This window comes from Lepidochelys olivacea (assembly GCF_965140295.1).
Source record: "Lepidochelys olivacea isolate rLepOli2 genome assembly, chromosome: 1".
Taxonomy (NCBI): domain Eukaryota; kingdom Metazoa; phylum Chordata; order Testudines; family Cheloniidae; genus Lepidochelys; species Lepidochelys olivacea.
Window position 1 is genome coordinate 215,415,954 of NC_140411.1, and position 129,664 is coordinate 215,545,617.

General features: G+C 46.1%; 2 protein-coding genes, 2 long non-coding RNA genes and 1 gene segment (V, D, J or C); 4 read left to right on the forward strand and 1 right to left on the reverse strand.

Moving 5' to 3' along the window:
- Positions 1 to 3,611: 3,611 nt before the first annotated feature.
- Positions 3,612 to 8,470, forward strand: LOC311520269 (trypsin I-P38-like; the record flags this gene model as incomplete). The annotated part of the gene is given in 6 exon segments (XM_084627635.1): positions 3,612 to 3,651; positions 4,096 to 4,264; positions 5,555 to 5,657; positions 5,661 to 5,808; positions 7,136 to 7,281; positions 8,321 to 8,470. Coding segments are annotated over 6 exon segments (756 nt in total).
- A 32,392-nt stretch (positions 8,471 to 40,862) lies between these two features.
- On the forward strand, positions 40,863 to 64,903 carry LOC311526875. Its single transcript, XR_014713181.1, has 4 exons — positions 40,863 to 40,941; positions 42,574 to 42,646; positions 47,362 to 47,546; positions 64,831 to 64,903. It is a non-coding gene; the product is annotated as an uncharacterized lncRNA (long non-coding RNA).
- Positions 64,904 to 67,074: 2,171 nt separating this feature from the next.
- LOC311526883 lies at positions 67,075 to 92,010 on the forward strand. The gene is made up of 3 exons (XR_014713182.1): positions 67,075 to 67,643; positions 68,386 to 68,475; positions 91,834 to 92,010. It is a non-coding gene; the product is annotated as an uncharacterized lncRNA (long non-coding RNA).
- Positions 92,011 to 95,699: 3,689 nt separating this feature from the next.
- Positions 95,700 to 96,557, reverse strand: LOC311520350 (T cell receptor beta variable 30-like). The segment is given in 2 exons: positions 96,479 to 96,557; positions 95,700 to 95,995 (listed from the first exon to the last, which is right to left on the reverse strand).
- Positions 96,558 to 99,808: 3,251 nt separating this feature from the next.
- On the forward strand, positions 99,809 to 119,871 carry LOC311520416 (DBH-like monooxygenase protein 2; the record flags this gene model as incomplete). The annotated part of the gene is given in 11 exon segments (XM_084627845.1): positions 99,809 to 99,871; positions 103,906 to 103,995; positions 109,789 to 109,896; positions 109,900 to 109,935; positions 115,622 to 115,641; positions 116,139 to 116,235; positions 118,335 to 118,394; positions 118,752 to 118,799; positions 118,803 to 118,873; positions 119,179 to 119,293; positions 119,860 to 119,871. Coding segments are annotated over 11 exon segments (720 nt in total).
- Between the last annotated feature and the right edge of the window lie 9,793 nt (positions 119,872 to 129,664).

A 129,664-nucleotide genomic window follows, 5' to 3' on the forward strand; every position in this document is an offset into this window, starting at 1 on the left:
CTTGAGCATTTATAAAGATACTCTAAGGAGTTATCAAGGCAGACTGATCTGAAGGGATATTTGGCTTATTTCAAACCAGTATAAGGTAAGGCTTCAGCCACAAGGAGCAAAACTTATCCAAGTCAAAGAAGTTGAACTTACACCAAGGGTGAGTTTGGTCCAATGTACACAAGTAGCTTCCTCCTTCCCAGTTCCCCCAACACCTTTTCTACTGGAGCAGTTCTTTAGTGCAGGAGACACCCAATACAAAATAAGAGCCTCACTGAAACAGAGCAGTTTTCCATCTCGTTCAGCATCCTGTTCCTGTGCCAATGCCTCTTGTTTCAGTGGGAAGGGAATAAAGCCTCCTAAATGGATCAAACTGGACAATATTATACTTTCCTTTCCCAACTGCCTCAGCACCTACCCTGCCTGATGATGAGCATGGACCTTGCAGCATGAGATTGGATGGCTCGGGTAATTTTTATCATGGCTACTGTTGATACAGAACCTTTTCTTTTTTAATAAAACCTTCTCATCCTTTTCTGTTTCTTTAGATTTAAAAAGTGCTCATAGGGAACCCCTTGCAGAGGTACAAATTTACAACCTTACACAATTAATCCAAAACATAGGATGAGCTCATCTTGGACCAGCCATCCATCTGGACAATGAAGTTGTGCTCCTAACTCGCTTTAGGGGCTTATGAATATTCCCCCGTAAACTCCCCTCCCTCCCAAATACCTTCCCCAGACCAGGTCTCTCAGCGCTGACTAGAAGACTAAGAGTAAAGCAGAACTATCAGTGTCCTATGAAAATTCAGAGTGTGGCCAGGTATACAACCACCTGGGATTATCCTGAGCTAACAACCACCTGTTGTCATCCCATGGTAGTCAGACACTAACTCAGTATAGTTGGCAGCTGCGTGAACACTTTCATCTTTGGTGGCCAGTGTCCTTGCAGAAATGAGCTCTCACCTCAGCCAGGGATTTGGGGGTCTTATTATTACCTATACACCCTACTAAATCCATTTAAGCACATGCTGATTCTCAAGTGATACACTGACCAAGACTTTCAAAAATGGTCACAAAGTTTAACCTTCCAAATCCATACTTAGGTATCTAGATTAGTGACCTGGTTTTCAAAAGTGCAGCAGCTCCCACTGATATCAATGGGACTACTCACATAGTAAGATATTACTCAAAGGGTATTAAGGTGGCAGCACTGGGCCCTAACCCATGTGTTTCAAGAATACATTGCAATAGAAAGTTACACAGGTTAATTATTTTAAAAATACCTTTTATCAATTTAAAAGGCATTGCCTTCAGTTTCCCTTCTGTGCTGTGTGGTGGATCTGATTGACCTTCCCTACTCATTCATAAATTTATCACTATCATAATTATATTGGGAGTTCTATATTTTTATTGGAATGTTACATTTCTATGGAACATGCCAAAATTAAACAAAACAAAACAAAAAACAAACAAACCTGAGATGCAGTACTTGGCTAGATTGATGAGTCCAGGGAGATTTATTAGAGTGAAGAATTGTCTCCCAAGTGAAGTTGTGAAAGCCCCATAATTTGGGTCATTTACCATTAGAAGTGGGAAAATCACCACCACCACCACAGGGACAGTATATTAGAATAGAACCACAGAGTTACGAACACCTAGGGAATGGAGGCTGTTCGTAACTCTGAAATGTTCGTAACTCTGAACAAAATGTTATGGCTCTTTCAAAAGTTTGAACATTGATTTAATACAGCTTTAAACTTTACTATACAGAAGAAAAAATGCTGCTTTTGACCATCTTAATTTAAATGAAACAAACACAAAACCAGTTACCTTATCTTGTCAAATCTTTTTTTTTAAACTTTCCCTTTTTCTAAAATAGCTTACATTTAACGGAGTACTGTATAGTATTTGCTTTTTTATTTGTCTCTGCTGCCTAATTGAGTACTTCTGGTTCCAAATGAGGTGTGTGGTTGACCAGTCAGTTTGTAACTCTGGTGTTCATAAATCTGAGGTTCTACTATATAAAAATAAACCTGCATTGAACAGAAAGAGGACATGGACAAGAGACAACCTAATAAAAGGTCTTCTCCAACTCTGATTTATAGGATCTTAAACCCCACATGGAGAAATTTTAACTACTGGAAAGAAAATGTACATTGTAGAAAGGCCGAGGAATCTCAAAAGGTTTCGAGCTTTGATCTGGGTAAATAGTGCACTAACAAAACCTGGAATAAAATCAAAGAAAAATTGTCCAAAGCTCCCATTTTATTTTTAAATTGAAGGCTGACTTTTTAAATCATTTTAAAAATAGCTGTGCAATTGAGGAAAAGTTTATGATTAACTCTGGGTTTTTTTGTTTTTGTTTTTTTACTTTTTTGCTACCTGTGACTGATAAACGCCTAAATTTGGGTTTTCGAACTTTCCATTGTGTATTTTCCTTTGGTGAAATCCTTGGGCTCGTGATAAGGCCAGTTCAGGAAGATAAATACCCAGCAATTCCCTCCTCTAGTTTACAGAGTTGTGTTGGAATCCATAGGAAGACCATGTGTCAAGGTTCCTTCCCCACTCTGAACGCTAGGGTACAGATGTGAGAACCTGCATGAAAACCTCCTAAACTTACTTTCACCAGCTTAGGTTAAAACTTCCCCAAGGTACAAACTATTTTACCCTTTGCCCTTGAATTTTCGCTGCCACTACCAAACATCTAACACAGGTATTATTATTATTAGGAAACAGTTCGTTTGGAAACGTCTTTCCCCAAAAAATCCTCCCAAAAATTACCCCCTTTTTTCTGGGGAAGGTTTGATAAAAATCCTCCCCAATTTGCATAGGTGACCACAGACCCAAACCCTTGGATCTTAAGAACAATGAAAAAACATTCAGGTTCTTAAAAGAAGAATAGAAGAAAAAGTAAAAAAGAATCACCTCTGTAAAATCAGGATGGTAAATACCTTACAGGGTAATTAGATTCAAAACATAGAGAATCATAGAATCATAGAATATCAGGGTTGGAAGGGACCTCAGGAGGTCATCTAGTCAACCCCTTGCTTAAAGCAGGACCAATCCCCAATTAAATCATCCCAGCCAGGGCTTTGTCAAGCCTGACCTTAAAAACTTCTATGGAAGGAGATTCCACCACCTCCCTAGGTAACACATTCCAGTGTTTCACCACCCTCATAGTGAAAAAGTTTTTCCTAATATCCAGCCTAAATATCCCCCACTGCAACTTGAGACCATTACTCCTTGTTCTGTCAATCCCTCTAGGCAAAACCTTAAGTTACAAAATTACACAAAAACAGGAATATCCATTCCTTTCAGCACATCTTATTTTCTCAGCCATTTAAAAGAAATCAGAATCTAACACATATCTAGCTAGATTACTTACTAAGTTCTAAGACTCCATTCCTGTTCTGACCCCGGCAAAAGCATCACACAGACAGACCCAGACCCTTTGTTTCTCCCACCCTCCAGCTTTGAAAGTATCTTGTCTTCTCATTGGTCATTGTGGTCAGGTGCCAGCGAGGTTATCCTAGCTTCTTAACCCTTTACAGGTGAAAGGGTTTTTCCTCTGACCAGGAGGGATTTTAAAGGTGTTTACCCTTCCTTTATATTTATGACACCATGAAATACATCCTGGTTGTAGCCTTTCTGGGAGCAGCTGGTAAGTTCATTTTTTATTTTACTTTACAGTGAAGTTTAGATGTGATGAAAAGGGCCAGGTTCTGTAGTGCTGGAGGGTGAAGTCCCGTTTTATCCCCGAAATTGTCAAGGCAACACTAGTGCAATATTCCTTGACCTCCAAACATGCATACATCCTGACCTCCCTGCTGAGACTATCAGCCACTGGCTAATTGTCACAGTGTTTCATTGTGATATGGACACATGGCACAGGAAGCTGGACTGATTGAGTCCCACAGCCTGATTTCAGAGAGCAACCAACAAAGAGCCATCAGCTGTGGAGACCTTTTGGCTACCACCAGCTTGAGCTTGAAGCAAAGTCAGCATCCTACAAGTGAGAGGTTTCATATCCCATTCCCAATCCCCTCATCCAGACTGGCTCCATGATCCCCATGATGGATATTAATTTATTTCTTCTTCTTTCACCCATTTGCCTTCCCCATTGATGACACTGATGATGACAAGATCGTGGGAGGCTACACATGCCCAAAGAACTTTTTGCTCTACCAGGCATCCCTGAACATCGGGTACCATTTCTGTGGAGGTGCCCTCATTAACAGCAGATGGGTTGTCTCAGCCGCTCACTGCTACAAATCGTGAGTAGAAAATATTTGTGCTGTTAAACTACTGCTTCCCCTGCAGCCCTAATGCCCCTGTTGGCTCTGAGAGTGTCACATCTGATTAACTAAGCATGGGTCAGGAGAGACTGTCAAGGAATGCCTCAGTCCTTCAAGAAGTGGAGAGAGGCTCTGGAGAGGCTCAGGAGAGGCTCTGGTTTCTGTGTCAGTACTGACTGCAGTGCTCCAGCAGCCTGGCACAATTGCCCTGCTGCATGAGGTGATGATTCGGTTCTGGGTGACCCTTTTTCTGCGTTAGTACTGAATCTTCCCTAGCATGAGGCACCTGTCGTGGTGACCATCGATGGATATGTCTACACTTTGAGCTGGAGGCGTGATTCCCAACTCAAGGAGATGTACATGCTGAAAATAGAGTGAGGCTGTAGCAGTGTGAGTGGTAGGAAGGGTTAGCCACCCCCAAGCACTTACCCACCCGAGCCCATAGGCACATACTTGGGGCTGCTAGTGCCTTCCACAACTTGCACCACCATGGCTTCACTCTTACTTTTAGCATGCTTGCTCAATTAGAGCTAGCACAAGAATGTCTCCCTGAGCTTGGAATCACCCCTCCAGATCAAAGTGCCCTACAGTGGTCTAGTAGTTTCTGGGAGTCTCTTTTTTGCCTTAGGGAGGAAACTGGCTTTGTAAGAGTTGGATCATGAAGCAAAGTTGCAAAAAGTGGAATGATGGACTTACAAAGAATGAATGAATGAATAGCAAAGCAGAGCAAAATGGGCATCCCATGTGTTGACCATAGGGTGACCAGATGTCCCGATAAAATCCGGACTGGCCTGATTTTTAGTTCTTTGTCCCGCATTCCGATATTGCGGCTTTGGCAGCTCCAGTGTTTTTTTTTGTTTGTTTGTTTGTTTGTTTTTGCTTCCCCCATGTGTCCCGATATTTTGTCCATTTCATCTGGTCACTCTAGCTGACCATCACTAGTTCTGTGACATGTGTAGAGAGGCGTAGGCCAACCAGAATATCACCCAGGTCTCCTCTCCCTGCTCCCCATGTTGTGCTTCAGCCAAAGCAGTACTCCCAGGACTTCCCTGCACTGTGGATTGGGTATTAAGCTAAATCCTGGTGTGTGAACTCGACGCCAGAGAGCTGCCCACTGAACTAGAGCAACGGAGACCTTAGTGCTGGTGTTGACAGCAACTGTAGTTGTGGTAATATCCATACTGATGGTGAGGGTTGTTATGATAATGATGATGAATAACGATGGTGACAGTGCTGGTGAGGATGCTGTTATTCCGTTCTCTTTTTCAGCTCTATCCAGGTGAGGCTTGCAGAACACAACCTGGCAGTCAGAGAAGGCACTGAACAGTTCATTAATTCAGCCAAAGTCATCTGTCACCAGAATTACAGCCCCTAGACGCTGGACAATGACATCATGCTCATCAAGCTGGCCAGTGCAGCTACCCTCAAACCCTACATCAACACAATTGCCCTGCTGACCAGCTGTGTGGCCACTGGCACCCAGTGCCTGATCTCTGGCTGGGGCAACACCCTCAGCAGTGGCAGTAAGTGCTCTTTGGGAGTGTAGAGCTTCTCTAGGACACTGGAGACATTTATTGACCCAGTGGTGGGCCCCAGGGAAGAGAGTATGGGGAAGGGAGAGCACTTGTAGGGGAGGTGGTTTGAAGAGAGAGCCCATGTGGGGAATTATGGCTCAAAGGGAAAAGCCTGTGGAGAGCAGGGGCCTTTTATCTGATTTAAATATGTTCTCTTCTAATATCCTTGATTTTCTCTTGTTCTTTGTTATTGGCATGGGGCAGGCTGAAGCACCAAACACATTCTTCTATGATATTCAGGAGGAAGTCCTCCATCCCCATTATTTGAGACATTCAATGGGCTAGATCCTGAGAGTTGCTGAGCACCCACAGTTCCCCCTGAGATCAGTGAACTCAATGGGTTATCCACACCTCTAAGGATGGAGGAAAATATTTTATTTCAAATTTAAGTTTATTACATTAGAACTCCATTTTTACAATATAACTCCTGCACTAGCCCAGGGAGCAGGAACAGGGATCATAGAATCATAGAATATTATGGTTGGAAGGGACCTCAGGAGGTCATCTAGTCCAACTCCCTGCTCAAAGCAGGATCAATCCCCAATTAAATCATCCCAGCCAGGGCTTTGTCAAGCCTGACCTTAAAAACTTCTAAGGAAGGAGATTCTACCACCTCCCTAGGTAACGCATTCCAGTGTTTCACCACCCTCCTAGTGAAAAAGTTTTTCCTAATATCCAACCTAAACCTCCACCACTGCAACTTGAGACCATTACTCCTTGTCCTGTCCTCTTCTACCACTGAGAATAGTCTAAAACCATCCTCTCTGGAACCACCTCTCAGGTAGCTGAAAGCAGCTATCAAATCCCCCCTCATTCTTCTCTTCTGCAGACTAAACAATCCCAGTTCCCTCAGCCTCTCAGAATGAGCCAAATCCACTTGGGGTATCCGGCTACTGATCCATAGGCTACACACCACCCATGACTCCAGTGCAGAAGCTGGCTCAGAGTGATCCAACTGGTCTTTTCCATTTACTGGTTTCCTCTGATCTTTGGGATGCTCTTTTCTAAGTCCAATTGGCTGCCCATTTTCTGGAACCCAGAGATTAACTGTGCAATGGATCAGGCTGAACAAATCCCCAGTTGTGGATTCTGATCCCTCTGGAGGAAGGGAATCCCTACGCAATGATAACGATCCTGTGGGAAAGCTGGGAGCTGCTGGAGAAAAAGCCAAGGGGATAGAAATGCTACTTAGAGAGAGGGCACTATTCCAGTTATTGAAAGGGCAGCTGTAATTTCACAGTGAATTCAAGGATTTCCATTATTAATTTTCTCCCAGTTCTTGTTGCTAACTACCCTGACCTCCTGCAGTGCCTGAAAGTTCCTGTCCTGTCCCCCAGCAAGTGCAGCGGTGCCTATCCAGGACAAATCACTAGTAACATGATCTGTATCGGATACCTGGAGGGGGGCAAAGATTCCTGTCAGGTAAAATAGCTCCCCCACACCTCTCACTTGTCTCTACCCTCCACCCCCACTCAACCCTCTGCAAAATAGGCATCACACATGGTTAGTTATTGCCTGAAGGACTGAAATATGTTGGTGGCTGATATGGTGCTGACTCTTGGTCTGTTTCCTAGTTGGAAACTTGTCCTCACCTCATAATGAACCATTTTTAGTGGTGCTTCTTGGCCTCATTCTTGGCAGTCTCAGCAGAGGCCAAGGACTGATTTTTATTTAGTTAGACTAAAATTTTCAATGTTAGTCATGGATTTTGAATGCCTCCATTTTTTGATGCCAGACTTGAGACTCCTTGGCCCTGGATTTCAGAGGCGGTGAACACCTGCTGCTCCAACTCAAGCCCTTAAAAGATGCAGATGCTTAACATATGTTAAAATCAGTATCAAGGTGTCTTGAGGTGGGTCCCCAAAGTGGAGATATCCAAATCAATGCCCACTTTAGAAATGTTGGCTCTGCAGGTTGTTCTGAGGGACGTATCATCATGTATATTTAAGCCCGACAGAACACATGAATGGATTGATCCTCAGAATTCATATGTACTGATGGGACACTGAAACACAGGATGATTCGATAGCCCAATTTTCAGCTCAACTTATCTTGGGGTCAATGGGAGCTTGCAAATCAGTATGTGGATGACTAACCTGCAGATTGTCCTTTGTCTCTAACCCATGAAAAACAAATTCCCTTTTGGCACTTAGATATGGTGTCTCCAGGCCACAGCACATTAATATGAGACAGGGTGGATTTGTGTGAAGCTGTCTGTGCCATACTTCCCCTCTGAATAAACAGAGCATTCCCATCCTGTGGGGTTTTCATCTAGCACCTTTCACTTAAAATGTGATATCAAGGCTGACATGAGATCAGCACTATCAAACTGCCCCTCTCATTACTAGACTTTCTCATAAGCCACCAAAAGGACTTAGTATCTCTGTTGCTTTGTCAAAAAGGCAGAATCCCCTCTTGATTGTAATGCCTGCTAAACACCATTTTACAATCTTTGTTGCAGGGGGATTCCGGTGTCCTAGTAGTCTGCAATGGGAGACTCCAAGGGATTGTCTTCTGGGGAATTGGTTGTGCACAGAAAGGCTACCCCGGGTTCTACACTAAAGTGTGCAACTATGTCTCCTGGATCCAAAATACCATCGCTACCAACTGAGATTCTCTCATGTCATGTGACCAGTACTATCTTCCACACGCCATTTCCTCAGCCATATATGAGACTTTCCAACTCTATGGAATAAATAGAGTTTGATGCAACATTGTGTTTGTATAAATGGTCTTTGGCTGTTTTTCTGCTTGGGTATACTACATGGGAACTGGTAACCTTACTGAAAACAAAAGTAATCACATATTTTTGTAGTGCCTTCCAGATGGAAGGGTCTCAAAACGCTTTACTGTCTGTATTTCTAGGATTCACTCAGCCAGTATTGAAGTGCAACCACTTCTGGAGTGGAATGCAGAAGCAGTTTAATAGCACTCAGTCAAATTAATGCGGCACAACTGTTTCAGAGAACAGCTGAAGAAGAAAACTTTATCCAAGTGAAAATAGATGTGGCAAGGCACCTCTTCTGCTTCACCAGACTTAGCGCTCCCTCCTCTGGCAGGAACAGGGCCTGGGGTAAATCAGCCCCCACTCTAGAGCGTGTCTGTCTTCCCTGTTCAGGGTTTGTTTCTCAGAGCCTTCCTGGTAGGCCTCAGAGCAGGCCTGAGGAGTGCTCCTCTGCCAAACAAAGGGAAAAAGTCTAGAACGCATCAAAACAAAAGGGGAATACCCCTTGGAAGGGGTTGTCCTGTCACTGGCCCCGAGGTGTCAGTCCTTCCCCTAAACAGGCACTGGATTTTGGGTGTCTCCCCTATGGGGAGGAGCGCAGTCTCTCACACTGGAGAAGCCTATCTTCCTGCTGCCTCCAGCCTTGCAGCAGTTTGTCCCCCCACTGGCACCAGCTCCGGCACCGGCACCAGCACCAGGAGAGACATTTTAACAGGTTTCAGGCAGCCCTTAATTGGACTCAGCTGTCCTTAATTGTCCTGAAGTAACTGTTAGAGAGCTTATTCCTTTATTCTCCCACTTCCCTGGTCTTTCTCGCATGAACAGAGAGCAACAATACCCGAAGTCTGAAGGTGCAAACAATTCGATGTTTATTGGGGTGAACTTCCAGTAAGTTTAAATCCAAGTTCCTTTTTCCTTATTTTTGAATCCCAACTTACTTCCTGTTTGCCCCTCATTTATATAATAATATTCTTAGCTATACCTTAACCAATCATTCTACTGAAATTTAACTAACCAATCCGCTAACCAATTATATCCCACCACCTTAACTAGTTTATACCCAGCAAAATTAATTATACAGCAGACAAAAACAATCACAGAACCAGACAGAGACCATACAAATAATAGCAAAGTGGGAACTATAATGACAAAACAATACAGAAGTGACAATTTCACCACCACATCTATAAAGACATAAGGGTTTCCCAGCTGTGTCTATTGATAAGTGAGTTCTTACCAAACAGAAAACTATCAACCTAAATTTCCTTTTACATTTTCTAGGCTCTTCCCTTTCTCTGGAGGTGATAGATCAGATCACCTTCCTAACAGCCCCATACTGACTAGTTCGGGATGTGAGGATGTGACCGGTCGCTTCCCAGCTTATGGCTGCCTCTGCTGCTTAGCCAAAGGCCTTAGCCTAAGAACAGGGCCTCAGACTGTCACAGTGAGAGAAGGCCCTTACACAGATTCTTTCTTGTATACCTCTATTACTAGCTAAATGATAAACATATACCTACATTCTTAGAGTACAGGCCTTTACAGACAGGCCTGAATATCTATATCCTAACAGTAACCCTCACCAACCTGTAGGAAAAGCATTTAGCATTATTGGGCTAACATACCTGTTTTCCCAGACCCTCCGGCAGCTATCCAGCCTGACTTTGCCACATAGAGCAGGCATCATACAGTGGTAAAAGGGACCTATCTGAGTTGGAATATATCCAGCTCTCCAGGGCTAATCCCCCTCTGGTTATGAAAGGTGCTGTGGGATTTCTTATGACTCTGAATGCTCAGAGCTTTGGTTTTATGTCTTATCTGAAAGTAGTAGCCCCTATAGCATTGTACTCACTAGTATCATGCTCGAATACAGGGTCAGTGCTGACTCTGAGGCAAGAGCTCCCCCTACTGACTCTCCCTCAACACTCCCTGCAGCACAGTATGGATGAGGGAAGAGTGCCATCACTTGAGTGTACAATACTAACACCACCTATTGCTCATGGCTCTCCAACCTCTTGACAGATGCAATGAGACGCGACAAAGTCAGTCCATCAGTAGGGCTCAGCAATGGTATGGGAAAAGAGCCCGATGCGTGAGTGGCAAACCTTCCCACCTGCCCACTCGCCAGACGGAAGTTGAAGCTCTGCTTCCCCGCTCGCCTGTGACCCTCAGCCTGGCTCTCTGATGGCTCTCCATGGTGACTGCACCAGTCTTAACTCAGCTTCTCCAGACTGAATGATTGTGTGCAGCATTTTTCCAGTGGTCAGTGGGAGTGCTGCATTTCTTGAGGCCTTGCTTGACCTTGTCATTGTATCGGAGGTTTGGCCTTCCTCTGCATGGCAGCCAGGTTGGCCATAGTGCACAGCCTTTGGCAGACAGTCTTGAGGCATGCGTTCCACGTGTCCCAACCAGTGAAGCCTGTGAACATGCAGCAAAGTCTGCATAGACTGTAGGCCAGTTCTCTCAAGGATCTCATTATTGGTGATCTGTTGGGCCCAAGTAACAAGGATTTTTCTAAGGCAGTGGAGGTGGAAACTGTTCAATCTCTGGTCCTGCTTGGAGTATGTAACCCAGCTTTCACAACTCTAAAGAAGGGTACTAAGGACACAAGCTGGATAAACAAGACACCTTTGTGTTCAGGGTTAGCAACTTGTTATTCCAAATATGTGAAGTAAGTTTGCCAAAGGGAACAGAAGCTTTGCCGATTCTAGCATTAACTTCCCTATCAAGGTTAAGTGAGCTGGTGATAATTGAGACAAAATATCAGAAGTGATCCATGTTGTCCAGAACTTCATTATTGACATAGATTTTAGGTGGAATATTGGTACCTTGTGACATGACAACTGTTTTCTTCATACTGATTACTATGCAAAATTTGGTGCATGCACTGGAAAACTTGTTCATCATGACCTGAAGTTCATCAGGTGAATTAGAGATGAATGAAGCATCATCTGCAAAAAGCAGATCCTGAATAGTGAGCTGGGTAATATGCCTTCTGCTCTGGAATTGTCTGATGTTAAGCTGCCGTCCATCCTCGATTCAGTTAGTATGCCAGATTGATCATTTCCAAAGGCATACTTAAAAAGAGCAGAGAAGAAGACGCCAAAGCCATTGTGCACTAAGATGCAGCCTTGCTTCATACCAGTATCAATACTAAAGTCAGATGATGTTTCGTTTTCATACTGGATGTTGCCTTCACTCCCTTGTGGAACTTTTTGAATAGGGAGAGCACCTTTTGTGGTCAGCCAGTTTTCAACACGACTTTATAGATGCCATTCCTACACTAACCATGTTGAAGACCTTTTGTAGGTCAACAAATGCTACATACATAGGTGCCTGTTGTTCAGGGCTTTTTTTCTTGCAACAAGTATAATGTGAAGGACATATCAGTCATGGAGCATCCAGATCTGAACCCACATTAGCTCTCAGGATAGACTCTCTCAGCAAGGACTTGGAATATTTTCAACAGGACCATTGCAAGCACTTTGCCGACCATGCTGAGCAAAGATATCCCACAATAGTTGTTGCAGTCTGCTCTGCCCCTTGTGGGGAAATCTATATGTAAGTAGTGTCAGGATGAGCTCCACCCTGACATCTGGTGGTGAGGTGTGGCAAGTTGTGGAAAAGAACTTCAGGGGCCGATCTCATTTGCATAGGCACACCCACCCCGCCTAGAATGAGGCCATAGCTGCCCAAATGGTCACTTTGGCTGCTGTGGGATCCCCAGTGTCTCTGTTATTGGGGCAGGAAGAATAAATTGTTATTACCCTGATTATGGGAACTGTGCTTGGAACTGTACTTGGCCTTTTGTTATGATGGAGGGACTCACCATCAACTAAGTAGCACTCACTAGGCAAGGGTCATGGGTTTTAAAACTCTGTGACTGGACAGAGGCTGGGGACAAGTATTAATACTTAGTGGCATGGGCTCCTTGGTGAGGGCCTTACATGCTAATTGCATTTCCTCCTCTCTCCACTGTGGAATATCAGAGCTAATTTTGATTCCATTAGGAGTCTAGTTACAGGCTGCTGAGCTCACTTTGGGCTAATAGTGCACCAGCACTGAGGCTCCCCTACTGCAAGCTGAATTCACCAGAGAGCTGAACTGACTAAGAGCTGAAATCACTGAGTGTTGTGTTAAGTAGTGGGGGAGCCTGAAGATATATTGTGGAGCAGTTTGTGGGATGGCTGGAGTGCCTTGTGGACAGGCTGGTGGAGCAGTTTGTAGGACGGTGGGAGCTGCTTGTGGGCCGCGGAGCAGTTTGTGGACCGGCTGGTGGAGCAGTTCGTGGGACGGCGGGAGCTGCTTGTGGGCCACGGAGTGGAGCTGAGCGAAGGAGTTCGTGGAGCGGATGGTGGAGCGGAGCGAAGCAAAGGCCTATGGAGCTGTGGGGCGGTCAGCTTCAGATCATGTAAGGTGCCTCTTACCCCCGTCCCATCTCCACCCAGGTTGGGAGGTAAAGCTCCGCAGATAAACTTTTGAACTCTGGGGCTGCCCTAACCAGGGACAGAGACTTTTGGGTCATTGGACTTTTGGGACTTTGGGTGATTTGGAGTTGCTGGACTCAAGAACCAAAGGGAAAGGGGCATGCCCCAATTTTCTTGGGGTGGGTTTTTTTGCTCATGGGTTGTGTTATGAATCCGGTTGGTGGTGTTTCCCCAACATAATGCCACATTGTTTCTCTCTGTTATTAAAAGGCTTTTTGCTACACTCAGACTATGTGCTTGCGAGAGGGGAAGTATTGCCTCTTGGAGGCGCCCAGCGGGGGTGGTATATATTTGTCCCAGGTCACCGGATGGGGGCTCGAGCCGGTTTGCATTGTGTTATTGGAATGGATCCCCTAGATATTGAACCTGGCCCTTGTTGCTGCCAACTCTGACGGGCAGAAGGGTTACATATATTTACACACACACACATGATGTTTTCCACTTCCCCCCACCAATATCTCACAGCGGCAAGAATGGGACCCCTATTATGCTTCTTCCCCATGTGCATGCATGATGAAGAGCAGAGATGAGAGCTGGACCAGGAGATCAGGCTGGAATGGCCTTCATGGCACACAAGACCAGGCTAGCCACCAGGTACCAGGGAGGAGTCCCGGTCCAGCCTTTTCCTGCCTTCCAGCCACTACATGTCCCAGGAATGAAACTGTATAAAAAGCCAGTCAGGTGTGAACCAGCTGAGCAGCGAACAGCAGAGCGGCTAACAGAGGGAGTTTGCCTGGGAGTTTGCCTGGGGAGAGCCTGCTTAGGCTTACACCTTGCCGGCTTCTCTGAGTGGTTACTACAACTCCTGAGGAAGCTCGTAGAAGGAAGGCAATGTGGACGGGGGGTGTTCAGCGGTTGTGACCTACACTGGATGTGCCATGTTTGTCTTTCTTCCACAGGACAGAGGCGACTTTCTCTGTACAAAGTGCAAGCTGGTCTCCATATTGGAAGAGAAGGTTCAAGGTCTGGAGCAACAGGTATCGACCGTGCGTTGCATAAGAGAAACTGAAGATTTCCTGGACAGACGTCAGGATATGCTTCTACGGGCATAACATTCTGAAGCTTCAGAGCAGGCTGCACAGCAGGGATAGGAGGACGGGGAAGAAATTTGGCAGCACGTGACCTCCAGAAGAAGAAAGGGGAGCGTCCATGTACCAGCAACGCAGATACAGGTAAGTAACCGTTTTCATGTTCTCTCCACAGGTACGAATACGGCGAGTGGACTAGATGAGACATCTAAGGGAAGGGAACTGAAGGAGACTCCTCCGATTGGAAGGCATGAGATGCACTGTTCTAGGGTTGGGAGTTCCACGACCACTGCTCCCAAGAGAAGGAGCCGGGTGGTGGTGGTCAGGGACTCTCTCCTCAGGGGGACTGAGTCATCTATCTGCTGCCCCGACCGGGAAAACCGAGAAGTCTGCTGCTTGCCAGGAGCTAGGATTCACGATGTGACGGAGAGACTGCCGAAACTCATCAAGCCCTCGGACCACTACCCCTTCCTGCTTCTCCATGTGGGCACCAATGATACTGCCAAAAATGACCTTGAGTGGATCACTGCAGACTACGTGGCTCTGGGAGGAAGGATAAAGGAGTTTGAGGCGCAAGTGGTGTTCTCGTCCATCCTCCCTGTGGAAGGAAAAGGCCTGGATAGAGACCATCGAATCGTGGAAGTCAACGAATGGCTACGCAGGTGGTGTCGGAGAGAAGGCTTTGGATTCTTTGACCATGGGATGGTGTTCCAAGAAGGAGGAGTGCTAGGCAGAGACGGGCTCCACCTAACAAAGAGAGGGAAGAGCATCTTCGCAAGCTGGCTAACCTAGTGAGGAGGGCTTTAAACTGGGTTCACCAGGGGAAGGAGACCAAAGCCCTGAAGTAAGTGGGGAAGTGGGATACCAGGAGGAAGCAAAAGAAGGAAGGACTCCTCCATCATACTGAGAAAGCAGAATGATGAGCGAGTTATCTTAAGTACCTATACACAAATGCAAGAAGCCTGGGAAAGAAGCAGGGAGAACTGGAAGTCCTGGCACAGTCAAGGAATTATGATGTGATTGGAATAACAGAAACTTGGTGGTATAACTCACATGACTGGAGTACTATCATAGATGGATGGATATAAACTGTTCAGGAAGGACAGGCAGGGCAGAAAAGGTGGGGGAGTTGCACTGTATGTAAGGGAGCAGTATGACTGCTCAGAGCTCAAGTATGAAACTGAAGAAAAACCTGAGTGTCTCTGGATTCAGTTTAGAAGTGTGAGCAACAAGGGTGATGTCATGGTGGGAGTCTACTATAGACCACCGGACCAGGGTGATGAGGTGGACGAGGCTTTCTTCCGGCAACACACAGAAGTTACTAGATCACAGGCCCTGGTTCTCATGGGAGACTTCAATCATCCTGATATCTGCTGGGAGAGCAATACAGCGGTGCACAGAAAATCCAGGAACTGTTTGGAAAGTGTAGGGGACAATTTCCTGGTGCAAGTGCTGGAGGAACCAACTAGGGGCAGAGCTCTTTTTGACCTGCTGCTCACAAACATCGAAGAATTAGTAGGGGAAGGTAAAGTGGATGAGAACTTGGGAGGCAGTGACCATGAGATGGTCGAGTTCAGGATCCTGACACAGGGAAGAAAGAAGCGCAGCAGAATACGGACCCTGGACTTCAGAAAAGCAGACTTTGACTCCCTCGGTATCCCCTGGGAGAATAACATGAGGGGGAAAGGAGACCAGGAGAGCTGGGTTTATTTTAAAGAATCCTTATTGAGGTTACAGGGACAAACCATCCCGTTGTGTAGAAAGAATAGTAAATATGGCAGGCAACCAGCTTGGCTTAACAGTGATTTCACCTTGCTGATCTTGAACACAAAAAAGAATCTTACAAGAAGTGGAAGACTGGACAAATGACCAGGGAAGAGTATAAAAATATTGCTCGGGCATGCAGGAGTGAAATCAGGAAGGCCAAATCACACCTGGAGTTGCAGCTACCAAGAGATGTTAAGAGTAACAAGAAGGGTTTCTTCAGGTATGATAGCAACAAGAAGAAAGTCAAGGAAAGTGTGGGCCCCTTACTGAATGAGGGAGGCAACCTAGTGACAGGGGATGTGGAAAAAGCTAATGTACTCAATGCTTTTTTTGCCTCTGTCTTCACGAACAAGGTCAGCTCCCAGACTACTGCAATGGGCAGCACAGCATGGGGAGGAGTTGACCAGCCCTCTGTGGAGAAAGAAGTGTTTTGGGACTATTTAGAAAAGCTGGATGAGCACAAGTGCATGGGGCTGGATGTGCTGCATCCGAGAGTGCTAAAGGAGTTGGTGGATGTGATTTTAGAGCCATTGGCCATTATCTTTGAAAACTCATGGTGATTTGGGGAAGTCCCAGATGACTGGAAAAAGGCTAATGTAGTGCCCATCTTTAAAAAAGGGAAGAAGGAGGATCCTGGGAACTACAGGCCAGTCAGCCTCACCTCAGTCCCTGGAAAAATCATGGAGCAGGTCCTCAAGGAATCAATTCTGAAGCACTTAGAGGAGAGGAAAGTGATCAGGAACAGTCAGCATGGATTCACCAAGGGCAAGTCATGCCTGACTAATCTAATTGCCTTCTATGACAAGATAATTGGCTCTGTGGATGAGGGGAAAGTGGTGGACATGTTGTTCCTTGACTATAGCAAAGCTTTTGACATGGTCTCCTACAGCATTCTTGCCAGCAAGTTAAACAAGTATGGGCTGGACGAATGGACTATAAGGTGGATAGAAAGTTGGCCAGATTGTCGGGCTCAACGGGTAGGTATCAATGGCTCCATGTCTAGTTGGCAGCCGGTATCAAGTGGAGTGCCCCAAGGGTCGGTCCTGGGGCCGGTTTTGTTCAATATCTTCATTAATGATCTGGAGGATGGTGTGGATTGCACCCTCAGCAAGTTTGCAGATGACACTAAACTAGGAGGAGAGGTAGATACTCTGGAGGGTAGGGATAGGATACAGAGGGCCCTAGACAAATTAGAGGCTTGGGCCAAAAGAAATCTGATGAGGTTCAACAAGGACAAGTGCAGAGTCCTGCAATTAGGGCAGCAGAATCCCATGCACGGCTACAGACTAGGGACCGAATGCCTCGGCAGCAGTTTGGCAGAAAAGGACCTAGGGGTTACAGTGGATGAGAAGCTGGATATGAGTCAACAGTGTGCCCTTGTTGCCAAGAAGGCCAATGGAATTTTGCGATGTATATGTGGGGGCATTGCCAGCAGATGGAGGGACGTGATCGTTCCCCTCTATTTGACATTGGTGAGGCCTCATCTGGAGTACTGTGTCCAGTTTTGGGCCCCACACTACAAGAAGGATCTGGAAAAATTGGAAAGAGTCCAGTGGAGGGCAACAAAAATGATTAGGGGACTGGAACACATGACTTATGAGGAGAGGCTGAGGGAACTGGGCTTGTTTAGTCTGCAGAAGAGAAGAATGAGGGGGGATTTGATAGCTGCTTTCAACTACCTGAAAGGGGGTTCCAAAGAGGATGGATCTAGACTGTTCTCAGTGGTAGAAGAGGACAGGACAAGGAGTAATGGTCTCAAGTTGCAGTGGGGGAGATTTAGGTTGGATATTAGGAAAACCTTTTTCACTAGGAGGGTGGTGAAACACTGGAATGCATTACCCGGGGGGGGGGGTGTGGAATCTCCTTCCTTAGATATTTTTAAGGTCAGGCTTGATAAAGCCCTGGCTGGGATGATTTAGTTGGGGATTGGTCCTGCTTTGAGCAGGGGGTTGGACTAGATGACCTTCTGGGGTCCCTTCCAACCCTGATAGTCTATGATTCTATGAAGGAGCAGGAGCATGTGCACCAGCAGTCAGGGTCGGGTAGGGGATGGGACAGGGTACCAGCACCTGGGTGCAGGGCAGATGGACATTGGTGCTCAGCACACCAGCTGTCAAGGAAGGTGGGGCACAGGGTGCCAGGCACTAGCTGCCGAGGGGGGGCGTCCACAGGGCACCAGCTGCCAAAGAACTGCCAAAAGAATGGCGCTAGGAACTACCAGGATGCTGCTTCCCAGCCTGATGCCCCCCACCCCCATACCTCTACAAGTTTCAGTAGTTCCTTTTACTCCCCGTGCTATTCCTCTGCCCTCCCCCAATTCACAGAAATCTCTCCATGGCCCATTCATTATTTGACAGCATATTGAGACTGCTAATGGGGCAGTGTTTGTGCTGGTGATTTGAGTGATGGGAACACCTGCTCTAACAGAAGAAGCAAGAGGTCACCAAACTCCTTTCTCACAGGCTACCAAACAGCCATTGATAGAAACAACTTTCAATAACTCCCAGCCTGGGTGAAATCTGTGACCTGGGGGTGAAAGGCTGTGGGCCCCATTCCTGGTCCCCATAAGCAAGCCAGTCTCAGCAGGAGTATAGGGGTTATTTTGATGGTTGAACCCATTTTGTACTTTGGCTTGTGCACCTGTACACCACTGCCCCCTCCTGCAAGAGATATGTCATAGCTAAGGCTAAGATTTTGTCATGGTTATTTTTAGTAAAAGTCATGGACAGATCACAGGCAACAGATAAAAGTTCACAGAAGCTGTGACCTGTCAATGACTTTTGTGGCGGTGGCTCCATTGTTTCCCCCACCACCGTGGTGGCTGGGAGCTGCAGAGTCCCTGCCACCCCACCCCCCCACCCCCACCCCATGCAAGGCTGTTGCCCTTTGCTGGAACCTGTAGGAGGGCCCCCTGAGGAGGCTGTCACTGAACCTTGCAGGGGGATCCTGAAGAGGCTGTTGCCTCTCATTGGAACCCTGCTGGGGCCCCGCTGGCTGCCAGCTCCAGTCCTGCAGCTCCGAGGGCTGAAGCAGAAATGTCACAGAGGTCTCTGGAAGTCACAGATTCCATGACTTCCATGACCTCTGTGACATAAACGTAGCCTTAGTCGTAGCTGCTCAGGTATGTACAAGTTTCCTCTGCAAAAGTAATGTCAAAAACCGCTACTGACATATTTTGCTACCAGTAGCAGTTACTGGCCTCTATGGATGTTCTTTTTCTGCCCTGTCCCAATTTTCTACCTCTCCACCTTTCCCATCCTTTGGTCCAGTGTAACACACTCTTGACAGAAAGTCAACCACATGTCACAATTTGTTACCCCTGGAGCAGAGTATGAGAAAGGTGAGAGGTGGCAAATATGCCCATCCATTACAATTTGCTACCTCTGCCCTTTCTTGCCCTCTGCTCCAGGGGTAGCTAGTGGTGACAGACTGGATTGTTCCTGTCACAATTTACTAGAATTTTGTAATCTCTATTTTAAATGTGGACACAAATAAAAAGAGATATTTTTCAAAATTTGGAAACTTTATTATTGTAGTATAATATATTGTAAAATTAGCTTACTTTACATTTCAAGTTTTTTTTTCAAAAACAAGCATCTAAACATATTTTTAGATACAGAGTTAAGATTTTTTTCTTGACTGAAATGTACATTACAATTAAACTTCTCTATTACTCATTTATATTCCAGCTGTGCAATTCCAAGAAAACCAAAATATTTCTCCTAAAACCCAGTCATCCAAATTAGTCACCTCATGCTTAGAAAAGACTTCTTGATGCTTCTCTAGCAAAACACTTAACTTAGCCACCCATGCAGGAATCAGCCCTTGGGGCTCCACTTGAACTGGAACTGGAAGTTTTCCACCACGTCTTTCTTGAAAAGAGGTAATTTCTCCCTTCTCTTTACTCACAGCTCATCTCCATTCTCTTCCAATTTCCAAAAGCCTCATCTCACTGAGGGCTGTAAAATCAATTCCCAATTGATGTAATTCTCTATCAATTATGTCTGTTTTCTGAAGTTCATAGTCTTTCAGTTCAAGTCCAGTTAACATAATGCAAATGTTTCCACAAGTTGAGAGCCTGGAAAGAAGACGGTAGAAGGATGCTTTTTTAACCCATCTTTTCTAGAAACTTCCCCAGATTGGAGCAAACAGGCCACCCCTAACTAGGGCTGCTTAGACATCCAAGTTCCTGCCAAGTACCTGAGTCCCTCCCCACCAGAACGAGCAATGATCCCATGTTCTAGGTGTTCCTAACCTCTGACTGCCAAAAGCTGGGAGTGGGTGACAAGGGATCATTCGATGACTGCCTGTGCTGTTCATTCCCTCTGGGGCACCTGGCACTGGCCACTGTCGGCAGACAGGACACTGGGCTAGATGGGCCATTGGTCTGACCCAGTAAGGCCATTCTTATGTTCAGTAAAAATTACAGTATATTTTTGCCTTTATTATGAGATAGTATACTTCCCTTAGTGAATACTTTGGAACCAAGTTCTACATACCAGCCATGCCATGTGACCTCTGCACAATGTTGACAAAGGTAAATGATGAAGTGCTAAAACTAATAAGAATAATCAATAAATATTTTAAAAAGTAAACAAGGAGCAAGACGATTTTTAAAATGGATTGCAAGAAAGGGAGTGCAATTCAGGGAATCACAGCAGCAGCAAAGACAAATTTGTGAACTACTAGGAGACTTTATGCAGGTGTATCAACTGATAAGGGAATCTTTAAAATACTCAAAATGTGTGCCACACAGGTTTTCTTGGGAAGGGGGCGTAAAATATTTCACTGAATCAGATCTCCTTTAGCGCCTCAGGACATTATATCAGAAAGGGAAGAGCTGCTATGTCTAGGCACTAGGATGCCTTTAAGGACCCAACCCTGGGAAGCAGGTGCTGAGACGTACTGTCTTGTGAGAGGGGAAATAAAAAAGCCCCTCTGCCCTCCACCCTATATCTGTAAACATGGAAGGTGGCTCATCCCACCAGGGTAACTCTGTGCCTCCTTGTGCCAGGGCTTTGCCCTCTGCCACCACCTGGTAGTGCCTAGGATTGCCAACTTTCTAATTGCACAATCCAAACACCCCTGCCCTGCCCCACCCCTTCCCCGAATCCCCGCCCCTGCCCCATCCCTTCTCCAAGGCCCTGCCCCTGCTCACTCCATGCTCCCTCCCTCCATCACTTGCTCTCCCCTCCCTGCACTCACTTTCACCTGTCTGGGGCAGGGGGTCAGAGTGCAGGAGGGGGATGAGGACTCCAGCTGGGGGTGCGGGCTCTGGGATGGGACCGGGGATGAGGGTTTTGGGGTGCAGGAGAGGTCTCCGGGCTGTGGCAGGGGGTCAGGGTGCGGGAGGGGGATGAGGACTCCAGCTGGGGGTGCGGGCTCTGGGGTGGGGCCAGGGATAAAGGTTTGGGGGTGCAGAAGGAGAATCTGGGCTGGGGCTGAGGGGTTTGGAGTGTGGGAGGGGGCATGGGGTTCAGGGTCCCAGCAGCTCTTACCACAGCTCCTAGGAAGCAGCTGCCCGGTCCCTGCAGCCCCTAGATGCATGGGCAGCCAGGGAGGCTCTGTGCGCTGCCCTCACACCCAAAAGCGCCACCCCCGCAGCTCCCATTGGTTGCAGTTCCCGGCCAATGTAAGCTGTGGAGCTAGGGGCTGCAGGGACCTGGTGGTCGCTTTCAGGAGCTGTGTGGAACTAGGGCAGGCAGGGAGCCTGCCTTAGCCCCGGGCCCCCGCTGCGCCGCTGACCGGACTTTTAACGGCCCAGTCGACAATGCCAACTAGAGCTGCCAGGGTCCCTTTTTGACCGGGTGTTCCAGTTGAAAACCAGATGCCTGGCAACCCTAGCAGTGCCTCACCCCGGGCCTTAACCCCAGCTCCTACCCCACTCCCTGATTTTTCCCCTCGCCTCTCTCCTGCCCCTGCCTCCAGCTGTTTGAGCCCCCTGCACAGTCCGTTTCTGCCTCCTGCACAGACTTTGCCCATCCCCCTGCTCCAATTTGCCCCTCTTTGCCCCCTTTTAACCCCTGTAAGCAGCAGGCAGCAGATTTTACTTACAAGAGAAGGCAGAACAAGGGCAATGGCTTCAAAATATGTTACTGAGCATGCTTAGTCCATATGTGCTTGCTCAGTGCAAGCCAAGCAGCAAATTATGTCTGGTAGCAGTTTTTGATATTACAGCTGTTTCCTGTGCCTACTGAGCTATGGCTCTCAGCAGAGCAGAAATCGGTGGTGCTGTCCCTGGGGCTGGAATTGTGCTCTGAGGAACAGTGGCCTTAGGGGTGTGCAGTTGTTCCAACCAGGGCCTTAATGTGTAAAGGAGAAAAAAGAAAAGTGGGGAATGAGAGAGGTGAGGTGAAGAGAGGAAAGGGGTAAAAGAGGGGAAATGAGAGGAATGAGCAGCGAGGGGAGAAAGCAGAAGAGTACAGAAGGGAGAAATTAGTCCTACATCCAGCCTGAAATGACTCCCATTGTTCAATTTCATCCCATTGAAGGAGGAGGAAGAGAGGAGGGAATGAAAGAAGAAATTATGGAACAGAAAAGGGAGAGGGGAGTATGGAGAAAAGAATGAGTAAACTGAGGGAAGAGGAGAGAAGAGACATGAAAAGTAAAAGAATAGAATAGAGAAAGGAAGGACGAAAAAACTCAGTGAGGGTGAAGAGAGATGAGAAGGAGAGAGGAACAGAAAAACAGAGGAAGATGCAGAAGAGATAAGGAGGGATAGAGGAGAGGTGCTGAAAAACAGGAGAAAGGAGACAAGTGAGGAGGATAGAGAGGGAAATGAGTGGAGTAGAGATGAAGCTGTTAGAGTAGGAAGGAGTGTTTCTGATTCAAGATGCAAAGGTGTGTGTGCGTGTGGGGGAAGGGAAGTCCTTTCCCTTTGCTGGGAGGTTTATACTAAGAACTTTCGGCAGTTGAGTCACTGTGTGATCTTGCTTAGCACAGTAATATATGCCTGAGTCTTGCACCTGAGCTGTCTCTGCAGACAGAGACAGGACATTGTTTTTTGTCCCACTGCTCTGGAAGTGACCTTCAAATGGCTTCTCAACATTTGCACTGGAACCTTCTGTAGAAAACATCACCAGCTGCAGCCTTGAGTCCTTCCCCACAGCCTGCTTGTACCAGTACATGGTCGTGATTTGGGTTGTTGATAGAGAGCAGTTCAGTGTCAGTGGCTGTCCCTGACTGACCACCATGTTTAGGGGTTGACGGATGGCCCATCCTGTGAGGAAATGGAAATTAAATTAGATGAGGGTTTAATGTGATTTCTGGCTAGAGATCAGGAAACATTTCCAAAGGTGAGGGGTCTACCACGGGGTGGAAGATTCATTACCGCCTTCATTTTATAACCTCACTGCAGACATCCTTAGAAAACATAACATTGGAAACCACACCACAGGAGCTGGGGACTGTGCGCAATGGGAAAAATGCCCAATAAAAGTTGTCCCATCTCTACTGTCTCTGATAAGCAAACAGATCTGTACACGCGTTTATGAGCTGTTGGTTAATTTAATGGATTTCAGTGGTGTTCACTTACCCCAAGGGGACAGGACAACCATGAAGAGCAAACAGGGAACCATTGGGTACCTGTACGTCTGGCTGCGGATCTGTCTGAGACAGCTGCATAGACACACACAGCCTGAGCCTGAATCAGAACTTCCAACCTCTGGCAGAGCTGGCAGAGACTGCGAGACAGGAAGTGACGGGGAGGGGGTGGGGAGGCAGAGTGAGAATAGTCAGTGAGATAGCAGCTGAATCACTGTAATACATGTTAGCAGGAGATACGACCCATACACAGCTGTGTGTATGATCCTAATTGCTACTGTGGGGGTATTTGTGTGGAGGAGTAGGGGTGTTTGTTTTCAGTTCAGTAACAGAACTGGGAGCTGGAGGAAAGAGCCACCATGAGAGCCAAGCAGCTTTTTCTCTCCTCCTCACTCTTCTCTCGAGACTCCCATTAAACACGCAAGCTACAGAGAGATCACACAGCATACTTTCGAGTTTGTTGTATGGGCTCATCACATTTTTCATGCCCCTGAGATCTGCCCATTCATATCACACAAGATCTGAACAGTCAGCAGCTAGGAATCGCTTTGTTCTCTACCAGAGCTGGACTGGAATCTGCTGTGTTATTCTCCACATGCACACAAGAAGAACTGGTGTTAAACAAATAAATGCCTTCATTAATGACTTTACATTCACCTGACAGCACCGTGCCTGCTCTCAGCAACTTTCTGATCACAGCAGCCTTCCAGTTCCAAGTTATCTCGACATTTCTCTGTGACGGTGAGACTTTGAACTCTCCAACAACACCCTACGCTCTGTCACAACTATAGCTGCTGCTCCACACACCTGTGGCCTAGCGTCTTGAGGTCTAATATTGTCTGCAACTATTCACTGCATTTGCAACACCGTGTGCACCAATGGGAATGTTGCCGGCACCCAGAGCTGGAGGGAAGCAACAGTAGGGGTTCGTTGCCCAGTGTGCGTCACCCAATAAACACAATGGGGTGGAGAAGCAGAAAAGTTTATTTGGAGCTCCAAAGAAGGTACAGGGAGAATAGAATCTCAAATCCTGCACATTGAGCAGGCAGGGTCACATACCTTTATACTTCTTATCTCTATTGCATTACACATCAGCCAAGTAAAACTGCTTTGCCTTATATGGGTACAACAATACTTTTTCCGGCAACCTTTAACGAGCATTTTAGCAATTCAAAACAACAGCACAGCCTGCTTAACCTTGCGATTAATGAGGCAAATAAGCGGTTATGGCCTTGTAGCTGATTCCTGCCATTATCATAGAATCATAGAATCATAGAATATCAGGGTTGGAAGGGACCCCAGAAGGTCATCTAGTCCAACCCCCTGCTCAAAGCAGGACCAATTCCCAGTTAAATCATCCCAGCCAGGGCTTTGTCAAGCCTGACCCTAAAAACCTCTAAGGAAGGAGATTCTACCACCTCCTTAGGTAACGCATTCCAGTGTTTCACCACCCTCTTAGTGAAAAAGTTTTTCCTAATATCCAATCTAAACCTCCCCCACTGCAACTTGAGACTATTACTCCTCGTTCTGTCATCTGCTACCATTGAGAACAGTCTAGAGCCATCCTCTTTGGAACCCCCTTTCAGGTAGTTGAAAGCAGCTATCAAATCCCCCCTCATTCTTCTCTTCTGCAGGCTAAACAATCCCAGCTCCCTCAGCCTCTCCTCATAACTCATGTGTTCCAGTCCCCTAATCATTTTTGTTGCCCTTCGCTGGACTCTCTCCAATTTATCCACATCCTTCTTGAAGTGTGGGGCCCAAAACTGGACACAGTACTCCAGATGAGGCCTCACCAATGTCGAATAGAGATCACGTCCCTCGATCTGCTCGCTATGCCCCTACTTATACATCCCAAAATGCCATTGGCCTTCTTGGCAACAAGGGCACACTGCTGACTCATATCCAGCTTCTCGTCCACTGTCACCCCTAGGTCCTTTTCCGCAGAACTGCTGCCTAGCCATTCGGTCCCTAGTCTGTAGCGGTGCATTGGATTCTTCCGTCCTAAGTGCAGGACCCTGCACTTATCCATATTGAACCTCATCAGATTTCTTTTGGCCCAATCCTCCAATTTGTCTAGGTCCTTCTGTATCCTATCCCTCCCCTCCAGCGTATCTACCACTCCTCCCAGTTTAGTATCATCCGCAAATTTGCTGAGAGTGCAATCCACACCATCCTCCAGATCATTTATGAAGATATTGAACAAAACTGGCCCCAGGACTGACCCTTGGGGTACTCCACTTGATTATCCTAACATGGCACCAGCAAAACTTACACAAAACAGCTCTATCAGCAGCTGCAGCATTACTTTGGGAGTACAAGGGCTTTCTCAGGCCAGCCAGGACTGAATTCTGTGAAGGGGGGTTGAGCAAAGAGACATCCTCGACACTCGTGGCCTTCCATCCCCTCAACTTACCTAGTGGCCATGCCCTGGGACCCGAACAGGAAGACACCGTTACTGAGCTCACAAGGACGGACTGCTATAGCATAAATAACACTATAGGCAGTTCTCTCATATGCGGTACACAGCAGTGGTGTTTGTGCGCACTCATCCCCAAGTCAGCTGACCATTTCTTTTCTTAAACTTATGATTCAGCTCAATTGTTAAGGGATCTTAACTCCACTGGAGTTCAGGATGGCACTGCCTTTAGCCAGCCATCCTCCACGCTCACTGTGTCTGTCTATGAGCTGGTGACTGTGACACTGACAGTCTGATGTGTCAGGGTCCCCTGAAGCTCTTGATGAAAATACCCTTGTAGGCTCAGTTTCAACACTCGCTCTCCCTTATATGGAACTTCCTCTCCACTGACACCACTCTCATTTGCTGCTGGTCACATTGCAGATTTGTTAGATGGACAGAGGCCTCATTAGGGCATAGAAGAAGGGTGCCACCAAATCTGTTCCTCTCCCTCCACAGTGATGCCAAGCAGGAGGAAAAGGCACCCACCAGGGACTGGGATGGGGAGCTGCTCTCTCTCTATGTAGATACCTATCCCTCTCTTTCTCTCCATTTCCTTTTGCTGCACATCTCTGGAGCTCTTATTCACTGCCCTCCTCGGCTGCAGGCCCTGCAACACAGGGCTATGTGATGTAAGTGCAATTGGGAATCACAAGGATGAAGGGCTTTGTTGTGTTCCTCTTGATTGTGTAGTTATCTGGGGTCATATGTGATGTGTTGTCTGCACCTCTTAGGGAATGAAGAGGACTTCCAGCATCCCTTCCAGTGCCTGTCTCTTCTAATATATGAAGTCATACATACTGTCCACCGGACGAGAGGGGACACCCAGAAACCCATGGAGTTGCGAAGGCAGCTCCACAGACTGCAGCCACCCCCCTGCAACACACTAGAGCACTTGTCTCAGCCACTGTAGGCAGGACAGGAGGTCAGGGAGGGCCAGAACGGGATAGCATTGCAGGGGAGTGCGAATGGGCTTAATGACTGGATTGGGGAAAAGAAAGAAAGAAAGAAAGAAAGAAAGAAAGAAAGAAAGAAAGAAAGAAAGAAAGAAAGAAAGAAAGAAAGAAAGAAAGAAAGAAAGAAAGAAAGAAAGAATAGTAGAGAGGACAGGGACTAAGAGAAAATCATTTGGAAAGAAAAAGGAGGGCAGGAGAGAAAGAGTCATATCCTGAGATGTATGGCATGGCAGTTCTTGGGGATCTTTACAGCCCATCTGGAGACACCATATTTATCCTAGACAATTTGACTAGGAACCATGGCCCTGCAATAACCTTCTGATTCATAGGTGTGTGCACTCCCTCTGTTTCCTCCCATCTCTCTGGGTTTTTGCTGGCTGTCTCAGGGCTCTGTGTCACTGTGCAGTGCTGCACGCACAGTAATACACAGCCGAGTCTGACAGTGAAAGGCTTCTCCATGTTAGGTCCCATTTTGTGTTGCTCCTCAGGGCTGCCATGGGCTCAGCTGTGAAGTTGGTGCTAGGTCCACTTCCTAGAGAGTTGAAGAGTCCCTCCAGCTCCCTGCCTTCCCGTCGCCTATACCAGTACATCCAGTTGCAGCTGGTTTGTTTCAATGTACACTGCAGGGTTTTCGGATTCTCCTGAGCCCCTGTGAGAAAGGGCTGCTGCTCCACATAGGCTGACCCCATACCTGGAAAAGAAGCATTAAAAAAACTTGACAAAAATATGAGGGACGCGTGAATGCAGAAAATGGGGAGGTGGAGGAGGGAGAGAAAAAAAGTTTGAAAGAGAGAAACACAGAGAGAAAAATGAGAAGGAGAAAAAGACAGAAAATGGAAAAGACCCTGCCTGTGCAAACAAACAGGGATCTTTGTGCAATATTCTTGGCTGAGATTTGCCTGCCCTGTGGACTGAATTGACTGGACGTACATTAGGAGTCTCCCATCTGGGATTCACTCTTGGTTCTGACAGTCTCAGGTGGGTGTATTTTAACTCATATATCTCTGGTCCTTGGTGATTCTCTCCATTCCTCCCAGCATCTCAAAGCAGATGAGAGACGTGATCTCCAAATATCCCCTCATACCTGTCTCAGTGACAAGAATGTGTCCCTCAACTTGGGACCAACTTGGGACTCTGGGCCTGCCTGCCCCACCCCATTCCTTTGGTCATTCAGACTGTACCTGGGACCCAGAGGAGCAGTGCTGAGAGCACGAGATATTGCCACATGCTGGTAACTTTCCTCTGCTTTGTCTCCACCACACTCTGGGTTTCCTCCTCTCTGAACCTCAAGTTGAAAGCGAGCTGAAGAGCAAATATGCTCCTCAGTGGGAGGAGAAACAAAGTGGTGTCCTTTTATGGAGAGAGTTATGGCTGCCTATGTCCTCTTCTCTCTCTGCTTCCTGGACAGCCAGTTTCATGAATCCCTTGGAGGGACTATTGTCTTGTTCCCTTTGCCTGGATGATGGCTTCTTGCCACTAACACAGAGATGAGAATTTCTCCTCAGGAATGATGAGGGAGAAGATGCTATCACAGGAGAGGACTTGTGCCATGTAGCAAGCCACATATCCTAGAAGATGTGGACAGGAGCTCCTGACAGGTGACTAGAGTGACCCCTTGAGGCTTAATGGGTTTCAGGTACTGAGGCTGGATTATTCACAGAAGGACAGAATGTGAATTATATTTACTGCTTAATACAGTCTTGTGATAATCAGAAGGATAGGTTTATATTATCTCTCTATGAATGTGTATTAGTACTAGAGTCCTTTGGTCTGTTTTCTGGAAATTAGGATAAAGCACGAAGAAGAAGATCATCTCTAAGGTTTTGTCAGAAGTTATTCCAGAATAAAGTAGAGTGTGAATTTGAAGGGCAATAGCTATCCTGGAATAAGAGTCTCCTCACGGGGAGCTATTCTGGAATAGCTCTTCCAGTAAGTTTCCCAGAATCGCTAAATAAAAACCTAGCTTGTTCAAGGTTATTACTCTGAGCAAATTATCCATCAAGTGATGAGGATACTAAGAAGCCTGGGGCATGTCAGTGTAACACATGGGTTAATGCATGTGATCATGGCTCCCTCTAGCGACTGGCTGGCAGAGCTGATGAGAGGGTGAGGGAGATATGGGAGAGCACACCTGACTGGTGTCCTGTGTGTGCCTGTGAGGGAGCTCTCTGATCACAGCTAACTACCAAGGATAACTACCAAGGATAACTACTAAGGTAGCCCAGGAGGGGTGGCGGAGGAGGGAAGGACAAGGTGACACAACATTTCAAAAATTTAAAACTTTACAACTTATTGAATGCCAGCCTTCTGTTGCTTATGCAATCCTCTGGGGTGGAGTGGCTGGGTGGCCAGAGGCCCCCCCACCGCATTCTTGGGCATCTGGGTGAGGAGACTATGGAACTTGGGGAGGAGGGCAGTTGGTTACACAGGGTCTGTAGAGGCAGTCTGTGCTCCTGCTTCCTTTCCTGCAGCTCAACCATATGCTGGAGCATATTAGTTTGATCCTCCAGCAGCCTCAGCATTGAGTCCTGCCTCCTCTCATCATGCTGCCACCACCTTTCAGCTTCAATCCTCCCTTCAGCCCGCCACTTACTCTCTTCAGCCTGCCACCTCTCCTCCCCGTCATTTTGTGCTTTCCAGCCAGGTCAGACTTGACAAAGCCCTGGCTGGGATGATTTAGCTGGGGCTTGGTCCTGCTTTGAGCAGGGGGTTGGACTACATGACCTCTTGAGGTCCCTTCCAACCCTGATATTCTATGATTCTATGATTGTCTGCCTCACGCATTCGTCTGTGCTCTGTCAGTGTGGAAGGACAGCATGAGCTCAGAAAACATTTAATCGAGAGTGCGTTTTTTTCGCCTTCTGATCTTCGCTAGCCTCTGGGAAGGAGAAGATCCCGTGATCCTTGAAACACAAGCAGCTGGTGGAGAAAAAAAAAAGGGACAGTGGTATTTTAAAAGACACATTTTAGAGAACAATGGGTGCACTCTTTCATGGTATACCTTGCTGTTAACATTACATACATAGCACATGTGCTTTCGTTCCAAAGTCGCATTTTGCCTCCCCCAGTGCATGGCTAACACCTCCCCCCTCCCCATGACTAACAGTGGGAAACATTTCTGTTCAGCCACAGGTAAACAGCCCAGCAGGAAAGGGCACCTCTGAATGTCCCCTTAAGAAAAGAACCCTATTTCGACCAGGTGACCATGAATGATATCACTCTCCGGAGGATAACACAGAGAGATAAAGAACAGATGTTGTTTGAATGCCAGCAAACATACACTGCAATGCTTTGTTCTACAATGATTCCCGAGTACGTACTACTGGCCTGGAGTGGTAAAGTGTCCTACCATGGTGGATGGAATAAGGCTGCCCTCCCCAGAAACCTTTTGCAAAGGCTTTGGGAGTACATCCAGGAGAGCCGCAAATGCCAGGGCAAATTCATCATTAAACATGCTTGCTTTTAAACCACGTATAGTATTTTAAAAGGTACACTCACCAGAGGTCCCTTCTCCGCCTGGCGGGTCCAGTAGGCAGCCTTGGGTGGGTTCGGGGGGTACTGGCTCCAGGTCCAGGGTGAGAAACAGTTCCTGGCTGTCAGGAAAACCAGTTTCTCCACTTGCTTGCTGTGAGCTATCTACAACCTCATCATCATCATCTTCCTCGTCCCCAAAACCTGCTTCCGTGTTGCCTCCATTTCCATTGAAGGAGTCAAACAACACGGCTGGGGTAGTGGTGGCTGAACTCCTTAAAATGGCATGCAGCTCATCATAGAAGCGGCATGTTTGGGGCTCTGACCCGGAGTGGCTGTTCGCCTCTCTTGTTTTCTGGTAGGCTTGCCTCAGCTCCTTAAGTTTCACGCGGCACTGCTTTGGGTCCCTGTTATGGACTCGGTCCTTCATGCCCTGGGAGATTTTGATAAATGTTTTGGCATTTCGAAAACTGGAACGTAGTTCTGATAGCACGGATCATGATCACACCTCTGCTGATGAGCTCTGCATGGTCACCTGCAGCTTGCCACGCTGGCCAAACAGGAAATTGAAATTCAAAAGTTCGCGGGCCTTCTCCTGTCTACCTGGCCAGTGCAACTGAGTTGAGAGTAATGTCCAGAGCGGTCACAATGGAGCACTCTGGGATAGCTCCCGGAGGCCAATACCGTCTAATTGTGTCCACAGTACCCCAAATTCGACCCAGCAAGGCCGATTTCAGCGCTAATCCCCTTGTCGGGGGTGGAGTAAGAAAATCGATTTTAAGAGCCCTTTAAGTCAAAAAAAAGGGCTTCGTCGTGTGGACGGGTGCAAGATTAAATCGATTTAACGCTGCTAAATTCGACCTCAACTCGTAGTGTAGACCAGGGCTAAATGAAGGTGACTCTGTGGACTGTCTAACCCTATCACACCCTATCACAACAGTAGCTACTGCTCCACACACCTGTGGCCTAGGCTCTCTCTGCATGAGGGCAATTTGCAGAAGTGTTGCTACACTGATGCAATGACACTGATGCACATCCCTAATACAGAGTGCTGTGCTGATGCAAAACAAGGGTTACAGTGGTAAATCTTACTGTAATATGTTTAACTTGGTTACTCCCGTATGTACTTCCTTAACGTAAGCAGGGCCTGAGATGTGAAATGTTGCTTGGTCCAGTTCTTAATTCGCAGAGCTAACTGCTGTGATGAACATAATTTGTTGTGGTTGTGCAACATGAAATGAGAAATAGTTCTTCCATCTTAGTTTAACCTAGAAATGGGACAAATCCTGCAGAGTTTGGATCTACATTTGGATCGGAACTTCCCGAAACTTCCATTGTGTTCAGATTCAGTGATGGAGTTTGGGTCTTTCAAAGAGGCAGACCTGACACACGAAGGTGGGGGGATTTGCTATTCATGTGCTGATTTGAGTCTCGGCTAGTGGTTGGGGCCCATCTCCAGCACATTATGCCATTTGCAGCAGGAGTCTTCCTCCTCCCGGATAACTGTCCTGCTCCCTGAGGAGTGGCTGTGTGAACAGAGAAATAAGGGAGAGATACTGAGGGAGGAACATAAGAATGGCCTTACTGGGTCAGACCAAAGGTTCATCTAGCCCACTGTCCAGTCTTCCGACAGTGGCCAGTGCCAGGTGCCCCAGAGGGAATGAACAGAACAGGTAATCATCAAGTGATCCATCCCCTGTTGCTCATTCCCAGCTTCTGGCAAACAGAAGCTAGGTACACCATTCCTGCCCATTCTGGCTAATAGCCATTGATGGACCTATCCTCCATGAATTTATCTAGCTCTTTTTTGAACCCTTTTATGGTCTTGGCCTTGGCCTTCACAACATCCTCTGGCAAGTAGTTCCACAGATTGACTGTGCATTGTGTGAAGACATACTTCCTTTTATTTGTTTTAAACCTGCTGCCTATTCATTTCATTCGGTGACCTCTTGTTCTTGTGTTATGAGAAGGAGTAAACAACACTTCCTGATTTACTCTCTCTACACCAGTCATGATTTTATAGACCTCAATCATATCTGCCCTTAGCCATCTCTTTTCCAAGCTGAAAACCCCCAGTCTTATTAATCTCTCCTCATACAGAAGCCGTTCCATACCCCTAATAATTTTTCTTGCTCTTTTCTGAACCTTTTCCAATTCCAATATATCTTTTTTGAGATGGGGTGACCACATCTGCACACAGTATGCAAGATGTGGGCGTACCATGGATTTATATAGAGGCAACATGATATTTTCTGTCTATTATCTATCCCTTTCTTAATCATTCCCAGCATTCTGTTCACTTTTTTGACTGCCACTGCACATTGAGTGGATGTTTTCAGAGAACTATCCACAGTGACTCTAAGATCTCTTTTGTGAGTGGTAACAGCTATTTTAGACTCTATCATTTTATATGTATAGTTGGGATTATGCTTTCCATAATCCAGTGGGATTATGCTTTTCCAGTTATATGTATAGTTGGGATTATGCTTTTCATTTATCAACATTACATTTCGTCTGCCATTTGGTTGCCCAGTCATCCAGTTTTGAGAAATCCTTTTGTAACACTTTGCAGTCTGCCTGGTCTTAACTATCTTTACAGGTTTCAGAGTAACAGCCGTGTTAGTCTGTATTCGCAAAAAGAAAAGGAGTACTTGTGGCACCTTAGAGACTAACCAATTTATCTGAGCATAAGCTTTCGTGAGCTACAGCTCACTTCATCGGATGCATACTGTGGAAAATACAGAGATGTTTTTATACACGCAAACCATGAAAAAATGGGTGTTTATCACTACAAAAGGTTTTCTCTCCCCCCACCCTACTCTCCTGCTGGTAATAGCTTATCAAAAGTGATCACTCTCCTTACAGTGTGTATGATAATCAAGGTGGGACATTTCCAGCACAAATCCAGGTTCCCCCCCACACACAAACGCAGTCCTTGCCTACAGACAGCCCCCCAACCTGAAGCGAATACTCACCAGCAACCAAACCTGGATTTGTGCTGGAAATGGCCCACCTTGATTATCGTACACATTATCATACACATACATTTTCTTTTAACTATCTTTAGTAATTTTGTATCATTAGCAAATTTTGACACCTCACTGTTTACCCCTTTCTCCAGATCATTTATGAATATGTAGAATAGGATTTGTCCCAGAACAGACCCCTGGGGGATACCACTATTTACCTCTCTGCATTCTGAAAACTGACCTACCCTTTGTTTCCTATCTTTTAACCAGTTACCAATCCATGAGAGCACCTTCCCTCTTATCCCGTGGCAGCTTACTTTAGAATCATAGAATCATAGAATCATAGAATATCAGGGTTGGAAGGGACCCCAGAAGGTCATCTAGTCCAACCCCCTGCTCAAAGCAGGACCAATTCCCAGTTAAATCATCCCAGCCAGGGCTTTGTCAAGCCTGACCTTAAAAACCTCTAAGGAAGGAGATTCTACCACCTCCCTAGGTAACGCATTCCAGTGTTTCACCACCCTTTTAGTGAAAAAGTTTTTCCTAATATCCAATCTAAACCTCCCCCACTTTGAATAAGAGCATTTGATTAGGTACCTTGTCAAAGGCTTTCTGAAATTCTAAGTACCCTATATCCACTGGGTACCCTTGGTCCACATGCTTGTTGACCCCCTGAAAGAATTCTAGTAGATTGGTGAAGCATGATTTACCTTTACTAAAACCATGTTGTTCCTTAACAAATTATGTTCATCTCTATGTCTGACAATATTATTCTTTATTATAGTTTCAACCAGTTTGCCCGGTTATTGAAGTCAGGCTTACAGGCTGGTAATTGCTGGGATCACCTCTGGAGCCCCTTTTAAAAATTGGTGTCATATTAGCTATCTTCCAGTCATCTGGTGCAGAAGCTGATTTAAACAATAGATTACAGACTACAGTAATAGTTCTGCAATTTTACATTTGAGCTTCTCAGAACTCTTGGGTGAATACCAGCTGGTCCTGCTGACTTATTGCTGTTTAATTTATCAATTTGTTCCAAAACCTCCTCAAATGATACCTCAGTCTGGGACAGTTCCTCAGATCTGTAACCTAAAAAGAATGGCTCAGGTTTGGGAATCTCTCTCACATCCTCAGCCATGAAGACTGATGCAAAGAATTCATTTAGTTTCTCCGCAAAGGCCTTCTCATCCTTGAGTGTTCCTTTAGCACCTCGATCGTCCAGTGGCCCCACTGGTTGTTTAGCAGGCTTCCTGCTTCTGATGTACTTCAAAAAAAAAATTGCTATTACTTTTTGAGTCTTTGGCTAACTGTTCTTCACATTCCTTTTTGGCCTTCCTACTTGTATGTTTACACTTCAGTTGCCAGTGTTTATGCTTCTTTCTATTTTCCTCACTAGAATTTAACTTCCACTTTTAAAGGATATCTTTTTGCCTCTCACTGCTTCTTTTACTTTGTTGTTTAGCCACGGTGGCACTTTTTTGGTTCCCTTACTATGTTTTTTTTAATTTGGGGTACACATTTAAGTTGAGCCTCTATTTTGGTGTCTTTAAAAAGTTTCCAAGCAGCTTCCAGAGATTTCACTTTTGGCGCTGTGCCTTTTAATTCCTGTTTAATTAACCTCCTCAATTAACTACATTTTTGTGTAGTTCCCCTTTCTGACATTAAATGCTACAGTGTTGGGCCGCTGTGGTGTTTTTCCTGCCACAGGGATATTAAATTTAATTCTATTATGGTCACTATTACAAAGCGGTCCAGCAATATTCACCTCTTGGACCAGATTCTGTGCTCCACTTAGGACTCAATCAAGAATTGCCTTCCCTCTGGTGGGTTCCAGGACCAGCTGCTCCAAGAAGCAGTCATTTAAGGTGTCAAGAAACTTTATCTCTGCATCCCATCCTAAGGTGACATGTACCCAGTCAATATGGGATAATTGAAATCCTCCATTATTATTATTGAGTTTTTTATTCAATCTATTTTTATTCAAACTATCACCATCCTGGTCAGGTGGTCAGTAATATATCCCAGCCTCTATATTTTTATTATTAGAACAGAGAATTTCTATCCATAGAGATTCTATGGTGAAGTCTGATTCATTTACGATTTTTACTTCATTTGATTCTACACTTTCTTTCACATATAGTGCCACTCCGCCATCAGCAGGACCTGTTCTGTCCTTCCGATATACTTTGTACCCTGGTATTACTGTATCACATTGATTATCCTCATTCCACCAAGTTTCTGTGATGCCTGTTGTATCAATATGCTCATTTAATAAGAGGCACTCTAGTTCACCCATTTTATTATTTAGACTTCTAGCACCGGTATATAAGCACTTTAAAAACTTGTCTCCTTTTAGCTGTCTGCTATTACATGATGTGATTGAATGGGACTCTTTTTTATTTGACTGTTTCTGATCAGACCCTGCCTGTATTTTATCATTTTCCATCCTCCCTACACCATCATCTCATCAACACATTGAGACTCTGCAGTTCTGCCTGTCTAACTGGCCCTGCGTGTGGAACGGGAGCATCTCAGAGAATGCCACCATGGAGGTCCTGGACTTCAATCTCTTACCTAGCAGCCTAAATTTTGGCCTCCAGGACCTCTCTCCTATCCTTCCCTATATTCTTGGTACCTACATGGACCACGACCACCGGCTCCTCCTGAGCACTGCACATAAATCTATCTAGATGTCTCTAGAGATCCTCAAACTTCGCACCAGGCAGGTAAGTCACCATGCGGTTCTTCTGGTCATCGCAAACCCAGTTATCTATGTTTCTAGTGATCAAATCATCCATTAGTAATACCTGCCTCTTCCTAATAACTGGAGTTCCCTCCCCCGGAATGGTATCCTCAGTGCAAAAGGATACCACAACATCATCTGGAAGGAGGGTACCTACTATGGGATTGTTTCCCCCTCCTCCAGTTAGATGCTCTCCTTCCCTGGGACTTTCATCCTCCTCAACAGCACAGAGGCTGTCAGACCGGGGATGGGACTGTTCTACTGTGTCCTGGAAAGTCTCATCTATGTACCCCTCTGTCTCCTTCAGCTCCTCCAGTTCAGCCACTCTGGTCTCCAAAGCCCATACACGGTGTCTGAGGGCCAGGAGCGCCTGGCACCGAATGCACGCATACCTCTCGATTGTGTAGTTATCTGGGGGGTCACATGTGTTTGACTGCATATCTGAGTTAATATCAGCATGATCCCCACTGCCAGACAGTCACAGTAGATGAAATAATATGCTGTGTTCTTCAGGAGGCAGGGGATGCCCCAGAATACCCCGGCAATGAGAAGGAGTGGGTATGGGATCAGATACGAGGGAATGGGAGAGGCACTCAGCTCCAGAGACAGCAGCCATCCCCCTACAACACACCAGGGCACTTGTCGCAGCCACTGCAGCCAAGAGAGAAGGTCAAATAGGGCCAGCGTGTGATTGCAGGGGAGTGGAATAGGCTCAGTGACTCGATAGGGGAATAAATCTGAAGGAATAAAGAAAAAGAGGAAGGAAAATAACAGAGAGCACTGAGACAGAGAGAAGGGAGAGAAAGTCATTGGGAAAGGAAAAAGAGGGAAATGGAGAGAAACCCCAGAACCTTGAAACCAACTGTGTGAATGAGCCAGTGCTTTGATATGGCAGTTCTTGGGATTCTCAACAGACCTTCTGGAGACAACCCAGATATTCCGGTCACTTCATCTGGGAACCACGGCTTCTCAATAGCCTTCTGACTCCTAGGCACACACATGTGCTCTATCTCCACCCCCTCTGCCTCTCTGGGTTTTTGGTGGTTGTCTCAGGGCTCTGTGTCACTGTGCAGTGCTGCAGGCGCAGTAATACACAGCAGAGTCAGACTGTGAAAGGCTTTTCCATGTAAGGTCCCATTTTTTGTCGCTTCTCAAGGCTGTCATAGGTTTGGCTGTGAAATTGGTTCCTGGTCCATCTTCTAGAGAGTAGAAGAGCCCCTCCAGCTCCCTTCCTCCCTGCTGCCGGTACCAGTACATGTACTGGCAGCTGGTTTGTTTCAAGGTACACAGCAGGGTTGAGGATTCTCCTAAGCCCCCCACGAAGAAGGGCAGCTGCTCCACGTAGGCTGAGCCCACACCTGGAAAAAATGTGAATTGTTTTTTACAAAAACACAAGGGGACAAGTGAGGGGTGGAGGAAGAGAGAGAGAAAACTTGAGATGCAGTAAAAGACACAAAATGGACAAGACAGTCACTTTGTCTGTGCAAATAAACAGGGGCCTTTGCGTGTTATTCTTGGCTGAGATTTCCCTACCCTGTGGAGAGAATTGACAGGATAAGTACTAGGAGTCTCCCATCTGGGATTCACTCTGGGATGGGACAGTCTCAGGTGGGTGTATTTTTACCCACAAGTCCCTGGTTCTTGGTGATTCTCTTGGTTCCTCCAAGGGTCTTGAAGCGGATCAGACAATGTCTAGAGATCCCCTAATACCTCAATCTCAGTCATAAGAATGTGTCCCCTCAACTTGGGACTCTGGCCCTCCCTGCCCCACCCCCATCCTCATGGTTACTCAGATGTACCTGGGACCCAAAGGAGCAGTGCTGAGAGCAGATGTCTCCACATGACGGAAACTTTCCCCTGCTCTGTCTCCTCCACACTGTAGGCTTCCTCCTGTCTGTGCCTTGAGGGGAGCGAGAGGGGAAGGGTAACTACACTCCGCAGTGGGAGGAGAAACACTGTGGTGTCACTTTAGAGGAGAGACTTACTTCTGCCTCTGTCATCCTCTCCTTTGCCTCCTAGATGGCCAGTTTCATGAACGCTTTGGAGATTGTTTTCTGGTTCCCTTCTCCTGGGTGATGCCTTCCTCTCACTAACATGGGAATAAGAATTTATCCTGAGGAATAGTAATGGGGAAGACAGCAGCTGAGGGGAGGACACGTGTGCCGTGTTGCAGGCACCAGATTCTAAGTCTGGACAGAGGCTCCTGACACTCAACTAGAGGCACCCTGGTCTAGGGTTCAGGGTCTAGGGGATTACTGACACTGGATTATTTACAGAGTGGCTGAATATGGGTTACATGTATTGCTTAATACAGTTTTCTCGTATTCAGAAGGACAGTGTTATGCTATCTCTCTGTGAATGTCTACTAATGCCAGAGTTTGTCTGTCTGCCTGTTTTTTTGGAAAGTAGAAAATAGAAAGCAGAAGAAACATCATCTCTAAGGGTTTGTCTGAAGTTATTCCACAGTAAAGTAGGGTCTGAATTTGAAGCAGAACAGCAGTTCCAGAATAAGAGTGTCTACACGGCAAGCTATTGCAGAAGAATTATTCTGCTCAATTTCTGAGTATTCTTAAATAAAAACCTAGCTGGTTCAAGGTTATTGCTCTGAGCAAATTATCCATCAAGTGATGAGGATACTAAGAAGTCTGCGGCATGTCAGCGTACAGTCCGGTTAGTGCTTGTGATCATGGCTCCCTCTAGCGACTGGCTGGCAGAGCTGATGAGAGGGTGAGGGAGATAGGGGAGAGCACTTCTGACTAGTGTGTGCCTGTGAGGGAGCTCTCTGATCACAGCAACATTCCAAGCTCTGCACTGCTAAGTGAAGTTTACTCTCTATGAACTTTCCAACCACAACCCACTCCCTGCCATGACCACAGCTGCTGAGCCACACCTGTGGCCTAGGCTCTCCCAGCATGAGAGTAATTTGCAGTGGTGTTGCTACACTGATATAGTGACACACACCCCTCATACAAAAGTGCTGTACTGATGCAAATCAGGGCTTATAGTGGTGAATCTTACTCTGGTATGTTCAATGTGGCTACTCCATGGTGAACTTCCTTAATGTAGGCTGGGCCTGAGATGTGAAATGTTGCAAGTCATCAAAGGGTCTCAATATCACGCTCTGTCTCTGGGGTTTTGCTGGCTGTCTCAGGGCTCTGTGTCACTGTGCAGTGCTGTAGGTGCAGTAATACACAGCTGAGTCAGACTGTGAAAGGTTTGTCCATTTTAGGTCCTATTTTTTGTTCCTCCTCAGGGCTGTCCTGGGCTCAGCTGTGAAGTTCACCAAATGGTCTTCATAAGAATAGAAGAGCCACTCCAGCTCCCTGCCTCCCTGTTGCCAATACCAGTATATCTTGTCAGAGTTGGATTGTTGCAGTGTACATTGCAGGGTTGGGGTGTTTCCTGAGTACCCTGTGAGGAAAGAGGGCTGCTCCACATAGGCTGAGCTCACAGCTGGAAGGAAATGGGAAACAACATCAGGAAAATGAGAGGACAGAGGTAGAGATATAGGGAGTGAGAAAAGAAGGAAACACAAAGTCAGAAGCAAATAAAATGTGAAAGGAAAGGAAAAGAGTTGCCTTCTCTCAGCGAACCATTTGATCTCTCCTGAATGAGTCCTGTCTGTGAACTGAGTTGAGTCTGCCATGCACTAAACTAGTGGGAGCTGCACTAAGCATGTCCTGTCTGGGAATCACTCTCCACAGGTCTCACAGTCTACGGAGAGATGATTTTTTCCCCAAATTATCCTGTTCTGTGATGATTGTCTCCCAAGATTTCAAAGCAGATGAGACATGAGTTCCAGACATCCCCTTCCTCTCAGTCTCAGAGATGAGTGAGTCTCCTGGACAAGGGACTCTGCACCTGCTTTTCCCATCCCAGGTCTTTGCATCGCTAGGCTGGTACCTGGGTCCCAGATGATCAGGACAGGGAAGAGGAGATGTCTCCACATCCCAGAAGTAGTTTCCACCACTTCTATTTCCTCCATGCTGTGAGTTGCCATCTGTCTGTGCTTTAGGGGGAGTGCAGGAGATGGGCTTATACATTCCACAAGGAGAGGAGCTGCAAACCCTGGAGCCCCCGACTTGCGATTCCATTTGTGAGTTTCTGTCTGTATGTTTCTGGTTTTCTCTCTTTATGGGACTCTGTGTCTCTGCTGTCAATCAGGAGTAGCCCTACTGAGGTCAGTTCCAGATGTGTACAGCCAGTGCAAGTGAAAGCAGAGCCATGTACAATGTGTCTCTGTTTCTAGATCTGTCTGTGTCCATCCCCTGGTCTGCATCAGAAAAAAAAAAACATCTAAGAGAGTGATTCATTGTAGTGTGTTCAGAAAACCACACAGGGATATGACCAAAGCCCCACGTGGCCTCCAGAGTGAAAGTATTGGCAACTGTGGAATGCAGGAGAGGAAATTAGAAGAAATGGGAGAGAGGGAGGGAGGGAGACAGGCTATGGGTGGTACAGGACATGATGATTAGGGAGCTGGAGCAAATGATTTATGAGGAGAGGCTGAGGGAACTGGGATTATTTAGCCTGCAGAAGAGAAGAAGGAGGGGGGATTGGATAGCTGCTTTCAACTACGAGAAAGGGGGTTCCAAAGAAGATGGATCTGGACTGTTCTCAGTGGTAGCAGATGACAGAACAAGGAGTAATGGTCCCAAGTTGCAGTGGGGGAGGTTTAGGTTGGATATTAGGAAAAACGTTTTCACTAGGAGGGGGTGAAGCAGTGAAATGGGTAACCTGGGGAGGTGGTGGAATCTCCTTCCTAAGAGGCTTTTAGTTGGGGATTGGTCCTGCTTTGAGCAGGGGGTTGGACTAGATGACCTCCTGAGGTTCCTTCCAACCCTGATAATCTATGATTCTATGTATCTATAGTGCAGATGTTGCCTGGGACAGGCTGAGAAAGGAAGAAGAGAGCACGATGTTCAGAGGACAGGGGGATGGGGTGAGTAGCACGTGAGGTGGCTGATGCTGACATTTATGAGCACATCATGTTTATTACAGTAGAAATATCAAGTCTTTCACCAGATTTTACATCAGGCTCTTTTCCTTTCCCAGGTAGCTGTTTTTGGGGAAGCTAATTAGTTTGCCTGGGCTCAGACTGCCCACGGCTTGATTTGCAATGAAAGAGGTGCCAGAGATCAAGCAATTAGGTGGTGGGGCTCAAGCAATTTTTTTTACTTTCATAACAGACTTGGCAAGCCCAGAGGTGCCGGAGCTATGAACTGCCAAGCCTAGAGGTGCTGGGGCTCAGCCCTGGCAAGCCCCAGCACAAATTAAGCACTGAGGCTGCCAGTCTGTTGGTAAGAGCAGTGCTGGACCAGGAGAAATGGCAGCAGAGGGGAAGGGAGGGTTAGTTGCTATATGCACTCTGCTCTCTCACTGTGCCCTGTGCTGCAGGTGAAGTAGATGGCCTCGGACTGAATCACATTCTTCATCTCCAACCTGAGGTTTGTGCCACTGACCCCCTCAGACATGTAGGATGTTCCCACCCAAGGTATTTTGTCCGAGTCACCCTTGGTTCCTGATTGCACCAGGAAGTGCAGATGGCCTTGGACATCCTGCAGGTACCAGCTCATCCAGGGGTCAGTCATGTCCTTCAAGGTGCAGGTCACTGACTGTGACCCTCCCAGCCTTACCATGAAATATGGAGGTGACTACTTCACAAATCTGCCCCCTGTACCTGAAAAACAAAGGGGGATGCCCCATGAGGTGATGAACTTCTTCAAAGGATCCTGAGTCCACCCGGGTGGCTGCTGCTGGGAGCCCGGGCCTCACCTAAGAAGGCAGTGGCCAGCAGCCCCATTAGCAGAGAGAGAAGCTGCAACATCCCCATGTCCCTCTCAGTATCTGCACAGGGAGGTGTCTGTAGGGGGGTTGCAGAGTCCAAGGGAGGAAATGAGACTCACACATCCCTTGTATGTAGTGAATAGGTTTGTGCCAGAGGTAACAGTGTTCATACATGTATTAAGCTCTGTGTGCCTCCCGTACTGAGGGGAGGATCTCTGCCCACCTGGACAGTAGAGGGAATTGCTCAACCTTGAGGAACTCAGGCACATTCCAACTCCTAGAAAACAGTGCCAATTTCTTGTGCACACACCACACATGCACACACACACACACTCCTGTGTTCCCCCAGGCTACCTTATGCAGTCTGGGCCTAGCGACAGTCAATCTGCAGACAGCCATCTTAGAGTAAAGTGGGGGAAGTTGTGTCTCTCTGTCTTTTGGGAGCAGCCTGTTTTATTTCTCTCTGTTTTTGGGTTCTTGTGTGTTATGGTTCTGAATTCTAAGAAATAAAGCACTGTTATGGCCAATCAACCAACAAGAATATTTTTGTATTTATTTAATTTCTCTGTGTTTTTGCTATGACCATAACAATAATATAACATGTGGATTCCCTATATTTGTTGCGCTCACCCTTGGCTGATAGAATAACCTGTCTGAACATTGGAGATGGCCTTCATTACAGGTTTGCCTCTGAATGGGTCATCTTTCCGCTATGAAAATGGTTTGCGTTCGTTAAATGTGGTACTAAAGGTTTTTGATCGACTGTTATTGTTCACTTCATTTCCAGCATCCTGAGCACTAGTGGGAAGACATCATTCCTGACATTCCTCACAAAGATTCCTCAGAAATCTTCTCTCAATGTAGGTATTTACTGATTGTGATCAAATTACTCCTTCACCTTTCCTTGGATAAATTAAATAGAACGAGCTTTAGGCTACATCTACATTATGAGATAGGGGTGTGATTCCCCCACTCACATGCACATACTTGCGCTAACTTTCCTCAAGCTAGCATGGATGTAAATAGCAGTGTAGCTGTGGTAACACAGGTAGCCAGAGTTCTGGCAGTACAAACCCACCTGAACCTCATGGGTCCATACTCGGTACAGCTAAGATATGCCTCCACTCCACTATCCTGGCTACCGCAGGTACACGGCTTTTTATACTCACCGTAGTACAATGGGAAAGAGTGTGAGTATGAGTAGCCAAGCAGGAGAATCACACCGCTAGCTCATAGTGTAGACGTAGCGTTAGTCTGTCTTTTCAGGCAGGTTTTCCAGACCCTGAATTGTTTTTGTAGCTCTTTTCTGGACCTTTTGTTATATTCCAACACCTTTTCTGAAATGTGGACACCAGAACCAGACTCAGTATTCCAGTAATGGTTTATCCAATGCCATATACAGAGGTAATACTATCTACCTGCTCCTACCTCATATTCCCCTGTCTAACATCCATGGCTCAGCAAGCATGTGAATAAGGCCACTGGAGTCAGATAAGGACAGTCTCAGAAACACAGTCAGACTGAACTACAGGGGAGCGAGGGCTGGGTCACTGGTTGGATTTTTGTGTTTAATCTGAACAAATAGAAAAAATGAAGAGAAAAAAAGGGAAAGTGAGGGAGACGGAGAAAAGGAAATAGAATGAGAGAGAATAGGAAAGGAACAGAAGGAAGTGGGGAAGCAAGAAAGAAAAGTACAAGTAGTAGAAAGATGTGTCCAATTTTGAGAGACCAACAGTGAAATCCTGTAGCACAACCCCCTTGAGACTCACTGCCATAAGGTTTTGTTTGGGTTTTTTTGCAGTGTAGACACGCCCCATGAAAGAACCAGGTGGTGCCAAGTCAGGGCACAAACTGAGATGAAAGAGAGAGATAGAGCAACAGAAAGGAAGGAAGAAAAAAGAAGGAAAGGGTAAAGGAGAGAAAGCAGGAATGAAAAATTGAGAAGTGGAGATAAAGAGAGAAAAAATAAAACAGGACAGTCACCTTCCCTCTGCAAAACACTGGAGTCATCGTATGATATTTTGGGTTGAGATCTCGCTTCCTTATTAACTGAACTGACACGACATGCACTGAAGGTCTTACATCTAGGAATTACTCAATCGTTCAAGATCCAACATCTCAGGTGAAGACATTTTTACCCACAAGTCCTTGCTCCTCACTGGTTCTCTGACCGTCCCAGAGACTCAAAGCTCATGAGACGTGGAGTCCAGAGATCCTCTCATACCTCAGTCTCAGTGATGAGAGTGTGCGTGCTCAGCTTGGGATTCTGGGCCTGCCTGCCCCACCCCATCCCCATGGTCATTCATAGAATCATAGAATCATAGAATCATAGAATATCAGGGTTGGAAGGGACCCCAGAAGGTCATCTAGTCCAACCCCCTGCTCAAAGCAGGACCAATTCCCAGTTAAATCATCCCAGCCAAGGCTTTGTCAAGCCTGACCTTAAAAACCTCTAAGGAAGGAGATTCTACCACCTCCCTAGGTAACGCATTCCAGTGTTTCACCACCCTCTTAGTGAAAAAAATTTTCCTAATATCCAACCTAAACCTCCCCCACTGCAACTTGAGACCATTACTCCTCGTTCTGTCATCTGCTACCATTGAGAACAGTCTAGAGCCATCCTCTTTGGAACCCCCTTTCAGGTAGTTGAAAGCAGCTATCAAATCCCCCCTCATTCTTCTCTTCTGCAGGCTAAACAATCCCAGCTCCCTCAGCCTCTCCTCATAACTCATGTGTTCCAGTCCCCTAATCATTTTTGTTGCCCTTCGCTGGACTCTCTCCAATTTATCCACATCCTTCTTGAAGTGTGGGGCCCAAAACTGGACACAGTACTCCAGATGAGGCCTCACCAATGTCGAATAGAGGGGAACGATCACGTCCCTCGATCTATCCTTCTTGAAGTGTGGGGCCCAAAACTGGACACAGTACTCCAGATGAGGCCTCACCAATGTCGAATAGAGGGGAACGATCACGTCCCTCGATCTGCTCGCTATGCCCCTACTTATACATCCCAAAATGCCATTGGCCTTCTTGGCAACAAGGGCACACTGCTGACTCATATCCAGCTTCTCGTCCACTGTCACCCCTAGGTCCTTTTCTGCAGAACTGCTGCCTAGCCATTCGGTCCCTAGTCTGTAGCTGTGCATTGGGTTCTTCCGTCCTAACTGCAGGACCCTGCACTTATCCTTATTGAACCTCATCAGATTCCTTTTGGCCCAATCTTCCAATTGGTCTAGGTCCTTCTGTATCCTATCCCTCCCCTCCAGCGTATCTACCACTCCTCCCAGTTTAGTATCATCCGCAAATTTGCTGAGAGTGCAATCCACACCATCCTCCAGATCATTTATGAAGATATTGAATAAAACCGGCCCCAGGACCGACCCTTGGGGCACTCCACTTGATACCGGCTGCCAACTAGACATGGAGCCATTGATCACTACCCGTTGAGCCCGACAATTTAGCCAGCTTTCTACCCACCTTATAGTGCATTCATCCAGCCCATACTTCCTTAACTTGCTGACAAGAATACTATGGGAGACCGTGTCAAAAGCTTTGCTAAAGTCAAGAAACAATACATCCACTGCTTTCCCTTCATCCACAGAACCAGTAATCTCATCATAAAAGGCGATTAGATTAGTCAGGCATGACCTTCCCTTGGTGAATCCATGCTGGCTGTTCCTGATCACTTTCCTCTCCTCTAAGTGCTTCAGGATTGATTCTTTGAGGACCTGCTCCATGATTTTTCCAGGGACTGAGGTGAGGCTGACTGGCCTGTAGTTCCCAGGATCTTCCTTCTTCCCTTTTTTAAAGATTGGCACTACATTAGCCTTTTTCCAGTCATCCGGGACTTCCCCGGTTCGCCACGAGTTTTCAAAGATAATGGCCAGTGGCTCTGCAATCACAGCCGCCAATTCCTTCAGCACTCTCGGATGCAACTCGTCCGGCCCCATGGACTTGTGCACGTCCAGCTTTTCTAAATAGTCCCTAACCGCCTCTATCTCCACAGAGGGCTGGCCATCTCTTCCGCATTTTGTGATGCCCAGCGCAGCAGTCTGGGAGCTGACCTTGTTAGTGAAAACAGAGGCAAAAAAAGCATTGAGTACATTAGCTTTTTCCACATCCTCTGTCACTAGGTTGCCTCCCTCATTCAGTAAGGGGCCCACACATTCCTTGGCTTTCTTCTTGTTGTATTCAGACAGTACCTGGGGCCCAGAAGAGCAGTGCTGAGAGCAGGACATGTCTGCACATGGTGGCAGCTTTCCCCTGCTCTAGCTCCTCTATGCTCTGTGTTTTCTTCTCTCTCTGCCTCAAGGGGAGTGAGAGGGAAGAGCAAATACACTTCTCAGTGGGAGGGGAAACTCTATGGTGTCATTTCACAGGAGAGACTTACCAGTTTCCCACATTGATCCTCACTGTACTTTCTTCCTGGCCAGTTTCATGAATGTCCTTGACACTGGTGTCTGTGCCCCCTTCTCCTGGATGACACCTTCCTGACATTAACACAGGAATGAGAATTCCTCCTGAGGAATGATGATGGGGAAGGCAGCATCAGAGGAGAGGACACTTCGTATTTACATAGCATGCCACAGATCTTAGGTATGAAAAGGGTGAATACTATATCTGTTATTTAAATTACATTTCCCCATAGCAGTTCATTGTTGTGATGTTATCTCTCTCTCTGTATGTATCTGTGTGAGTGCAGGTGTATGTCTGGCTCTTTCCTGAACAAGAAAAAGAAACCAGAAAAAATACAGTTTCTAAATTAAAACTGTAGCTGGTTTAAGGTTACAGCTCTGAGCATATTACCCCTCATGTGCGGAGAGCACTGAACAATCTGGGGAGTGTCAGTGTAACACACCGGTTTGTGCGTTTTATAGAATCATAGAATAGAATCATAGAAGATTAGGGTTGGAAGAGACCTCAGGAGGTCATCTAGTCCAACCCCCTGCTCAAAGCAGGACCAACACCACCTAAATCATCCCAGCCAGGGCTTTGTTAAGCCTGACCATAAAAACCTCTAAGGATGGAGATTCCACCACCTCCCTAGGTAACCCAATCCAGTTCTTATCCTGGCTCCCTCTAGTGACCGGCTGGCAGAGCTGATCAAAGTGTGTGGGAAACAGAATAGAGCACACATAACCAGAGGGCAGGTGTGTCCTGTGTGTGGGGAACCATAGGTGCTGGAACTGGGCGTGCTGCTACACCTCCTGAATTGAAGTGGTTTCCATCATATACAGGGTTTAAAGTTTGGTTCAGAGGCTTTCAGCACCTCCACTATACAAACTGTTCCAGCACCCCTGAGGGGACCTAAAGGAGAGAGTTAGCAGCATGTTCAGAGTGGGCTGCTGTTGATGTAAATGATAACAGTGCCCCTGACCTTGAGAAAGGGTCTCCCTTGACGAATCTCTGCACAGTTGGTGTTACTGCATCTCCTTCCTGCTGGATAACTAATCAGTTCCCCTGCAGCCTCTTTGTTTCAGACTCTGGGTGCTGGGCTGTGGTTCCCCCATCTCTGAACTAGGGGAGGTTTTTGTCACCATCTCCACTCTAACCTCTCACTGTGCCCTTACTGCAGGTGCAGTAGATGGTCTGCGACTGAGTCACATTCTGCATCTCCAACCTGAGCTCTGTGTTACTGACCCGCTCATACCGATAGGATGTTCCCTCCTGGATTATTTCCTCCTTGTCACCCTTGGTTCCTGATTGCACCAGGAAGTGCAGATGGCCTTGGGCATCCTGCCAGTACCAGCTCATCCAGAGGTAGGTCGTGTCCTTTAAGGTGCAGGTCACTGACTGTGACACTTCTGGCCTCACCATGAAAGAGGGGGGTGACTGCTCCACTAATCTGCCCGTTGCACCTGGAAGACAAAGGGGTCACAACCAATAGGTGAGAAACCTCCCCAGGGAACCTGATCTTCCCGGGTGGTTATTGCACGGAGCCCTGGTCTCACCTGAGAGGGCAGTGGCCAACAGCCCTATAAGCAGAGAGAGGAGCTGCAGCAGCTCCATGTCCTGTCAGCATCCTCACTGGGAGGTGTCTGGGAGGAAGGGGGTTGCAGAGCCTGGGGGAGGGGAGAGGACGAGTGTAGTAGTAAATAGGCGTGACCAGAGGTAACACTATTGATAAATGTGCTAGCTCAGTGTGTCTGCTGTTTGTGTGTGACACTCCCATACTGAGAGGAACTGCTCTGCCCCCTGGACAGTAGAAGGAATCGCTAAACCTTGAGGAACTCAGGCGCATGCCGTCTCCCAGAATACAGTGAGAATTTCATGTGAACACAGTACACCGATGCACCTTGTCCAGTCTATCCTGTCTTGCAGTGCTGCACTGAAGAATCCACCTTGACCCCTGGTAAATTGTTCCAAGGGTTAATTACTCTCACTGTTAAAAAATTATTCCTTAATTCCAGTCAGAGTTTATGTAACTTCAACTTCCAGCCACTGGATCAGGTTATGCCTTTCTCTGCTAGAATGAAGAGACCAATATCAAATATTTTCCCCATTATAGGTATATATAGACTGTAATCCAGTCACCGTTTAACCTTCTTTTTAAGATTGAGCTCTTTGAATCTATCATTATAAGGCAGGTTTTCTAATCCTTTAATCATTCTCGTGGCTCTTCTCTGAATCATCACCAATTTATCATCATCCTTATTGAATTGTGGGCACCAGACTAGGCAGGAAATTCCAGTAATGGTCTCAACTCTGTATACAGCATTGCTAATACCACCTCCCTGCTCTTACTCCATATTCCCCTGCCTAGACATCTATGGCTCAGCAATCATGTGAATAAGGCATTACAGTCAGGTCAGAACAGTCCCCAGAGACACAGTGAGACCAAACCACAGGGAGAGGGTTGGGGTCAGCAGCTGGATTTTAGGGTTTAATTTAAAGAAATAGAAAAAATGAAGAGAAAGAAATGGAAAGTGAGAGAGCTGGAGCAAAGGGAATAGTGAGAGAGAATGAGAGAGAATAGGAAAGAAATGGAAGGAAATGTCAAGGAAGAAAGAAAAGTGTTAGCAATAGTGATTAAAGTCCAATTTCAAGAGACCAACAATGAAATCCTGGTCCCATTAGGGCAAAACTCCCATTGCTATTAATAAAGCCAATTACATCTCAAGTGTGCAACATGGTCACTGATCTGCTGTGGGGGTTCCTGATGATCCTTACACTCCTTCTGGAGACAATGTATGTTCCCGACACTTCATCTTGGAAGTAAACCCCTGCATTGTCCTTCCAACGTCTAAGCACACACAGCTCCCTCTATTTCCTCCCCTCTCTCTGGGATTTTGCTGGCTGTCTCAGGGCTTTGTGTCACTGTGCAGTGCTGCAGGCGCAGTAATACACAGCTGAGTCTGACCGTGAAAGTTTGGTCCATTTTAGTTCCCAGTTTTTGTTGCTCATCTGGGCGGTCAAGAGCTCGGCTGTGAAGTTCACCAATTGGTCTCTATAAGAGTAGAAGAGCCCCTCCAGCTCCCTGCTTCCCCGCTGCCGGTACCAGAACATACTGTCACAGTTGGACTGTTTGAGTGTACACTGCAGAACTAGGGAGTGTCCTTGGCTCCCAGTAAGGAAGGGCAGCTGCTCCACGTACGCTGAACCCACACCTGGAAGGAAATCGGAAACTACATGACAGAACCGTGAGGGCAGAGAGTGAGAGGACAGAAAGAGAGAGAGAGAGAGAGAGCACGTGAGAAAAGAATGAAGGGAAACCCAGAGGGAATGATGAGCAGAGAAAATGGGAAGGAAACAAAAACAATGAGCAAACACATGGATCTGCCCTGAGCCAGTCCTGTCTGGGAGTTCAGGCTCTCATGCACTAAATCAGTAGGAGATATGCTAAGGGTCCCCCAACTGGGAGGGGTATTTTTGCTTTAGATCCCCCACTCCTTAGTTATGCTCTCTATTCCTCCCAGGGTCTCAGAGCAGATAAAATGTGGGGAGCAGACATCCCCTCCACCCTCAGTCTCAGAGAAGAGAGTGTGTGCCCTGGACATGGGACTCTGCCCCTCTTTACCTTAACCCCATTCCTTGTGTTTCTCGGCCCGTACCTGGGACCCAGATGAGCAGTACAGGGAGGAGATGTCTCCACATCCCTGCAGTAGTGTCTCCCAGTTGTGTTTCCTCCATGATGTGAGTTACCATCTGTCTGTCCCTTAGGGGGAGAAAAGGGGATGGGCTAATACACTCTACAAGTGATCTCCAGCTGCCAACAGGGCTACAAATCCTCCAGCCCCACCCATTTGGGTTTCCATTTGTGTCTCTCTCTGCATGTTTCTGGTTTTCTCTCTCTTTAGGTCTTATTCTATTCTCACTGTCCCCAATGTAAGTGAGGAGTAACCCCACTGAAGTCAAATCAAGTCTACAGAAGTACAGCCAGTCAAGTGAAAGCAGAGTGCCTTGTGTGTCTCTGTTTCTAGGGCTCTTTGTGTCCATCACCAAGCCTGGATCAGAAATAACACAATTTTTTAGAGAGTGATTCATTGCACTGCACTCAGAAACCTACACCTGGGATATGACCAAAAACCAAAATAGCCTCAGAGTCAGTAACTCCCAGCCTGGGGTGAAAGGCTGCGTGTCCTATTCTTGGTCCCCATAAGCCCGACAGTATCAGCAGAGAGTACGGGGGGTTATTGTTGTCACTGAACCCTGCAGAATCCATCTGGTCATGGCCTGGCTTTTGTGTCTATACACCACTGCCCCCTGCTGGGAGGAGTATGTCAGAGCTGCTAAAGCATGTACTAGCTTCCTCTGCTGGCTGTTAATGGTGGAGTGGCACAATCCAACAGTCTAACAAGGTCATTGTCAGAAAATTATGCTGCTTTCTAATCTGAAATACATGTCCCCAGCTCAGTATTGGCCATAATGAAGAGAGAAAGGATTGAAAGGAGGAGTCTCTGACCAAGAGGGCTGGCAGACTGGGGGTCATATTGTGGCCCTGTTGTCTCCTGCACTGTGGCTCACTGCAAGGCAGAAGTCAGTGGTGCTGTCCCTGGGGCTGGGATTGTTGTACTCCAGGGAAAAACTAATTTTGGGGTTCACAGATGTCACCGGGAAACAGCCTTAAGCCCGGGCCCTTAATTTGTAAAGGGGGAGAGATTCTGGGGAATGAGAGGAGAGGTGTAGAAATAAGGTGGGGAAGTGAGGAATGAGAGAAAATAGGAGAAGTGAGGGGAGGGAATGGAGGGGAGAAGGCAGAAGAGCACAGAAGGATGGAAAGGTCTCCTTCATCCAGCTTGAAATGGCTCCCATTCATAGAATCATAGAATAACAGGGTTGGAAGGGACCTCAGGAGGTCATCTAGTCCAACCCCCTGCTCAAAGCAGGACCAATCCCCAATTTAATTGTTAGAGAGCTTATTTCTTCACTCTCCCACTTCCCTGGTCCTTCTCGCATGAACAGAGAGCAACAATACCTGAAGTCCGAAGGTGCAAACAATTCGATGTTTATTGGGGTGAACTTCCAGCAAGCTTAAATACAAGTTCCTTTTTCCTTATTTTCGAATCCCAACATACTTCCTGTTTGCCCCTAATTTATATAGTAATATTCTTAGCTATACCTTAACCAATCATTCTACTGAAATTTAACTAACCAATCCTAACATATTGTAACATGACAGGTTTCAGAGTAACAGCCGTGTTAGTCTGTATTCGCAAAAAGATGTATTGCATCCGATGAAGTGAGCTGTAGCTCACGAAAGCTCATGCTTAAATAAATTGGTTAGTCTCTAAGGCGCCACAAGTACTCCTTTTCATATTGTAACATGATTAGCTAACCAATTATATCCCACCACCTTAATTAGATTACACCCAGCAAAATTAATTATACAGCAGACAGAAACAATCACAGAACCGGACAGAGATTATACAGACAAAAATAGCAAAGTGGGAACTATAATGACAAAATAATACAAAAGTGAGGATTTCACATCCCAGCTATTGATAAGTGAGTTCTTGCCTGACAGGATGCTATCAAACTAAGTTTCCTTTTACATTTTCTAGGCACTTCCCTTTCTCTGGAGGTGAGAGGAATACAATCCTGTCCTGATAGTGCCTGACAGCCCAATAGCACCTTATTTTAACATGACTAGTTTGGAATGTGAGGATGTGACTGTTCGCTTCCTAGCTTATGGCTGCCTCTGCTGCTTAGCCAAAGGCCTTAGCCTAAGAACAGGGCCTCAGACTGTCACAGTAAGAGAAGGCTCTTACACTGGCAGACAGTGATTTTGATTCTTTCTTTTATACCTCTAACTAGCCAAGTGATAAGAATACACCTACATTCTTAAAGTACAGGCCTTTACAGACAGGCCTGAGTATCTATATCCTAACATAAATCATCCCAGCCAGGGCTTTGTCAATCCTGACCTTAAAAACTTCTAAGGAAGGAGATTCTACCACCTCCTTAGGTAACGCATTCCAGTGTTTCACCACCCTTCTAGTGAAAAAGGTGTTCCTAATATCCAACCTAAACCTCCCCCACTGCAACTTGAGACCATTACTCCTTGCCTGTCCTCTTCTACCACTGAGAATAGTCTAGAACCATCCTCTCTGGAACCACCTCTCAGGTAGTTGAAAGCAGCTATCAAATCCCCCCTCATTCTTCTCTTCTGCAGACTAAACAAGCCCAGTTCCCTCAGCCTCTCCTCATAAGTCATGTGTTCCAGACCCCTAATCATTTTTTCTGCCCTTCGCTGGACTCTCTCCAATTTATCCACATCCTTCTTGTAGTGTGGGGCCCAAAACTGGACACAGTACTCCAGATGAGGCCTCACCAATGTTGAATAGAGGGGAACGATCACGTCCCTCAATCCGCTGGCTATGCCCCTACTTATACATCCCAAAATGCCATTGGCCTTCTTGGCAACAAGGGCACGCTGCTGACTCATATCCAGCTTCTCGTCCACTGTCACCCCTAGGTCCTTTTCCGCAGAACTGCTGCCTAGCCATTCGGTCCGTAGTCTGTAGCTGTGCATTGGGTTCTTCCGTCCTAAGTGCAGGACCCTGCACTTATCCTTATTGAACCTCATCAGATTTCTTTTGGCTCAATCCTCCAATTTGTCTAGGTCCCTCTGTATCCTATCCCTGCCCTCCAGCGTATCTACCACTCCTCCCAGTTTAGTATCATCCGCAAATTTGCTGAGAGTGCAATCCACACCATCCTCCAGATCGTTTATGAAGATATTGAACAAAACCGGCCCCAGGACCGACCCCTGGGGCACTCCACTTGACATCGGCTGCCAACTAGACATGGAGCCATTGATCACTGCCCGTTGAGCCCGACAATCTAGCCAACTTTCTACCCACCTTATAGTGCATTCATCCAGCCCATACTTCTTTAACTTGCTGACAAGAATACTGTGGGAAATTGCCCAATTTCATTCCATTGAAGGGAGGAGAAAGAGAGGGAGGAGTGAATGAGGAGACAGGGAGAATGGGGAAAGGAAGGTGTGAGAGAAGAGCAGGGAAATGCGGGAAAGAGAAAGAAATGAAAAGTGAGGGTATGGGATAGAGACAAGAAGGAGAAAAGAACACCAGGAGGGTGAAGAGAGAGAAGAAGGAGAAAGGACCGGAAGAACAGAAAAAGATTTAGGGGACAGTGTTACGGAATCACAGGTCGTGCCTACTCTTGGCCCCTTCAGTGTGACAGCCCTTCTCTGGGGTCCACTGTCTCTTGGGGGTTAAGCCCCACCACCTCCTGGATCCACATCTCTCTGAGCCTTAGCACGCCTATCTCTCGTCATGGGCCCCCTCAGGGAGTTCACTTGCTCTGGACCCCCGGGGCCTCCACTCCCAGAGGGAATAATGCAACCCTGTTCTCTAGACTGGAGTGACTCTAGCCAGCGTAAAACCCTCAGGCCTGGCCTCCCTGAGCACAGTACATCTAAGTCTCCCCTGTATCGAGGTAGGCTCTGCCTACTCTCTCTCTCTCCAGTCCCGAGACCCTGCACTTTTCAGCTGGGCATCCAATATCACCGTCCCCAACTGTTCCTCCCCTGTTCTTTGTGTTTTATCCTAGGTAAACCTGTCGCTGGGTCCCTCTCTCCTCTGTCCTTTGTTCCCCTCTGGCTGGAACGGATTGGTCAGGTCACCGGGGTCCTCTCTTCTCAGCCCATTGTCCTCCCACTGGCCAAAACCAGCTGACGGCCAAGCTGGCGTGGGCCTCTTAGTCACCAGGTCACCAGTTGTTCGGGTTCCGCATCTCCAGGCTGCTGTCCGGGGGTCCCGGCTGTTAGGCAAGGTCACAGCTGGTCCTCTGCAACAACAAACCCTCTCCCACCACTTTGTTAAACATGCAGCACACAGGGAAACTGAGGCATGCACACACTATTCATGTAAAACACTACAAAACTCCCCAACTTTGTCATCCACGGCTACACTAGAGAGTTTACGGCAGCACAGCTCCACCGATGCAGCTGAGCCACTGTAAACTCTCTAATGTAGCCTCTCTAAGCCGACCAGGAGAGAGCTCTCCCATCAGTTTAACTACTCCAGTCTCAGAAAGCGGTCGTCCACGCCGGCACTGATGGCAGTGTAACTTATGTTGCTCAGAGAGGTGATTTACTCAGCCCCCTGAGAGACATAAGTTACGCTGACATAAGCTATAGTGTAGACATAGCCTTAGTAGGAGAGAAGAAGGAAAGAGGAAAGGTTCAGAAAAAGAGGAGGAGAGAGGCAGAAGAGAAGATAGGGAAGGGAGAGGAGGATATGAAGGGTTCATGTAGCGTTCATGCACCTGGAAACAGTCAGGGCACACCCTGACTGTTGTGTAGGAGCAATGCACACATTGCTCTGTTCTGTCCAAGGACATGGACCATGAAAACATGGACCATCTGGGAAGTCAAAATAAGGACATCAACCGTGGGAAGCTTCCTCGGCCTAAGCTCAAGGCCTGAGAACAAAGATTGTAGTAGATAGAGGCTAGTAAATAGGAATATTAATCAAAGTCATATTATTTTCTTTGTTGATGCCTTTTGCGGTCAGTTGGGGTATGTAATGCGCAGGGGGGAGAGAAATAAAAGAGAGGTGGAAAAGCTGACAGGGGCGATCCTGTCAGCAGACCAGCCTGCTTGCTTGCCTAAAGCCATGTCCTGTCTTGTATTGAACTGCCACAAGGATACATAGGGATTGCGGTGGGAGGTGTTAGAGCAAGATGGAGTGCATCTTATGCAGGAGGCAGGGCTGTACATGGGTGTGGGGGAAGGGAAGTCCTTTCCCTTTGCAGGGAGGTTTATTCTAAGCACTTTTGGCAGTTGAGTCACTGTGTAATCTTGCTTAGCACAGTAATATGTGCCTGAGTCTTGCAACTGGGCTCTCTCTGCAGACAGAGACAGGACATTGTTTTTTGTCCCACTGCTCTGGAAGTGACCTTCAAATGGCTTCTCAAAATTTGCACTAGAGCCTTCTGTAGAAAACAGCACCAGCTGCAGCCTTGCGTCCTTCCCCATGGCCTGTTTGCACCAGTACATGGTCATGAATTGGGTTGTTGATAGAGAGCAGTTCAGTGTGAGTGGCTGTCCCTGACTGACCACCATGTCTAGGGGAGATGGATGGCACATCCTGTGAGGAAATGGAAATGAAATTAGATGAGGGTTTAAGTTTTTAAGGTCAGGCTTGACAAAGCCCTGGCTGGGATGAATTAATTGGGGATTGGTCCTGCTTTGAGCAGGGGGTTGGACTAGATGACCTCCTGAGGTCCCTTCCAACCCTGATATTCTATGATTCTATGAGACACCGAACGTAACCTAGACAATTCAGCTAGGAACCATGGCCCTGCAATAAACTTCTGACTCATAGATGCCTGCACTCCCTCTGTTTCCTCCCATCTCTCTGGGTTTTTGCTGGCTGTCTCAGGGCTCTGTGTCACTGTGCAGTGCTGCACGCACAGTAATACACAGCCGAGTCTGACAGTGAAAGGCTTCTCCATGTTAGGTCCCATTTTATGTTGCTTCTCAGGGCTGTCATGGGCTCAGCTGTGAAGTTGGTGCCAGGTCCATCTCCTCCAGAGTTGAAAAGTCCCTCCAGCTCCCTGCCTTCCCGTTGCCTATACCAGTACATCCAGTTGTAGCTGGTTTGTTTCAATGTACACTGTAGGGTTTTCGGATTCTCCTGAGCCCCTGTGAGAAAGGGCTGCTGCTCCACATAGGCTGATTCCATACCTGGAAAAGAAGCATTAAAAAAACTTGACAGAAATATGAGGGACGCGTGAATGCAGAAAATAGGGAGGTGGGGGAGGGAGAGAAATAAAGTTTGAAAGAGAGAAACACAGAGAGAAAAATGAGAAGGAGAAAAAGACAGAAAATGGAAAAGACCCTGCCTGTGCAAACAAACAGGGATCTTTGTGCAATATTCTTGGCTGAGATTTGCCTTCCCTGTGGACTGAATTGACTTTACGTGCATTAGGAGTCTCCCATTTGGGATTCACTCTTGGTTCTGACAGTCTCAGGTGGGTGTATTTTAACTCATAAATCTCTGGTCCTTGGTGATTCTCTCCATTCCTCCCAGCATCTCAAAGCAGATGAGACATGGTCTCCAAATATCCCCTCATACCTCAGTCTCAGTGACAAGAATGTGTCCCTCAACTTGGGACCAACTTGGAACTCTGGGCCTGCCTGCCCCACCCCATTCCTTTGGTCATTCAGACTGTACCTGGGACCCAGAGGAGCAGTGCTGAGAGCACGAGATATTGCCACATGCTGGTAACTTTCCTCTGCTTTGTCTCCACCACACTCTGGGTTTCCTCCTCTCTGAACCTCAAGTTGAAAGTGAGCTGAAGAGCAAATATGCTCCTCAGTGGGAGGAGAAACAAAGTGGTGTCCCTTTATGGAGAGAGTTATGGCTGCCTATGTCCTCTTCTCTCTCTGCTTCCTGGACAGCCAGTTTCATGAATCCCTTGGAGACTATTGTCTTGTTCCCTTTGCCTGGATGATGGCTTCTTGCCACTAACACAGAGATGAGAATTTCTCCTCAGGAATGATGAGGGAGAAGAGGCTATCACAGGAGAGGACTTGTGCCATGTAGCAAGCCACGTATCCTAGAAGATGTGGACAGGAGCTCCTGACAGGTGACTAGAGTGACCCCTTGAGGCTTAATGGGTTTCAGGTACTGAGGCTGGATTATTCACAGAAGGACAGAATGTGAATTATATTTATTGCTTAATACAGTCTTGTGATAATCAGAAGGATAGGTTTACATTATCTATGAATGTGTGTTAGTACTAGAGTCCTTTGGTCTGTTTTCTGGAAATTAGGATAAAGCATGAAGAAGAAAATCATCTCTAAGGTTTTGTCAGAAGTTATTCCAGAATAAAGTAGAATGTGGATTTGAAGGGCAATAGCTATCCTGGAATAAGAGTCTCCTCACGGGGCACTATTCTGGAATAGCTATTCCAGTCAGTTTCCCAGAATCCCTAAATAAAAACCTAGCTCGTTCAAGGTTATTGCTCTGAGCAAATTATCCATCAAGTGATGAGGATACTAAGAAGCCTGGGGCATGTCAGTGTAACACATCGGGTAATGCATGTGATCATGTCTCCCTCTAGCGACTGGCTGGCAGAGCTGATGAAAGGGTGAGGGAGATAGGAGAGAGCACACCTGGCTAGTGTCCTGTGTGTGGGGAGCCTATGAGGGAGCTCTCTGATCACAGCAAGATTCCAAGCCTTGCATTGCTAAATAAAGGTGATTCTTTGAACTATCTAACCTCATTCTACACCCTACCACAACAGTAGCTGCTGCTCCACACACCTGTAGCCTAGGCTCTCTCTTCATGAGGGCAATTTGCAGACGTGTTGCTACATGATATAATGACACTGATGTACACCCCTAATACAGAGTGCTGTGCTGATGCAAAACAGGGATTTCAGTGTTAAATCTTACTGTAATATGTTTAACTTGGTTACTCCCGCATGTACTTCCTTAATGTAAGCAGGGCCTGAGATGTGAAATGTTTTGAGTCTGGGCTAGTGGTTGTGGCCCATCTCCAGCACATTATGCCATTTGCAGCAGGAGTCTTCCTCTCCGCGGATAACTGTCCTGCTCCCTGAGTAGTGGCTGTGTGAACAAAGAAATAAGGGAGAGATACTGAGGGAGGAACATAAGAACATAAGAATGACCTTACTGGGTCAGACCAAAGGTTCATCTAGCCCACTATCCAGTCTTCTGACAGTGGCCAGTGCCAGGTGCCCCAGAGGGAATGAACAGAACAGGTAATCATCAAGTGATCCATCCCCTGTCACTCATTCTCAGCTTCTGGCAAACGAAGGCTAGGGACACCATTCCTGCCCATCCTGGCTAGTAGCCATTGATGGACCTGTCCTCCATGAATTTATCTAGCTCTTTTTTGAAGCCTTTTATGGTCTTGGCCTTCACAACATCCTCTGGCAAGTAGTTCCACAGGTTGACTGTTTGTTGTGTGAAGAAATACTTCCTTTTATTTGTTTTAAACCTGTTTTAAACCTTCATTTGGTGATCTCTAGTTCTTGTGTTATGAGAAGTAGTAAACACTTCTTTATCTACTTTCTCTACACCAGTCATGATTTTATAGACCTCAATCATATCTCCCCTTAGCTGTCTTTTTTCCAAGCTGAAAACCCTCAGTCTTATTAATCGTTCCTTATACAGAAGCCATTCCATACCCCTAATCATTTTTGTTGCTCTTTTCTGAACCTTTTCCAATTCCAATATATCTAGGATATATTGGAGGATGCTACCATAGAGGTCCTGGACTTCAATCTCTTACCTAGCACACAGTATTCAAGATGTGGGCAAACCATGGATTTAGATAGAGGGAACATGATATTTTCTTTCCTATTATCTATCCCTTTCTTAATTATTCCCAGCATTCTGATCACTTTTTTGACTGCTGCTGCACATTGAGTGAATGTTTTCAGAGAACTATTCACAGTGACTCCAAGATCTCTTTCTTGAGTGGTAACAGCTCATTAGACTCCATCATTTTATATGTGCTTTCCAATGTGAATTACTTTGCATTTATCAACATTAAATTTCATCTGCCATTTGGTTGTCCAGTCAGTCAGTTTTGAGAGAACCTTTTGTAGCTCTTTGCAGTCTGCCTGGGTCTTAACTAACTTTATTTATTTTGTATCATCGGCAAATTTTGCCACCTCACTGTTTACCCCTTTTTCCAGATCATTTATGAATATGTAGAATAGGACTTGACCCAGAATAGACCCCTGGGGGACACCACTATTTACCTCTCTGCATTCTGAAAACTGTCCTACCCTTTGTTTCCTATCTTTTAACTAGTTACCAATCCAGGAGAGGAAATTCCCTCTTATCCCATGGCAGCTTACTTTGAGTAAGAGACTTTGATGAGAACCTTGTCAAAGGCTTTCTGAAAATCTAAGTACACTATATCCACTGGATCCCCTTGGTCCACATACTAGTTGACCCCCTGAAAGAATTCTAGTAGATTGGTGAAGCATGATTTACCTTTACTAAAACCATGTTGTTCCTTAACAAATTATGTTCATCTCTATGTCTGACAATATTATTCTTTATTATAGTTTCAACTAGTTTGCCCGTTATTAAAGTCAGTCTTACAGGCCTGTAATTACTGGGATCACCTCTGGAGTCCTTTTTAAAAATTATCGTCATCTTTGCTATTCTCCAGTCATCTGGTACAAAAGCTGATTTAAATGATAGATTACAGACTACAGTTAGTAGTTCTGTAATTTCACATTTGAGTTCCTCAGAACTCTTGGGTGAATACCAGCTGGTCCTGCTGACTTATTGCTGTTTAATTTATCAATTTGTTCCAAAACCTCCTGTAATGATACCTCAATCTGGGACAGTTCCTCAGATCTGTCACCTAAAAAGAATGGCTCTGGTTTGGGAATCTCCCTCACATCCTCAGCCATGAAGACTGATGCAAAGAATTCATTTAGTTTCTCCGCAAAGGCCTTCTCATCCTTGAGTGTTCCTTTAGCACCTCGATCGTCCAGTGGCCCCACTGGTTGTTTAGCAGGCTTCCTGCTTCTGATGTACTTCAAAAAAAAAATTGCTATTACTTTTTGAGTCTTTGGCTAACTGTTGTTCACATTCTTTTTTGGCCTTCCTACTTGTATGTTTACACTTCATTTGCCAGTGTTTATGCTCCTTTCTATTTTCCTCACTAGGATTTAATTTCCACTTTTTAAAGGATGCCTTTTTGTCTCTCACGGCTTCTTTTACTTTGTTGTTTAGCCACAGTGGTTCTTTTTTGGTTCTTTTACTATGTTTTTTTAATTTGGGGTACACATTTAAGTTGAGACTCTATTTTGGTGTCTTTAAAAAGTTTCCAAGCAGTTTCCAGAGATTTCACTTTTGCCACTGGACCCTTTAATTTCTGTTTAATTAACCTCCTCATTTTTGTGTAGTTCCCCTTTCTGACATTAAATGCTACAGTGTTGGGCTGCTGTGGTGTTTTTCCTGCCACAGAACCTTGAAACCAACTGTGTGAATGAGCCAGTGCTTTGATATGGCAGTTCTTGGGGTTCTCAACAGACCTTCTGGAGACAACCCAGATATTCCGGTCACTTCATCTGGGAACCACGGCTTCTCAATAGCCTTCTGACTCCTAGGCACACACATGTGCTCTATCTCCACCCCCTCTGCCTCTCTGGGTTTTTGGTGGTTGTCTCAGGGCTCTGTGTCACTGTGCAGTGCTGCAGGCGCAGTAATACACAGCAGAGTCAGACTGTGAAAGGCTTTTCCATGTAAGGTCCCATTTTTTGTCGCTTCTCAAGGCTGTCATAGGTTTGGCTGTGAAATTGGTTCCTGGTCCATCTTCTAGAGAGTAGAAGAGCCCCTCCAGCTCCCTTCCTCCCTGCTGCCGGTACCAGTACATGTACTGGCAGCTGGTTTGTTTCAAGGTACACTGCAGGGTTGAGGATTCTCCTAAGCCCCCCACGAAGAAGGGCAGCTGCTCCACGTAGGCTGAGCCCACACCTGGAAAAAATGTGAATTGTTTTTTACAAAAACACAAGGGGACAAGTGAGGGGTGGAGGAAGAGAGAGAAAACTTGAGATGCAGTAAAAGACACAAAATGGACAAGACAGTCACTTTGTCTGTGCAAATAAACAGGGGCCTTTGTGTGTTATTCTTGGCTGAGATTTCCCTACCCTGTGGAGAGAATTGACAGGATAAGTACTAGGAGTCTCCCATCTGGGATTCACTCTGGGATGGGACAGTCTCAGGTGGGTGTATTTTTACCCACAACTCCCTGATTCTTGGTGATTCTCTTGGTTCCTCCAAGGGTCTTGAAGCGGATCAGACAATGTCTAGAGATCCCCTAATACCTCAATCTCAGTCATAAGAATGTGTCCCCTCAACTGGCCCTCCCTGCCCCACCCCCATCCTCATGGTTACTCAGATGTACCTGGGACCCAAAGGAGCAGTGCTGAGAGCAGATGTCTCCACATGACGGAAACTTTCCCCTGCTCTGTCTCCTCTACACTGTAGGCTTCCTCCTGTCTGTGCCTCGAGGGGATCGAGAGGGGAAGGGTAACTACACTCCACAGTGGGAGGAGAAACACTGTGGTGTCACTTTAGAGGAGAGACTTACTTCTGCCTCTGTCATCCTCTCCTTTGCCTCCTGGACGGCCAGTTTCATGAACGCTTTGGAGATTGTTTTCTGGTTCCCTTCTCCTGGGTGATGCCTTCCTCTCACTAACATGGGAATAAGAATTTATCCTGAGGAATAGTAATGGGGAAGACAGCAGCTGAGGGGAGGACACGTGTGCCGTGTTGCAGGCACCAGATTCTAAATCTGGACAGCGGCTCCTGACACTCAACTAGAGGCACCCTGGTCTAGGGTTCAGGGTCTAGGGGATTACTAACACTGGATTATTTACAGAATGGCTGAATATGGGTTACATGTATTGCTTAATACAGTTTTCTCGTACTCAGAAGGACGGAGTTATGCTATCTCTCTGTGAATGTGTACTAATGCCAGAGTTTGTCTGTCTGCCTGTTTTTTTTTGGAAAGTAGAATATAGAAAGCAGAAGAAACATCATCTCTAAGGTTTTGTCTGAAGTTATTCCAGAATAAAGTAGAGTGTGAATTTGAAGGGCAATAACTATCCTGGAATAAGAAAAGGAGGACTTGTGGCACCTTAGAGACTAACCAATTTATTAGAGCATAAGCTTTCGTGAGCTACAGCTCACTTCCTCAGATGCATATCGTGGAAACTGCAGCAGGCTTTATATATACACAGAGAATATGAAACAATACCTATTCCCACCCCACTGTCCTGCTGGTAATAGCTTATCTAAAGTGATTTCCAGCACAAATCCAGGTTTTCTCACCCTCCACCCCCCCACACAAATTCACTCTCCTGCTGGTGAGGCAGGACTGAAGAAAGGGAGGGAGAGACAGCAGATAAACAAAAAGAAAGAGTAGGAAACTGAAGAAGAAAGGAGGAGAGAGGAGGCAGAATTTTCTCCCCTGGAGTAGAGGGAGTGTTGTCTAGCAATTACTGCAGGGTCTGGAGATTCAGAATCCTGGGTTCTAGTCCTACCTCTGCTTCTCATTCTCAATGTGACCTCAGTAAGCCACTTAAAGTATCCATGCCTCAGTTTCCCCATCTGAAAAACAGTGACAATACTATGAACCACAAAGAGGTTTTAATAAACTGTTTGGGGATACTCCAGTGAAAAATACTACAAGAGGTAAAACTTTGTTCTTCCAGCACTATTAGGAATGGATACAATAACACTAGCTGAAAGTGATTCACTAGGATGGGTGGAATGGCCTTCTACAGGGCATTCCAGGGAAGTGAGGGAGCCAGAGGCTGCAATTGTTTTTTTAATGTAAGAAGGAAAGAAAAAAGTGAAAGAAGTGGAGAAAAGGAGAAGGAGATCGCTGGCTAAAAGAAAGACAACAAATAGCAAAAAATAAACTGAAAAGAGAATAAGAAAAAGGAAGAAATAAAAAATGAAAGTACTGTAGAAAATCCTCCCTACTGCAACTGTATATAGAAAATATTCAGTGAATCTGCATTGCGGTCACTGGACTGGGATTCATTTGGAGCCACCCTAGTCTCCTAGATCCTTCTGTGACACTGCGCTTCATATTCTTCACAGATATATTATTATGATGAGTATGACATAATCATAATGTATTTTATGTAAGATAAGTCATGTGAGGTGTCATTGGAAAGGTTATGATTTACTGAATATGATTATCCTATTTGTATACATGTATCATTTTTGTATCTGAAGTTAGGAATATTGACTATGTATCTGTATTACAAATGTGTTTACACCTGGGGAACGCCCATTAGGTAAAAGGGCTGCCACCTGGCCCTGGGCACGAGCCCTGATGCTGCTGCTGCTGCTCCCCCGACCCCTGGCCCTGGGGCTCCCGCTGCTGCCTGGTGGGTCCCCGGCTGCTCTGCTGGGCCTGGGCTGCGTCCTGCTGCTCGGGCTGCTCCCAGCCGCTCTCACCATGAGTACCCACCACCATGCCTCCAGCCACCCCCTGCCTCCAGCCATCCCCGCACCCCCTGCCCACAGCCAGCCCCCGCAGCCAGCCCCTGCCGCACCCCCTCCCCTGCCCGCAGCCAGCCCCTGCTGCATCCCCTGCCCGCAGCCAGCCCCTGCTGCACACACCCCCTGCCCTGTCTCCAGCCAACCCTGCACCCTCCTGCCTGCAGCCAGCCCCGCACTCCCTGCCTCCAGCTAGCCCTGCCCCACGCCCCTGTCTGCAGCTGGCCCCATGTCCACTGGTGCCCTGCAGTTCCCAGGGCAGTAACCCTGCACACCTGCTTCAATGAGGGGGGGGGCAGGGAGCAGCTGAGACCCACACATGTGCACACCCTAGGGTGACCAGACAGCAAGTGTGAAAAATTGGGATGGGGGTGGTGGGTAATAGGAGCCTATATAAGAAAAAGACCCCAAAATCGGGACTGCCCCTATAAAATTGGGACATCTGGTCACCCGAGCACACCCCCAGGGAGTGGCGGAGACCCACACATGTGAAACAGAGCTCATTTCTAGTTCAGGCCCATCTTTTTAAAAAAGAACTTTAGGCAGGGTTAACATACACCCGTATTTTCCCGGCCATGTCGGTTTTTTGGTTCTTAAATCGCCGTCCGGAGGAATTTTTAAATTTTATGTTGCATTCTGAGTACCTTTGTCAGATCTTAAGATGAGCTCTGTGGAGCTCAACAGCTTGTCTCTCTTGTCTATACTTGGCAAAATCATGCAAGGTATGTAGATATGAGCATTTGAGAAAGGACATGAGTTACACAAAGTAAAGAGACCATGTTACTTTTCTGCCATAGCACAGCTAGGACATAATGCTGTGCACAAAGATTGCTCTTTTTTAACATCTTGTAGAAGTTTGGTAATGGCCCACCAGTGTGTGGTATGGGTTTGGCTGAATTGAAAATGATATCCCATAGGACCAGTATACTAAAGGGAACAGGCAGCTTTCCTTGGTTCATAGTTGCTCCGTACATGGGACCACAGCAGATATTGGTGCTGATGGGGACTGTCACAGGACTATCAGTGATTCCTGTAATTGTGGTATATTTAAACTGTTTAAAGTTGTAAGCTATCATTTTAAATTTCAGGGAGGTTTCCTGGTCCTGCTTGCAGGCTGTGGTGCTCTGTAGGGAAGCATGTGATCTGGGCCTAGCAGCCATCAATCTGTAGCCAGCCAGCCTAGAATAAAGTAGGGGAAGTTGTGTCTCTCGGTCTTTAGGGAGCAGCCTGCTTTCTTTCTCTCTGTTTTGGGGTTCTTGTGTGTTATTATTCTGAATTCTAAGAAACAAAGCACTGTTATGGCCAATCAACCAGCAAGAATTTTTTTGTATTTATTTAATTTCTCTGTGTTTAGGCTATGAACATAACAGTTATATAACATGTGGATTCCCTATATTTGTCACACTCACCCTTGGCTGATAGAATAATCTGTCTGAACATTGGAGATGGCCTTCATTACAGGTTTGCTTCTGAATGGGTCAGCTTTCCGAAATGGTTTGCGTTCGTTAAATGTGGTACTAAAGGTTTTTGATCGACTGTTATTGTTCACTTCATTTCCAGCATCCTGAGCACTAGTGGGAAGACATCATTCCTGACATTCCTCACAAAGATTCCTCAAATCTTCTCTCGATGTAGGTATTTACTGATTGTGATCAAATTACTCCTTCACCTTTCCTTGGATAAATTAAATAGAACGAGCTTTAGGCTACATCTACATTATGAGATAGGGGTGTGATTCCCCCACTCACATGCACATACTTGCGCTAGCTTTCCTCAAGCTAGCATGGATGTAAATAGCAGTGTAGCTGTGGTAACACAGGTAGCCAGAGTTCTGGCAGTACAAACCCACCTGAACCTCATGGGTCCATACTCGGTACAGCTAAGATATGCCTCCACTCCACTATCCTGGCTACCGCAGGTACACGGCTTTTTATACTCACCGTAGTACAATGGGAAAGAGTGTGAGTATGAGTAGCCAAGTAGGAGAATCACACCGCTAGCTCATAGTGTAGACGTAGCGTTAGTCTGTCTTTTCAGGCAGGTTTTTCAGACCCTGAATTGTTTCTGGGGTAGCAGCCGTGTTAGTCTGTCTTCGCAAAAAGAAAAGGCGTACTAGTGGCATCTTAGAGACTAACCATTTTATTTGAGCATAAGTTTTCGTGAGGAAGTGAGCTGTAGCTCACGGAAGCTTATGCTCAGATAAATTGGTTAGTCTCTAAGGTGCCACTAGTACTGAACTGTTTTTGTAGCTCTTTTCTGGACCTTTTGTTATATTCCAACACCTTTTTTGAAATGTGGACACCAGAACCAGACTCAGTATTTCAGTAATGGTTTATCCAATGCCATATAAAGAGATAATACTATCTCCCTGCTCCTACCCCATATTCCCCTACTTAGGCATCCATGGCTCAGCAATCATGTGAATAAGGCCATTAGAGTCAGATCAGGACAGTTCCAGAAACACAGTCAGACCGAACTACAGAGGAGCAAGGGCTGGGTCACTGATTGGATTTGTGTGTTTAATCTAAACGAATAGAAAAAAATGAAGAGGAAAAAAAGGGAAAGGGACGGAGACAGAGAAAAGGAAATAGAATGAGAGAGAATAGGAAAGGAATAGAAGAAAGTGGGGAAGCAAGAAAGAAAAGTACAAGTAGTAGAAAGATGTGTCCAATTTTGAGAGACCAACAGTGAAATCCTAGCGCCATTGGAATCAATGTCTTAACTCCCATTGTTATTAATAGAGCCAGAGTCACTCCCTAAGTGTCCTTCTGACTCCTAAGCATGCACAGCTCCCTCCATCTCCTCCCCTGTCTTTGTCCCTGGGTTTCTGCTGGCTGTCGCAGGGCTCTGTGTCACTGTGCAGTGCTGCAGGTGCGGTAATACACAGCTGAGTCCGACTGTGAAAGGCTTGTCCATGTTCGCTGCCAATTGTTGTTTCTCTTCAGCATGAGGTTGTTCCCATGTCCTTCCCTCCAGAGTAGAAGAGCCCCTCCAGCTCCCTGCCTCCCCGCTGCCAGTACCAGTACATATGGTAATATTCAGACTTTTTAAATTGGGGAGTCTCCTGGAAACACTGTGAAGAAGAGTGGCTGATCTATGTAGATGGAACCCACACGTGGAAGGAAACAAGAAACAGCATGGGTACATCTACACAACAAATAAATAACAAAATAAATAAAAAATAACCTTGGCAGTGAGTCTCAAAGCCTGGTTCAACTGGCTCAGGCTTGTGGGGCTAATGGTATAGAGCTAAAAACTTCCTAGATGTAGATGTTCCCGCTCAGGCTGGAACCTGGACTCCAAAATCCAGCTGGAGCCTGAACATCTACACTGCTATTTTTATCCCTGTAGCACAAGCCCTATGAGCCCAAGTCAGTTGCCACCAACTCTGAGACTTGCTGCCATGAGGGTTTTTTTTTTTTTTTGCAGTGTAGACATACCCCATGAAAGAACCAGTTGGTGCCAACTCAGGGCAAAACTTGAGATGAAAGAGAGAGAGAGAGAGCAACAGGAAGGAAGGAAGGAAAGGGTAAAGGAGAGAAAGCGGTAATGAAAAATTGAGAAGTGGAGATAAAGAGAGAAAAAATAAAACAGGACAGTCACCTTCCCTCTGCAAAACACTGGAGTCATCGGATGATATTTTGGGTTGAGATCTCGCTTCCTTATTAACTGAACTGACACAACATGCACTGAAGGTCTTTCAATCTGTTAGTCTTTAAGGTGCCACAAGTACTCCTTTTCTTTTTACATCTGGGAATTACTCAATTGTTCAAGATTCAACAATCTCAGGTGGAGACATTTTTACCCACAACTCCTTGATCCTCACTGGTTGTCTCTGTCCATCTGAGAGACTCAAAACTGATGAGACATGGTCTCCAGAGATCCTCTCATACATCAGTCTCGGTGATGAGAGTGTGCTTTCTCAGCTTGGGATTCTGGGCCTGCCTGCCCCACCCCATCCCCATGGTCACTCAGACAGTACCTGGGGCCCACAGGAGCAGTGCTGAGAGCAGGAGATGTCCGCACATGGTGGCAGGTTTCCCCTCTCTGGCTCCTCTATGCTCTGTTTTTTCTCTCTCTCTGCCTCAAGGGAAGTGAGAGGGAAGAGCAAATACACTTCTCAGTGGGATGGGAAACTCTATGGTGTCATTTCACAGGAGAGACTTACCAGTTTCTCACACTGACCCTTACTGTGCTTTCTTCCTGGCCAGTTTCATGAATGGCCTTGACACTGGTGTCTGTGCCTCCTTCTCCTGGATGACACCTTCCTGACATTAACACAGGAATGGGAATTCCTCCTGAGGAATGATGATGGGGAAGACAGCATCAGAGGAGAGGACACTTGAATTTACATAGCACGCCACAGATCTTAGGTTTGAACAGGGTGGATAATATATGTGTTATTTAAATTACATTTCCCTACAGCAGTTCATTGTGATGTTATCTCTCTCTCTGTATGTATCTGTGTGAGTGCAGGTGTATGTCTGGCTCTTCCCTGAACAAGAAAAAGAAACCAGAAAAAACACAGTTTCTAAATTAAAACGCTTGCAGGTTTAAGGTTACAGCTCTGAGCATATTACCCCTCATGTGTGGAGAGCACTGAGCAATCTGTAGAGTGTCAGTGTAACACACCAGTTTGTGCATGAAAGTGTGTGGGAAACAGAATAGAGCACACATAACCAGAGGGCAGGTGTGTCCTGTGTGTGGGGAACCATAGGTGCTGGAACTGGGCGTGCTGCTGCACCTCCTGAATTGAAGTGGTTTCCATCATATACAGGGTTTAAAGTTTGGTTCAGAGGCTTTCAGCACCCCCACTATACAAACTGTTCCAGCACCCCTGAGGGGACCTAAAGGAGAGAGTTAGCAGCATGTTCAGAGTGGGCTGCTATTGATGTAAATGATAACAGTGCCCCTGTCATTGAGAAAGGGTCTCCCTTGACGAGTCTCTGCACAGTTGGTGTTATTGCATCTCCTTCCTGCTGGATAACTAATCAGTTCCCCTGCAGCCTCTTTGTTTCAGACTCTGGGTGCTGGGCTGTGGTTCCCCCATGTCTGAACTAGGGGAGGTTTTTGTCACCATCTCCACTCTAATCTCTCAGTGTGCCCTTACTGCAGGTGCAGTAGATGGTCTGCGACTGAGTCACATTCTGCATCTCCAACCTGAGCTTGGGCATGGGCAACCTGCCAGTACCAGCTCATCCAAAGGTAGGTCATGTCCTTCAAGGTGCAGGTCACTGAGACACTTCTGGGCTCACCATGAAATAGGGGGGTGACTGCTCCACTAATCTGCCCTTTGCACCTGGAAGACAAAGGGGTCACAACCAATAGGTGAGAAACCTCCCCAGGGAACCTGATCCTACAGGATGGCTACTGCAAGGAGCCCTGACCTTACCTAGGAGGGCAGTGGCCAACAGCCCCATTTGCAGAGAAAGGAGCTGTAGCAACTCCACGGCCCCTTCAGCATCTGCACTGGGAGGTATCTGGGAGGAAGGGGGTTGCAGATCCTGGGGGAGGGGAGAGGACGAGTGTAGTAGTAAATAGGCATGGCCAGAGGTAACACTATTGATAAATGTGCTAGCTCAGTGTGTCTGTTGTTTGTGTGTGACACTCCCATACTGAGAGGAACTGCTCTGCCCCCTGGACAGTAGAAGGAATTGCTAAACCTTGAGGAACTCAGGCGCATGCCGTCTCCCAGAATACAGTGAGAATTTCATGTGAACACAGTACACCAATGCACCTTGTCCAGTCTGTCCTGTCTTGCAGTGCTGCACTGAAGAATCCACCATGGCCCCTGGTAAATTGTTCCAAGGGTTAATTACTTTCACTGTTAAAAATGTATGCCTTAATTCCAGTCAGAGTTTATGTAACTTCAACTTCCAGCCACTGGATCAGGTTATGCCTATCTCTGCTAGATTGAAGAGACCATTGTTACAGGTTGGATCACTGAAACCCCCTTGGGGCTGCCAACTGATGTACCAAAACTACTTCTGCCCCTGCTTTCCCTGCCAGCTTGGGACTCCAGCACCCTGTCTTGCTGAGCCAGACACGCCAGTCTGCTCCAACACAGACCCAGGGTCTGAACCACATGCCTCAAAGCTGCAGACTTAACTGAAAGCAATTTAAGAGGTGTTCCTGTGTTTAACACTCAGATGCCCAACTCCCAATGGGGTCCAAACCCCAAATAAATCTGTTTTATCCTGTATAAAGCTTATACAGGGTGAACTCATAAATTGTTCGCCCTCTATAACGTTGATAGAGAGATATGCACAGTTGTTTGCCCCTCCCCCATGTATTAATACATACTCCCATTAATTAATAAGTAAAAAGTGATGTTATTAAATACAGAAGGTAGGATTTAAGTGGTTCCAAGTAGTAACAGACAGAACAAAGTGAATTAACAAGCAAAACAAAATAGAACCTGCAAGTCTATGTCTAAGAGAACTGAATACAGATAGAAACCTCACTCTTAGAGAAATTCCAGTAAGCTTCCTTTTACAGACTAGTCTCCTTCTAGTCTGGGTCCAGCAATCACTCACACCCCGTGTAGTTACTGTCCTTTGTTTCAGTTTCTCTCAGGTATCCTTGGGGGTGGAGAGGCTATCTATTGAGCCGGCTGAAAACAAAATGGAGGTGTCTCCCCAGGGTTTAAATAGACTTTCTCTTGTGGGTTGATACCCCTCCCTCCCCCTGTGTAGAAGTCCAGCTACAAGATAGACTTTTGGAGTCACCTGGGCAAGTCACATGTCCATTCATGACTCAGAACTTACAGGTAGCAGCCATGGTTCACATGCTTTCTTGAACATCCTCAGGTAGACTTCTTATGTGGATTGGAGCCTTCCAAGATCCACTATTCATTAAGTGCTTCTTGATTGGGCACTTAATTTGAAAATTCCTTTCTCAAGAAACTGACCAAATGCTTCACAAAGGTTACTTAAAAATCAAGTCAGTACACAGCCAATATTCCTAATTTCGAATACAAAATGATACATGGATACATATAGGATTAATAGCTTCAGTAGATCATAACCTTTACAGAGATATGTTACATTGTGCATGTAGCATAAAATATATTCCAGTTATGTCATATATATTCATAAGCATATTTCCATAAGGCCTTAGGGGGACACCGTCACAATCATTATCAAATATTTTCCCCATTATAGGTACTTATAGAATATAATCAATTCACCACTTAACCTTCTTTTGTTAACATTTAGCTACTTGGGCCTATCATTATAAAGCAGGTTTTCTAATTCTTTAATCATTCTCGTGGCTCTTCTCTGAACCCTCACCAATTTATCATCATACTTGTTGAATTGTGGGCACCAGATTAAGCAGGTAATTCCACTAATGGTCTCATCTCTGTATACAGCATTGCTAATACCACCTCTCTGCTCTTACTCCATATTCCCCTGCTTAGACATCCATGGCTCAGCAATCATGTGAATAAGGCATTACATTCAGGTCAGAACAGTCCCCAGAGACACAGTGAGACCAAACCACAGGGTGAGAGCTGGGGTCAGCAACTGGATTTGAGGGTTTAATTTAAAGAAAAAGAAAAAATGAAGAGAAATAAATGGAAAGTGAGAGAGATGGAGCAAAGGAACTAGTGAGAGAGAATCAGAAAGAAATGGAAGAAAATGTTAAGGAAGACAGAAAAGTGTTCTCAATAATGATCAATGTCCAATTTCAAGAGACCAACAGTGAAATCCTGGTCCCATTAGGGCAAAACTCCCATTGCTATTAAAAGAGCCAATTACATCTCAAGTGTGCAACATGGTCACTGATCTGGTGTGGCGGTTCCTGATGATCCTTACACTCCTTCTGGACTGTTTGAGTGTACACTGCAGAACTAGGGAGTGTCCTTGGCTCCCAGTAAGGAAGGGCAGCTGCTCCACATACGCTGAACCCACACCTGGAAGGAAATGGGAAACTACGTGACAGAACCATGCAGAGAGTGAGAGGAGAGAAAGAGAGAACAAGTGAGAAAAGAATGAAGGGAAACCCAGAGGGAATGACGAGCAGAGAAAATGGGAAGGAAATAAAAACAGTGACTTCTGTGAGCAAACAAATGGATCTGCCTTGAGCCAGTCCTGTCTGGGAATTCAGGCTCTCATACACTGAATCAGTAGGAGCTATGCTAAGGGTGTCCCAACTTGCTTTAGTTCCCCCACTCCTTAGTTATGCTCTCTATTCCTCCCAGGGTCTCAGAGCAGATAAAATGTGGGGAGCAGACATCCCCTCCACCCTCAGTCTCAGAGAAGAGAGTGTGTGCCCTGGACATGGGACTCTGCCCCTCTTTACCTTAACCCCATTCCTTGTGTTTCTCGGCCCATACCTGGGACCCAGATGAGCAGTACAGGGAGGAGATGTCTCCACATCCCTGCAGTAGTGTCTCCTAGTTCTGTTTTCTCTATGATGTGAGTTACCATCTCTGTCCCTTAGGGGGAGTGAAAGGGATGGGCTAATACACTCTACAAGTGATCTCCAGCTGCCAAGAGGGCTACAAATCCTCCAGCCCCACCCATTTGGGTTTCCATTTGTGTCTCTCTCTGCATGTTTCTGGTTTTCTCTCTCTTTAGGTCTTATTCTGTTCTCACTGTCCCCAATGTAAGTGAGGAGTAACCCCATTGAAGTCAAATCAAGTCTACAGAAGTACAGCCAGTCAAGTGAAAGCAGAGTGCCTTGTGTGTCTCTGTTTCTAGGGCTCTTTGTGTCCATCACCAAGCCTGGATCAGAAATAACACAATTTTTTAGAGAGTGATTCATTGCACTGCACTCAGAAACCAACACATGGGATATGACCAAAGTCCAGAATAGCCTCAGAGTCAGTAACTCCCAGCCTGGGTGAAATCAGTCCTATAAACTGGGGTGAAAGGCTGCATGTCCTATTCTTGGTTCCCATAAGCCGTACAGTATCAGCAGAGAGTACGGGGGGTTATTGTTGTCACTGAACCCTGCAGAATCCATCTGGTCATGGCCTGGCTTTTGAGTATATACACCACTGCCCCCTGCTGGGAGGAGTATGTCAGAGCTGCTAAAGCATGTACTAGCTTCCTCTGCTGGCTGTTAATGGTGGAGTGGCACAATCCAACAGTCTAACAAGGTCATTGTTAGAAAATTATGCTGCTTTCCAATCTGAAATACATGTCCCCAGCTCAGTATTGGCCATAATGAAGAGAGAGAGGATTGAAAGGAGGAGTCTCTGACAAAGCGGGCTGGCAGGCCAGGGGTCATATTGTGGCCCTGTTGTCTTCTGCACTATGGCTCACTGCAAGGCAGAAGTCAGTGGTGCTGTCCCTGGGGCTGGAATTGTTGTACTCCAGGGAAAAACTAATTTTGGGGTTCACAGATGTTGCCGGGAAACAGCCTTGAGACCAGGCCCTTAATTTGTAAAGGGGGAGAGATTCTGGTGAATGAGAGAGGAGAGGTGTAGAAATCAGGAGGGGAAGTGAGGAATGGGATAAAAGAGGGGAAGTGAGGTGAGGGAATGGAGGGGAGAAGGCAGAAGAGCACAGAGGGATGGAAAGGTCTCCTACATCCAGCTTGAAATGGCTCCCATTGCCCAATTTTATTCCACTGAAGGGAGGAGAAAGAGAGGGAGGAGTGAATGAGGGGACAGGGAGAATGGGGAAGGGAAGGTGTGAGAGAAGAGGAGTGAAAAAGGGAGAAAGAGAAAGAAATGAAAAGTGAGGTTATGGGATTGAGACAAGAAGGAGAAAAGAACACCTGGAGGGTGAAGAGAGAGAAGGAGAGAGGACCAGAAGAACAAAAGAAGATTTAGGGCACGGTGTCACGGACTCACAGGTTGTTCCCACTCTTGGCCCCATACGGTCCCTGGGGGGAACCCCCTTCATTGTGAGAGCCCTTCTCGGGGGTGCACTCTCCCTTGGGGGTTAAGCCCTTCCACCTCCTGAAACCGCACCTCTCTGAGCCTTAGCATGCCTCTCTCTCGCCATGTGCCACCTCAGGGAGCTCACTCGCTCTAGACCCCTGGGCTCTCCACTCCCTGAGGGAATAATGGAACCCTGTTCTCTAAACCAGAGCAACTCTAGCCAGCGTAAAACAGGACGGTTTATTGAGCATCTGAACACAGCACAGAAATTCTCAGTTCCCTCAGGCCTGGCCTCCCTCAGCACAGTACATCTAAGTCTCCCCTGCATCCAGGTGGGCTCTTCCTGCTCCCTCTCTCTCCATTCAGGGGACCCTGCTCTTTCCAGCTGATCATACTCCCCCCAACAGCTCCTCCCCACTCCTTTGTCTTCCGTCCCAGGTAAACAGGTGGCTCGGGCCCTCTCCAATCAGTCCTTTGTTATCCTCTGGCTGGAACTGGTTGGTCAGGTCACCGGGGTTCTCTCTCCTCAGCCCATTTTCCTCCCACAGGCCAGAACCAGCTGATGGCCAAGCTGGAGAGGACCTCTTAGTCACCAGGTCACCAGTTTTTAGTTTACCCCATCTCCAGGCCATTGTCTGTGGGTCTCGGCTGCTAGGCGAGGTCACAGCTGGTCCTCTGCAACAACAAACCCTCTCCCACCACTTTGTAAAACATGCAGCACGCAGGGAAACTGTGGCACACACATGCTATTTATGTAAAACACTACAAAGATCCACAACTTTGTCACACACAGCTACACGACAGAGCTTACAGCAGCACAGTTGCACAGATGCATCTGTTCCACTGTAAGGTCTCTAATGTAGCCTCTCTAAGCCCACCAGGAGAGAGCTCTTCCTTCAGCTTAACTGCTCTAGTTTCAGAAAGCAGTCGTCCACACCAGCACTGATGGCAGTGTAACTTATGTTCCTCAGGGAGGTGATTTACTCAGCCCCCTGAGAGACATAAGTTACGCTGACATAAGCTATAGTGTAGACATAGCCTTAGTAGGAGAGAAGACGAAAAGAGGAAAGGTTCAGAAAAAGAGGAGAAGAGAGGCAAAAGAGAAGATAGGAAAGGGAGAGGAGGATACATAGGAACAGGGGTGGGAGGTGTTAGAGCAAGATGGAGTGCATCTTATGCAGGAGGCAGGGCTGTACATGGGTGTGGGGGAAGGGAAGTCCTTTCCCTTTGCAGGGAGGTTTATGCTAAGCACTTTCGGCAGTTGAGTCACTGTGTGATCTTGCTTAGCACAGTAATATGTGCCTGAGTCTTGCACCTGGGCTCTCTCTGCAGACAGAGACAGGACATGGTTTTTTGTCCCATTGCTCTCGAAGTGACCTTCAAATGGCTTCTCAACAGTTCCACCAAAGTCTTCCATAGAAAACAACACCAGCTGTAGCCTTGCGTCCTTCCCCACGGCCTGTTTGTACCAGTACATGTTGGTGTAACTGGTTGATATTTGGGAGCAGTTCAGTGTCAGTGGCTGTCCCTGACTGACCACCATGTATGGGAGCTGCTGGATGGCCCATCCTGTGAGGAAACAGAAATTAAATGAGATGAGGGTTTAATGGGATTAAATTGGAGAAATGGGGGAATTTCAGGCTCGTGATCAGGAAACATTCCCAAAGGTGAGGGCAATCGCCGCATGGAAAGGGATGGAAGCCTTATTGCTGCCCTCACTTTATAATCTCACTGTCAAAAGTGTTGGAGAATATAACACTGGAAACCACCCCACAGGGGCTAGGGATGGGGGAAATGGGAAAGATGGTCTGTCCCATCTCTACTGTCTCTAAAAATGAACAGATCCATAGACTCATTCATGTGCTTTTGCTTAATTTAAAAGATTTCACTTACCCAAGGGAGACAGGCCAACAATAAAGAGCAAATGGGGAACCATTGGGTACCTGCTCATCTGGCTGGCCATCTTTCCGAGACAGCTGCATAGATGCTCACAGCCTGAGCCTGAGTCAGAACTTCCAGCCACTGGCCAACCAGGGAGCAGACACGTGTGAGACAGGAAATGGTATGACAGAGAGAGAGAGAGAGAGAGAGAGAGAGAGAGAAGAAGAAAAAAACACCTGGCTAGAAGGAGGAAAAAAGAATGAGAGAATGTTGTACTGAGGGGGGCAAGACAGAATGAGGATATTAAATGGCACAACAGTTGAGCTGAAAGGGAGCTTTTGAACAGTGAGAGAATTGTAATTAGCAGCAGATATGGCCCTTGTGCAGCTGTGTGTGGGATATTACTTTATCTCCAACGTGAGCTCCATGATACTGACTCACTCAGACCTGTAGGATGTTTCCATCAAGGATATTTCCTCAGTGAAAGGTGAAAGATAGGTGCTTTTTTTTTTTCAGTTTAGTGAGTGAACTGAAAGCTGGAGAAAAGAGGCATCATTAGAACCAAACAGTGAGATACTTAGATTCAGTTTTTTGTCTCCTCTTCAGAGTAACACTCTCCTCTCGATACTCCCACTGTACACACAAACGTGTGTGGTCATCACTTTTTGTGCCACTGAGTTCAGCCCATTCATTTCACACAGGTACTGAAACGTCAACAGATAGGAATGGCTTTACTGTCTGCCAGACTGGACTGGAACCTATTGTGTTGTTCTCCACATGAACACGAGAAAAACCTGTGCTTAACAAATATGTTCCTTCACTTACAACTTTACCTTCACCTGACAGCACAGACCAGGGCCTGCTCTTAGATGGAGCAGTCAGCTCTCTGATCACAGCAATATGACATACTGCATTGCTATGTGAAGGTGACTCTTTGAATTCTCCAACCACACCCCATACCCTGTCACAACTATAGCTGCTGCTCCACACACCTGTGGCCTAAGGTTGCAGGGTTTTTGATTCTCTGTAACTGGTCATTGTCTTTCCAGCACCATGTGCCCCAATGGAAAGACACCATTCCTGAGCTCACATGGACCTACTGTTACAGCAGAAATAACACTGTCTGGGCAGCTCTCTCAGACGTGGTACACAGCCGTGGTGTTTGTGCACATTCATCCCCAAGTCACCTGAGCACTTCATAGAATCATGGAATCACAGAAAATTAGGGTTGGAAGAGACCTCAGGAGCAGAGGTGGATTTATAGTAAAACACAGAGTTCCCTGGCACGCGGCCCCCAGGGCCTTGCACATGGAATCTGACCAAGGCCCTGAATAGCCCCCAGAGTCAGTAACTCCCAGCCTGTGTGAAATCAAACCTGTGCCCCGGGGTGAAAGCGCCTGTCCTATTCTTGATCCCCATAAGCCCAACAGTATCAGCAGAGAGTACAGGGGGTTATTTTTATTACTGAACCCTGCAGAACCCATCTGGTCATGGCCTGGCTTGTGTGTCTATACACCACTGCCCCCTGCCGGGAGGAATATATCAGAGCTGCTAAGGCATGTACTAGCTACCTCTGCTGGCTGTTGAAGGTGGAGTGGCACAATCCAACAGTCTAACAAGCTCATTGTTAGAAAATTATGCTGCTTTCTAATCTGAAATATTTGTTCCCAGCTCAGTATTGGCCATAATGAAGAGAGAGAGGATTGAAAGCAGGAGTCTCTGAGCAAGCAGGCTGGCAGGCCAGGGGTCATATTGTGGCCCTGTTGTCTCCTGCACTATGGCACCTACAAGGCAGAAGCCAGTGGTGCTGTCCCTGGGGCTGGAATTGTTGTACTCCATGGAAAAACTAATTTTGGGGGGACAGATGTCACGGGGAAACAGCCATAGAATCATAGAATATCAGGGTTGGAAGGGACCTCAGGAGGTCATCTAGTCCAACCCCCTTGCTCAAAGCAGGACCAAGCCCTTGAGACCAGGCCCTTAATTTGTAAAGCAGGAGAGATTCTGGGGAATGAGAGAGGAGAGGTGTAGAAATTAGGAGGGTAAGTGAAGAATGGGATAAAAGAGGGGAAGTGAGGTGAGGGAATGGAGGGGAGAAGGCAGAAGAGCACAGAGGGATGGAAAGGTCTCCTACATCCAGCTTGAAATGGCTCCCATTGCCCAATTTTATTCCACTGAAGGGAGGAGAAAGAGAGGGAGGAGTGAATGAGGGGACAGGGAGAATGGGGAATGGAAGGTGTGAGAGGAGAGAAAAGGGCGGGAGAGAAAGTAATAAAAAGTGAGTTTATGGGATAGAGACAATAAGGAAAAAAGAACACCGGGAGGGTGAAGAGAGAGAAGAAGTAGTGAGGACCGGAAGAAGGGGAAAAGATTTAGGGCACAGTGTTACGGACTCACAGGTCGTGCCCACTCTTGGCCCTGGACAGTCCCTGGGGGGAACCCACTTCAGTGTGACAGCCCTTCTCGGGGGTCCACTCTCTCTCTGCGGTTTAGCTCCTCCACCTCCTGGAACCGTACCTCTCTGAGCCTTAGCACGCCTGTCTCTCACCATGGGCCCCCTCAGGGAGTTCACTCGCTCTAGACCTCTGGGGCCTCCACTCCCAGAGGGAACAGTGCAACCCTGTTCTCTAGACCGCTGCGATTCTCAGCCAGCATAAAACAGGAGGATTTACTGAGCATCTGAACACAGGACAGTAAATTCTCAGGTCCCTCAGGCCTGGCCTCCCTCAGCACAGTACATCTAAGTCTCCCCTGCATCCAGGTAGTCTCTCCCTGTTCTGTCTCTCCAGTGCAGGGACCCAGCGCTTTGTAGCTAGGCATCTGATATCACCGCCCGAACAGCTCCTCCCCTATTGTTTGTCTTCCATCCCAGGTAAACAGGTCGCTGGGGCCCTTCTCTTTCATCCTTTGTTCCCCTCTGGCTGGAACTGTTTGGTCAGGTCACCAGGGTCCTCTCTCCTCAGCCTATTGTTCTCCCATTGGCCAAAACCAGCTGACGGCCAAACTGGGGTGAGCCTCTTAGTCACCAGGTCACCAGTTTTTAGTTTACCCCATCTCCAGGCTGTTGTCCGGGGTCCCGGCTGCTAGGCAAGCTCACAGCTGGTCCTCTGCAACAACAAACCCTCTCCCACCACTTTGTTAAACATGCAGCACACAGGGAAACTGAGGCACGCACACACTATTCATGTAAAACCCTACAAAAATCCCCAACTTCGTCATCCACGGCTACACTAGAGAGTTTACAGTGGCCCAGCTGCACCTATGCACCTGTGCCATTCTAAACTCTCTAATGTTGCCTCTCTTAGCCCACCAGGAGAGAGCTCTCCCATCAGTTTAACTACTCTAGTCTCAGAAAGCAGTTGTCCACGCTGGCACTGACGGCAGTGTAACTTATGTTGCTCAGGGAGGTGATTTACTCAGCCCCCTGAGAGACATAAGTTACGCTGACATAAGCTATAGTGTAGACATAGCCTTAGTAGGAGAGAAGAAGGAAAAAGGAAAGGTTCAGAAAAAGAGGAGAAGAGAGGCAGAAGAGAAGTTACGGAAGGGAGAGGAGGATACATGGGAACAGGGGTGGGAGGTGTTAGAGCAAGATGGAGTGCATCTTATGCAGGAGGCAGGGCTGTACACGGGTGTGGGGAAAGGGATGTCCTTTCCCTTTGCAGGGAGGTTTATGCTAAGCACTTTTGGCAGTTGAGTCACTGTGTGATCTTGCTTAGCACAGTAATATGTGCCTGAGTCTTGCAACTGGGCTCTCTCTGCAGACAGAGACAGGACATAGTTTTTTGTTCCACTGCTCTGGAAGTGACTTTCAAATGGCTTCTCAACTGTTCCACCAGAGTCTTCTATAGAAAACAGCACCAGCTGCAGCCTTGCATCCTTCCCCACAGCCTGTTTGTACCAGTACATGTAGTTGAAACTGGTTGATTTTTGGGAGCAGTTCAGTGTCAGTGGCTGTCCCTGACTGACCACCATGTATGGGGGCTGACGGACGGCCCATCCTGTGAGGAAACAGAAATTAAATGAGATGAGGGTTTAATGGGATTAAATTGGAGAAATGGGGAATTTCAGGCTCGTGATCAGGAAACATTCCCGAAGGTGAGGGCAATCGCCACATGGAAAGGGATGGAAGCCTTATTGCTGCCTTCACTTTATAATCTCACTGTCAAAAGTGTTGGAGAATATAACACTGGAAACCACCCCACAGGGGCTAGGGATGGGGGAAATGGGAAAGATGGTCTGTCCCATCTCTACTGTCTCTAAAAATGAACAGATCCATAGACTCATTCATGTGCTTTTGCTTAATTTAAAAGATTTCACTTACCCAAGGGAGACAGGCCAACAATAAAGAGCAAATGGGGAACCACTGAGTACCTGCTCATCTGGCTGGCCATCTTTCCAAGACAGCTGCATAGACACACACAGCCTGAGCCTGAGTCAGAACTTCCAGCCACTGGCCAACCAGGGAGCAGAGACATGTGAGACAGGAAATGATATGAGAGAGAGAGAGAGAAGAAAGAAAACCACCTGGCTAGAAGGAGGAAAAAAGAATGAGAGAGAATGTTGTACTAAGGGGGGCTAGGCAGAATGAGGATATTAAATGGCACAACAGTTGAGCTGGAAGGGAGTTATTGAACAGAGAGAAAATTGTAATTAGCAGCAGATATGGCCCTTGTGCAGCTGTGTGTGGGATATTACTTTATCTCCAGCCTGAGCTGCATGATACAGACCCACTCAGACCTGTAGGATGTTTCCATCAAGGATATTTCCTCAGGGCCACCCTTGGTGAAAGGTGAAAGATAGGTGCATTTTGTGTCTTTTTTTTTTCAATTCAGTGATTGAACTGAAAGCTGGAGAAAAGAGGCATCATTAGAACCAAACAGTGAGATACTTAGATTCAGTTTTTTGTCTCCTCTTCAGAGTAACACGCTCCTCTCGATACTCCCACTGTACACACAAACGTGTGTGGTCATCACTTTTTGTGCCACTGAGTTCAGCCCATTCATTTCACACAGGTACTGAAACGTCAACAGATAGGAATGGCTTTACTGTCTGCCAGACTGGACTGGAACCTATTGTGTTGTTCTCCACATGAACACGAGAAAAACCTGTGCTTAACAAATATGTTCCTTCACTTACAACTTTACCTTCACCTGACAGCACAGACCAGGGCCTGCTCTTAGATGGAGCAGTCAGCTCTCTGATCACAGCAATATGACATACTGCATTGCTATGTGAAGGTGACTCTTTGAATTCTCCAACCACACCCCATACCCTGTCACAACTATAGCTGCTGCTCCACACACCTGTGGCCTAAGGTTGCAGGGTTTTTGATTCTCTGTAACTGGTCATTGTCTTTCCAGCACCATGTGCCCCAATGGAAAGACACCATTCCTGAGCTCACATGGACCTACTGTTACAGCAGAAATAACACTGTCTGGGCAGCTCTCTCAGACGTGGTACACAGCCGTGGTGTTTGTGCACATTCATCCCCAAGTCACCTGAGCACTTCATAGAATCATGGAATCACAGAAAATTAGGGTTGGAAGAGACCTCAGGAGCAGAGGTGGATTTATAGTAAAACACAGAGTTCCCTGGCACGCGGCCCCCAGGGCCTTGCACATGGAATCTGACCAAGGCCCTGAATAGCCCCCAGAGTCAGTAACTCCCAGTCTGTGTGAAATCAAACCTGTGCCCCGGGGTGAAAGCGCCTGTCCTATTCTTGATCCCCATAAGCCCAACAGTATCAGCAGAGAGTACGGGGGGTTACTTTTATTACTGAACCCTGCAGAACCCATCTGGTCATGGCCTGGCTTGTGTGTCTATACACCACTGCCCCCTGCCGGGAGGAATATATCAGAGCTGCTAAGGCATGTACTAGCTACCTCTGCTGGCTGTTGAAGGTGGAGTGGCACAATCCAACAGTCTAACAAGCTCATTGTTAGAAAATTATGCTGCTTTCTAATCTGAAATATTTGTTCCCAGCTCAGTATTGGCCATAATGAAGAGAGAGAGGATTGAAAGCAGGAGTCTCTGAGCAAGCAGGCTGGCAGGCCGGGGGTCATATTGTGGCCCTGTTGTCTCCTGCACTATGGCACCTACAAGGCAGAAGCCAGTGGTGCTGTCCCTGGGGCTGGAATTGTTGTACTCCATGGAAAAACTGACTTTGGGGTTCACAGATGTCACCGGGAAACAGCCTTGAGACCAGGCCCTTAATTTGTAAAGGGGGAGAGATTCTGGTGAATGAGAGAGGAGAGGTGTAGAAATAAGGAAGGGAAGTGAGGAATGGGATAAAAGAGGGGAAGTGAGGTGAGGGAACGGAAGGGGAGATGGCAGAAGAGCACAGAGGAATGGAAATGTCTCCTACATCCAGCTTGAAATGGTTCCCATTGCCCAATTTCATTCCATTGAAGGGAGGAGAAAGAGAGGGAGGAGTAAATGAGGTGACAGGGAGAATGGAGAAGGGAAGGTGTGAGAGAAGGAGAGAGTAAAGGGGGAAAGAAAAAGAAATGAAAAGTGAGGGTATGGGATAGAGACAAGAAGGAGAAAAGAACACCGGGAGGGTGAAGAGAGAGAAGGAGTGAGAACCGGAAGAACAGAAAAAGATTTAGGGCACGGGGTTATGGACTCACATGTTGTGCCCACTTGTGGCCCCAGACAGTCCCTGCGGGGAACCCCCTTCAGTGTGACAGCCCTTCTTGGGGGTCCACTCTCTCTTTGGGGTTAAGCCCCTCCACCTCCTGGAACTGTACCTCTCTGAGCCTTAGCACGCCTGTCTCTCACCATGGGCCACCTCAGGGAGTCCACTCACTCTGGACCCCTGGAGCCTCCACTCCCAGAGGGAACAATGCAACCCTGTTCTCTACACCGGTATGACTCTCAGGATTTATTGAGCATCTGAACACAGCACAGGAAACTCTCAGGTCCCGCAGAGCTGGCCTCCCTCAGCACAGTACATCTAAGTCTCCCCTCATCCAGGTGGGCTCTGCCTGCTCTCTCTCTCCAGTCCAAGGACCCTGCGCTTTCTTGCTGGGCATCCGATATTACTGGCCCCAACAGTTCCTCCCCTGTTTGTCTTCCTTCCCAGGTAAACGGTCGCTTGGGCCCTCTCTCTTTCATTGTTTATTCCCCTCTTGCTGGAACTGGTTGGTCAGGTCACCAGGGTCCTCTCTCCTCAGCCCATTGTGCTCCCATTGGCCAGAACCAGCTGACTGCCAAGCTGGGGTGAGCCTCTTAGTCACCAGGTCACCAGTTTTTAGGGTACCCCATCTCCAGGCCATCGTCCGTGGGTCCTGGCTGCAAGGCAAGGTCACAGCTGGTCCTCTGCAACAACAAACCCTCTCCCACCACTTTGTTAAACATGGAACACACACACACTGTTCATGTAAAACACTACAAAAATCCCCAACTTTGTCATCCACGGCTACACTAGAGAGTCTACAGTGGCCCAGCTTCACCGGTGCACCTGTGCCACTGTAAACTCTTTAATGTAGCCTTTCTAAGCCCACCAGGAGAGAGCTCTCCTGTCAGCTTAACTGCTCTAGTCTCAGAAAGCAGTTGTCCATGCCAGCACTTACGGCAATTTAACTTATGTTGCTCAGGGAGGTGATTTACTCAGCCCCTTGAGAGACATAAGTTACGCTGACATAAGCTATAGCGTAGACATAGCCTTAGTAGGAGAGGAGAAGGAAAAAGGAAAGGTTCAGAAAAAGAGGAGAAGAGAGGCAGAAGAGAAGATAGGAAAGGGAGAGGAGGATACATAGGAACAGGGGTGGGAGGTGTTAGAGCAAGATGGAGTGCATCTTATGCAGGAGGCAGGGCTGTACATGGGTGTGGGGGAAGGGAAGTCCTTTCCCTTTGCAGGGAGGTTTATGCTAAGCACTTTTGGCAGTTGAGTCACTGTGTGATCTTGCTTAGCACAGTAATATGTGCCTGAGTCTTGCACCTGGGCTCTCTTTGCAGACAGAAACAGGACATAGTTTTTTGTTCCACTGCTCTGGAAGTGACCTTCAAATGGCTTCTCAACAGTTGCATCGAAGCTTTCTATAGAAAACAACACCAGCTGCAGCCTTGCATCCTTCCCCACGGCCTGTTTATACCAGTACATGCCGGTGTAACTGGTTGATTTTTGGGAGCAGTTCAGTGTCAGTGGCTGTCCCTGACTGATCACCATGTATGGGGGCTGATGGACGGCCCATCCTGTGAGGAAACAGAAATAAAATGAGATGAGAGTTTAATGGGATTAAATTGGAGAAATGGGGGAATTTCAGGCTCGTGATCAGGAAACATTCCCAAAGGTGAGGGCGATCGCTGCATGGAAAGGGGTCGAAGTCTTATTGCTGCCTTCACTTTATAATCTCACTGTCGAAAGTGTTGGAGAATATAACACTGGAAACCACCCCACAAGGGCTAGGGATGGGGGAAATGGGAAAGATGGTCTGTCCCATCTCTACTGTCTCTAAAAATGAACAGATCCATAGACTCATTCATGTGCTTTTGCTTAATTTAAAAGATTTCACTTACCCAAGGGAGACAGGCCAACAATAAAGAGCAAATGGAGAGCCATTGGGTACCTGCTCATCTGGCTGGGGATTTGTCCGAGACAGCTGCGTAGACACACAGCCTGAGCCTGAGTCAGAACTTCCAGCCACTGGCCAACCAGGGAGCAGAAACATGTGAGACAGGAAATGGTATGACCGAGAGAGAGAAGAAAAGAAAAAAACCTTGGTAGGAGAAAGAAAGAATGAGAGAGAATGTTGTACTAAGGGGGGCTAGGCAGAATGAGGATATTAAATGGCACAACAGTTGAGCTGGAAGGGAATTATTGAACAGTGAGAGAATTGTAATTAGCAGAAGATATGGCCCTTGTGCCGCTGTGCATGGGATATTACTTGTAAGTGTGGGATGTATTTCTGAAGGGTAGGTGCATTTTGTGTCTTTTTTTTTCAATTCAGTAAGTGACATACTTAGATTCAGTTTTTTCTGTCCTCCTCATAGTAACACTCTCCTCTCGATACTCCCACTGTACACACAAACGTGTGTAGTCATCACTTTTTGTGCCACTGAGTTCAGCCCATTCATTTCACACAGGTTCTGAATCGTCAGCAGATAGGAATGGCTTTACTCTCTGCCAGAGCTGAACTGGAACCTGTTTTCTTGTTCTCCACATGAACTCAAGAAAAACTTGTGCTAAACAAATATGTTCCTTCACTTACAACTTTGCCTTCACCTGACAGCACAGACCAGGGCCTGCTCTTAGATGGAGCAGTCAGCTCTCTGATCACAGCAATATGACATACTGCATTGCTATGTGAAGGTGACTCTTTGAATTCTCCAACCACACCCCATACCCTGTCACAACTATAGCTGCTGCTCCACACTCCTGTGGCCTAGGGTTGCAGGGTTTCTGATTGTCTGTAACTGGTCATTGTATTTCCAGCACCATGTGCCCCAATGGAAAGACACCATTCCTGAGCTCACAAGGATGTACTATTACAGCAGAAATAATACTGTCTGGGCAGCTCTCTCAGATGTGGTACACAGCCATGGTGTTTGTGCACATTCATCCCCAAGTCACCTGTGCATTTCTTCTCATACACCTCTGATTAAACCTAAGTATGAGGGGATTTTATCTCCATTGGAATGCCAGACAGCATTGCCTTTAGCCAGCCATTTTCCACACTTATCATGTCTCTCTATCTACTTCTTATCATGCAATCTTGCGCCCCTTCTCTGTACTCTGTATAATGGAGTTTACACACTTGTGATACTGACAGTCTGATGTGTCAGGGTCTCCTGAAGCCCCAGGTGAAGGTACATTTGCAAGCTCAGAACCAACACTCGCTCTCCCTTGTATAGAATGTCCCCCCACTGACACTACCCTCATTTGCTGCTGGTCACACTGGAGATTTGTTCAATGGACAGTGTCCTCATTATGGCATTCGAAGGAGCATCAGCCAGATCTCTTCTTCTCCCTCTCTGCCCCTAGTGGTACTCAGCAGAAGGAAAGGGCACCTGCCAGGGACTGGGATGGTGAGCTGCTCTGACTCCCTCATTCCCCCAGTTATTTTGGTGCCACCACTCTGCAGCTCTCTCACACTGTCCTGCTTGGCTGCAAGCCCAGAAACACAAGGCTGTGTGATTTGACTGGAGGTGAGGAATCACCAGGACTAATGGGAATGAGCTCAGTGACGGAATTTTGGAATAAGTCTCAAGGAAGAAAGAAAAGGGGGGAGGAAATATAAAAGTACAGAGACAGAGAGACAGGAAAGAAAGGAGGTCAATGAAGAGAAACCTCCTAACCCAGAGACTAATGGTGTGAATGGGCCAGGGATCTGGTATGGCAGCTCCTAGAAATGTTTACAGCCCCTTTGGAGACATCCCAAATGTCTGGGAACCCTGGCCCTGCCATAGCCTTCTGATTCCTAGGCAAAGACAGCTCCCTCTACTTCCTCCCCTGCCTCTGTCTCTGGGATTTTGCTGGCTGTCTCTGGGCTCCATGTCACTGTGCAGTGCTGCAGGCGCAGTAATACACAGCTGAGTCCAACCATGAAAGGTTTGTCCATTTTAGGTCCCAGTTTTTGTTGCTCCTCAGAGCTGTCATGGGCTTGGCTGTGAAGTTGGTCCCGGATACATTCACGGTAGAGTAGAAGAGTCCCTCCAGCTCCTTGTCTCCCCACTGCTGGTACCAGTACACCCACTTGCAGAGGAAGGGCAGCTGCTCCACGTCGAGTAGGGTGACCAGACAGCAAATGTGAAAAATCGGTTACGGGGGTGGGGGGCAATAGGACCCTATATAAGAAAAAGACCCAAAAATCAGGACTGTCCCTATAAAATCGGGACATCTGGTCACCCTAACATAGAGGGAGCCAAACCCTGGAGAAAAATGGGCAAAAACTGACAAAATCATAAGGGAGCAAACGAGAGTAGAACATGAAGAGAGAGAGGGAAAGAAGGGAAAGTTTAAATGAAGGAAAAGAAAAAAATTGGAAAGAGTGATGAAAGAGGGAGAGAAACACTGAGAAGCAGAAAAAGACAGAAAACAGAAAGGACAGCCACCTTTCTTGTGGCAGATTCCTGGCTGAGATTTGATGTCCCTGTAGACTGAACAGACAGGGCATGCACTAGGAGTCTCTCATCTGGGATTCACTCTTGGGTCTCACAGTCTCAGGTGGCTGCATTTTACCCACAAGTCCCTGCTGCTTGGTGATTCACTCCATTCCCCCCGTGTCTCAAAGCAGATGAGATGTTTCAGAATCTCCTGGAGACAGGTGTCCAGGTCCCTTTCTACTGGATGATGCTTTCCTGCCACTAACATGGGAATGAGATTTGCTCCTGAGGGATGATGAGGAACACACCATCAGGACAGGATACGTGTCTCTACATAGCAGGCCACAGATCCTAGGTACAGATATGGGACTGACACTCAGTAAATACACACAATTACAATCACTCTGGTGCAGGCCTCATATGCATTTAATTTAGATTTTCATATTGTAGCTGATTTCTATGGTATTATTTTTCTCTCAGTGTATGTGTGTGAGTGCAGGTGTTTGTCTGTCTATTTTCTGGGAAGAAGGACAAAGAAACCAGAAAATACACCATGTCTTATTTTAATAAACCTAACTGGTTGAAGGTTATAGCTCTGAGCAAATAATCCAACATGTGCAGAGGGCACTGAGCAGCCTGGGGCGTGTCAGTGTAACACATAGGTTCGTGTGTGTGATCATGGCTCCCCCTAGTGATGGGTTGGCAGAGCTGATGAGAGTCAGTAGGAAAAGGAGAGAACACACATGACAGGAGTGCAGGTGTGTCCTGTGGGGAGGGGTGCGTATGAAGGAGACTGTTAGCAGCGTGTGCAGCGGTGAGAGACATGTGATGGGGGCTGCTGCTGATAGGAAGAATAACGGTGTCCCTGACTGACAAGGGGGGTTTCCCTTGAGGGGTCTCTGCACTGTTGATTTTAGCCCATCTCCCTGCCCCGCACTGGATAACTAACCAGTTCCCCCCAGAGCCTCTTGGTTTCAGACTCCTGGTGCTGGGCTATGGTTCCCCCATTGGAAGAGACATCTCTGAACCAGGGGAGGTTTTTGTGGCCATCTCCGCTCTGCTCTCTCACTGTGCCCTGTGCTGCAGGTGCAGTAGATGGTCTGGGACTGAGTCACATTCTTTATCTCCAACCTGAGCTCCGTGTTACTGACCCGCTCAGACGTGTAGGATGTTTCCATCAAGGATATTTCCTCAGGGTCACCCTTGATTCCTGATTGCACCAGAAAGTGCAGCTGGCTTTGGACATCCTGCAGATACCAACTCATCCAGGGGTAGGTTGTGTCCTTCAAGGTGCAGGTCACTGACCCTGATGCTCCCAACCGCACCATTAAATATGGGGATGACTGCTCCACTAATCTGCCCTCTGCACCTGAAAGACAAATGGGGTTACCCCATGGAGTGATGAACCTCTTCAAGGAGCCTGACCCCACCTGGGTGGCTGCAGCAGGGATTCCCAGTCACACCTGAGAGGGCAGTGGCCAGCAGCCCCATTAGCAGAGAGAGGAGCTGCAGCAGCTCCATGTCTCCATCAGAATCTGCATAGGAAAGTGTATGTGGGGTGTTTTCAGAGCCCAGGGGAGAGGCGGGGATGAGACTCTCATGTCCCTTGTTTGTAATGAATAGGTTTGGCCAGAGGTGTCAGTGTTGACAAATGCATAAGCCCAGATCATCTGCTCTATCTGTGTGACATTCCCCAGACTAAGGGGAGCAGCTCTGTCCACCTGGGCAGTAAAGGGAACTGAGAAAATTTGAGGAGTTCAGGCACATCCTTCCCCTCGAGAACAGTGGCAGGTTTATGGGTGCGCACCCCCTCACACACACACAGGCACCCCTGCATTCCTCCATGCCACCTTGTCCAGCCTGTTCTGTCAGGCAGTGCTGCACTGCAGGCGCAAGGGAGTCTGTATACATGGGAGCTCTATTATCCCATCATGTGCATGAAGCATATATGGTAAAAGCATGGAGAGCAGATGGGATCATTTTTAAAAGAGCTCAAGTTTGAGCTAAAAAAGAGAACACTTGATTATCCTTAAGTAGCAGAGCTGGGACATGTTGAGTGCATGGGGATTGCTCACTTTTTTTAGGAAAAAGTTAATTTTGGCAATGCCCCCCTAAATGACATGTAGGTTGGGCCAAATTGAACATGATTCCCTACAAGAGCAGCAGACAAAAGGGAACAGGTAGCCTTTCCTTGGATCTTAATTGCTTCATACATGAGACCACAGCAGATATTGGCATTAGCTGGGACTCTTGGGGGATGTACCAATGATTTCTATAATTGTGCTTTATTTAAAACTGTGTTTAAAATAGTAAGTTATTACTTTAAATTTTGGGAGGTTTTCCTGGTCCTGTTAGTGGGCTCTGTAGGGAAAAGTGTAATCTGGACCTAGCAACATTCAGTCAGCAGCCAGCCAGCCTAAAGTAAGGTGGGGTAATGAAATTTTGTTATTTTATGACTAAAGGGAAGCAGAACTGTATTTAGCCTGTCCTGACTGAGGGGGTCACCCACCCTCAACTGAACTGCACTCGCTAAGGTTTGGATGCCAGAGCCCAGTGGAGAGAGAAAGACATTGGGGACAGGTGTTTCTGTCTAGCAGTGTGGGCTTTGCCTAAGAGCCACAGGCACTATCTGACCTGCTCCTCTCCAGATGGAGCTAATTAGGATCCATTGAGAGTCTTTTGGTTTGTTAAGTGACCACTAGAGCTGAAATCATTGATTATCAGGTCTAAGTGCTTAGATCTGCTGTGGGACAGTGGGGAAGAGACAACCCAGCCTGCACTAGTAATCCCCCACTGAGAGCTAAAATCACTGATTGCTGGGTGGAATCTCAAGAGACCTACTCACAGAGGTCGCAGTAAAGAGGTGGGTGGCAGCAGAAGGTGATGGCTCAGGGCCATCAGCAACGGAGCAGACCACAGCACAGTGGAGTGAATGGTGGCACTATGAATGACGTCAGCAGATTGAATAGCGGCAACTGTGAGCCACTTTCAGCGGCAGCAGCAGCAAAGACATTGGTCAATATCTCTTCCCCCCTCCCCACCTGGGTGGGAGGTGAACTCATGTGAATCTACCGCTGAACTCTGGGTCTCTGCTGACCAAGACAGCAACTGTGAGTGGGGTGCAGTGGAGGGAGAGGAGAGTGGTGTGTTAAAGAGACATTTGTTTTTTGGACTTTCATACCACAGAGCAGGGCTTTAACTAGCGCGGGGCGAGCGGGGCTGCCACCCAGGGCACAGAGCCAAGGGGGGCAGAAAAATGGGGTGGTGCACAGAATCGGGCCCAGCAGCATCACCCCCTTCCTGCAGGATTGGGTCCGACTGAATGCTCTGCACCCTCTTCCCAGGGCTCTGTTCTTAAAGGCACAGGCAACCCAATGACAACACAAGGCATCTCTTCTCTATCTGATATAACCTACAGGAGACTTGATTCAGTGAAATATTTTACATATCCCCCCCTCCCCCGCCAAAAATTATGTGTCACACATTTTGAGTATTTAAAAGATTCCCTTATCAGTTTATATGCCTGCATAAAGTCTCTTAGCAGTTCACAAATTTGTCTTTGCTGCTGCTGTGATTCCCTGAATTGCACTCCCTTTCTTATAATCCATTCTAAATATAGTTTTGCTCCTTCTAATGGTTTACTTTTTTAAAATGTGATTTTTTTAACTCTTATTACTCTGAGCACTTCATCGTTTATCTTTGTCAACATTGTAGGGCAGATGGATGTCACTGTGCTATTTAATTTATATTTTAATAGCAGATAATCATTGAAACTATTTATAAGTACACAGTTGCTAGTAGTTTTAGCAATGACATCTGTGTTTCTATTATAGCACTTCCTATGTTTTTACAGTGATTTTTAATTTGGAATTTTTTATTCTAAATTTTTCTTTTTATAGCACAAGTTGACTTCCAGTCTGACTGATTTCCTGGCCTGGTGTCAAAACATCTTCATTTTCATTTGATCCACCAATAGGGATTGCCTTTCTCAACTGTTATTTTGCCTCTCAATCCAACCCTTGGTGCTTTTTCACATGTCACAGCTTGTGAGAACTTGGTTCCCAGATATTCACTAAGGGCAGTATACTATCTCATATTAAATCCTCCTCAAAGGCAAAATCTACTGTAATTTTTACTGAATGGCCATACTGGGTCAGTAATGGTCCATCAAGTCCAGCATCCTGTCTTTGGACAGTGGACAGTGCCAGGTGCTTCAGAGGGAATGAACAGAACAGGCAGTCATCGAGTGATCCTGCCACCAACTCCCAGCTTCTGGCAGTAGGAGGCTAGAGACATGGACACCCAGAGCATGGGATTTCATTCCTGATCATCTTGGCTAATAGTCAATTGATGGACTTATCCTCCAGGAATTTATCTAATTCTATTTTCAATACAGTTATAGTTTTGGCCTTCACAACATAATGAAACCACATCTACAACCCGAGATTGCTTGACAACAAGAATTCAAAAATAATGAGTTATACAACCCCAAATCATGACAGTCAAAAAGAGAAATAAATGATACTGAGGGTTTTTTTTTTTTTGGAGCCCTTTTGTTCCTGAGCCTTTAGGGTACAGGAGGCCCAGATCCACAAAAGTAGGAGTCTAAACCCCTGAATGAGTCTTGGCCTAGCCTCATAGTTTTGCTGTTACCTCTCCCAAATAATTCATATACCTATGGCCACATCTACACTACAAATCTATGTTAGGTCAAGTTATATCAGCATACAGTCGCCACAGTTAGTATGTCACTTGTGCATGTGCCTACTTGGTTCCTTGTGTCTGTGGTGAGTGTACTCACCAGGAGTGCTTGTATTGATTCAGAGTGCGGTGCACCATGGATCTGTATCAACCATCCATCACAACTGCTACGTCTTACCTTTGTCATCCTCTGATTTAGTGGTAGCAAATTTGATGGGATGGTTGATGTCCTGTCACAATTTGCTATTCCTGGACCAGAGGATGGGGAAGGTGAGAGGTTGCAAATTGTGGCTGTTGTATTCCATACATCACAATTTGTTATCACTGAAACAATGATAAAGGAAAGTGGTAGCAAATTGTGACAACGTAGCAAAAGAGAACACCCACAGATATCAGTAGCTGCTACAGGTAGCAAAAATCTATCAGAAGCAGTTTTTGCCTGGCTCCTGGCAGGCAGCAACAGTTTTCAAATTGTGGTGCACGTCCCCCTAGAAAGGCGGACCCCAGAGTTTGAAAACCTCTGTGCTAAATGGAAAGCAGAAATCTGAGGGGTGCACATGACCCTGCATGATCCCCCATGTGTTGCCTATAGGGGGCGCAAATATGCTTGCTTGCCCCAGGTGTTAAAATGCTTAAGTTATGGCTCTGCCACAAGGTGAGAAATGGAGGCAAAGGACTCTGCTCAGTGTACTCCGGTTAGTGTGTGTGTGATCATGGCTCCCTCTAGAGACGGGCTGGCACAGCTGATGAGAGTGAGTAGGAAAGGAAGAGAACACACATAACCGGAGTGCAGGTGTGTCCTGTTTGTGGGGAGCCTGTGAGGGAGAGAGTTAGCAGTGTGTACAGTGGGGAGAGATGTATGATGGGAAGGATAACAGTTTCCCTGACTGACAAGGGGTCTCCCTTGAAGGGTCTCTGCACTATTGGTGTTAGCTCATCTCCCTCCTGCTGGATAACTGACCAGTTCCCCCGGAGCCTCTTGGTTTCAGACTCCTGGTGCTGGGCTTAAATTCCCCCAGTGGGATAGATATCCCTGAATGAAGGAAGGTTTTTGTCACCATCTCTGCTCTGTTCTCTCACTGTGCTCTTTGCTGCAGGTGCAGTAGATGATCTGGGACTGAGTCACATTCTTCATCTCCAGCCTGAGCTCTGTATCACTGACCCGTTTCGTCTGATAGGATGTTCCCATCCTGGATGTGTTACCAGTATCACCTTTGCTTCTTAAAGATTCCAGGAAGTGCATCTGGCCTTGGGCATCCTGCAGGTACCAGCTCATCCAGGGGTAGGTTGTGTCTTTCAAGGTGCAGGACACTGACTCTGATGCTCCCAACCGCACCATTAAATATGGGGGTGACTGCTCCACTAATCTGCCCTCTGCACCTGAAAGACAAAGGGGAATGCCCCATAGGATGATGAACTTCTCCAGAGAGCCTGACCCCACCCAGGTGGCTACTGCAGGGAGCCCCAGTCTCACCTGAGGGGGCAGTGGCCAGCAGCCCCATTAGCAGAGAGAGGAGCTGCAGAATCCCCATGACCCTCTCAGTATCTGCACAGGAAAGCATTTGTGGGATGTTTGCAGAGCCTGGGAGAGGGGAGGGGCAGGGTAGGGTGGGGTGGGGATACAATTTACACATCCCTTGTGTGTGGTAAATAGGCGTGGCCAGAGGTATCAGTGTTGATAAATGTATTAAGCCCAGCCCAGAGCACCTGCTCTTTCGGTGTGACACTGCCAGATTAAGAGGAGCAGCTCTTCCCACCTGGACAGTAGAGGGAACTAAGAAAACTTGAAGAGCTCAGGCACATGCCCTCCCCTAGGGAACAGTGACAACTTCATTTGCACTCATGCACACTCACAATGCATTCTCACAGGCCACCTTGTCTGTCCTGTCCATAGGATATCAGGACTGGAAGGGACCTCAGGAGGTCATCTTGTCCAACCCCCTGCTCAAAGCAGGGCCAATCCCCAATTTTTTGCACCAGACCCCTAGATCGCCCCCTCAAGGATTGAACTCACAATGTTGGGTTTAGCAGGCCAATGCTCAAACCACTGAGCTATCCCTCCCCCCAGTGCATATAGATTCCCTCGGCTCCTGCAGTGCTGCACAGCAGGAGCCAGTGGAATCTATATGCACACACATCTATTATGTCATTATGCATATGGTGCAAACTTGGCAAAAGTATGGAGGGTAGATGAGTCATTGCAAAAGCATGTGAGTTACACAAGAAAAAGAGCCCACCAACTGGGACACAATGGACTGAATGGGGGATGCTCAGTTTTTGTGCATGCTGTAGAACTGTACCATGGCCTCCACAATGACGTGTGATCTGAGCTGAATTAAACACGATTCCCCACCAGGGCAGCAGATAAAAGGGAAAAGGCAGCTTCCCTTGGACCACAGCAGATATTGGTGCTGGTGGGGATTCTTAGTGGATGTGCTGGTGACTCCTGTAGTATCACACTCAATTGCCACGTGGATGCCCTACACCTCTTACGCTTGCACCAGTCGTGTAGATGGACCTTCCTGAGAATAGGTCCTTGTCTTCTTTCTAGGTTTGTTTCCGAATGGATCAGCTGCTCTGTGCTATGGGGATGATTTCTGTTCATTTTGATTGACTCTATCTATTTACTACATCTCCAGCACCATGTGCACCAATGGGAAGACAACATTGCTGAGCTTATAAGGATATACTGCTACAGCAGAAATAACACTGTCTGGGCAGCTCTCTCAGACATGGTATACACCAGTGGCATTTATGCACACTCATATCCAAGTCCACTGAGCATTTCTTCTCTTAACCCCTGATTTGCATTAAATGTCAAGGGTCATTCCCTGTCTGAAATTCAGAGCCACATTCTCCTTATGCACCTATCTTCCACCCTCGTGGTTTCTGTCTCTCTGCTTTAGCTGATACCATCAACTGCCACTTCCCTGCTCTATGAATCATGGAGCTTTACAAGTTGTGGTTCCTGTCATCAACAAGCCGTCTCCTGTTTCCAAAGTCTTCAAGAGCCCTTCTGGGTAAATCTTGACTCTTCATGATATAGAATGGCCTCCCTTCTTGAAATCATCCTCACTACAAGCTGATTGGATGCCAAATTTGAGTATTAATTTCAGAAATTCTTAATAGTAGTTCAGTGCCCTCTACAGAGAATGGAGAGATGTTGCAGACAGCCCTGTTCGTCTATCTCTCAGGGGATCCACACTCAGAGGGAATGGCAGCTGCAGGGGACTGGGTTAGGTTGGGGACCTCCGCTCTTTTCTCCCCTCTCTATCTCATTTTTCTTGCACATCCTCACAGCTCCTTCACATTGTGATTTGCTGCAGGCACAGAAATGCATGGCTGAATGATGCAGTCTCAGCTGGGGAATTCAGACAAAGTACTTCATGGAAGTTCTAATCACCATGTAGACTAGATCCATGTATGGTGTGATTGTCTCTTTGTCTGAGGAAAGGAAGAGAGCTTCTAGCTCATTGCCTCCCTCTGCCTGATGGTACCACTCCATGGCAGAGTGCATGGTGTCTTTCATAGATTCATAGATTCATAGATATTTAGGTCAGAAGGGACCATTATGATCATCTAGTCTGACCTCCTGCACAATGCAGGCCACAGAATTTCACCCACCACACCTAAAAAAGACCTCACACCTATATCTGTGCTATTGAAGTCCCCAAATTGTAGTTTTTCATTTGGCAGGGGATGCTCAAAGATGACCCCTGCTGGCCACGCAGTTTTAAAGGTTGATCCATAAACTGCAGGCATCCACCTGCAACACATAGCAGCACAGGCATCTCATATATTCACAGATACATATATTTTAAGACCAACGAGGAACCATTATTATCGTCTAATCTGACCTCCCAAATAGCACAGGCCAGAGAATTGCATCTACTAATTCCTGCACCTAACCTACAGCATCTGGCTCAGTTAAAGCATATCAAGATAGACAATCCTGCTTTGTGGGTTCCAGATGTTGAAGAATCCACCACATCCCAAGGGAAGTTGTTTCAGTGGGTAATTATGCTCACTGTTAAAAAGTTGTATCTTATTTTTAGTGTGAATTAGTCTAAATTCAGATTGTAACCATTGGATCTCATTATGCCTTTATGCCATAGAATGAAGAGCAGTCCATGATCAGAAATCTTCTTCCCATGTAAGTAGTTACAGATTGTAGTCAAGTTACCTCTTCACCTACCCTTGGATAATTAAACAGATTAAACTTTTGTGTTTCACTGTAAAGCAGGATTTCCAGGTGACAAATTATTCTTTTCTGAACCCTTTATAATATTTCAACATCTTTTTTGAATTGTGGGCCCCAGAACTGGACAGGGTATTCCAGGAATCCCGTATACAGAAATAGCACCCCCTAATCACTTCTTCTCCATATGTTCCTGCTCAGATATCTGTGGCTCAGCAGTCATGTGAATAAGACCACATCAGAACAGTCCCCAGAGACTCAGTCAGACCAAACCACAAGGGAATGAGGGCTGGGATCTGCAATTGGATTTGGGTGTTTGATTTAAAGAAACAGAAAAAGTGAAGAGAAAAGAATGGAAATTGAGGGAGCTGGAACAAAGGAAATAGTAGGAGAATGAGAGACTATAGAGAAGGAATGGAAGGAATTGGGAAGACAAGAGAGAGAAGTTCAAGCAGTAAAGAGCAATGTCTGATTTTGAAAGCCCAACAGTGAAGTCCTGGCCCCATTGAAATCAAGTGGCAAAACTCCCATTGTTATTAGTAGAGCCCAAGTCACATCTCAAGTGTGTGACCAGGTCAGTGATCTAGGATGGGGGCCCCAGGGGCTCTTTGCACCCCTTTGGGAGATGTTCTGTATATCCCAGACACTTCATCTGGGAACCACTGCCCTACAGTGTCCTTTCAACTCCTAGGCGCACACAGCTTCCCTATCTCCTCCCCTGTCTCTGTCTCTCTGGGTTTTTGCTGGCTGTCTCAGGGCTCTGTGTCACTGTGCAGTGCTGCAGGCGCAGTAATACACAGCTGAGTCTGACTGTGAAAGGCTTTTCCATTGTAGATGCCAATTGTTGTTCTTCCTCCAGGCTGACATGGGCTTAGCTGTGAAGTTGGTCCCAGATCCATCTCCTGAAGAATAGAAGAGCTGCCCTAGCTCCTCTGCCTCCTGCTGCAAGTACCAGTACATCCAGTAGTGGCTGGTTTCTTTCAATGTACACTGCAGAGTTTGGGATTCTCCTGGAACCCCTGTGAGGAAGGGCAGCTGCTCCACATAGGCCGAGCCTACACCTGGAAGGAAATAGGAAACAATATGATAGAACAGATGGTGACAAGTTGATGAAAAAGTGCAACAGGGAGGAAGGAAGGGAAAGAGGGAAAGTCAGAAGGAGAGAAAGAGGGTAAAAAAAATTGAGAAGCAGAATAAAAGCTAAAATGAAAAACAGGACAGTTATCTTCACTGTTCAGCCAAACAGGAGTCATTGTGGGAGATTCTTGGCTGAGAGCTGACTTCCCTATACAGTGAATTCATGGGATATGCGCTAAGTGTGTCCTATCTAGGATTCACTCTTGGGTCAGACACTCTGAGTTGGGTGTTTTACCCACAAGTCCTTGTTCCTGGGTGGTTCTCTCTGTTCCTCCCAGCATTTCTAAGCAGATGCAGTCTCCAGAGATCCCCTCACACCTTAGTCTCAATGACGAGAATGTGTCCCTTCAACTTGAGATTCTGAGCCTGCCTGCCCCACCCCATCCCCGTGGCCACTCAAACAGTACCTGGGGCCCAGAGAAGCAGTGCAGAGAGCAGGAGATATCTCAACATGATGTCAGCTTTACTCTGCTCTGTCTCCTCCATGCTCTGGGTTTCCTTCTCTCTGTGCTTCAAGGGAAGTGAGAAGGGACAGACAAATACATTCTTCAGTAGGAGGAGTCAAGTCAACATGGTGTCACTGCAGAGGAAAGGTTCATCTCATTCTGCTTTCTGAAAGGCCAGTTTCATGAATGTTCTGGAGACTCATGTCTGGTCCCCTTCTCCCGGATGATGCTTTCCTGCTGCTAATGCAGGAGTGAGAATTTCTCTTGAGAAATGTTGTTGGGGAAGATGCCATCAGAGTAGATGTCACATGTGATCATGTAGCAGATCACAAATTCTAACTATGAACATAGACTCCTGAAACATGACTAGAGTCACCCTGGCTCAGGCTCTAGGGGCTTCAGATACCAAGGTGTCACAATGCACAGAATGTGGATTATACTCATTGCTTAGTATAGTTTTTTATATTCAAAATGATTGTTTTTTATGTTATCTCTCTTTAAGAACGTATGCCAGTGCAAGTGTCTCTATGTCTGTATTCTGCATAGTAGGATAAAGACACAAGAAGAACCACCGTCTCTGGGGCTTTGTCAGAGAAGTTAGTCTGGATAGCTATTGCTGTCAATTTCCCCATAAATGCATCTGGCTAAAGGTTCCAGTTCTGAGCAAATTACGCATCGTGTGCTGAGGGCACTGACCAGCCTGGGGAGTAACACACCAGTTTGTGCGTTTGATTGTGGCTCCATCTAGTGACCAGCTGTCAGAACTGATTAGCATGTGTGGAAAACAGAAGAGAGTACACACAATGAAGTGCAGGTGTATCCTGTGTGTGGGAAGCCTGTGAGAGAGTGCGGTAGTGGTGTGTTCAGAGTGGGAGATGTGATGGGGCTACTGCTGATGGGAAATATAATGGTGCCCCTAACATAGACTAAGGGGAGTCTACCTTGACGGGTCTCCCCACTACTGGTGTTAGTCCATCTGCTCTTGCTGTTTAACTGACTGCTCCACTAATCTGCCCTATGCACCTGAAAGACAAAGCTGGACATCTTGTGGAGTGATGAAACCTCTCCAGGGAGCCTGACCCCACCCAGGTGGCTGCTGTAGGGCACCCTAGGCTCACTTGAGAGGTCAGTGACCAGTAGCCCCATTAGCAGAGAGAGGAGCTGCTGCATCCTCATGTCCCTCTCAGTATCTGCACAGGGAGGTGCCTTTGGGGGGTTGTAGAGCCTGTGGGAGGAGAGGGGATGAAACTCACACATCCCTGGTGTGTAACATAGATGTGTGACCACAGGTATCAGTGTGTGCTCTCTCTTGCCTTCCCCTCCCATCAATACTGGATGTAGTTGCTCTACCACCTCTGGCCAAAGGGATAATGCAAGAGCACTTGGGGTGGTCTGAAACATACTTACCATTAGTGAGCTGTTTTGCAAACCTGCATGTAAGGAGATACATTGCTGTTAACTGGGAGATAGTTACACTTATGAAGAGAGGATAGATAAATACCCATCTGTAATCCAAACCATCTCTGAAGAAGCAATTCCACTGAGCTAGCAAAGGAAAATTGACACAGGTGTTTGTATGATATAGCCCAGGAGGCAGGTGGCACTGCCTGTTCATTGAAATGTGTGGAGTGTGGATATCAGGCAATTCTCTGCAGGTACTAAATACATAAAGGAATTTTTCCAGCTCCTGAATTCAGTCTACGATGTTGCTACATCTTTGCAAGAAAAGTATGTGGTCACAAAGTAGCAACATTATTCCAGAAATCTTTTCTATAGCAGTGTAGGATTTGGATAGGATGTCTCACTCGTGCAGAAGGTTGGCTGGCTGGCCTGGCTTTGTGCAATGTTGAATACTCAGTGTTCTGCAACACATTATAATGTAACACAATGCAATACCATACATTTCATTGTAATATCATCCCGTGTAGTATAATATAGTACCATGCAAAACATTGCAATGAGACACAACACAGTATGCAAAAAGAAAAGGAGTACTTGTGGCACCTTGGAGACTAACCAATTTATCTGAGCATGAGCTTTGTGAGCTGTAGCTGAGCTACAGCTCACAAAGCTCATGCTCAGATAAATTGGTTAGTCTCCAAGGTGCCACAAGTACTCCTTTTCTTTTTGCGAATACAGACCAACACGGCTGTTACTCTGAAACAACACAGTATAATGCAATACAACACCATGCAATGCAATAAAATACAATGCATGTATATGCAGTTTCCTCCATACCCAATAACACAAACTATCTTCCAGGGAGAAGGAATGTTAAGTGAAAAACAAGTGAAGAACATCAGGGTGCATAACAAAGGAGAGCTGGGACTGAGGGCATTCATGCAAGGGGAGCAGAGGGAAAGGCACAGCTTTATTTAGAGGGAGCAATGGGAGACAGATTGGGCTGCATGGGGCAGCAAGTGGATATAAGATCAGGTGAGTTGGGAGAAGATCTGAAAACCAAAGTCTGATTTTGAATTGAATTCAGAGACAGCCAGGAAATGTGAATGTTGGTGAGGATGCTCCAGACATAAAACATGTTGTAGCAAAGACATCTCCCGCAGGCAACATTTACCCTTATTCTGTTCAGGTAACTCTTCTGCATCTGTATCCTATGGCTGGGATAGCCTGAGCTGTCATAAGCCATCCTGCAAGTCACAGTTCTGTTTCACCCTGAGCTCTGACATGTTCTCCTGAGAGCTTGTTCCACCTTTGACCTCTTCCCCTCTCATCTAACATCCTTTTCCCTCAAAAATACAACCTTTGACTTGACCTGATTTGACTCTCCATGCCTGAGTTGGTTCCCTCTGTCTAGTCCTGCATTTCTGACTGTTTCCAAAATCTCTTCCTGAACAGCGTGCTAGTCCCTCATTCTTAATATGGCTAAAACTGAATTCCTTATTCTTCCTCCTAACCCTTCTCATCTTAACTTACTCTCCTTTGCTTTTGACAGCGTCACCCTCCCTCTCACCCAAACTTGAACCCTGGGCAACGTCTTTGACTACTCTCGTCCCAGTTGTGTCCAAATCCTCCCGCTTCTTCCTCCACAACTTATCAGTTACCTGACCCTTCTCTCTGCCCAGACAACCAAAACATATTTTCAGGCCCTGAGCATTCCCCATATTGACTGCTTTTACCTCCTCCTCCTCTCTGGTCTCATTGATACCCATTTTGCAACCACTCTGCTGTATCCAAAATGCAGCTATAACATATTTGTGTGGGCCAGAAAAACAATTTTTCAACCATAGCCCAAATGTAACTGACAAGCTTTTATAGGTATGTCTTCACAATATGGAGCACATACTGACGGCATCACGTGTTCCTCTGCTGCCATTTGAGAAGCAGAAGGATGGTGTAAGGAGGTTGTGATGCTGGTAAACCAAGTGCCAACTCTGGCCAAGGCCATATGCATTAGCTAAGAACTGACAAACTCATAGCTGGAAACCAAACCAGCTCACCTGTATGCTAGTTTTCTTCAAAACAGTCCGATAAGAATGTATTTAGAGTTTAGACTCTATAAAAGGCTTGTAAGTTGTTGTGTGCATTAATCTCACTTGTAATGTCTGTATTCCATGCTACGGTAAATGGTAAAATATAAGTTTGTTTTGTAATTGTGCAAATGCCTGCTCTGAATTTGTGAACTCAAATGGGAAGAGTGACTCCCCCGCCCATCCAGAAGGACTATCAAAATTAAGTGGGCCATCATAGGACAAAAGCTTTGTTAATCGGTCCATCAATCCATGGAGAAGTACATACATAAGGCCTTATTCCATAGATTTCAGTGCTGTTTGGACTCTCACAAGAGCTGGAGCTAAGAAACAAAAAGCAGAGGGCCCCAAGGTCAACCTGAGTTAAGCCCTAAAAAGACATTTAGTGGTGACTGATTACTACATCTCTGTCACCTTTTGAATCACAGACTGAAGCTCATTTGTGCATATACGTTTGCTTGCTTTAAACTGTAAATAACTCTCATTTATTTTTCTTTGTTAATAAAGCTCTAGCTAATTCATTACAAGACTGGCTACAAGTGTTGACTTCGTTGTGACTTCTAAGGTACAAATTGATGTTGGATAAGTGACTGGTTTCTTGGGACTGGAAGGAACCTGAATATTTTGTGATTTTTGGTGTAACTAACCATTTATCACTGAGTCCATCTTGCCTGGGTGCCAAGAAACACTGGAGTGCCCAAGGGGACAGTCTGTGACTCCATGGTAAGACTGTTACAGTGATCCAGGAGTTCACACCTGTCACTGCGTTAATTAAATCTGACTATGGAACATACCACCGGTTTGGGGTGTCTCCTGTGTTACACAGATCCTCAAGGCTGCTATTGTGTTGCTGGCCTTATGGATTTGAGCCTCCTCCTTTCACTCCACACCTAGCTCTTATGCTGTTTTAGTCTTCTAAAGGTGTTTTTTTAAATCTCATTTAGCTCCTCTTTCATTTCATAATCTCACTCGGCATGTTTCTCATTATCAGTTTTCATGGTATGTTCCTGGATATATCTCCCACGCCAGTCACCACTGTTATGGAGACAGGGAGTCTTGCCCAAATCCTCCTCCTTAAAAGAAACCATGCAACTCTAATCTCTGTCACACAGCTACAATATCTCCTCCTGTAATCCCTAGATAGTTGCCTCTTCCAGCAACGTCTCAGGTGCATCCCCTTATTTTACATCCTCTCCATGTGATGCAGAGATTCTCTGCTTTTCCTTTGCAAAAGAAAGTGAACATGAGTTTAGAATCCATGACGATGAAAACCAAAGTAGGGGCTGGCCAGTGATAGGCAGAGCAGGAGCTGTTCTGTACATACCCCCACACTCCCACATATCCTTTGTTGATGACTCTCAGTCCTGTCCTGCAGCAACCCCTGCTATCCTGGTCCTGGATTTCACACTCAGCTCTGCCAATGCCCGTCAATCCTGACATGCACCCCCTGCTCTTTCAGTCCTGAGCTCTCCCCACAGCTCTGCCAATGCAACCTCAATCCTGACATGCAGCATCATGTGGTATCCTATTCTTGAAATCCTCACACAGCTCTGCCTGCACCTCTCTCTTACCTGCCATACCCACAGAAATGTGCCTGGCTCTCTCTTGAGCAGAAGACAGAAATTGTGCTGTATTGTGCAATGGTTTAGATTTGTTTGCAAAAAGAGGCTAGGAAGCAACACACACACATTCACTGACTTTAGCAAGACTGTCAGCAAAACAACCTTGGATCCAAGAATAATGTGTGGAACCTGATCCATTTAAATCTTGTCCCTGAGAATCTGATTAGATGCCCTTCCTTCTCTGTTCTCTATCTGTTTTGGGAGTGCCAGTCCCAGCAGATTAACATGCAAGGCTGCTCTGGGCATTTCTAGCAGGTATAAAGAGAACGAACGACCCCCTGACACATACCCACAGGTGTGAGTTGTGGCTCACAGGGTGAGGGAACAGATCGCAGTGGTTTATATAACTGAACAGATTGGCGTTGACACAAAGCAACGGAGGAAAAACAAGCCACTCCCTGCAGAACCGGTTGTATGGTCACTGGGTTGCTGGGGCCTGCCACTGTTGATATTATTACTGCACACTGATAATGTCTCTGGGAGGGTTAGAGTGTTTTGATAGTGTTCCAGTCTCCCAATCAAGGGGCAATGCATGGGACAAGGGTGTTTCTGTAATTCATATCCCCTTCTGTACTATTCAAATCCCCCTTCTTTAGCTATTGTAACAATGACCTCAAGTCCCTGCTCTTCAGAATCTGCCCCACCGCATCCAGTACTAAAAAGCATGGCCATGCATCACCCCCTTGCCTCAGACAACTACCCTACCTGCTCAGGCATTGCAGGAACGAACTGAAAATAGCTCTCTTGTGATTTGAAACATGCCTTCAGCCTGCCTCAGGGATGTGGCTTCTCATTACAATGCACCTCAGCAACTCTGCTCAAGGACCACAGCACTTGCCTCCTCTATGTCCTTTCCCCAAATGTCACCTGGTGTGAGAGCCTTCTCTCTGCAGCTCCAGCCACCCAGAACAGACTCTCTCTTTCTCTCTGTCTCATGGACTGTCTTTGTATTATTTCAGAACCCGGGGGGAACTTTTTGCCTTTATATTATTATTATTGTTGTGGTAGTGCCTAGAGGTGAATCAGGCCAGGGTCCCATCGTGCTGGGTGCTGTATAAACATAGAATCATAGATTTTAGGCCAGAAGGAACCATTCTGATCATCTAGTTTGACTTCTTGTATAACACAGGCCAGAGGATTTCACCCAATAATGCCTGCATCAAAGCCTGTGACTTCCGGTTCAGCTACAGCGTATCTTTTAAAAAGACAGCTAGTCTTGATTTTAAAACATCAAGTGATGGAGATCTATTGTAACATATGGTAAATGAAAGTCTCTGCCCCAAACAGCTTACAGTCTAAAAGACAAGACATAAGAAATGGATGACAAAATCAGGTGGGCAAGGATACAGGGTGGGGGAGATGGGTTAAAAATATTAGGACATTGGGCACTTTTTAATCTCTCTCTCCCTCTTTCACTGTCATTACATTCTGTACACTACTCTGAGTGCTATCATTTGGACAAAGGCTATTACTTGTGATAGACCCAATTCCATGAGGGGAAAGCAGTCTCCAGTCTCACGGTCTCTTTCCTGACACTGACACAGGGGTGCCCCAACTGATGGTGCTTTTTCTGATGCAGACTCTCCTCCCATGAGGAATGGACTGAGATTCACCAACATATTGCTTCTGAATGGCCTCACAGCTAATGACTATATGATACTAATGAATGATTGGTGCTCACTCCAGCCTTTCCAAGACAGGGGCGAGCTGATGAGAGGACTCCTTAAAAGAAATCCTCTCTCTTTGTGAATGAGGTAACATGCTGGCTCTCAGAATACCAGTTTGGATGGGAATGCCGAGTCCCCTCCTGCATCCAGATAGGTCCAAAGAGCTGTTCAATATCTTGTGACACTAGCACATAGGGTCCCTAGTACCTGTCTCTCCCAGGCATTGCACCAAGGTGTATTACGTAAAGTGTTGACTTTGCGCCATCTATTTAATCAGATGTAGAAGAATAAGTTGCTGCCCCTCCTCTCTGGCACCAGGCCCAGCCTTGCCAGACATCCATATAAGCTGGACCCCTTACCTCAGAGCATCCTGCCCAGGGGATCAGCACGAGAGAGAGGCTACCCTGATCCTGATAAAGAAGATAAGCCTCCTGTGGACCAAGAGCCTTCTCTTCATCCTGTCCATCCCATGCCTCTGCTCCAGCCAGCCCTCACCTCCCCTGTTGCATTTCTCTGCTTTCCTGGACCACTCAAACATGGTCTTCATGCCCTGGGGCCATGATGAAGAGGAGATGATAAACTTTGAGCTCCAGGTCCACACTGTTGGCTAGGTGGCATTTGGATTCAGCCCTCATGGAGAGTTTCCTGGGTCCGACATTGTGATCGGGGGCATTTTCCCCAAGAGCAGCATCTATTTCTCTGTAAGTTGAAAACATTTCCCCTCCTTTCCCCTTTTCAGAGGGTCATGCTTTACACATACTGAATTCAAGGCAGGATTCTGTGTGGGTTGAGTTCACAAGCAGGAAGATTTAGATAGATTTGGGTCATTCCATCTACTATCAGGTCAGTGGATGCTTCCAGAAGCAGTACAGTCCTGCTAACACATGGCCGATGCACCAGCACACATGCAGTCAACATGGAGCTAGGTTCACAACCATATCCCTCACCACTATACATGCTCATGCAGACATACCTGCTACCTGCCTTCACCTAGATACATACCTGAAAACACTGCATGCTTCTGGTTACTAACATGCCCATGCTCTAATGAAAGTTTGGTCCACCAGTTCAATGACCCGCTATGACTAGAGATAGGGGAAATCATGTATGGTTTATTTCCTTGGTTCTCAACCAGGGTACACATATCCCTGGTGGTATGCAGAGGTCTTCCAGGGGGTAAATCAACTCATCTAGAAATTTGCCTAGTTTTACAACAGGCTACATAAAAAGCACTAGTGAAGTCAGCACAAACTAAAATTTCATACAGACAATGACTTCTTTATACTGCTCTAATACTATACACTGAAATGTACAGTATTTATATTCCAATTGATTTATTTGACAATTACATGGTAAAAATGAGAACATAAGCAACTTTTCAGTACTAGTGTGCTGTGACACTTTTGTATTTTTATGTCTGATTTTGTAAGCAAGTAGTTTTTAAGTGAGGTGAAACTTGGGGGTATGCAAGACAAATCAGACTCCTACAAAGGACACAGTAGTCTGGAAAGGTTGAGAACCATTGGTTTATTTTATGTGGATTCTGATGACATTTGTTTTGTCAGTTTCACTTCCTGTGGTTTCACTTGCCTTGAGTTTTGCTATGTCTTTTTTCCCATTCAGACAAAAAGATGAGTTAAATCCCTACCACTCTAACTTCTCCCAATCCTTGAAAGGCCAGATAAAATGTAACCTGTAGCCAAACCATTCCTCATTCTGAATTTGCAGAACCAAAGCTCAGCTGATTAGGTTTTGCAAAATCCAAGCCACACCAGTTTGCCCATTATGGAACACAGGTCAAACTCAGTATAGTATGGTAAACATGTGAGTCTAACCAAACCAACGAGTTCTGTGAAGACTTGGGTGTTACTTGCAAAACATTTACCATGTATTTAGTTATCACCAAGCCCCTTAGAAAACCAAAGAGCTTAATCTCCAAATAGTTCTGTTTATCCAGAGGCTTTTTTTTCCTGAACATTGATGAAACTTTGCAGTGTCAAAATATATCTATTCTGCTCATCTGGTTCCATTTCCATTTCATGTATGAACCTGAAACTAAATTAGTTTTGCATGTTTTCATTGGTTGGTTGTGAAATTCTGGTCACAATGACCAGAATTTTCAAAATGATTCGGGAATGCTTTAATTTTTTAAGGGATCTCATGATGTCCTCCTAATAGTGAGGCACCCCAAATCATTAGCTGATGTAACTTCAAGATTGTGGCTAGCATGGGACCTCTGATGGTTGGGAAACCACAGGTGAGGGGCAAAGAGGTTCCAATAGTCTTGGCAGATCCAGAAAGGTGTATAAGAATATAGGCAAGCATGCTCACGCACACATGAATACACACATCTACACCCCATATTGGCACTCACCTATTAGCTGAACCAGTAGTACAAACAATAGGTAAATTCAGGGGGAGGAGGGGAATGTAGTTAAGTGTAGATGTAGTATGTGTGTATGTTTACACTGCTCTCTCTCTCTCTCTCTTAAATCATTCTTCTCTTTCTCAAGAGTGAGAGATTTTTCCAAATACATCTCAGGGATAAGAAATGTCTAGTGAATGATTTTACTTCTAGTTTTTAATACTTATTTTGTGTATTGGTTTTTGTGTAACTCATTTTGGGACGGTTCATCTTTGCTTTTTTAGCTTAATAACGTAATACAAAGGGGAATTTCAAAGAATAGAAAACAAAGGAGGTATTTTCTAACTCCCCTCTGTAATGTGATTCCCAGCTTGGTGAAGGAATGGTTTAGAGGGATTCGAGAAGCTACAATTAGAGGCAATGGAGGTGAAATTGAGCAGAAAAAAAAGGATGTCAGGCTGGGTATCAGGAAATGCAGGGAAGGTGATACGAGGTTTTGGATAGTCACCCCAAGGAGCAGAGATGTGCTACCAATATATTCACAAGGGGCTCCTATAAAAATGTTCCCTCTTAGCTCATAATAACCTCCTGTCCCAGGGACATTTAAATGCTTTCACAATCATGATTGATAGAGGGGACTCCACTTGGCAAAGAAACTTATATTAAGTGCACTTAATTGGAAAAAAATGTACTTTGTACCAGAAAAATACTCTGAGCACATAAATAGTTTAGCAAAGTGTTCTGCTTGTTCATTTGAAATGGGATGGGTCGATGGAAGTGAGGTGGTGATCTTATAGGGGGATATAGGATCTCCTGTCCTAGGAAATTTTGTTTCTTGTCCATTCCAAAGGGGGGAAATTCTGCAAGCTCTTTCATAGTGTATGGACTATATTTCAGTCATAGAGCTTATCTTTTCGGCACCACCTTTCTCAGTTGCGATTGAGGGCCACCTCCCATCATATTCACAATTACATTGATCACCTCCCTTCCCATTCATAATCACATAACATTCCTATGGCAACTGCTTCAACCGCTTACACAGATAAGTAGCATTAGAAAGGTAGCTGATGAATGTGTAGAGGTCATTTAATGCAATTTAGAAGCTGGAAATAAGGAGAAAAACACCAGCTGTTTGTGCACCACCAGCAAGTGCTGTGCAGACCACTACTGATCCATGGACAACAGTCTGAAACTAGACAAAACTCAGGAGAATACATTGTGGGGGTGGATCTCTTGTCTATCAGCCCAGTGCCATTCTGTACTGTCTTCAAGCAGAATTCTGTGTCGAGTCCTTAATGATCAGAAATTAGGGGTGAATTTGCTTGGATGTGATAACATGCTGTGAATCTTGTTTTGGAGTCATTTCATTTATACAATCATCTCCATCTTCCTTGGGTCAGTTGAACTTTTTTTCTCACTAAGTATTTGTCCTACATGACTAATCTCATTCAGCCCATCCTGGTTCCTGTTTACTTTAAATTCCTTTTCTGTGGCAGGCTGTGGAACATTATCCAATCCCTCATTTTTTGCTCTAAATCAGATCCTCAGTGATTCTACCCTATTCACTTCTGGTCTCAAGATATAGGATTTCATGCTTTGTTGCACCCCTCTGATGCTGAGGCAGTCCTGGAGGGAAGTCACTTAAACATGTTTCCCAAAAGAAGAGTTGAAGGTGTACATTTTTGCATTTCCTGTAGTGAGTCAACTTGCCAAAACCCTTGACTTGCAGCAGTACAGAAAATGCTCTTGTATTTTGAAGTCTAGGCATGACAGGCCACATTTGTAAAGGTATTTAGGCACCTAGAGATTCAGATAGGCACCTATTAGGATTTTCAAAAGCACTAGGTGCCTAATTCTCATTGAAATCAATGTGAACTGGGCACCTAGGCACTTTTGAAAATCCCACTACCTCCTTATCTGTATCTTTAGGCATCTAAATATCTTATAAAATCTGGCCTTACATCTTCTCTTGTTCTCATAGGGTAGCACTCACCTTTGATGACCTCATTCAATCCCTTTCTATGTGTGTGTGTATATATTATATATATATATATATATATATATATACACACACACACACACACACACACACACACACACACACACACACACACACTAAACATAATTTGGTTTTCTTACAGTGACTGTACTGATAAAGCAGTCTGTTAGGCAGAATATTCAGAAGGGTTCATCACCCATAACCAGGGCCCATTTTTCAAAGGCTGGGTGCTGATCTCTTTTGAAAATCTGCCCTAAGTGTTACAATGGGAGGTGCTGGGTGCACAGCTCTTTTAATCATCTGCTCTATTGATTTCTTCACTTGCTCCATTTTTGCTAAAGATTCAGATTAGTTTACTTCTGAAAAGCAGTGGATGTATTGTTTCTTGACTTTAGCAAAGCATTTGACATGGTCTCCCACAGTATTTTTGTCAGCAAGTTAGAGAAGTATGGGCTGGATGAATGCACTATAAGGTGGGTAGAATGTTGGCTAGATTGTCGGGCTCAACGGGTAGTGATCAATGGCTCCATGTCTAGTTGGCAGCTGGTATCAAGTGGAGTGCCCCAAGGGTCGGTCCTGGGGCTGGTTTTGTTCAATATCTTCATAAATGATCTGGAGGATGGTGTGGATTGCACTCTCAGCAAATTTGCGGATGATACTAAACTAGGAGGAGTGGTAGATATGGTGGCAGGTAGGGATAGGATACAGAGAGACCTAGACAAATTGGAGGATTGGGCCAAAAGAAATCTGATGATGTTCAACAAGGATAAGTGCAAGGTCCTGCACTTAGGACATAAGAATCCCATGCACCGTTACAGACTAGGGACCAAATGGCTAGGCAGCAGTTCTGCGGAAAAGGACCTAGGGGTGACAGTGGACAAGAAGCTGGATATGAGTCAGTGTGCCCTTGTTGCCAAGAAGGCCAATGGCATTTTGGGATGAATAAGTAGGGGCATAGCCAGCAGATCGAGGGACGTAATCGTTCCCCTCTATTCAACATTGGTGAGGCCTCATCTGGAGTACTGTGTCCAGTTTTGGGCCCCACACTACAAGAAGGATGTGGAAAAATTGGAGAGAGTCCAGCGAAGGGTAACAAAAATGATTAGGGGTCTGGAACACATGAGTTATGAGGAGAGGCTGAGGGAACTGGGCTTGTTTAGTCTGCAGAAGAGAAGAATGAGGGGGGATTTGATAGCTGCTTTCAACTACCTGAAAGGGGGTTCCAAAGAGGATGGTTCTAGAATATTCTCAGTGGTGGAAGATGACAGGACAAGAAGTAATGGTCTCAAGTTGCAGTGGGGGAGGTTTAGGTTGGATATTAGGAAAAACTTTTTCATTAAGAGGGTGGTGAAACACTGGAATGCGTTACCTAGGGAGGTGGTAGAATCTCCTTCCTTAGAAGGTTTTAAGGTCAGACTTGACAAAGCCCTGGCTGGGATGATTTAATTGGGGATTTGTCCTGCTTTGAGCAGGGGGTTGGACTAGATGACCTCCTGAGGTCCCTTCCAACCCTGATATTCTATGATTCTATGAAATTGATCGTTTCACACACAGGAGTACTGGTAAGAGACTGATCTCTAGTTCTTCAGCTGATATGGGTCAGGATTAGTAGTGGTTAGAAAAAGTGTGTGTGAGAGAGAGAGAGAATCTATAGCCTGGTGGTTAGAAAAACTCTGCTTTTCTTCTCTTCCCAGTATCCTGGATCTGAGAAACCTTCCTGATTAAATTTGCATTGAAACCAACATGTTTCCATGAAGCATTCTGGTTTTGACTAAATAATACTTTTCAGTGGAAAAACAAGTTATCTAAATTTTTCTGATCAGCACTAGTCTGGATTACCAAAGGTCATTCTGCACTATATAGGTGTCAGTACACAGGAACTCCAGTGGCTACTGTCACATTGAAGAGAGGGAGGGAATGGACAAGATGTGCCTATTGTGTTTCTCTGATTTGTAAAAACTGGCAATGAAGACAGAGAGACCTTTCAATGTCATAGTAACTTTAACAGTTATTCAATCCCCATCAGTGCTTTTTAGAGAGATGCTGTCTCAGAATGTAAAGAGAAGTTACTTCTCTTCTCTCCATGTTGTTTCTCATTTGATTTGACCTCCTTCTCCATGTCCTCTCCAGGACTGGCATGCTGTGGATGAGGAAAATCTCAAGGAGGACAAGAGCCAGGACTACCAGCTGCTGTCACTGACAGAAGATGAGACCTTTACCACAATGAGGTTCAAACGTTAGTTCCAGACATGTGACACAAATGACCTGGATATCACGGTAATGGAGGAGACAATCCTTCTGCACAAGGAGCCATATATAAGTGAAACAAACATGCCTCCCCCTTGTATTCTGACCTTAAACAGGGAACTTCTCTTAAACTTCTCTTAAAACAGTACAGGAACAGGAAGTTTTCCTGACACAGGAAGAAAGGAGAGCAGCAGAATATGGACCCTGGACTTCAGAAAAGCAGATTTTGACTCCCTCAGGGAACTGATGGGCAGGATCCCCTGGGAGAACAACATGAGGGGGAAAAGGAGTCCAGGAGAGCTGGCTGTATTTTAAAGAATCCTTATTGAGGTTACAGGGACAAACCATTCCGATGTGTAGAAAGAATAGTAAATATGGCAGGCGACCAGCTTGGCTTAACAGTGAAATCCTTGCTGATCTTGAACACAAAAAAGAAGCTTACAAGAAGTGGAAGATTGGACAAATGACCAGGGAAGAGGATAAAATTATTGCTCGGGGATGCAGGAGTGAAATTAGAAAGGCAAATCACACCTGGAGTTGCAGCTAGCAAGAGATGTAAGAGTAACAAGAAGGGTTTCTTTAGGTATGTTAGCAACAAGAAGTCAAGGAAAGTGTGGGCCCCTTACTGAATGAGGGAGGCAACCTAGTGACAGAGGATGTGGAAAAAGCTAATGTACTCAATGCTTTTTTTGCCTCTGTCTTCACAAACAAGGTCAGCTCCCAGACTACTGCACTGGGCAGCACAGCATGGGGAGGAGGTGACAAGCCCTCTGTGGAGAAAGAAGTGGGTCGGGACTATTTAGAAAAGCTGGATGAGTACAAGTGCATGGGGCCGGATGCGCTGCATCCGAGAGTGTTAAAGGAGTTGGCGGATGTGATTTTAGAGCCATTGGCCATTATCTTTGAAAACTCATGGCGATCGGGGGAAGTCCCAGACGACTGGAAAAAGGCTAATGTAGTGCCCATCTTTAAAAAAGGGAAGAAGGAGGATCCGGGGAACTACAGGCCAGTCAGCCTCACCTCAGTCCATGGAAAAATCATGGAACAGGTCCTCAAGGAATCAATTCTGAAGCACTTCGAGGAGAGGAAAGTGATCAGGAACACTCAGCATGGATTCACCAAGAGCAAGTCATGCCTGAATAATCTAATTGCCTTCGATGACTAGATAACTGGCTCTGTGGATGAGGGGAAAGCGGTGGACATGTTCCTTGACTTTAGCAAAGCTTTTGACACAGTCTCCCACAGTATTCTTAACAGCAAGTTAAAGAAGTATGGGCTGGATGAATGGACTATAAGGTGGATAGAAAGTTGGCTAGATTGTCAGGCTCAATGGGTAGTGATCAATGGCTCCATGTCTAGTTGGCAGCCGGTATCAAGTGGAGTGCCCCAAGGGTTGGTCCTTGGGCTGGTTTTAAAAGTTCAATATCTTCATAAATGATCTGGAGGATGGCATGGATTGCACCCTCAGCAAGTTTGCAGATGATACTAAACTGGGAGGAGAGGTAGATACGCTGGAGGGTAGGGATAGAATACAGAGGGCCCTAGACAAATTACAGATTTGGGCCAAAAGAAATCTGATGAGGTTCAACGAGGACAAGTGCAGAGTCCTGCACTTAGGACGGAAGAATCCCATGCACCGCTACAGATTAGGGACCGAATGGCTCGGCAGCAGTTCAGCAGAAAAGGACTTAGGAATTACAATGGATGAGAAGCTGGATATGAGTCAACAGTGTGCTCTTGTTGCCAAAAAGGCCAATGGCATTTTGGGATGTATATGTAAGGGCTTGCCAGCAGATCGAGGGACGTGATTGTTCCCCTCTATTCGACATTGGTGAGGCCTCATCTGGAGTACTGTGTCTAGTTTTGGGCCCCACACTATAAGAAGGATGTGGAAAAATTGGAAAGAATCCAGTGGAGGGCAACAAAAATGATTAGGGGTCTGGAACGCATGACTTATGAGGAGAGGCTGAGGGAACTGGGCTTGTTTAGTCCGCAGAAGAGAAGAATGAGGGGGGATTTGATAGCTGCTTTCAACTACCTGAAAGGGGGTTCCAAAGACGATGGACCTAGACTGTTCTCAGTGGTAGCTGATGACAGAACAAGGAGTAATGGTCTCAAGTTGCAGTGGGGGAGGTTTAGGTTGGATATTAGGAAAAACTTTCACTAGAAGGGTGGTGAAACACTGGAATGCATTACCTAGGGAGGTGGTGGAATCTCCTTCCTTAGGAATTTTTAAGGTCAGGCTTGACAAAGCCCTGGCTGGGATGATTTAGTTGGGGATTGGTCCTGCTTTGAGCAGGGGGTGGACTAGATGACCTCCTGAGGTCCCTTCCAACCCTGATATTCTATGATTCTAAGTTTACAGTCTAAAAATAGGAGCATATTGCAACAGTTTATGATGTAGAATATGTTAATAGGATTAGTGGTTCCCTTTTCATAAAGACCTCTGTGTGGACAGTATTCAGTACTGGGGAGATGTGAGCCTCAAAACATTGAGGCTTGAATACAACCTCTGGCTTCTGGGAAACTCAGCTGAACCTAGGCAGAGGTTTGAAGGTCTCTTTTTTCACTCTACCCTTCACCTCAACCTTTCCTACTTCTCTTTTTCTGTCTGCCTATCTATCCATCCCTTTCATAGATCATGGATCTGCCTCTTTAAGAAAGATAAGTTTTATGAGTCAATGAACATCACATATAGAACCATCACTTGAGTGCAGTGTATTATATGAGCTGTTAAAAACATAAGATGGGGTTTTCAGTTGTGCTCATCATTAGTATAACTCAGTTCCCATTAAATCCATTGCTTCAGTGGGAACAGCATTGGCAAAATGCAAAGTCTCACCCCGGCTCTTTTTTAATTGAAATGCTGTGCAGCGGTTTCAGATAGACAGCAAAATTACAATTAAAAAGTCTGATCAGCCTAAAAATGACAATATGAGTCTGTGATATTATAATTCTTAATTAGTATTATTGTAGTACCTAGAAGCCCTATTTTCAAAAGATCTGCTTTGTCACTGGTACATTAATGGACAGATTACCAGAACTCTACATACACAAATGTGTATGTTTGTGGATCTAAAGTGGGAACACATTTATCATCATTCTACATGTAACTGCATGTACAAATGACCACTTAGATACATGGCTGGTCATCGGTGCTCAGTTACCAAGATTACATTTGAAGTTGCACTCACAGAACAGGCACACAAATAGACATTTTCCCCCATGCACTAACACATGCAGCAATTCTGAACATCTGGCCTTCAGTGTCAGACTATCTCTCGTGGACCTTGTGTTGCTCCCCAGGGGTACCCAGAGCTGTGAGGTATCTCACCACTACCTGCCCTTAGAGTGAAGCAATCTTGTTTGGGCCCGCTATAGCTCAGCTATGTGAAACCAACAGCCTCTGACCCCACAAGCACTTCCTTCCAGGTCTCCACAGGCCTCACTGTCTCTGTGCAAACTAGTGTTAGGCACACACCAACCCCGAGTCCCCATGGCGTTCCCTCTGTAGTATCCAGGCCCAGTCACTGGGCTCTCACAGAAATTACCAGGTAAGGTGGCCCTTAAGGAACAGCTTGTCTGGTACAGCTCAGGATCAGGTCCTTTATAACCTAATCCTTCTCCCAGGTGACATTGGCAGCAACAAGGACTCTTAACACTACAAAACAGAACCAGCTCCAGCCCCCACTAAGAAATCTGGGGAACTTTAATACTGCCCTGGGGCACCTCTAAGAGGCAGTACTTCCCACTCACAAGCACTGAGTCTGTGTATAGCAAATGAGAACCTTTATTAAAAGGGAAAGGGAACCCAACATTAGTCTGGGAAAACACCACAACCACATTCAAAGCATGTGACTATAAACAAACCCGACCCCACAGTGTGTTGGGCAGTGGCCCTTTGCTTCAGTTTCTCACCTTGCAGTGTGAAAGTCTAACAAAAGTTCCTTTAACAGACCACTCCCCTCTGTCTCCTCTGCACCCCACTCACAGCTGCTGTCCTTGGTCAGCAAAGACCCAGAGATCAAAGGGGTGCTCACATGGGCTCACTTCCCACCCCGGGATGCCCAGAGAGATGCCCTGATCATGATGATGATGACGATGCAACAGGCTCACAGTTGCTGCTGTTCACTCTGCATCTCTGCCCACTGCCGCTGATGTGCTGTCATTCACTTTGCCACATGCTGCTACATCGTCGCTTTCTCCACTACCACCTGCATCTCTACTGCAACCTCAAAGATGCCTAGTCTTGAGATCCTACCCTATAACCCAGCTCTCAGCAGTTAATGAAGAACCTCATTGCTAGCGCAGGCTGTGCAGTCTTTCACTGAAAGACTGTCCCACAGCAGGGATAAGGTCTTAGTCCTTAGACCTAGTTATCAGTAATTTTAGCTCTAATGATCACTAAACAAAAGACTCTCCACTGAGCCTAAGCAGCTGTATTTAAACAGTGGAGAGGAGAAGGATCAAACAGCACATAGGACTCTTATGTAGAGCCCACACCACCATGTGGGAACACCTTTTCCCACCTTTTCCTTTCACTAGGATTTGGCATCCTATCCCCTGCTTAGCAAGTGCAGTTCAGTTGAGAGTGACCCCCACAATCAGGACATGCTAAGCTCAGTTCTGCTGACATTTACTTGTACAATAAGGATAACAGCATTTCATTACCCCTGCATTCAATACAAAAGGGATTTGTAGAATCATAGAATATCAGGGTTGGAAGGGACCTTAGGAGGTCATCTAGTCCAACCCCCTGCTCAAAGCAGAACCAATCCCCAACTAAATCATCCCAGCCAGGGCTTTGTCAAGCCTGACCTTAAAAACTTCTAAGGAAGGAGATTTTACCACCTCCCTAGGTAACGCATTCCAGTGTTTCACCACCCTCCTAGTGAAAAAGGCTTTCCTAATATCCAACCTAAACCTCCCCCACTACAACTTGAGACCATTACTCCTTGTTCTGTCATCAGCTACCACTGAGAACAATCTAGATCCATAGTCTTCGGAACCCCCTTTCAGGTAGTTGAAAGCAGCTATCAAATCCCCCCTCATTCTTCTCTTCTGCAGACTAAACAAGCCCAGTTCCCTCAGCCTCTCCTCATAAGTCATGCGTTCCAGTCCCCTAACCATTTCTGTTTCCCTCTGCTGGACTCTTTCCAATTTTTCCTCATCCTTCTTGTAGTGTGGGGCCCAAAACTGGACACAGTACTCCAGATGAGGCCTCACCAATGTCGAATAGAGGGGAACGGTCACATCCCTTGATCTGCTGGCAATGCCCCTACATATACATCCCAAAATGCCATTGGCCTTCTTGGCAACAAGGGCACACCGTTGACTCATATCCAGCTTCTTGTCCACTGTAACCCCTAAGACCTTTTGTGCCAAACTGCTGCCAAGCCATTTGGTCCCTAGCTATAAAGATTGGAAACACAGTAGAGCATAACTGCCAGATAGTTATAGTATAGTTTAGTGTTACTGTATATATACACATCTTTATTAAACATATATATAGATAATGTTTAATAAAGATGTATATACACACTAACACTATATTATAACTAGCTGACAGACTTACTATGCTCTACTGTGTCTCCTGCATGCTGTCTCTCTCTCGCTCTCTGTCTCTTCTTCCTCTGCTCTAGTGACATGATTCCCTCTGCTGCTGTTATTCTCTCTCTCCTCAGGTCCTCAGCTGTTGCTGCCTGCCCGCTGACAGCCTGACCTTTATACCATTCGGTAAGAACTTTCTAGACACTTTAGCTAATATCTTTTTTCAGATCTTTCTTGGATGCATGCCAACGGCCAACATTCTCTTTGGATGCATACCAACATTCTAAACTGTCAGTTCTATTTTTAGTCTTGTTTCTAACTGTCAGTTCTGTATTGAGCACTACATGACCTGCAGCTTCCATCTAATGGTGGAGTGACTTGTGCTTATTTAAAATGGAAGCCAAAGATCTGGGGATTTTAAGATGGAGTTTCTCTGGTATCGCAGGGCTGCAGGTGCCTCACAGGAGCTGTTGTCTGGCCAGGGAACCAGTTCTGGGCTTTTCATTTTGGGGCACAAAGTTTAGCCTTTGGGTTTGGAGGAGGAAGGTTTGAGAGACAAAGACTGAGTATCCAGGAGAAAAAAGGGACTAATTATTTTATATGAATTAGCTCCCATCCACATCCCTAGTCTGAGCAGTGTGTGGAAATGCCTCTGACATCCTTTCCTTATTCATCCCTGCCAGGAATGGTGAGCAGGTGAGGATCATCTGCAAAGACAATAAATATGACTTCTCCCTGCAGGAAACACGGGACCTGAAAGAGGTCATCACCATCAAAGCGATATATGTTCTGCCAGGATCTCCCACTGGGACATAGTTTGTGGGCTGGGGACTGGGATGCAGAGGAGGCAGAACAGGCTTACATAGTGAGACAGGTTTCAGAGTAACAGCCGTGTTAGTCTGTATTCGCAAAAAGAAAAGGAGGACTTGTGGCACCTTAGAGACTAACCAATTTATTAGAGCATGAGCTTTCGTGAGCTACAGCTCACTTCCTCAGATGCATATCGTGGAAACTGCAGCAGGCTTTATATATACACAGAGAATATGAAACAATACCTATTCCCACCCCACTGTCCTGCTGGTAATAGCTTATCTAAAGTGATTTCCAGCACAAATCCAGGTTTTCTCACCCTCCACCCCCCCACACAAATTCACTCTCCTGCTGGTGATAGCCCATCCAAAGTGACAACTCTTTACACAATGTGCATGACAATCAAGCTGGGCTATTTCCTGCATAAATCCAGGTTCTCACATCCCCCCCACCCCCATACACACACAAACTCACTCTCCTGCTGGTAATAGCTCATCCAAACTGACCACTCTTCAAGTTAAAATCCAAGTTAAACCAGAACATCTGGGGGGGGGGGTAGGAAAAAACAAGAGGAAACAGGCTACCTTGCATAATGACTTAGCCACTCCAAGTCTCTATTTAAGCCTAAATTAATAGTATCCAATTTGCAAATGAATTCCAATTCAGCAGTTTCTCGCTGGAGTCTGGATTTGAAGTTTTTTTGTTTTAAGATAGCGACCTTCATGTCTGTAATCGCGTGACCAGAGAGATTGAAGTGTTCTCCGACTGGTTTATGAATGTTATAATTCTTGACATCTTGAGACAGTTTCTCCATGTCATTTTGGTTTGGAGCCTATTACCGTCCCACATAGAATCATAGAATATCAGGGTTGGAAGGGACCCCAGAAGGTCATCTAGTCCAACCCCCTGCTCAAAGCAGGACCAATTCCCAGTTAAATCATCCCAGCCAGGGCTTTGTCAAGCCTGACCTTAAAAACCTCTAAGGAAGGAGATTCTACCACCTCCCTAGGTAACGCATTCCAGTGTTTCACCACCCTCTTAGTGAAAAAGTTTTTCCTAATATCCAATCTAAACCTCCCCCACTGCAACTTGAGACCATTACTCCTCGTTCTGTCATCTGCTACCATTGAGAACAGTCTAGAGCCATCCTCTTTGGAACCCCCTTTCAGGTAGTTGAAAGCAGCTATCAAATCCCCCCTCATTCTTCTCTTCTGCAGGCTAAACAATCCCAGCTCCCTCAGCCTCTCCTCATAACTCATGTGTTCCAGTCCCCTAATCATTTTTGTTGCCCTTCGCTGGACTCTCTCCAATTTATCCACATCCTTCTTGAAGTGTGGGGCCCAAAACTGGACACAGTACTCCAGATGAGGCCTCACCAATGTCGAATAGAGGGGGACGATCACGTCCCTCGATCTGCTCGCTATGCCCCTACTTATACATCCCAAAATGCCATTGGCCTTCTTGGCAACAAGGGCACACTGCTGACTCATATCCAGCTTCTTGTCCACTGTCACCCCTAGGTCCTTTTCTGCAGAACTGCTGCCTAGCCATTCGGTCCCTAGTCTGTAGCTGTGCATTGGGTTCTTCCGTCATAAGTGCAGGACCCTGCACTTATCCTTATTGAACCTCATCAGATTCCTTTTGGCCCAATCTTCCAATTGGTCTAGGTCCTTCTGTATCCTATCCCTCCCCTCCAGCGTATCTACCACTCCTCCCAGTTTAGCATCATCTGCAAATTTGCTGAGAGTGCAATCCACACCATCCTCCAGATCATTTATGAAGATATTGAATAAAACCGGCCCCAGGACCAACCCTTGGGGCACTCCACTTGATACCGGCTGCCAACTAGACATGGAGCCATTGATCACTACCCGTTGAGCCCGACAATTTAGCCAGCTTTCTACCCACCTTATAGTGCATTCATCCAGCCCATACTTCCTTAACTTGCTGACAAGAGTTTACCAGTTCCCATTGGTGGGTACCGATTGCTCTGTGCTTTCTCCAGGCACACTTTTGGCAGTGGCCCCTGCTCCTACAGCTCTGACTATGTGACCTGTTTTGTGCTGCAGGGAGATGAGATCCTAGTGGAATGTAACTTTCAAACTTTGGATCGGACGGAGATCACCTTCGTAAGTCTGATTTCTATCTGCAAATTTTCTATGCATTTAAGACCAATTTAGTTTTATTGAAAGGTGCTGGATTGACAGATCTTGGAGAACAATGCCCTCTATCCCAGGACTAACGCAATGCAAGCTTTCTTTGACATACACAGAGATTCATACCATAATTGAGGGGTGGCTCCCCAAGCAGGGAAGAGGGTCTCCAAGACTGAGACGGAACACAGCTTCTTAGAATCATTCATCACACAGAATTCCCCTGTGGTCTGGCTTGGGCTAAACTATAGAAGGGGCTGGCAATGACACTATGGGTAGTATTGTTCCCACTGTGTCTTAGTAGAACATTGTGTTGCTCTCTGTACCTTGAAGGGTGGGCCAAGTACCTTGAATGAGATGTGCCTGGCATTCCTCTTCTATTAGTCTCACAACAACATCTCCAGCTGCATGGGCTACCCAGACATCCAGCAGATTGAGGCCTCCTGGCCAAGTGTGTAGGCAGAGTAAGTCCCTCATTAGATGCATTTCTGGAGAGTAGAGAGCAAAACTTGAGGGATGTGGCACTGGATGGGGAGGATGCCAATTGAAAGAGATAACTGAGAAGGGATGTTGCTGATATTGCACATGTCTAGACCTGTCTGATTGAACCCTACTCAGGAATTTTTCCATTTGTGATACCATAACAGTCTCCTTTCCTTTTTCCCCTCCCTTCTCTCCTTCCTTCTTCTCTCCTCTTCCTCCGCTCTCCTCACACTTGTCTTCCTCACTCTCCCAAATCCCCTTTACTCTTCCCCTGCAGTGCGATGGAAGGAATGATTGCCATGAACTATGTCGAGTGGAACAATGAAACCATCAAGACTGCAGAGAAAGCAGCCAAGGAGGCTGATCAGATAGTCATGATTAAAACCACTGATGTAAGTGACCTTTGCCTTTACCTTCCTGAGTGGTTAGCGGTTGGGGAAACATGGTCAGCTCTGGAGTTCGAGACCAAAGCACATGGCAGAACCAGAGTCAGTGCCTTACACAAAGAATGGCACCTGCAATCCATTGATATCTACTGGGTCACATGTAAAGGAAGGGCCCATAGGCAGGTGTATTCACTTCATTTTCACTGACTACTCCATCCCCCGATAGTCTAACCCTGGACCTCCCGCATTGCGCACTCAGCTCTGCCAATGCCACCCAATCCTATTCTGAGGCCCCACTTCTATTCCAGTCCTGGGCACAACACATACACAATTCTGTTAATGCCTCTCAATCCTGACAGCCCCTATCCCCAGCTGTTATCCCTGAGTTGTTAGTGCTTCTGCTCAAATCTTTCAATGCATCTTACTCCTCAACTGTGTATTGGTTAGAGGACACTCTCTTGGGATTAATCTGATGAGCTTTGGAACTATGTCACCAAAGAAGTATACATGGGAATAGCATGAGCATGTAGGTGTATGAGCATGAGCATGTATGGTGTGGGTCCGCTGCTCAGTGGAGAAGGTGAGCTCAGAACAGAAGATGATCAGAAAGCAGAGCTGCTCAATGCCTACTTTGCTTCAGTCTTATCACAAAAAATAATGTGACCAGATGACTAGCAAAATTACCACAGACAATATAGGGAAAGGGATGCAGATCAGGATAAGTAAAGAACATGTCAGAGATCTTCTGACCAATTTGAATTAATTCAAATCAGTGTGGCTGGATGCTATTCACCCATGGCTACTGAAGGAATTAGCTGAAGAAATCTCAGAGCCACTGGCAATAACATGGGAGACCAGAACTGCACACAATATTCAATATGAGGTCTCACCAGTGCCTTGTATAACGGAACTAACACCTCCTTATCTTTACTGAAAATACCTCGCCTGATGCATCCCAAGACCGCATTAGCTTTTTTCATGGCCATATCACATTGATGGCTCATAGTCATCCTGTGATCAACCAACACTCCGAGGTCTCTCTCTTCCTCTGTTACTTCCAAGTGATGCGTCCCCAGTTTATAACAAAAATTCTTGTTATTAATCCCTAAATGCATGACCTTGCACTTTTCACTATTAAATTTCATCCTATTACTGGTTTCAGAGTAACAGCCGTGTTAGTCTGTATTCGCAAAAAGAAAAGGAGTACTTGTGGCACCTTAGAGACTAACCAATTTATTAGAGCATAAGCTTTCGTGAGCTACAGCTCACGCATCTGATGAAGTGAGCTGTAGCTCACGAAAGCTTATGCTCTAATAAATTGGTTAGTCTCTAAGGTGCCACAAGTACTCCCATCCTATTACTATTACTCCAGTTTACAAGGTCATCCAGATCTTCCTGTATGATATCCCGGTCCTTCTCTGTATTGGCAATACCTCCTAGCTTGTGTCATCCGCAAACTTCATTAGCACATTCCCACTTTTTGTGCCAAGGTCAGTAATAAAAAGATTAAATAAGATTGGTCCCAAAACAGCTCCCTGAGGAACTCCACTAGTAACCTCCTTCCAGCCTGACAGTTCACCTTTCAGTATGACACGTTGTAGTCTCCCCTTTAATCAGTTCCTTATCCATCTTTCAATTTTCATATTGATCCCCATCTTTTCCAATTTAGCTAATTATTCCCCATGTGGAACCATATGAAATGCCTTACTGAAACTGAGGTAAATTTCATCCACTGCGTTTCCTTTGTCTAAAAAATCTGTTACCTTCTCAAAGAAGGAGATCAGGTTGGTTTGACATGATCTACCTTTTGTAAAAGCATATTGTATTTTGTCCCAATTACCATTGACCTCAAGGTCCTTAACTACTTTCTCCTGCAAATTTTTTTCCAAGACCTTGCATAATACAGATGTCAACCTAACAGGACTATAGTTACCCGGATCACATTTTTTTCCTTTCTTAAAAATGGGAACTATGTTAGCAGTTCTCCAGTCATATGATACAACCCCTGAGTTTACAGATTCATTAAAACATTTTGTTAATGGTCTTGCAATTTCATGTGCCAGTTCCTTTAATATTCTTGGATGAAGATTATCTGGGCCCCCTGATTTAGGCCCATTAAGCTGTTCGAGTTTGGCTTCTACCTCAGATATGGTAATATCTACCTCCATATCCTCATTCCCTTTTGTCATCCTACCATTATTCCTAAGCCCCACATTAGCCTCATTAAAGACTGAAGCAAAGTATTTGTTTCGATATTGGGCCATGCCTAAATTATCCTTAACCTCCACTCCATCCTCAGGGTTTAGCAGTCCCACTTCATCTTTCCTTGTTTTCTTCTTATTTATATGGCTATAGAACCTTTTACTACTGGTTTTAATTCCCTTTGCAAGGTCCAACTCTACATGGCTTTTGGCCTTTCTCACTTTATCCATACATGTTCTGACTTTAATAAGGTAGCTTTCCTTGCTGATCCCTCCCATCTTCCACTTCTTGTAGGCTTTCTGCTTTTTCTTAATCACCTCTCTGAGATGCTTGCTCATCTGGCCTGGTCTACAACTCCTGCCTATGATTTTTTTTCCCCTTTCTTGGGATGCAGGTTTCTGATAGTTTCTGCAACTTTGACCTGTAATAATTCCAGGTCTCCTCCGCCTTTAGATCCACAAGTTCTTCAGTCCAATCCACTTCTCTAATTAATTTCCTTTTTTTTTTTAAATTAGCCCTTTTGAAATCAAAAACCCTAGTCACAGATCTATTTTTCTTTATCCTTCCATTTAGTTTGAACTGAATTAGCTCATGATCGCTTGAACCAAGGTTATCCCCTACAGCCATTTCTTCCATGAGGTCCTCACTACTCACCAAAACCAAATCTAAAATGGCATCCCCTCTTGTTGGTTCAGCAACTACTTGGTGAAGGAATCCATCAGCTATTGCATCCAGCAAAATCTGTGCTATTATTACAAGCACTTGTCCTCCAGTCTATATATGGGAAGTTAAAGTCTCCCATGATCACACAATTTCCATTAGTATTTACTTAATTAAAAACATTAAAGAGGTCTCTAACCATATCTAAATTGGATCCTGACGATCTATAGCACATCCTAAGCACTATCCCAGGGGAGGCTCTAGTAGCATTCTTCTCCAATGTGATTTTTGCACAGACAGACTGTCTTCTCCATTTCATCAGTTCTTATTTCTTTACAGTCTGCCTCATCATTAATATACAATGCTACTCCACCACCTTTACCTTTATTTTTGTCTTTCCTAAACAGCACATACCCTTCAATACCTGTATTCCAGTCATGACTGCTATTCCACCATGTTTCTGTTATCCCTATAATATCTGGTTTCACTTCCTGCACCAGTAGCTCTAGTTCCTCCATTTTGTTAGCTAGGCTCCTTGCATTAGTGTACAAACATCTTAATTTTTGTGGTTTGGCCTCGCTCACATTCTTTACCTGATTAGGCACAGACATTCTACCACCAGTATCACCTATTAGACTGGTATGTACACTACCCTTCCTCCTTATGTCCATTCTCCTACCCATGGCTTTATCCTTTCTTACTTCGTTTTCTTCCCTCTCAATGTTAAAATCCAGTGTGGAGATTACCTGGACATCTCCCAACCATCTCCCCCAGATTCCTAGTTTAAAGCTCTCTTGATCAGTTGTGCCATCCTCCATCCTAGAAGTCTATTTCCCTCCTTATTCAGGTGAAGTCCATCCTGAGAGAACGGTCCTCTGTCCATGAATGCTTCACAGTGGCCATACATCCCAAAGCTCTCCTTCTAGCACCAGTGCCTGAGCCATCTGTTGAGCATCATAATCTTGTCACACCTTTGTTGCCCTTCTCTAGGAACAGGCAGAATCCCACTTAAGATCACCTGAGCCTTGATTTCCTTAAGCATCTTCCCCAACCTGGCATAGTCTCCCTAGATACGTTCCAGCGAGAATCTAGCCGACCAGGAGTAATGGTCTCAAGTTGCAGTGGGGGAGGTTTAGGTTGGATATTAGGAAAAACTTTTTCACTAGGAGGGTGGTGAAGCACTGGAATGCCTTACCTAGGGAGGTGGTGGAATCTCCTTCCTTTGAGGTTTTTAAGGTCAGGCTTGACAAAGCCCTGGCTGGGATGATTTAGTTGGAGATTGGTCCTGCTTTGAGCAGGGGGTTGGATCAGATGACCTCCTGAGGTCCCTTCCAACCTTGATATTCTATGATTCTATGATTCCCACATGAAGGACAATCAGTGGATTCTTTCCTGCTCCCGTTACGATCCTCTTCAGCCTCAGGTCCACATCCCATATCTTAGCAGCCAGCAGACAGCACATCCTTCTGTTCTCTGGATCAGCTCTTGTTACAGGCCTGTCTATTCTTGTCAGTAAGGAGTTGACTCCAGTCATGTAGACCTGCCTTTTCCTCATGATGGTGCGATTCTCCAGTCTATCCTCTGTTCCCTCTGGCTGCAAGTCCTCTCGATTCCTATTGTCCCTTCCAATCCTCTGCAATCATATTTGAACAAATCAATCCTCTGGGGCTCATATTTGGTGTTGTTATATCCATTGACTCTTGCCCTCTTCCTATAGGACTATCTGCTCTTCTCTTCTTCCTTGCCCTCTCACCTTCAGTGACCACCTGCTGTGCCCCTTCTTCATTTTCCAACTCCGCAAACCTGTTCCTGAATTCTGTTTCTCCTTCACTAGCCTGTCTTTTCCTCTGCCTGGTTCTCTTAGTCACATGCTTCCACTGTCCACTTTCCTCACCCAGCAGTCTCCCCTCAGACTTCTTTGGTCCTGCTTCCATCTGCAAGTCTGAGCTTTTCCCATCAGCCTCCTCATGTATTTGTTCCATCATCCTCTCGAACCCCCTTCTAAACTCAACCAGAGTTTCCACCTGCATCTCGGATCTTTTCTTCCATCAGCTCAATCAGGCGGCACTTCATGCAGAGCTTTTCAGGTACCCGCTCCAGGATCATGCTGCAGCTTCTACATCCAGTCATCTTCATTGTGTCACTACCACTGCTGCCTCTGTATCCGTCACAGCCTTCTCACCTAAGTCCTGTTAGTCTCACTCTCCTGCTGGTAATAGCTCATCTAAAGTGATCACTCTCCTTACAGTGTGTATGATAACACCCATTTTCTCATGTTCTGTGTGTATATAAATCTCCTCACTGTATTTTCCACTGAATGCACCCAATGAAGTGAGCTGTAGCTCACGAAAGCTTATGCTCAAATAAATTGGTTAGTCTCTAAGGTGCCACAAGTGCTCCTTTTCTTTTTGCGAATACAGACTAACACGGCTGCTACTCTGAAATTTGCCTATCTGTACATTTCCATTATTACTGATGGAAATATTTTTTCATTGGTTTGCATGTATACAGTGAAATCAACTTTTACCAACATTTACTGAAAAATTATAACTCTTCTAAAGCTAGTCATAACTAAGTTTTCTATTTGCTGAAAAAGCAATTTGTTTGCACTCACTTACCAAGCTTTTGAATAGACAAAAGCAAATATGTATCTGAGTTACAGAAAGTCAGAGACAGAATTCTTCTCCAATCTTTATCCTCATGAAGAGAGCTGGATCTTTCATGGTTAATAAATCACATAACTTTTATTCTGTCTCCAACCTCCCATTCCTAGGCAAAGTCATCAAGAAATTAATGACAACTAACCTCCAACAGCATGTGATCTGCCAACATCCTGGATGCTTTGCAGTCTGACTTTAGACTGCACACAGCACTGAGACAGTCTTAGTAGCACTAAAAGACAAGTTCCTCATGGCACTGAATAGAGGCCACATCTCCATGCTTATTCAGCTCAGCTCCATGACATCACTGGACTAGATGGCACAATTATAGTGCTGTGCTATTTCAGTCCAGCAGCACCCAAAGAATGGTGATGGGCAACTGCTCCTGCTCCCCAAGAAGCCATAGCAAGTATATCCCAAATCCTGCAAGAGATCAGCTGTTAGATGAAGACCAAGGCACTGGGAGCAGAATGCTAACCATTCTCTATGTCAGCTGATTAATGTCTGACAAGGTTCCAAGAGCTATGAAGCACCCAATAGAGGTAGCCTCCTTGCAGCATCACAGTATGGTCTCAGAGTTTGGTGGCACAGATGCAATGCCAAGGCAGCGGAGGAACTAGGAGTAGGAACAGGAAATTCATTTAAAACTAATAAACATTAATTCAGGCTCTAATGGTCTTCCATCCATCCAGGGCCAGATTATCAAATTTTCCTAGGCCTCCAAAGCAGCAAGGAGGTTTGCAGGAAGCTCCCACTGGTTCAGTCTAATGCTAGGAAATAGGCCTTCTTCAAACCTTAGTAGTCTCTGCACTTAAAAGTCCCTGGCCACCTTCCCATTCGCTACAATGGACATTGAGAGCTGTAAGGTAACTCCCTTCTCTTCATGTGCCAGTATATTTATGCCTGTATCTAATTTTCACTCCATGCATCTGAAGTGGGTTTTTTTACCTATGAAAGCTTCTGCCCAAATAAATGTTAGCCTTTAAGGTGTCACCGGACTCCTCGTTTTTGTGGATACAGCCTAAAATGGCTACACCTCTGATAATTGAGAGCTAAAGAATATGTTCAGCACAGTTACTACTGAAAGTTGCTCAATGTTACCATTCCTGGAAGCATTGTTGGCTGCAAACAGCGATAGAGTTTGCGTGAGGGTGTGCCATCATCTTTATAGGGTCTCTTCCCTACCTGTCCCCATTCCCAAAGTCCCTATATGAAGTACAGCATGCATGGTAACTGAAGTGCCCTTTAATATAAGCCTGAAGAGATTCCTTGTCCCATAAGGGCAAATGAGACCAGTTTGTAGCTCATCCATGAGAAATTCAAAGAACTTCCAGAAATGCTGGGTGAATATCTGTGCAGAAACCTCATCTCATCACAGTCTTGACTCTGCAATATTTCAGCTGCATACATGCATGGGGGGTGAACTCCCCCTTCAGGGAGGCTAGCCCCTGGCCATGCCCCTTCCAACTGAGGCCCTGCCCCCACCCGCCAGAGCCCTCAGGCGTCTCCCCACCCCACCCCCACGGCCAGGGGAGCCCCAGCTGGCGTGCCCTGAGCTGCACCATAGAATATCAGGGTTGGAAGGGACCCCAGAAGGTCATCTAGTCCAACCCCCTGTTCGAAGCAGGACCAATTCCCAGTTAAATCATCCCAGCCAGGGCTTTGTCAAGCCTGACCTTAAAAACCTCTAAGAAAGGAGATTCTACCACCTCCCTAGGTAACGCATTCCAGTGTTTCACCACCCTCCTAGTGAAAAAGGCTTTCCTAATATCCAACCTAAACCTCCCCCACTACAACTTGAGACCATTACTCTTTGTTCTGTCATCAGCTACCACTGAGAACAATCTAGATCCATCGTCTTTGGAACCCCCTTTCAGGTAGTTGAAAGCAGCTATCAAATCCCCCCTCATTCTTCTCTTCTGCAGGCTAAACAATCCCAGCTCCCTCAGCCTCTCCTCATAACTCATGTGTTCCAGACCCCTAATCATTTTTGTTGCCCTTCGCTGGACTCTCTCCAATTTATCCACATCCTTCTTGAAGTGTGGGGCCCAAAACTGGACACAGTACTCCAGATGAGGCCTCACCAATGTTGAATAGAGGGGAACGATCACGTCCCTCGATCTGCTCGCTATGCCCCTACTTATACATCCCAAAATGCCATTGGCCTTCTTGGCAACAAGGGCACACTACTGTCTCATATCCAGCTTCTCGTCCACTGTCACCCCTAGGTCCTTTTCCGCAGACCTTTTCCACCAGGTCATCAACCGGCTGAAGCATTGGCCTGAACCACCCCTGCCCGAGCCGCGAGCTCCAATGGCTGGAGCTGAGCCCCTGCCAGCTTCATGGGAGAGGTGGAGTGGGGATGGGGGCCTCAGGGCAGAGCGGGACCATGGCTTGGGTTAGGGAGGCTTAGCCTCCTGTGGCCTTTGATACCCACCACCCATGGCTGCATAAACTAAGAAACTGTTTTGGTATTAAGCAGTTGCCAACAAAGCTGCCTAGGTTCCCTCCTTCTACTGCAGGGAAAGGGTGCCACACAGAGAGCTCACAGAAAGGCTGGAAAGGTACAGCTGGAAGGGTAGCATTCACAAGGCCTTTTGAACAACACAGCTCTGGGCACACAGGCAAAACCCTTCAGCTCCCAGCAATTACCCATGCAAATCTCACATAATTTTCAGAAAATATGCGCATCCAGGGCCAAGCTTTTCAGAAGTGGGAGCCTACAGTTATGTGCCTAAGTCCATATTCAGGCACCCAAATAAGCAGGTACTCAGTGGCTTCTCCTGGAGTCGGTGGGAACAGCTGGGTGCTCAGAACTTTTGAAAATCAGGCCACGTATTTAAATGTCTGGCTATGAATTTATGATCTTATATTTAATCTCCAAGTTTTTAAAACTTTTGGCCAAAAACAATCTTGAAAATCCATAGCCACTGTCTCACAAGAAGCTGAGTGCATAAAATCAGATTTAGGCACACACATAGTGAATGAAATGAGTCTGGAATTTCGTAAGACTGAGACATGTCCCTGAAAGATCACTACAGAAGGAGAAAGGCAAAGATGTGACCATGTAATCAAGAGTCAATAACAGACTCTTTCCCTGATTTACATCCCTTAGATGCTAATTTATTAACTCTTACCTAAAATGAAACATCTGCCTCTTTCCACATAAGACCACTCTCCAGGTCCATCCGTCATGGGGCTGGAGATCATCAGTCACCTCAGAAACAGAAATGCAAAGATGTGTCTAGATGACTGAGAGTCAAGAAAAGAATCCTTGCCTGATTTGCATCCCTCTGAACTGCACCTGGCGCTTTAACAACAAACAAATGGAAAAACCGCTACTTTTTAAAAATCTGACAAAAGAATGTATTATGAATCTGAGAAGAAGATACCAGCAGGCCAGCTCTGTACAGAAGGTATTGTCTTCAGATCGACACTGGAGAACCAGTGAGAGACACTCCTCTGCAAATTTACCAGTCAGTAATTGCGCAACAGAGGGGTATTCTGAATCAGCACGAAGAGGAAGCAGAGGCAATCTAGAGGCCAAATTAGGTTTTATCTCAGTCAGCTGAGATAAAGTAGACATCAGTTTTGTGGGGAATAATCACAAGTAAATCACAGTTATTTGCTTTTGTGGGAACTACTACTTAGTTATTTATATTGTAAACTTCTGTAAATTAGCATTATCAACTGTTTATTAACTACTATTATCTTAACTAAACTCCCCTTAACATAATAATTCACATTTATGAAATACCAGAATTTTGAATTAGAAAATACAATACACTGGAACATAAACCCCACAGTTATAATTCCCTTTTCAGTTGCTCAGTTTTCAGCCTATATAAGCCCAGAGTTTGGAGAAAAAATTAGGATGTTTAGTTATAGCTTGAGCAATCCTCTTGTGCAAGCTTTGTTTATAGTTTTGAATTCCATCTTAAATAAAATGTGGATTCCATGATGCAATGTGTTGGCTTCTTGACTGAATAATTATCCCTCTGCTCCTTTTAGCTTACACTCTTTTACTCTGACAATCTCTATTTCTGTCACTTCATCTTGTATACTTTCAGATGCTATCCAGACTTTTTTTTTTTTTTTTTTACACAGTCCTTGCTATGTTCTTACTTTCACTACAGCTCAGGTCCTCCTTATTTCTCAAGTATTTTTCTCTTTTATTAGAGTATACTTTTTATTACAGCTTATTTCCTTCACATTTTATTCTTGCTTTACTTTTTTCCACACAGTTTTCTAGAGATTTTTTCTAATAGTTTTTCAATTACTTAAGAGATTCTTTAGTTGTTTTTCCTTTTGTTTAACTGCGCTGTTCTTCCTTTGACTCTTCTTTTTCCTTATACCACTGTCTTTCCTCTTCCTATATTCTGTCCCCTTTGTAGCCATCCCTACTGTTCCTGTCTCTCCTGAACTGGAGTTGTCTTTTTCCCTTTCAGCTCTGTTCCTGGAGCCCCTCTGATGATGCAACTCACCCACCGGGGGACCCTATGCACTGGCTCCCCACTTACTGCATCCCTTCTTTTCTGGTGCCAGTTGCTGCCTCACTCACAACTGGACTCTCTCCCTTCCAGCACTGGGCAACCTCCCTCCAGATTCCACTAGCCATTTCTGCTGCTGCCTGTTTGGCCTGATCACAGCAGTGCTGGAGGGTGAAGCTGCCACCTGCTCTACCCAGCTGTTTTTTCTTTCCCCCCCCCCAAAAGCATTCCAGGCTCAAGTTCACCCCTCTTCTACTGCCCTGGAATCCTTGGAGTTCTCCTGATACCCCCTGGAGCTGCTTGTTTGGGCTCCCTTTTTTTTTAAAAAAACCCATGCTTAACACTCTGAGGCTGCTCCTGAGCAG